At 41.2% G+C, this 132505-nt stretch overlaps 2 protein-coding genes, 1 non-coding gene and 1 pseudogene across 4 annotated transcripts; 3 read left to right on the forward strand and 1 right to left on the reverse strand.

Annotated features, from left to right (window-relative positions):
• Positions 1 to 6368: 6368 nt before the first annotated feature.
• On the reverse strand, positions 6369 to 61798 carry KLHDC10 (kelch domain containing 10). 2 transcript variants are annotated; one of them, XM_028129022.2, is made up of 10 exons: positions 61604 to 61798; positions 25536 to 25622; positions 16869 to 17090; positions 15696 to 15850; positions 13467 to 13615; positions 11316 to 11400; positions 10381 to 10447; positions 9796 to 9843; positions 7318 to 7457; positions 6369 to 6721 (listed from the first exon to the last, which is right to left on the reverse strand). In XM_028129022.2, exons 1-10 carry the CDS (start codon positions 61677 to 61679, stop codon positions 6512 to 6514), a joined length of 1239 nt encoding a protein of 412 aa, XP_027984823.1. In that variant the 5' UTR covers positions 61680 to 61798; the 3' UTR covers positions 6369 to 6511. The 2 variants fall into 2 exon arrangements, with proteins under 2 accessions (XP_027984823.1, XP_008152238.1); XM_008154016.3 differs by having other exon boundaries at positions 61508 to 61798.
• A 9983-nt stretch (positions 61799 to 71781) lies between these two features.
• Positions 71782 to 72722, forward strand: LOC103297356 (heterogeneous nuclear ribonucleoprotein A1-like; annotated as a pseudogene).
• Positions 72723 to 78829: 6107 nt separating this feature from the next.
• Positions 78830 to 100573, forward strand: ZC3HC1 (zinc finger C3HC-type containing 1). The gene is made up of 10 exons (XM_008154017.3): positions 78830 to 79016; positions 81727 to 81838; positions 87599 to 87749; positions 88283 to 88366; positions 93646 to 93773; positions 95222 to 95379; positions 96139 to 96382; positions 97236 to 97448; positions 97762 to 97968; positions 100159 to 100573. Exons 1-10 carry the CDS (start codon positions 78871 to 78873, stop codon positions 100225 to 100227), a joined length of 1512 nt encoding a protein of 503 aa, XP_008152239.2. The 5' UTR covers positions 78830 to 78870; the 3' UTR covers positions 100228 to 100573.
• Positions 100574 to 120782: 20209 nt separating this feature from the next.
• On the forward strand, positions 120783 to 120941 carry LOC114227260 (U1 spliceosomal RNA). The gene has a single exon (XR_003613315.2). It is a non-coding gene; the product is annotated as a U1 spliceosomal RNA (small nuclear RNA).
• The last annotated feature ends 11564 nt before the right edge of the window (positions 120942 to 132505 follow it).

Genomic DNA, 132505 nt, shown 5'->3' on the forward strand with positions numbered 1-132505 from the left:
TTGGCCCCACTTTAGGGAAAAGGCCATCTCACTATTGTTTTAGTGGTTCTCCAAGAGCGAGAGGAGGTAGACGCAGGGGGCAGTCTGCCATCTTTACAGAGTTTTAACAGAACAAGGATTGGGAGGCATTCATTCTGGCCTTCGCTCTAGTTCCCTGCTGAATAATTAAGAACGACAGTGATGCCCTGGACTATGCACCAAAAAGGTGGTGGTCTGATTCCTGGTCAGGGCACATACCCAGGTTTCGGGTTCAATCCCCAGTCAGGGTGTGTGTGGAAGGCAACTGATCAATGTTTCTCTCTCACATCAATGTTTCTCTCAAAAATCAATAACATTTTTTTTTAAATTGAAAAAAAGAATGACAGTGACAAGTAAGGTAGCAAGTTCTCTCAGTCATCTCGGCCGGCACCAGGCAGTTAGTTACTCAGCTGTGGAGCTTGGATTCCCACATGCCACAAACCAGCTAAATTGAAATCAACTGAGGAGTTTGTTCAGAATTCACCTGCTAAAACCGAATCTTTGGGATTTTGGCCCAGGAATCTGTATTTTTAACCAGCAATGCCTCACGGTTTGGAAACCAGGGGGTCACAGGTGGGCCGGCAGCTGGGCTTGTTCTATTGCAACCCCAGTGCAGGCACGTTCACTCGGAGCCTGCACTACCGTGGCACTCACAGGAATGGCCTGGCTTCCGCAGGAGACCTTCCACTGCAGTCGGACCCACGATCTTAATCCCAAGGTCAAGGTGAAGAGCTAACCTGGTCCAATCTCAGTGTTCTCGTATGATTCTCACCGTGATGCTCCAAGCCTTTGGTCATAATCACAGAATGTTAGATCTGAAAGGGACACCTGCTCCAGACACAGGAAGTGGAGAACAGCACTGTGGGAGAAGGGGTCCTGTTAGAGGGTGAAGTGATGCAAAGCACAGGTTTGCAGAGGGAAACGTGTGGAAGAGCAAAGCCAGAACCAGGAACTGGTTTCACCCCCAAAGGACCCCCGGGAAGGGCTCAGCTCCTCCTGGGGCCTTTCCCTTGAATCATAAAGACAGTAATGACTCTGTAGATAAAAGTTCACAATTTTCCCTTTCAATTCTCTGTGGCTCCTCCAACCATTCAGAAAAGTGTTCATACATCCATACAAACTTGCCTAGTGGTAGTCTGCGGAACACATGGTGGGGCAGTAAAAGGGGGTGGGACCTGCCCCACAGTCACACCCTTGCTGATGTCCTGAAGGGACTCCTGTTCTGTGGAGGTGACTATTTTGCCCAGGTGTTCCAGATGGCAAGCAGAGAGAAGGAGCCCACAGTGCATGGGGGTGGAAGGTGGATGACCCACAGAAATTACACAGAAAAGTGGACCCTGGTGGGGTGATAAAGTAGGGGGTGAGGGTGGGTGAGACTGATGCTTAGGTCACATAGGTGAGCTCACATACCCACAAATTACCATCAGACAATCAAGGTAGCCTTGAACCAAATAGATTTGGATGATTTATTGATCATATTGTTTTTAGAAAACCAACAGCAAAACACTGACAAGGTACATAAATACAGATTGGACATTTTAGGGTAAATTCACTATATTTCCTACCTGTTTGTAGGAAACCAGGTAAGGTGGAAAAGCTGTCCTGATCATACGGCATGCACACCAGACTGCAAAAGGACTTCCACACTATTTAACAGGACTGTGGCAATAGCTTTATAATAAGGCAAGCATCGCGTGTGGCCCAAGCATACCCTGTATGAGAGCCAAGCCCAGGCTCACCCTCAGAGATTGCGTGTGGGAGAGGTTTCCCTTTCTTGCCTAGGTTCTTCCAGAAAATCCTCATTGGCAGGTGCCTTTACAGGGAGATGCCTGGCGCTGTCCCTGCTCAGGCTCTGTACAAGGAAGTGGCTCTAGAGAAGGTCAGTGTGTTTCTGATGCCTCCTTTGTATTCTAAATGTGCAACTAGTACAACAGCAATTACTCAGCTTGGTGAAACTGCCTCTGACTCACCCTGTCCACTAAGCAGGGCCCTTAAGAAACTTCTAAAAAGTGAAAAAAAAATTAAAAACATGAAAATTATACTAAAAAGATGGCACCACTTTTGAAGCACAACTCAGAACTTCTTTTCATAACATCAGACAAGACAGGTGATTGCTTTCCACCGAATCTTACAACCTTAGAAGGAAACCCCACTGCTGGGCATGATCTGATGGCGACGAACGGAACACAGAGATTACAGACCTCGACTGAGTCTACCTCAGGCCTGGCCAACGATCCGCTCCGGGAGTCCTTGGGTATTTTGGGAACCAAAGCAATGTAAGCTAACGGTGACAGTTTTTGGAGCTTATGGTCACGAGACCATAAAACCTTGCCCATCTTGAAGCTCAATGCCAGAACAATGAAGAATAAGGAAAATGGCTTTTTGTGTTACATCAGAGTGCTGTCAGGTAGGCAACTCAGTAATCTGTGCCTCGTTCTAGATGTCTGTAAGACCACCTAAAGATAAAGGGGTTTTACAGAATTAAGACAACACAGTCTCCGAAGATAATTCAACCTTTCCTACATGCCAAGCACTATGGCTGGGAAGGAAAAAGTAAGGCTCCTGCCTGAATAGTGGGAAAGAAGTATATGCCAAAAGCTAAAGAAATGTGTTGACATGACGGGCTTCCTCCTCCTCACACTGCGTAGTCTTCCCACAGGTGCTGAGAGTTCTTTGGTGGTTAGACGGCGGATGGTCTAGAACTCGGGGCAGAAAATATGCCAAAGCTAAACTCAGGATTACCACCGGTGGGTCCTCATGTCAGCAGACTGCCCAAGCTAATCAGGCTGCTTATATGTCTACTGGTTCCCAACCCCTACCAGGATTCTTCCTTTTCCATTTCTAACCACTCACAGCTCCACCCATTGAAGAGAAGGTGCTTCTGGGGGAAGGGGTAGGAAGGAAAAACTATATGAATCAAGTGTGACAGAAAAGTTGAAACACTGATTATCTATGGATTTCAATGATCTGTGCTTTACTCTTGCTACTCTGGGTAACCAAAGGTCACTGTTAATATACCGTTGCTTAGAAATGTTAACGTTTATTATACATCTAAATCTAGCTATGTAATAGACATGAATAGTTTAGAGCGAAGTTTCACATCATGTCACTGGGGCCCTGAAAGAAGAAGATTCTGCCAGTGGAAACCGTTTCAGTTTGGCCCCTGAAGAATAGCTAACATTTCAATCTAGTCTATATGGTTTTATAGATTTCTCCAGGATGTGGAAAACACTCTATTAAATTAAGAAAGCATGATTTTCTTTACTTAAAGTCTGACATTCACAGATAAATTAGTATATACATGGGAGAACTGGTAGTATTAAATATTAGGTTTTAATTCTCCACTTAGGAAACTCTCACAGATAGACTTCCTTGTTCCTGGGCAAAGAAATGTAGGCAGATATGCAAACACGAGATAGTACAAAGATGACCGGGGGAAGTCTCAACTCGAACAAACCGAAGGACTGGAGTAACAAAACACTGACTTGAAAATCCAGCTCTACCAAGAGTTGGCTTAAGCCAGCCGATCCCAACTCCAATTCTGGTTATAGTTTGACTCTAAAGTGATAAGCTGGCTTCCCCAAGAAAGTTGGCTACCTGCCTTATAGTCATATCCCATATATAATCTGTACATTATATGTGTTTCTTTATATTGCACTTAAATTTACAGGACTGCAGTAAGATGGCAGGGAATACCTCAAAGAGGTGGAGAAGCAGCAGGCATAAACTTTCCTAAATCAAGTAACAGTGTCAGGAATTCAGAGTTAAAGTTCAAGAATAACTTTAAAAGCTGGTTACAGATATACTAAAATGCCTGGTGACCCTTTATATAAAATCCTAGTCATCTACATTCAAGTCATCATACACACAGTCTCATTTGGCATCCAGAACATGTGCATAAAGTGTAGTCTACAGCACTCAGAGTTGGTCATACTACATCATTTTCACTAGTGTTCTATTAAAAGAAGACATTTTGGACCAAAGATATGTACTTTTATGAAAACGTCACACAGGTCTTGGATGTCAGGCCTCCAAAGACAACCGCCCTGAGGCGGCTTTACAAAAAGAATGCTAGCAAGTGTGGACTGAACCAGACTTTCTTTCTAGCTCTCTGTGTAGAAGAACTAGAGACCCACTTATACCCCAAGAACCATGGAAGGAGAAGCACAGAGGCTGAGCACTCGGTCTTTGGTCCCTATGTAAATCCATTACAAAGTCCTTTCACCACCCTAGACTGCACGACTTGTTTAATCCTAGACATACTTCCCCCAATGATCCAGAGACTACACTGGAGTCAGGCAGCAAAGCTTTGTTTTGAATTAATGGGGCTGCTCAGACTGACTTGCTCTGGAGAGAGCTCCTCATTGCAGCAAGCCTCGCAGTGGCTGGAAAGTTAGTGCCAAACAGACTGGTCATGGCAAAATGAGGGTGGGGCCTCTAGAGGACTTGCTCCTTTTCCTGCCTTTCTCCACACCCCTCACGCCCTGCAAAAGGACCCAAACTCAGAGATGAATGGTTATTACAAGACCTTGCCCAACACAGGCTCCATAAACTCAACCCAACATGGATGGGATGTTATAATAAGGCTGCCAAGTTAGGAGTTCAAGTCTAGAGGCCACAATTTTCTCTTCCCCAGCGCTGAACTCTAGATGGTAACTTTTAGGCATAACTCAAAGGTGATTTTAAATCCACACATGAGCTAAAAATATCCCTTCTGGGATGAAGTAAAAAGAATAACTTTAAAAGCTAAGTGAAAAAGAGGCACTTAAAGGAAAATGTGTCCTAAATGTCCCATCCGAGGCTCCTGTGTGAGGCAGCCAATGGGATGACCAGCACTGTGTGTCCTTAGCACCTTCCATACGCCCAAGGCCTTCCAGATGCTGAACTACTCCAGCAGCGTGATGGCAGAGCAAGTGAAAAGTTAAGTCATTTCTTTCCTAGAATTAAAAACAACACAAAATAAACCAGAACTAAAATTTCACACCAAAAAGCGAATGATCCTCAGTTTCATTCCTTCCTCATGTTAGTTTTTGTTTTGTTTTGTTTAGAGAGAGTGGAAGGGGTGGGGTAGAGAGAGAGAGAGAAAAATCTATGTGTGAGAGACACATTGATTGGTTGCCTCCTGCACACGCCCCGACCAGGGCCTGGGATTGAATCTGCAACCGAGGTACATGCTCTTGACAAGGAATTGAACCCGAGATCTTTAGGTCCGGGGATGATGCTCTAACCAATGAGCAACCAGCCAGGGCTCCTCATGTTAGTTTTTAAAATGATGCTTAGTTCTTCAGGAAAGATGACCTGTGGCTCTCCCCCCAGGACCTTTTATCCATTTACTAGACAAGTACTCACAGCACTATGCACATTAAAGCACACGGAGAAGGAGGCGATAAGCTAAGAGAAAAATCAAGGGCCAACTGGCTTTCTAGAGATAAACCTGTCACCTAAGAAAATGTCAGGTGCATGGCCCAGAGTTGGAGAAGAAGCAAGTTCTGAAAGGAAATGTCACCCTGACAGTCGAAGCTCGCAGCCCAGAGCAGAAGCCCTCCCGGCCCTGCTCTTCTCCGGCCTCTCGTGAGCTTACATTTATGTCCCACAGCATTTGTGCCACTTCTTTAGGGTCTACAACTCCCCATGAAGAAGAAGCCAAAGTGATACTTGAAGAATTAATAAGCATAGGAGAATTTCAAAACTGCTCAAACGAAGAACTTGGACCACCATCGTTTCTTGATTTGAAACATTCTTGGTGTCCTAATTTCTAAGAGCAACAACAAACAGCACAACTATGACACACGTAAGTCTTTTGACAAGCCACCTCTAACTATTGCTGGCACCATAAGGATGAAAAAAGAAATCACTAATTAAGAGTTGCTGAACTGCTTAAATTTCCTCCAAAGTCAAAATTTAGGTTTGGGTATCTCTGCAGCAAGATGTCAACCACTGTGGCCTTTAGAACCAGCTATTCAGATATGTCTTTGAAAGCAGTAAGTTAAACATCTAGCTTTACACACAATCTGCAAGACTTTCAAGGTTAGCCTTCTTGTTCTATCCCCCAAATGTCTTGTTGTTGCAGGATTTAAAATTTTTAATTTTATTTTTGTTTTCATTGATGATGTTGCTTTAATTTATAGAGCATTAGCTGACATGGTCATATGTTCAAATTTTCTTTAAAAATTATTTATCTTATCTTGATTCATAACATTATTAAGGTACTTTCAGACTTTCCCTCAATGCCATCAAGGAAGAGGGAGTATGTGAGTATGTGTGTGTATGTATTGGGGTGGGAGGGAGAGAAGCAAAGAAAGAAACACAAGGGAAAGTGAGATTCCATAAACTTAAAACCAAAACCAATGTACAGAAAGGCATCTGATGTATTTTCTGAATAAGGCCTTGATCAGGGTAACCAATCCTCTTTGTAGCACATTCTACACTGCCCATAAATAAAGGAGTCTCTTTAAATTAACATTTCCAGTATCAATGAACAGTCCAGAAATCCTCATTTCAAGCGTTCGATGAGTCCCTGTGTGAGTCCAAGGTGCAGAAGCTGTGTTCGGGAGAGGTTGGCTAGGTTAGGGAAGGCTGCAAGCAGCTTCTCCCATGCCAGTTCCAGCAAGCTAGGTACCACCAGCCAGATCTTAAACAACGAGCCAGTCCGTTTGTTTTCGTGGATGTTCACCACTCCTCCATGAATGTACATGCAACCAGCCTATGAACAAATGGCAGTCAAAGAGGATAAATTCAAACGGGAGAGAAACAGATACTAAGACTAAAGAAAAAAATTCAAAGTAGGCTGAATTAAGATGAGGTGAAACAAAAAATTTCTCACTGATCCCAACATAGTGCAGCGATCACTACTGGTTTAAATAATGAATGAGATTATAAGGGGGAAACTATAGATTTTTTTTACTTCAACAAACATTAAGGTTACTATCCATTGTGCCCAATACTGGAAATAAAGAGATGAAAATCAAGGTCTTTGCATTAAAAAAACTAGTAGAATTCTCAATAACCTGGCATCATGGGGTAAATCTATTCTGCGCTCCCAGGAAACACCTTTGACAGCAGTCAGGGCCTGAATGCTGCATGTAGCACTTCTTTTACATTTACGCTGCTCTCTTACACTTGTATATGGTGTGCTTTCTCCCCGCCTCTCAGAGGAAGAGCTAGCTTTGGGAGAACGTTTTAAAAACACATCCTTAATCCAGAATCTGCTCATGTCAGAATCTTTTTTTCTTGCTAATATTCCTAAAAAGATTTCCTTATCTGCAACTATGTAAGGAAGATATGAAAATAAAAACTTACTGGTGTAACAGCTGCACAGTGAAAATAAACGGGCTCTGGCATGGTAGCTGGGAGCTTTACCCATTGAAAAGTCTGCAGATTCAATTTCCAGATATCTCCCAGGATCACTTCTCCATTATAGCCCCCACAAATAAACACATCTATCAAACAAAAAGAGAAAGCCGAGATCACACAAAGAAAATAAGCCACAGCTCTAGCTCATGGCTAGTTGACCTGGGACCCGTTCAAATTTCCCCAAACCACAGAGGACTTCAGCTGGGTGGGCCTCTCATGCTGCCGCCTTGTCCCTCGATGGACACTATGTTAGGACCTTTGCTATGACAAAGGAAGCAAGCCTCTAAGGAGGCTTCATGTCTGGGTTCCGATACCTATAGGTGCCAGGCATAGAAAGAAGTAAAAAGGTCCAGGGAAAATAAACAAACACAAGGTCCAGGGCACAAACAGGAGTGCACACGCTCTATAGGGGAGATGGCAATGGAGCTCCAGGTGATCAATACCATGCCAGACTTAAGGTCAGGTTTGCCTTAAAGAAAGCTAGCCTTGGATGGTGTGGCTCGGTTGGTGGGCATTAGCCCATGCACCAGGAAGTTGCCGGTTCGATTCCTTGTTAAGGGTGCATGCCCAGGTTGCAGACTCAATCCCCAGTGGGTCATACAGGAGGCAGCCAATTGATGTTCACATCAATGTTTCTCTCTCTCTCCCTCTCCCTTCCTTGCTCTCTAAAAATCTATAAACTATTCTTTTTTTTAAATGTATTTGTATTGATTTCAGAGAGGAAGGAAGAGGGAGAGAGAGAGATAGAAACATCCATGATGACAGAGACTCATTGATCGGCTGCCTCCTGCAAGTCCCCCACTGGGGATTGAGCCCACAACCTGGGTATGTGCCCTTGACCGGAATTGAACCTGGGACCTTTCAGTTCACAGGACGACGCTCTATCCACTGAACCAAACCTGCTAGGGCATAAACTATTCTTTAAAGTAAATAAATAAAAGAGCAAAGCTTCTCAGCTAGAGGAACTATATTCCTCCACTGGATATCTCATGTAATCATGCAAGAAATCTGGTATCACACACTGGGTTCCCAGGAAAGAAAAAAAACTCTGGATTTCTTTAAAAGTGAAGCATTTTGATTTTAAGTGTTAGTCAGTAATTCAAAAAATTTTAATACACACATGAGCCAAATAAAACACATCTGCAGACCACCAGTTTGTAAATTCTTCTTTTAAATAATGTCCTGGAAAGGATCGACACTTATCTGCACGTAGAGACAAATGTTCTCTATGTAGACATTTAACCTGAGGAGAAACATTTGTTGGGCTGTTCTGTTTGGGGGCACAAAAGAGGCTCTTCCAAGTTTTCTTCAGCCCAAAGAGGACAGTCTGAAGACCCATTTGATGTGTATGGTTATTTATGTCAGAGGGAAAAAAACCTTCCCAAATTCAAAGATTTTCTTTGTTGTTGTTTTGTTTTTAGCTTTATAAATTCGGTTAGTTATAACTAATTAGACAACTTGTAATAAAGGCTATGTGAGCCTTCAAATTAAATGTCCAGAACTAAGGCTGAATTTTGTTTGTACAGTGCCTGGTCTCAAAGAATCAAAATAATAGCTGTCTTATTTCAAGTCTTGATTAAATTTAAGCCAGTATTTAAACAAACGATAAAATACACAGAAAACCATTTTGACTAGGATTCAAGAAAAAGTACAGTTCCATTCTTAAGAGAGGCAAAGCTGAACAATGCCACTATCTATAAATCTTATCCAAAAAGCAGAAGCATAATAAAAAGAATCTCTGTACTAGAGACAGCAGCATAATCCCAGGAAAATCCAAACTAAGCTGCTGAAAGGATACAGGCTATCAAACTCAGTTATATACAACTTCCTCCCAAAAACACATTTAAGGTGCTATATCAAACTATAAAACAAGCTGTAAATTAAAAGACAGAAAGGTTATCCAAAGAGGAGTAATTTATCACACTTAGATAAAGTAGCTGCAGCTGCTCTCTGAAGCCACACAATGCCTTGGTTGTAATGTGGCCCAGGAATAAGCTAACAGTTCTGTTTGGCATCAGACAGAGAACAAAATAAACTTTACGATATAATACTCCAGAAGGAGTTATTACAATTTTAATACAATGTTCACTGAGGTCTCTATTGTATGTCAAGATTATTAGTATTCCCCACCATAACCACCGACATCTGCTGAGGTGGGGTGCTGAAAATCAGGTGGTACAATAAAAGCTTATTTATCACCAAGTCTTGAGTTCTCTGATAACTGGAGGAACCCAAACATACGAGTTTACTTTATAAAAACTGCTGAGAGAAGCATAACTTTATGAATTTCCTTTTAAGTTGAAATTATAAGAAACAGACTGTTCCCAAAGTTAGTGTCTTTTAAGGAGATATCATTAGGAAATAAGGCATTCTCAGTATATACAATTACAAAAACGGAACCAGAAAGTTAATTAGAATCCTTACCATTTTTTATTTGAACACAACTGTGGCATCTTCGGGCTGCAGGGAAACCTGCCAGACACATAAACACAGAAATTCCATTATTCACAGAAATAACATTGATAGGACATAGTGATAGACATACTCTGAGCAACTCACTTAAAACAGTCCCTTTGCTGCATTCAATAAACACTGCCTAGCACTTCCAGTCCTCCCTTATTGCACACAAACATAAAGCCATTAGAAGTCTCATCAGAGTGGTACAATTTTAAGGTGCCAGAAAACAAACTGGGGTGGCAGAGGTCAGGGTTACTAGTAGGTTTCCCAAGCCCTTTTACTCACAAACAGGTAGATAGATCTTGACTTAAGTACCTATTTCTTATCCCACCCATAATTCCTCACTTCCACAGAAATCGGCAATTCCCTTTAAAAGTCTCTGCTCAACTGCTGAAGAAGAACTGGGCTAAGGAATACAAGTAATTTCTAATAACAGTTCAACAGATATTTTACTTGTCATATAACTCAATAAAATTAATTTTTCCCTTCCAAAACAAGTAAAAGTATAAAATACATTTGTTAAAGATAAATGAGTCAATACTATAAATTTACCTATTTTTTCATGGGGTTTTGTTGCAATTTCCTCCCATGCATTTGTTTCAAGGTTGTATGCATGAATCTTGGAGAGAGAGAAAAAGAAGATACACAAACAGATAATTTTAGCCAGCCTGAAAACTGGATTTTAAACAACAGCCTGAACAAACATATATTCTTTTTTGAAAAGTCTTCTTTTCCTGTTTTTATCTGATTAGTTGCTAATTCTAAGACAAAACATTAACAGTTAAAAATTAAGCACATAGATTATCTCAATATTTAAAAAACACAGGAAATAATGAGGAAAAAAATTAGAATTTTGCAACTTCCACATTTTCTACAATGAGTATGTATGATTTTATAACAGAAAAAAGCAAGTGTTGGTAAGAAAGCACCAAAATGCAGTTTTAACCAAACTGGGAAAAGACCATTAAGGTTCCAAAGCAGACCAGGAGCTCTGCATCCTACTCTAGATTTCCTCTGCATACGTGCGTTTAGAAATGCCACAGGGATGGAAAACTGAAAGCCCTTCAGAGCTCAGCTTTCTCAAGATAGTGATGCACAGCCCTACAAATGCCTGTTCTTTTTAGATACAGAGCTCTGATGATGATAAGGATGTGACATTCTGAGAATGCTGGTTCCAATTCCAATTAGTTGCTCCATTCAAGCTACTATATCTTCCTTTTAGGCATTTTCCTCATCCAGCGTGAGAGGATAATTTTCATGAAGTGTATTCAATGTGTGATAATTCAGCTGTCAAATGGAGATCATATTAGGGGCACGGAGCTCAACCTTACATGATAAAGAGCATGCAACATAAAATAGATGTTAATGAAGAACCTTTTCAAAACTTAAGATATCTACAGTAACAGAAGTATCTTGCTTAGCATAGCACATGCCTCCCTCTATACTTCTCCCTCTTTTTTCTCTCTCTTTTTTAAAAAAATATATACCTTGTTTAAGGAATAAGCTGTCCAGGAAGTACCACCTCCCAAGATGTAAATCCTCTGTCCATCATGTGCGATTTCATGTCTGTATCTAAAATATACAATAAAATATGTTTATAATTAAGTGAAAATGATCTACCTAAGATTTAGCCACTAGGCTTCTTACTGGATTATTATTTATAATAACAAATTATTAGAAATAACCTAAGTGTTTAATAATGTGAATTGGTTAAATAAATTATAGAATATACATAAAATAGATTAGTATGCAACCAGTAAGAATGTTGGCATAGAGAATAATTAATATGTTGAGAAGTTGTATTTGTGTCACTAACTGAGGAGGAAAAAGAGTTATATAAGAGCAGATAGGCTATAATTCCATTAAAAATTTATAGATAATTGCAGGCTCTCTCTGGAGCATGCCCATGCCTTCCTTTCTTCTCTTTCCTGGCACCTTAACATTGTACTCCTCTGATGAGACTTCTAATGGCTTTGTGTTAGTGTGCAATAAGGGAGAACTGGAAGGGCTAGGCAATGTTCGTTGAATGCATCTTTACTTTCCTCTCCTAAATGCTAAGGGTCCCCATGAGACTTGCAACCAGGGGAGCAATGAGCAGCGCCAGCTCATCCCAGGCTAACCCTGAACCTGTCTCCAAGGCTGCCTTTTCTCTGACTTTTCGAGGAGCTAACAGCAGCCCCGCCATGGCCCACTTCTTTCCTCTACCATTTCTGGAGAGCCAAAGCAGAGCACTGCCTAGGCTCTCTCCTGTTGCTTCTTGTGCCCCAAGCCCTGTGTCCCCAGTTTTAATAAATGTACTCTCAAAATAAATAAATTATAGATACATAAATATCCAAGGAAAATTATTATAAGGTTACATCCAAAATATTAACCCTGGTTATCTCTGAGTTTAGATTTTGTTTTTTATTTTCTTCATTTTGCTTATTTGTATTTTCTATAATCTTTTTGTGATAACTTTGCATAAGGAAGGAAGCTATTATAGAGATTTAAAAAGAGATCTGCCTACATTTAATTAGAAACTCTAGACCATGGGCTTTCAAACTAAAATACTTATTTAACAGATACAAAGATACCAGGAAAATTATGCTATAGAGAACTGTGAGTATAATGTGAAATGCCTATCACTTTTATCCAAGCAGCCTAGCTACCAGCTGAAATAATTTATAATATGTCCATAAAATAATTCAAGAAGGCAACCATATTAAAATATTTTGAAAACTTCATCTATTTCCTCCTTTCCATGAAGGAAATAAATGCTGATAAAATAAATTACATCAAAATTATTCCAGTAACAGTCCATTTCCCAGTCCTCTCATGGTAAGTTATGCAAATCAGCCCACTACTATACTAAAATAAAAATAAATTCTTTTTTAGCATCTGTATACCATTTTGCTTAAAGACAACAAGGAGACCTTAGATTAGTTTAAACAAAATAATTAAAAAATTATTTACCATACCTTTGATTTTAAACTAGAGGGCAAAAGATCATTCTAAGTTTTCCAGTGAGTTTAACTCTAAGAAGCAGCAACCACTAGTAGGAAAAAAAAGTGAAAGATCTAGGGTCTACTGGAAGGCAACCAGAGTGAATCATGTGCTGTCTGAGTGTTTAACAGAGAACTTGAAGAACCCTCCACCCCTTCCTTCTCTCTCTCCCTTCTTCTCTCCCTCCATTCCTCCCTTCCTCCTTCTCACCCATCCAATCAATTTTCATTGAATACCACTATAGGTATGGCACTAAGCACTATACTGGTGATACAGCTGTGAGCAAATGAGCCAAAGAATCAAAATATGCAAATTAAGATGGGAAATAAAAAAATAACTAGAAAGTAATTGTTTTACCTGTGATATGACATTTAGTTACAATGCTACCATTCGTTTCTTCTTCAAAGTGTTACTATCTTCCTAATGCAGGAAAAGTGAAGTATAAGAGAAAATAACATGGAAAAAAATTCTAGAGTTCAGAGGGAAATATCACTCCCTTACCAGGAGACCCTTCTTTAATGATGAATTGGGATGTAACAACCAGTTAGCTATTTTAACCAGGCCAAAGGATTTTCTTGAAACCATATTACCAATATGTGGAAAAAAGTCAAATCTTAGGAAGAAAGAATAAATGTGCTTTAATCTTAGAACCTTACCTCTCTTCTGGTAGGTCACAGGATAGGTTGTTTGGTTTCAGTTGTGTCCACTCTCTGGTATTAAGATCTAATTTGTGCAGGTCTGTGCTGTAAATATAGCCAGTTGTCCCTCCAAAGACATAAAGGGAGCCATTGATGATAGCCATGGCCTGGAAAAAGGAAAGGTGAAGAAGACTGACTCGTTAGCACTTGATTAAAGAATATAAACTTATTAAATACCCCCAAATCAGGTTTTATAAAATTCTCTTGTATTTTTTAAAAATATTTTTATTGATTTCAGAGAGAGGAAGGAAGAGGAAGAGTGAGATAGAAACATCAATGATGAGAGAGAATCATGGACTGGCTGCCTCCTGCATGCCCCTTACTAGGGATTGAGCCCGAAACCTGGGCATGTGCTCTGACTGGGAACCGAACTGTGACCTCCTGGTTCATAGTTTAACACTGAATCACTGAGCAACACCAGCCGAGCCTCTTGTATTTTTTAACCTTCCAAAACACAAGACACTTAATGAACTAAAGATTTTAGAGAACACAGAGATTATTTTTATTTTTATTTTGAGAGAGAGAGAGGAAGGGAGAAGATATGGGTAAAAGAGGGAGAAACATCGAAGTGAGAGCAAGACATTGATCAGCTGCCTCCCACCGTGGAGCCCGAAACCCAGGCATCGTGGGAATCGAACAGGCAACCTTTCAGTGCATGGGAGCCACACTGGCCAGGGCACAGAGATTGTTTTTAGAAGGTAAAGTTTACTCAACTGGAAAGCCAGTTTCACCTAGATAGGCAAGGGGGTCAGATGATCATAAGGGCTTCTAGCCAACCAAAGAATTTATAGATCATGGACGTGAGCATTTTCATTGAAAACTGCTTCTCACCCAGCCAGCATGGGTCAGTGGTTGAGTGTCAACCTATGAACCAGGAGGTCACAGTTCAATTCCCCGTCAGGGCACATGCCTGGGTTGCAGTCTCAATCCCCAATGTGGGGCATGCAGGAGGCAGCTGATCAATGATTTTCTCTCATCTTTGATGTTTCTATCTATCTCTCCCTCTCCTTTCCTCTCTGAAATCAATAAAAAATATATTTAAAAAAGAAAACTGTTTCTCTTCCTAAGCAATTTGAAGAAAAATGCTCTCAAGCAGGAGCAGAAATGAAAATAAGTCACCAGAATTCCTTAGGTAAGATCTAGAGTTGACAGTCCCCAAAACTTGACGTTTTCCACCAGACTTTCTTCTTCCAAGTAAGTTTGGCTATTTTTATTATCATTTCTTAAGAGTTTAAATGCCTCCTGTTGTGAAATATAGGGTTATCCAGTATGTGACTCTACACATAGCCAGAAGGTATTTATCAGTACTGATGCCAGCCAGTCAAGTAAGTAAGAAACAAAGATTGGTTATTTTAAGCTTAGCCATTATTCTCAAAGGGTCTCTGATGTATGGTGAGTTGCACCCTAACTTTTTGGACATAACTTTTCAAACCTAGGTTTAAAGCACTGGAACCTAACTGGAAACTAATCTCTTCATAATCTGTGTTTTAGCTCAGATCTTAACCAAGTGCAGGGATCACATACTCTGCTACTTAGGTCAAAAAGCTCTTCAAAGAATCCTATCACTCTAAAGATGACAAGACCTAGACCATATGGAGCCCAATCTCTTGTTGGGGGTGGGAGAGAAGGCGGGGTGGGGTCCTGACATTTAAGAAACTTCCATACAGGTCTACATCATAATCCTAAATTGGATTTGAAATAAAGAGGGGGGAAGGAGAGAAGGCAAGATACCAGATTTACAAATTACAATTTCACATCAGAACTGAAAAAACAAATATTAACTAGAGTAAATTTACTCTCCATTTAAACAACTGGTAGTACCCTGGCCATGTAGCTCAGTGGTTGGAGTGTTGGCCCATGTACTGAAGGGTCTTAGGTTCCATTACTGGTCAAGAGTATGTACCTGGGTTGCAAATTTAATCCCCAGCCCTAGTCCCTGGTCAGGGTGCGTGTGGGAGGCAACCAATCAATGTGTCTCTCACATCGATGTTTCTCTCTCTCTCCCCTTCCCTACCTCCCCTTCCACTTGCTCTAAAAATTAATGGGAAAAATATCTGCAGGTGAGGATTAACAAAATAAACAAACAAACAAAAATTGGTAGTAATATAAAGATTCTGACATTGTTTGTTCCCAGAACTAGAAAAATCCAAACAAATATATCCACCATGACCAGCCATAGATTGGTACCTGTCCATATATACGACTGGGTTTCTTCCCCCGACAGCTGAGTAAAGCCCATCTCTTATACTTCACATTACAGACGTGGACATCATTTCCATTGCTCTCACCAAACGGGATGCCGGTACCTCCAAACACTAACAGGTTGTTTCCATGCAGCACAACTGGGGAAGAAGAAGCACAAATTCCGTTTATGTACTAGGTACTTAAAATGTATTCCCATACAAACCCAGAATATCTGAGAAACTCAAAAATGTCTGCTTAAGTGCTCTCAGAAGATAGCTCAACCCACTGACATCTAACTACTACAAAGTTCTGCAAAAAAGAGATCTAATTCATGCTATATGGAATATATCATATAACAATATGGAATGATATGAACTACAGTACACCACTACCGCTCAAGACAGTTCAAGTGTACAACGAAGCAGAGGAAAAAGAAGTATCATCTTTGTCCTAGCAAAGACCCAGTGGGATTCAGAATGAAGGGGTAAAAGAATCACTCTGTTTTTGCCAGGGGAAGAATTGCTGCTGGTAACTCTGGTGTTCTTCTCTGTATCACTTCTATTTTACACACACACACACACACACACACACACACACACACTCTTTCCTTCTCTGATGGCAAATACTCCCAAAATAGTGCTACCATATTATTTCAATGACATTTTACCAATCTTTCAATAGATATAGTGTAAGAGTCAACAGCATGGGCTCTGGAGCCATCAAAAAGCTAGGTTTAAATTCCTTTGTGACCCCAGGAAAGTTACTTAATCTCTCTAAATTAAATCTTAGAGGTAGGAACTATTATCTTCTCCATTTTTATAGATAATGAAACAGAAGTGGTAAGTGGTTTAAATCACTTGTTGAAGGTTTCCTAAAAAAGAACCTTGCCAAATTAGCATTCAATCCCAGGCAGTTGGCTCCAGAGCCTGCATTCTTAGCCACTACCCAGAGGGCCTCGCTAAAGCCTCAGCTTCCTCATTTGTACAATGGCAATATATCCAGTACCTGCAGTAGGGATGTTATGAAAATTAAATTGATACCATGTGTGAACTATCCATGAACAGGGTTTAATCATATTACAGTGTTACTATAAATTATTAACAAAGAACAAGTGACATTGAACAGGACCTCTCAGACATTTCATGAAGTCAAAAGTTCAGAACTGCTTGCACTCACGTGACATAGATGCCAATTCCCGGGGCATGTACCCATCTGTGCCCATCTGGTGCCATACTCCTGTAGCAAAATGATACCGCCAAAGCTCCCTGAAGAGAGGATAGTCTTCATTATCTGGCCCTCCTGATTCATCATAATCTGGGTTATAACCTCCAAATACATATAGATTGGTATTATCTGCCACACAACGATGTCCACTTCGTGCAGGTGGAGGTCTGTGGCCTAGGAGAGAGGAGGACAGTTTTCCACAGATGGCCCAGCAGATTAAAAGCATAGACAAAATTTGGTAACAATCTTTTTAGTTTTAAAAGGGGATCAGGGAAGATTTATAACATGGATGTACTTTTCATTTGCTTGGGTTATTTTATACATTCCCACACACTAAAGATTTTAGGGAGCTGGTCTCCATTTCTATTTCATATGACTACTTTCATATTTTGATAACTGTAAAAAGATTTTTCCCAAGGGAGGCAAAATAGCATTATAAACTCAAGAAAATGGCTGATAGCTTGAAATGTTCAAGAAAAGGAAGAGAAGGGGTTTAATAATCCAAAAGCTTAAAGGATAAATTTTCTTATTTCCTTAGAGGAGAAAAAAGCACAGGCTAACTAAATTTAACTGAAAATATTAGAAAACTACATAAATATAATCACAAATGTGAATGAGTCATGTATAAATAAAAATACACACACATAAAACCTATTATTTTTCCACAATATATAATAATTCACTTAAAAAGAAAACTTGTTTTTCAAAGAGTTACAGCAAAATGTAGAATTTAAATACTCCAGATATTCTGTCAGTTAACAAAAAAATATCCTTATATTTATCTAAAAGAGCTCTTAGAGAGAGCTCCACACTAAGAAAAGCTATTTCTACAATTATATTTGAAAGCTTTCTGAAGTTTAAATTATGTCAACCATAATTTCACTAAAAATGATTTTGGGATTATTTTAGAGGGAAAAAAAATCCCAAAACTTGACATTATTTCTATTATCCTTATCATTTTTATACCAGACTACACAAACCCTTACATAGCTGTAGAACCAAATATGCTTAAATATATATTGGATGGTAAGAAACTACTATAGTTGACTGTTAACCCTAAAGACTTATCTACTTTCACATATTAGGAGTAAATACTAAATGATGTTAATTAATATTTAGGACAATGCTGGATACCTAATAAGCATCTGTTATATAAATAAACATTTATTACCAACCTAACATAAGCCTTATATATTTATTTTAAAATTATAATTCCACTTCCTAGGGTATGCTTTTAAACAAGAACTGAAAAAAAATTGTACAGATCTAGAGAAACCAGAAAACAAAGAAACCACAAAGTGTTGAATCACTCAAGACCAAACTATCCATCCTGAGTCTTTAATGGTTCCTTACTGCTCAAAGCCCACAACCAGCAATTTAGAGCCTTTCACGACCTAGTCTTGTCCTGAGCTCTGACACGCCTGCTTGTTTAAGTTTGTCTCTCTGCTTGGGAAACTGAGTCCTTCCTTTAGACCTTGACCTGGTCTGCCTACCCTTCAATGCCTAGTTGTGGAAATACCTCCAAGTCCAGCCCATACTGCTCTTCCTCGTCAAAAAACAAACAAGCCCTAGGGCCCTTATAGTTCAGTACCTTAGTACTCAAATATTAGGGTTTACAGGTACAATTAATAAGATTATTATACCATAATTATGTAAATACATGACTATATATAATATTAGGCAAACTATAATCAGAAAATTTACTCATGAGCTGTGATTTACTTCAAGTAAAGAACTCAATTTCTCATTTTAGGAATCCTGAAACACAGAAAGTGTGGTGTGAAAGAAAGAGCAAGGGCTCCTACAAATGTCTAGATTTGAACCCAGGTTCTTTCTGTTACCTTGAGCAAGTCACTGGCCCTCACTGACTCTCAGTTTCCTCATCACAGATGTATTATACCGGACTCTTTCTTTCACAATTATGTCTTTGAGATTCATCCATGTTGCTTGGGGTAAAGGTCACTGTTAATTTCCATTGCCAAATAATCTTTCCTTGTATAAATATATACCACAATTTATCCAGTCTATATTGTAAGAATGGACACTTGGGTTGTTTCAAATTAGTGGCTCTTAATGCTATAAACATTTTTTCAAACATGTTTTCAGGTACGAGGCCCACATTTGTTGGCTTTAAATCTAAAAATGAAATTTCTGAGTCAGATGTATGGAAATCTTTACCTTTACTAGATAAGGCCAAACTTTTGTTTACAAAATGCTTAGTATTGGTACTGCACTTTTAATTTAGCAATTCTTGTGGGTTTGTAGACCTATCTCATTGTGGTTTTAATGTACATTTCTCTCATTACAAATGAGGTTGAGCACCTTTCCATGTTTAATGGCCAATTGAATTGTTCCTTTTGGGAAGTGCTTGCTTAACCCTTTTATACATTTTTCTATTGAGATGTCTGTCTTTTTTTTTTACTGATTTGTACAAATTTGTATGCATGCTTGAAATACATTCACTTTTCACCCTATGTATTTCCATATTATTTGAATTTTAATAAGCACATACTATATACTTATAAATTTCAAAACAAAAATGTAAAAGATCTTTAGCAGTTTTACTTTCTCCCTACCCACACTTTGTTTAAATCATCTGAAATGTTACAGAATGTTAGATATAATACACACACACACACACACACACACACACACATATATTAATACTAGAGGCCTGATGCACGAAATACATGCAAGAGGCTCCGCCCTTGCAGCTGTGGCAGCTTGCCTCGGCCCTCACAGCCCCAGCTTCGTCAGGAAGGTCATCTGGAAGGATGTCCAGAAGGTCGTTCGGCTGCCCAGTCTAATTAGAATATTACACTTTTATTATTATAGATTATTATTCTATATATTTAGAAATCTTTTATTTTTTTAAGTTTTTGTTGATTTCAGAGAGAGGGAGAAGGAGAGGGATAGAAACATCAATGATGAGAGAGAATCATTGACTGGCTGCCTCCTGCACTCCCCCTACTAGGGATCGAGCCCACAACCCAGTCATGTGCCCTGACCGGACTCCAACTATGACCTCCTGATTCATGGGTCCGACACTCAACCATTGGGCCACACCAGCCAGGCTAGAACGCTTTTCTTAACTTTTATACTAGGCTTCACAGTTCCTTCATTTAGATGCAACTCTAAGTTTTATTGTTTGTTCCTTTGCACACTACTGCTTCTTATATCCAAAACTTACTCTTTCTTAGATTTTTCATTTTACCAGGAATACCTCTTTAAGTAATTTTCTCAAAAAGAGTTTATGTCATAAACTTTCAAAGTTCTTATTTATTTTGAGCCCCATTTAAACATTAGTGAGATTGGGTACATTCTGCCTTCAAAATAATTTCCCCTCAGAACACTGAAGGCAATTGCTAGCTGGTTGCTCAGTGGTTAGAGCGTCAGCCTGCAGACTTAAGGGTCACAGGTTCGATTCTGGTCAAGGGAACATACCTCATTTGTAGGCTCAATCTCCAGCCCAGTCAGGGCACGTGCAGGTGGCAACCAATTGATGTATCTTTCTCACATTGATGTTTCTCTCTCTATGTCTCTCCCCCTCCCTTCCACTCTCTCTAAAAATCAATGGAAAAATATCCTCAAGTGAGGATTAACAACAACAGAAAAATAACACTGAAGGCAAACTAGTTTGCAGGTGAGAAATGCAACACCAGTCTGCTTCTTAGACTTGAGTCTTTCTATATATCTGCATTTTATCTCTGGAATCATAAATAGTTCAGTAATGTATAGACAGATGCTTTTGTTTGTTGTTGTTGCCTTCCAGCTTGTTCCCTAGTGGGCCCTTTACACTTGAAAACTCAGAATCTTTATTCAACGTAGGAAAATACTCTTTATTTATTTTCTCCCTTCTTCTGTCCTTCCTTTTGTAATGCCATGAATGGATACTGGATCACAGAGAATGGTCATCAAAGTATACTATTCCTTATGTACTTTCTTTTTTTGTCTTCTTGCTTTATGGTCTGAATATTTCCTTTGCTTTATTTTCATAAAGATTGGCCTTAAGCCTATATATTATTTAAGCCTCCAACTGCATTTTTATTTCAGCAATCAAGTTTTCAATATAGAATTAATTCTTTAGTCATTCCTTTTTCTCCACGGCATTGGTTTTTTATTTATGGTTCCAATTACTCTTGACTCTGAGGAAACCTCCTATGATCAGAACTTCCTAAAGTTCCAATCTGCTTCATCATTACCTCTGCTTTCAACACAGCCATCTATTTTATTTGTTCATCTTCGTCACCCTCTTTCAAGTCTAGTTTCCCTTAAATATCGGGTCATCTATTCATATTAATAAATGAAGGACTACATTGGTTGACAATTGTAAGAGATACAGGTTTCCTTAACAGTTGTGTTACTGTCTCCAAACCTCCATGATGAGAGAGAAGGAGTGGGGGAAATAACTATTTTAGAGACAGTCCCTTAATTATTTGCCCTAATATTTCATCTTTCTCAAACCTCTCCTTCCTTCTACATTTGCTGACTCTAGGCTTAGAGTTTCAGAAAAGGGGCCCAACTAAGAAATTCTCCTGACTTCCAGCATGCACCAGAACACTCATTGAGGTTGCATTTTATTCTGTTCTCGTTTCTCAATCATTATAATTACAACTACTTTCTATTACTCTGAAATTCCACCAATTTTCTGGTATAATAACAGATAGAACGATAGCAGCTAACATGAATTGGCTAAATGGAAAAACTTTCTTAAGTGTTCTTTGCTCATATTCTCTCTCTTGAGTCTCACAACAACTCTAGGAAGTAGGTACTATTATCATTATCCTAATTATTTTTGTTGTTGTTAATCCTCACCCAAGGATATTTTTTCACCCATTGATTTTTAGAGAAAGTAGAAGGGAGGGAGGAGAGAGAGCGAAGATGTGAGAGTGACATATCAACTGGCTGTCTCCCACACTCACTCTGACAGGGGCTGGGGATCAAACCTGCAACCCAAGTACACGCCCTTGACCGGGAATTGAATCAGAGACCCTTTGGTGAGCAAGGTTGATCACACTAGCCAGCACCATCCTAATTTACAGTTGAGAAAATTGAGCCCCCAAAAATAAGCAACTTGCCCAAAGTCACACAATAGGTAAATGGCAGAGACTGGATTCAGACCTAGGTAACCTGGCTTCAAAGCCTCCCTTTTCCATTTTTCAGTACAATTATGATTTCTTTTTCATATGTCAGTTTTGTCATTTTCAGTAATATCTGAAATGTATGGAAAGGTAAATGGGTATGTTAGGTCCATCAATGGAAACTCATTGTTTCCACTGTATCAGTATTGTTTTCACACCACACAATTTTAATTGGTAGAAATGTATTTTAGAGATGATACAGGATTGAGTGAAGCAATCTAGTGGTAGAAAACAAGCCGTACGCACTAGTGTTCAATCAGTATCAACACAGGTAATGTGGAGGATTCCCAAAATGAGAGACCTAAAAGTGGAAATTTCAACAGCATAGATAAGGTATATTTAATCTAAGTAAACACTAAACAGCAGCATTTTCATATTCTCATTTATTTACTGTCAGCACCACCAAAGATAAGTTGAAACGTACTACATTTTTAGTTCCATTCTATTCCCTGTCAGTGGCCTTATAAATAATTCAATTCTACTCAAAGGCACTGTCCCTGCCCTTATAGAGCTTACAGTCTATGGCAGGCATAAACAAGTAAACAACTATAATTCAGTGTGATAAGTGCTATGATACAGGCGGGTACACAGGGTGCCATCAGAACAAAGAGATGGGCCTTCAAAGACAGTTTCCCAGGAAATAACTCTTAAACTGAGTGTTTAATCTAAGAGTTAATCTCCCCAAACCACTATTATTGGTTTGGGGAGATTAAATTAAATGTGTCATCTTTCACCTCAGTCTGCTCCTCCATCCATCTATATAACACCTGTGACAAGCACAATGGTCCACACAGAAAGCTGGAAGCTTTCTTGGCTTTTCCCTCCTCCTCTTCAATAAGTCAAGTCTCAAGGAATTCCACTTCCTTAGATTTCAAATCAGTTTCCTCCTCTCTATTCCTACTACAACTGCCTTACTTGTAGCTGCCATCATTTCTCACCTTAATAATTACATAATAACCTTGTAACTGGCCTTTCAATTAAATTTCTTCACTAATTGAAAAACAAACAGATCCTAAAAACTCGCATTGGGTGGTACCCCACTTGATCTGGGCCCTCTCCAATTTCTCTCCACACTCTTTCCCACTAAGCTGAACTTCCTGCAGTTCTCTGAAAGACCATGCTGTTTTGCCTGATTGCCTTTACTCCAGCTGGTTGGTCCTGTGGTTTGAGATGTTCCAACACTCCCTTCCTAACACCCACTCAGCCTTTAAGTACATCTCTTCTGAAAAGTCATTCTAATGGCCACCCTCTCTCCATCCTCCCATGAGCTGGGCCAGGTACCTTTTCTGTATGCTCCCATACCATACGACCTCATCAGGACACTTATCACAAAGAATTGCACTCAATTTATTCTGTAACTGTTTCTTTCCCTGATTCTCTATTATCTAGATCATTGAGCTAGCACAGTGCCTGCTAGTTAGGAGGCAATCAAGAAATACTGAACGAATGAAAGAATGAACGAACGAACGAACGAAGATAGTTAAGTCTGTGAAAGCTGATGCGATAACTAAAGGAGATAATGGAGAGGACAGAACGTTGAAGGAATACCACCTTTAGTGGGTAGGAAGAAAGAAGCCAGTGAAGAAAACAGAATGAACAATCAAAGAAGTAGGAAGGAAACATCTGGGATTTACAGTAAAGTAACCCAAAAGAAGAGAAATCTAAGAAGGTGCAAGTGGGTCAACAGCATCAAATACTACGAACAGGTCAAAGAAGGTGTGAACTAAGACAAGGCCACTGATTTAGAGGTGGTCACTGGTGACCTTGATATTGCTAATACTGAGTTTACTCCTGCCTCACTCTTAGGACTGTCAGAGACCGTCTTCCTCAGCCATTGTTTGAGGCAATTTAGGGCCAACAAAATAATCAAAGGTATAAAACTTACCTGTGCTAATCTCCTTTTTTCCATGATTAAAAAATTGAAAAACAGAGAATACACAAAAGTAAATCCCACCATCCAGATATAACACTACTTCCTTTGTATTTTTTATGTTTATTTTTGTACAAAATATATTAAATTGTATATCCTAATTAAACAATTTCTTAATTACATTTTAAATTTAGTCAGCCTAAGTTAGCTTTCTCATTGTAAATCAATAAATTAACATTCTAATTTATAACACAAAACAAGAAAAAGATGTTACAGAGTTAAACGTGTCTGCTTGGCCACTAGGTTCTTTTTGCCACATAACACTAAAATTACCTCTTAATTTGTATCAATAATTTATTGATGCTAAAGGGTAGCACACCATCCTAAGTATCTTATCTTGACCCATTTAAAGTAGATTTTATTATTTTCAAGTTCTGGAATTTGGCTGTTAAAAATAGGTAGGTACTAAAAACATCTATAGTGGCTGCAAAGTTGTTTGTTTTTTTTTTTTTAGTTTTTAAAAATATAATCTCTTCAGTTAAAATCAGATACACTGATTTATAAATAATTTAATAAAGTCTAAATTACAACATTAAGCATGCTTAATTACAACATCTGACAATTTGTTAATCTAGAAATAGTGTGAACCAGAGTTTTCAATTCTCTTCTAAGATTTTCTTTTTTCACTATAGAGTATTTTTTTGTGGAAAAATATTAAAAATAGAAGGTATGTGGGGGAAAATGGGAGACATCTGTAATACTGTCAATAATGAAAATTTTCAAAATTAATAAATAAAAATAGAAGTAAGGATTACAAGGTCAAAGAATGTGAACATTTTTAAGGCTTTTGATACATATTGGCAAGCTGAATTCAAACAGGCTGTGTTAAATTTACACCTTCTTAAATATATGAGCTTCATTTTCCCATAACTTTGCCAACACTGGGTATTCTTATTTTTAGTCTTTGCAAATCTAACAGGTGAAAATGACATCTATTATTTGAATTATCATGCTTATAACAATAGTGAAATAAATATTTGTTCATATTTATTAAACTTTCTTTTTTTATCAACTGATATTCTTTTACCTATTCATGTTGTTTTACCTATTTTTCTAGTGGGCATGGGTATTTGTTTTTAAACTGTTGATTTATAAAATCTCTTTATATATTCATAATATTAACCATTTGTTACAAATACTTCCCCTTATATCTTTTTATTGTTTTTTACCGTAAGAGGTTTTTAATATTTTAGTCACATAAATTATTTCTTCCTTTGAATCATGTTTAGAAAACTCTTTCCCACAGCCGTATTTTATAAATTATTCAAAGTTCTTTTTAATATGGTTATAGTGGAATAATAGTGATATCAGTGAGATCAATTATTTCTATCATCTAATACACATTAAGTGATTCTAACTCACTAAAACTTAATTACAATTCCAACAGTGGTCAATATGAAACATAGGCTTAAATTTGCTCTAGACTTATCTTATTTCAATCTTGGCTGTTTAGACAATTTTTAAAAACCAGAGTTTTGAGTTTATAAAATTCATTCCAAGTTCCCTTCAACCCATATGAAGCACAGATCTCTTGCTCGTCACACCCACCTCTCAAAAACCTGTTAGGGATCCTTATGATGGGACAGGACTGAATGAAGCGCCTCCTAACAGGGTCCCATCGTATTTTCTTCTTACCTGTTACCACAATTATCAGCAATAAGTCAGACACATACAACACATGGCAAATAATACATAGTTACTGTAGTTATAAAGACAGAAAAACAGGAAACAAAACAATACTTGAATACAGAAAGAAGTGATGTAAAGTAGCATTTAACCCTGTTTTAGGAGTCAAAACAAAATTAAATTAATATATAAGCAGTGATGAAAGTTTTCAGCTCATCCCCAAAAGAATACAATTATGTGCACCATTTTTTCAGAATTCTGGGTCAAAAGAACATGCATTCAATAATCACCAATGCCATCTTGTGGCAAAAATTCACCATGAGCTTTACAAACAGATTAGAAACTAAGACATTTTAAAAAGTCATTGAATGTAAAAAAAGTACTGATTAAAATTAATGTAGGCTCCTGTTCTCTTCCAGGTTTGGTATCCTTTTACAAGTTATATGGTTAAGAGGATAAAATAAGGGGCACCATTCTTTAAATATGAAATAATCTCTTGGCACTTCCACTGGCGAGGGGTGAGGGGATTCATCTGCCTTCCCAGGGAGCAAATTAGCTCCATCTTAATCCAATTAAAACTTGTTTTTTTTTATAAAATAAAAGAAAAATAGGAAACATTATAGAACTGTGAAATGGGTAATTTTGTTTCTACCCAAAATTTTGATAGCTCCCAAAGACAGCTCTTATTAGCAATAAAAATAATTAACATTTGTATAGAATTTAAAGTTTACAAAGAGCTTTCACACATTACCTCATTTGATCCTCACAACAATCATGTACAGATTCAATGGCCATTTCATTAAGTACCTGCTATGCCTTGAATCCTAGGTGAGGCTCTAGCATAGGGAAAGAAAGCTATGACTCCTCCCCTCAAGAGCTCATGGTCTTGGAGGAAGGCAGATGTCTAAACAAATAATTTCATTACAGTGAAGTAACTGCCAGAACTGGAGCTATAGAAACTCTTGGAGGAAGATATCTTATTTTACAAATAAGGAAGCTAGAGGGAAATAAGTGGCAATGCCAGAGTCAGGATTCAAACCCAGGTCGTCTGACTCAAACATCTGCCTTCTCTCCATTATACCACACTTAACCTGTCTCAAATTTCTTAGAAAGCACATAGTTTTTTGGTTTGGGCGATTGGAATATATTTAAATGCTCATCAGCAAGGTCTGGTTTGTTTAGTGCAGTACTTGTACATTGAGATACACAAATTCTGTGTAATTAAAAAATGGCATTACCTGCACTTGTGTCCTTATTGTGAAAAAGACAGGCTTGTGGGCAAGAAGAAATTTATTTTGCAAAAAGGGTTATCTTTTAATCCTCTAAGTCTTTTAAATCAGTAGTTCTCAAATGTTGATCTACAGAGCACTGATTGACTAAGGTGAAGACTCAACAGTCCAATACAAAATGAGAAAAATATGGATAAGGCAGTGAGTTTTTTTAAAAGCTAAAATGTTCCATTTAAAAACCTGTCCATTTTTCAGAGATTAGAAACATTTTGTTATTAAGCATTCTTTATTTTATGAGATGGAGGTTGTAGGAAATGGTAGTTGGTTTTGTTTTTTAATATCCTTTCTTGGAAAAACAGAAAATTTGCAAGCCTTGTGTATCCCCAAAATACATATATTTCTAAATTTACAGGTTTATGACATTCAAAAGCCTGTAAAACCACAGGTTTAAATCAATACAATATTTTTTGATTACTCATAAATCCAACATTGTAAACCACAGACTGTCAAAGGATACGTAAGATGTATAAGAAACTTCCCTTGACCTCAAGAAGCTTATATTCTAATTAGGGAGACAAGACAGACACATAAAACAATTATATAGCAATACAAGACAGAATATAACAAGAGATTAGCTTAAAACTTGACATTTTTATGTACCAAAAGCATTAAAATGTACATACCCTTTTACCCAGCTATTCCACTTCTAGGAATTTATTCCTAAAGAAACAGTCATAGATGCATGGAAAAATGTAGGGACAAAGATATATAATATAATTTGTGATGGTAAAAAATTAGAAATACTTTCAATGTCCAATGATAGGGAGGTGGTTAAGTATGCCAAATAAACATACTTAAATATGTTCATATTCTATGTAACACTAAAAAGTATATACAAGAATATTTACTAACATACAAAAACATTCACAATATACTGCAAATGAAAAATGCAAAGTACAAAATAGTACTAGATTATGACACCATATTAATAATGAAAAATTATTTGTATATATTCATAAAAAATACAGGAAGGATATACACCAAATTTCAATTGTGGTTATCTTTGGGTGGTTATTATGAGTGCTTTTTGTTTTTTTCTCCTTAGTGCTGGTCTTTATTTTCCAAGTTTTCTTATTGAGTAGGCATTACTTTTGGACTGGAAGAAAAACAATACCATATTACTTTAATTTTGTTTTAAAGCTATGGTTTAAAAAAAGATTATAAAGAAATATACTGAAGTGTTAACAGTGGTTGTGACTGGGGTTGAGGGTTATCACTTCTTTTATATTATCCAAAAAGTCTATGACATTATTTTATACTGGAAGAATATTTTTTAAAATTTAGAATAACAGTGAGGGAATAACAATGGAAATTATTGAACCAAAGCTGTAGTAAAAATCCTTTTATGATGTTTCTCAGAGCTCTGTCAGACATTTTTGGCCTGTTTCTCCCTTAGCAACCAACGTAAGTCTCTACAGGCATAGGCTAATGTTGACTCTATGGAGCTTATTCAAACAAGGTAGACACTGACTTCGGAACCCATGTTTTCTTCCTTCTCCCAAAGAGCAGAAAACAAGAAAAAATAGCAACATCACAAATATATGCCTTTCCAGTTTCATGTAAATATATTCCTGGTCTGAAGTTTTGTTTACTGAAGTTTTCATTGTTATGTATTTAAGCTGCCAATCTTCATTTATGATTGCATCTACTCTTCAAAACAAAAACCATAATTTATTCAATCATTTTATAAATATTTCATTTTTTGCTAGATTTAAAAAAAATTTTTCTTTATTAGTTTTATTTCACTAAAAATATAATTGTTGACTGAATCAAGATGGTAGGCTAAGAACACTGCAAGCAAACTTCCTTTCCCCATTAACCCCACAAATAACAAAAATGCCATTTTTAAAAAAGTCAATCATCAAAAGAAACCAAGAAATGTCCTTAGTGAGCTAAAACTATAAGGAGTCACTGAAAGATGAAAAGCTGATAGAATCAGTTTAAGGAGGAAACCACAATCTAATATGCCCAGAGTGGAGAGCTATTGGAAAGGTTGGAGTCCTCAGTATAAACTAAGCCCAGAGGTGGAAGATAGCAGGAAGAACGGAAACAATTTACAGAATTTACAGCATAACTGGCTGGAGGATAGCACAGAAGTCACAAAGCAGGTCAACCTCTCCCACCTCTTTTACCTCTTTGGGTCAAGCATTATAGAACAGAGGTATAAAGGTGTCACCCTGCCAGGAAAAACACTTGGATGAGAGAGAGGACAGAGCCCTGGGTGGACATTAAGCTTGAGGCAGAAGTGGGGACACTCACATTAAAGAAGACTGGAAATTGGTACACTCCATCTCACTGCCTATTTCATCACTACCCACAATCAATGGAGACCTGCTGCAATACACACTATCATATTCATGGGAGGCTAACCAGGACACTCAAACAAAGATGAATGAGCACAAAACCAAGACTCGAACATGAAAAAGAGGCATTTGTGTCACAAGTAGAACGCACACTTAAAGAGTCAATACATTAAATAGAATAAGACCTTAGATTAAGTACAATTAATATCTTCAGAGATAGGCAAGATAACATTTATTTAAAATAAAATCAATTGGTCCTGGCTGGCGTGGCTCAGTTGGCTGGGCGTCGTCCTGTGCACCACAAAGTTGCTGGTTCGATTCTGGGTCAGGGCACATGCCCCGGTTTGCAGACTCGATCCCAGGTAGGGGGCATGCAGGAGGCAGCTGATCGATGTTGTGCTCTCATATCAATGTTTTTCACTTCTCCCTTCCTCTCCCTCTAAAAAGCAATAAACTAGTCCAGTGATGGCGAACCTCTGACACGCGTGTCAGTGCCATTTCTGATGACACGCGGCCGCTGAGGCGGCCGCATGCCGAGGATGAAACATTTATGTTATTTAAACTATAAATACCGCGAAATAATGTTTTTTCCTCAAAGGGACACACTACCCGAGTTATGCTCAGTTTTTTGGCGAAGTTTGAAACACCAAGCTCAAAAGGTTGCCCATCACTGAACTAGTCTTTAAAATAAATAAATAAGTGAAATCAACTGGAACTCTTCGAAGTTAAGTTTTGATCACTGAACTAAAAAACGTAAATAAGGACTGAAAAAAAAAAGAACAAATTAAATTAGTAATCTGAAGCCAAGAAATTCACCAGAATACAGTATAGAAGGAAAAAGAAGTAAAAATCGTTTTTAAACTTAATATATAAAATATAATTAAGTAAGTTCTATCAAAAGTTCAACTGCCTTTCTTGCAGAAATGCTAATCCTAAACTTCATATGGAAATGCAAGGACCCCAGAAAACCAAAACAATCTTGAAAAATAACTAAATTGGAAGACTCACACTTCCTGACTTAAGTACTATCTTAATCAATAAAGAAATTTAAAAAAATACATTATCCATCAATAAAGTAATTAAAAAAAATACATTATCCAAAACAATGTAGTACTTTCATAAAGATGGGCATATATCAATGGATTAGAATTGAGAGTCCACAAATAAACCCTATGTCTATGGTCAATTGACTTATGACAAGGGTGACAAGACTATCCAATGGGAAAAGAATAGTCTTTCAACACGGTCCTGGGACAACTGGATATACTCTTAAACCTAGAATTATATATCCACTCAAACTCTCACTCAGTGTGAGAGTACAATTAAGACATTTTTGAATCTACAAGGACGCAAAAATTTTGCTTCCTTCGGATTTCTGGTGAGATAATTGTTCAAAGATATATATTGGGAATAAAAAAAATTAATCCAAAATAATAATCAAGGTATAAGAAGAGTAAAGCAGAGAAACCAGCAAAGCCTTTAAGTAAGTGTTGATTTGAAATAAAAAACAAAACACAAACGCTTACTAATATTCAAAACTACAATATATGATATTGACAGGAGTAATTGTGAGGGTAAGAAGAGGGGTTGGGAGAAGGGAAAGCAGGTGAATTATAAAGTCCTTGTCTTATTTAGAAGAAAGAAATAGAAATGGATTAATATAAATATCAATAGAAAACATAAATTTAAATATTATGTAAAAAAGATTAAGAATATTAGATGGCTTCACTTTAAACATTTAAGAAGATATAATGCCTACTCTACACAAACACTTTCGGAGAATACAGAAACTCATTTGTGAAACTAGAAGAACTCTGATATCAAAATTCGGTACAGACATAAAAATAATTGCAGGTCAACATCCTTATAAACATAGGCACAAAAATTCTAAACAAAATACTACCAAATCAAATCAAAGTTACGTAAAAAGGAGAATACATCATGGCTAAGTGAAATTTATTCTAAGAATGTAAGGCTGATTTAACATTCAAAAATCAGTATAATTCACCTCATTGGCAGAATAAGGAAAAGAAACATATGATCCTCTCGATAAATATAGAAAACGCATTTGATAAAATTCAACACCAAGCAAATTGGGGGAAAAATAAACTTATGCTCACACAAAAACTTGTGCACAAATGTTCACAGAAGGTTCATTCATAATAGCCAAAATCTGGAAACAACTTTCCAATGGATGAATGGTTAAACAAACTGCGGTACATCTATACAATGGCATTACTACTCAGTATCAATGAACTACTGATATGTGCAACAACTTGGATGGCTCTCAAGGAAATTATGCTGAATAAAAATAGCCAATTTCAAATGTTATATATTTTATGATTCCATGTGTATAACATTCTTGAGATGATAAAATTATAGAAATGGAGAACAGATTAGTAGTTGCCAGGGGTTTGCCAGGGGTTTGCCATAAAAGGGTAACATGAGGGAGCCTTGTGATGGATTTGTTCTATATCTTAACTAGGTGATCACACAAATCTGCTCCTATGATAAAACTGTTTAGAACTCAATATATACACAATTCTCTCTCTCTCTCTCTCTCTCTCTCTCTCTCTCTCTCTCTCTCTCTCTTGTAAAACTAATGAAATCTGTGTAAAGTCAGTGGATGGTGTATCAAAGTTGATTTACTGGACCTGGCCAGGTGGCTCAGTTGGTTGGAGCGTCGACACCAAAAAGGCTGCGGGTTTGATTTCTGGTCAGGGCATATGCCTAGGTTGAGATGAGTATGGGAGGCAACCGACTGATGTTTCTCTCACATCGATGTATGTCTCTCTTTCCTCCCACCCCTTCCTCTCTCTCTAAAAATCAATAAAAACATATCCTCAGGTAAGGATTAAATACATTTTTTAAGTTGATTTGCTCGTTATGTTCACTGTACAATAGTAACAAGATGTTATCATTTGAGGAAACTGGATGAAGAACATATAGATCTCTCTGTATTATTTCTTAAATTTCATGTGAATCTACAATATCTCAAAGTAAAAACTATAAAAATTTTAAATAACTAAAAATCCCCAATGCACCCATAGCATTTATGTCTACCTGAAAAAGGCATTTTTTAAAACGTTGCACAATGGTACACTTTGGGCTAACAGTGACCCACTTGTTAAGTAAATAACTTTCTTTTAAACATAAGAGAAATAATGTTTATTGAGTGCCTATTCCTAGCACTTGTATATACTCATTTTTAAATTTCTGCCTTTCAAAACAAGGAAATCTGAGCCAGTATCTTAGTTCTGTTGTGCTACATGGGTATAGGTATTCCTTAGGAGGCCTCAGTTTTTTCTCAAACCTTTTTGAAACAAAGTGTATAAATCAATACAAACTAAAATATGAGTTACAGTACTATATTGTTCTGTTATGGTTTAATTAGTCATGGCATAGTGTGTGTGTATGTGTGTGTGTATGTGTGTGTGTGTGTGTGTGTGTGTGTGTGTGTGTGTGAAAACAACTGCATTTCTTAATAATACTCTTCCAAGAACTTACTTAATCCTCACCACAACTCTATGAGGTACATACTATGATGATTCCCAATTTACAGATCTAGAAATTAACACATAGAGAGATTAAGTAATTTGCCCAAGGTCTCTTAACTAAGTGAAAAATCTGGGATTCAAACCCATGAAGTTTGGGTCCAAATCACTCTTAACCACTCTACAATAATGCTCTTAGTCACAATTCAAGTTGGCACCTGAAAAACTGTCTAATAGAGGCATCTGATAAGATACTTGTTGAATAAATAAATACAAAAATAATGATTCTCAACCAAAGGTATAACTCTCCCAACCCCATAATGAAGTTGCTCTCATCTCCCAAGATTCTGTCTGGTTTTATCCCCCAATATACCATCATATTGCCACTTTATTAAGAATAAAAACTATAAGTCATTGTAACTAATTAAATAACTAATATTTCCCATCCTTTAAGTTTTTAGGAGTCAAAAAATGGTTAAGAACAACAGTGCTGGCAAAGTGAACATGCACTCTGATTCCTTTAAGGGCCTTCAAGCTAGGGTGTGAGAAGCTGTTGACTGCTTACTGGCTTCTACTGTACCTCCCCAATGCACACACACAGGAAATGTATCTTTAGGGAGTTACATTATTGAGAGAAAGGCAATTATTTGCACCCCAGATAACAGATATACCGTCTGTTTTTAAACACGCCCATATTTATTTAAGCATTCTATTTTCATACATATCTCTGTTTATAAACCAACTCAAATATTTTTGGCATTAAGAGAGGAATAAAAAAATGAAAATAGCTGGTTCTCGCCTTCTCTGTTGCTTGCCATTTCTATTGTTCAATAAAACATGTTCATTTCCCCTGCCATATTTCAATTTTCTGTTTTCTTTCACTTTAGTCTCCTGTCTCTTCTGATATTACCCCTCTGACATTTGTAGCAAAAAGTGAATCTACTGCCCAATCCAGTTTGGCTCAGTGGATCAAGTGTCGGCCTGTGGACTGAAGGCTCCCGGGTTCGATTCTGGTCAAGGGCACATGCTGGGGTTTCGAGTTTGATCCCTATAGGTGACGTGCAGGAGGCAGCCGATCGATGATTCTCTCATCATTGATGTTTCTATCTCTCTCTCTCTCTGAAATCAGTAAAAAATATATATATATTTTTTTAAGTGAAACTATCATAGTCTTCTTTCCTTCTATAAAAGTGAAGTAATCATAGCCCATTGAGAAGTATCTTCAAATCTTAAGCTGTGCTTTGTCATTTTGGTTTATAAAATTAATTATTCAAATATTACTTTACTGAAAAAAGCAGGTTTGTTGGTTGAGCAGTTCTGTCCGTGATTAAAAGCAGGTGCACAGGAGGAGTTGTATCAGGCTCAAACTGTTTCAAGTGTAGATGTGGTATTTGACTTTTTAAAATTATTGATTTTTAGAGAGAGAGGAAGAAAGAGGGAGAGAGAGAGAGAGAGAGAGAGAGAGAGAGAGAGAGAGAGAGAGAGAGAGAGAAGCATCGATGTGAGAGTGAAACATTGATCAGCAGCTTCCTGCATGTTCCCTACTGGGGAGAGGGGATCGAGCCTGCAACAGGGGCAGGTGCCCTGACCAGGAATCAAACCTGTGACCTTTCAGTGGACAGGACGACACCCTAACCAACTAAGCCACACCGGCCAGGGCTAGATGTGGTATTTGAAACCAGTATTCATAAATGACTGAATTATAAGTTATACTTTTCTTCCTTAGAAATTGTTTTAAACAACCTATAAACTTTACAAATTAAAAATCCAAAAGTATTATAATTTATAAACCTGTGTTAGATTAAAATATTAAGTCTGAAACTAACAAACAAAAATCCTGGGAACACTCTTGATTTAAAACATCATCAGCCCTGAGTGGGTAGCTCAATTGGTTATAGCATCATCCCCATAAGCCAAGGTTCCGGTATCCCTGGTCAGGGCACATACAGGAGTCAACCAATGAATACATAAATAAACAGAACAACAAATCGATGTCTCTCCCCCCCTTCTTCTCTCCCTCTAAAAAGTCAATAAATAAAAAATTAAAATAAAATAACATCATCACATTTTTTTCTTTTTGTTTTTATTTACTGATTTTTTATTTATTTTTTTTTTTTGAGAAAGAGAGAGAGAGAAATATCAGCTTGTTGTTCCACTTATTTATGCATTCATTGGTTAATTCTTACAGGTGCCCTGATTGGGAATCAAACCCACAACCTTGACATATTGGAATGATGCTCTAACCAACTGAGCTACCTGGCCAGGGTCTCATCACATTCTTAATGTTTGTGATGACTGCCAAGACTGAAATAAATTTTTAAATAAAACCCCACCCTTTGGACCAGTTGATTTTTAGAGAGAGAGGAAGAAAGAGGGAGAGAGGGAGAGAGAGAGAGAGAGAGAGAGAGAGAGAGAGAGAGAGAGAGAAAGCATCGATGTGAGAGTGAAACATTGATCAGCGGCCTCCTGCATGCTCTTTTGAAAGACTAACTATAAATATACCATAAATTATATGTATACCAGACGGTCTCTAAAGCTCTAAAAATTATACAATTCTCAATGAAATCAGAAATGTTCCAAGCCCTAATTGGTTTAGCTCAGTGGATATAGCGTCGGCCTGTGGACTGAAGGCTCCCGGGTTCGATTCCGGCCGAGGGTACATGCCCAGGTTGCAGGCTCAATCCCCAGTTGGGGGTGTGCAGGAGGCAGCCGATCAATGATTCTCTCTCATCATTGATGTTTCTATCTCTCTCACCCTCTCCCTTCCTCTCTGAAATCAATAAAGAAATATATTTAAACCAAGAGTAATTCAAAACTTTGGAAAACATTTAGAGCAAAACCATCTTCTCTTTAAAAAAAAAAAAAAATGTTCTGAGAATATAAGAACTCATCTAGTGAAATGGTTCCAGAGATGCTAGACTAGCCGACTTATTGAAAGCTTGTTAAAAATAATAATAATTAGCCCTGGATGGTGTGCTCAATGGTTAGAGCGTGGTCCCTAGCACCAAAGGGTTGAAGATCCAATTCCCAGGTTTCAGGTTCCATCCTTGGCCCGAGTCGGGATGAATGCAGGAGGCAACTAATCAATGTGTCTCTCTCACATTGATGTTTCTCTCTCTGTGTCTCTCCTCCTCCCTTCCTCTCTCTCTAAAAATCAATGGAAAAATATCCTCAGGTGAGGATTAACAAAACAAATAAACAAAAAAATCAATGAAAAAAGTATCCTCGGGCAAGTAGTAACAAAATAATAATAAAAACAAAAAGCAGATTTCTAGGCCCATCCCAGTAGGCCTGGCATATTAACTTTGGTGGGGAATCGGGTTCCACTGAGACTAGTAAAAATTATTGGCTCTCTCTCCAGAAAAATGCACATATACTCACAATTTTACATATGATAAACCAGCCCCACACTCATGAATTGATGGACCCCAGGTTAAAAAATAAAAAAATAATTTAGACCCAGAATTTTATGGTTATTTTCAAAAGGGTAGTTAAATGGAAGGAATACATTTATTCCATATTCTACCAGACGACAAAGCTGGGAGAAACTCGTAAAAGTTGCAGTTGAATTTATGGCAACTCTTTGTAATAATTAAAGCCAACAAATAATCTGACAGTTCTCTTAACAAAGCAATAAGCAGGTTGAAATAAGTAGACCTCTTTAAAATGAAGGTTTAGCCCCTGGCCAGGTAGCTCAGTTGGTTAGAGCATCGTCCTGATACACCAAGGCAGTAGGTTCGATCCCAGGTCAGGGCACATACAAAAATCAAACAATAAATGCATAAATAAGTAGAACAACAAATTGATGTTTCTCCCTCCCTTCTTCTCTCTCTCTCTAAAATAAATTTAAAAACAAAATGAAAGTTTAAAAACAAAAAGATTAGAGCTATTATGGAAAGGATTCCCACACTGGATAGAAGTGGGGCAAGATGACTTCCAAGATCTTTCAATTTTAACGTTTTATAATCCTAAGGAGTTTTAGAAGAGGAAAAAAGGAAAAAGATAAAAATTTAATTGTAAGCCTTTTTTACTGCTTAAAGGTTGTTTTGTATTTTAGATTTTAAAAAAAGACTGCCTGCATTTGTACTCTGTGTGTAGCTATGTCAGTGTGCCTGTCTTGAAATGTAAACTATTGCCAAAAGATGTTTTTAATTTAATATCACCTCCTTACTTTTTATCCCCAGCAAAACTTTATTCTTTAAAAGAATAAATATAGAAATCATCCTACAACACTACAAAATAACCCAATCAGTTTCCTTACTAACAACTAAATTTTGTATCCTAATTATACTGAAATAAAAATTTATAGTAATAATCCACTCAAGAATCAGAGTACATTGTTTGGTCTTTTCTTGCTTCTTGGATTTCTTGCACTCTGATTTTAGTATTCAGAGAATAACCTCTCTCTTAAAAAACATCCCTGAGGGACAGAGAAAGAGAGAGAGGAAAGACTATGTACTAGGTAAATGTAGACATAGAAGACTAAATATGAAAAACAGATTTTTAATCAATACATTTTAACAATGCCTGATGAACTAACATTTTGCAACCTCCCTCCTTGAAGGAGCACCAAAGATGGGTAGCTCTCTAGATACAGAGCCTTCCCTATTTCTGTAAGTAAAACTAAGAAACTCAGCAGAAGGAAATCCTCAAATTCTTATGTTAAATGATTATACTGAGAAATGTCATTTATTACTTTTACTACTCATTCTGTTCCTTGATTAAAACTAGAAAAGTAATGTTTTGAAAGTGAAAACACAACTGTTCTTTATGAACTCACTTCCCCTTCTCTCAAGTCACCATTTTCTGTTGGCAAATGCAATATCTTCCAAGGCAATATCTAGACTTAACTAAAGGTAATAAAAGCTTGTGTTAGACTAATTCTAGCAAAAGGCAACAAGGCATTCACTAAACAACAATTTTTTAAACATTTTTTTGTAACTGATTTTAGAGAGGAAGGGAGAAAGAGAGAGAGAGAAACATCCGTGATGAGAGAGAATCATGGATCGGCTGCCTCTTACACGTCCCACACTGGGAATCAAGTCACAACCCGGGCATGTGCCCTGACCGAGAATCGAATTGTGACCTCCTGGTTCATGGGTCAGCGTTTTAAGCACTGAACCACACTGGCCAGGCTCAAATTTGAATGCGTGATATTTTAAAAACTGTTTTTAAAACTCTAATATTTAAAAACAAGATACTCTAAAAAATGGATAATAATTTTTAATGTAACAAGCAGAGAGCCAATAAAAATATCTTAAATGCAAAACTAAAAAATGTCAGATACGAATACTGCCAAAGTAGACATGATGTCTAGTAAGACATCAGTAGGAAGCATTATATTCAGAAAGAACAGCTATTCAAAGGATAACATTTGTCAAAGGATAACATTTCACATCTATAGATGGAGAGATGTTTCAAACTTCAAATCACAATTGATCAGAAAAACTGATGTAGTTTTAAGAAGTTATTTCTCTTCCTGAAAGGTTTCCTCAATATTTTGTTTTGTATATGTATGTGTATTTAAAGCTAAATATATTACCTCTTTCTAAAGCACCAAGTTCAGAGTGCACTTTAGAAATTTCATACTCCTCCATCAGGTTTGTGGGGTTTTGCATGTTTCAAGGAATGTGTTTTATGTGACACCAAGATGTTTGTGGTTAGCGTTTGATCAATAACACATCTGATTTAAATTAACTGAGTTGACAGTTTGTTGAAACCATATGGCAGGAGCTACTATGGGTAAAAAGGGAAACAACTCAAAAAAAGCACCATTCAACTCCAAAGATTACTTGCTTCACTTTTTTTGCTAGTTATCATACTTCTAATTTTATTATCTAGTCTTATAGACAATTCAATTATCATATCTTACATAAAGCTTGGAGCAAATTCACTAACAGAATAGCAACTATAAACGGGAAGAATATGAGATCAGGCTACAGTCTAAATGCAACAGGAAGCCCCTTTTGAGCTGGGAAGCAATGATCCTAGCTGTGCTTTTGAAGATTAATCTTTTTCAGTACATAGGAAAAGGAAGACTGGGAATAGGAAATGAACACTGGGAATGACAAAAACATTGTTAGTATATTCCAGTTTAAGGCAGTGGAGGCCTGAATTACAGTCATATCAGAAAGAAGTGGGAAAGACAGGCAACAGAGAAGAGCATGGACCTTAGAACTACACTGACCATGTTCACATCCTGGCCCTCAGCCTCAGCTTCCTTCTCTATAAAAAAGGGACAATAAGTCAGTCATGAGTAAAGGTTTATAGCTAGTAATATTATTATGAGGATAAAACTTAAAGATTAGCTGGATGGGAAAAGTTGTGTAAAATAAAGGAATAAATATAAATGTGAGTTTTTAAGTTCTATAACTTGAAGAAAACTTTAAAAACACAAATATTAAAAGAGTAAATTGGCAATACTTATCACTATGTATCACAGCAATGTTTTTAAATGGAAGACCAGAAACAATCTAAGTAAATTACTGTACATCCATACAGTGCAATACTTTAAGCCATGAAGAAAAATCAGATCAATCTAATGTGCTAATAGAGATCAATCCCCAAATTGTATTTTTAGTTTAAAAAAAAAAGAAAGGTTCAGAAAAAATACTTTATGTTGTACTCTAATTTGTTTAAAATTAAAGATATCATATACCTACATGCATATATATGCACATTCTATTTCTGAAAAGATACGCCAGAAACTCTAATAGATGATATCTCTGGAGTGAGACTACAGAACTAGGGATCTAGGGCAGTGGTCGGCAAACTGCGGCTCGTGAGCCACATGCGGCTCTTTGGCCCCTTGAGTTTTTAGCAAAGGCCAGCTTAGGAGTACCCTAATTAAGTTAATAACAATGTACCTACCTATATAGTTTAAGTTTAAAAAATTTGGCTCTCAAAAGAAATTTCAATCGTTGTACTGTTGATATTTGGTTCTGTTTACTAATGAGTTTGCCGACCACTGATCTAGGGTATAAAGGAGATTTTGTCTTCCTGGTATACTTTTTTAATGAAAATACGTTTTTATTGACCTTTAGAGAGAGAGGAAGGGAGAGGGAGAGATAGAAACATCAATGAGAGAGAAACATGAACTTGCTGCCTCTTGCAGGCCCCCTACTAGGGATTGAGCCCACAACTGGGCATGTGCCCTGACCAGGAATCCAACCTGCAATTTTCAGTAGACAGGACGATGCCCAACCAACTGAGCCACACTGGCCAGGTCAAGTTTTTTGTTTTTGTTTTTAATCTCTACTAACCTATCTTATTCAAAGAATTTAAGGCAACTATTTGTTACAAATATTTCTATATAACTGGAATATAAAATGAAAGAAATAAATTATAAGGTTGGAGAGGTAAAAAGTGGTAAACAGGAGATATAGGGTAATGAGGAAAAACTGACAAGATTTTGGGACCAATTAGATAAGGGATAAGCAAAAAGAAGAAATTTGACCACATTTTCAAGTTTGTGGCTTGAGTCACTAAATTGATGAGATAGACATTAAATCAGTCAAGATAAGAAGCACAGAAGAACAGATATGGCAGAAAAGAGGATAAAGTTGTTTTTGGACATGTTGAATTTAAGGTACTCATCAGTCACTTGGATGACAATGTCTAGTAGCCATTGGCAAACAGGCCAGGAAAAGAGGTCTGGGTTGGAGACAGATTTGGGCATTGCCAGGATATTATGATGACAGCAATGGAAAATAGAGTAAGAAAGAAAAACAAACAGATATACTCTTGGATACCAATATTAAGGGCAGATAAAAGAAAGCTCAAGAAATAAAAGTTCAAGAAATAAAAGGATAACTAAGAGCTCTTTTAAAACAGACTGTCTAATCTGTGGATTGCCAGGCTCTACTAAGGAGGTAGTCAAAACAAAATCTAGAGAGGTTGGATAGGATGAAGACTAAGAGGTCTCTAAAGGATTTAGTAATTAGGAAGTTATTACCTTAGCAAGAGCACTTGAATAGAACAATGGAGGCAGAAATGAGACTACAATAGATTGAAGAGAAAAAAATAAAAAGAAATTAAAATAAACCACAGACTATTTTTTCTGAAAGCTTGGCTGTGAAGGCAAGAAGTAAAATAAGACATTGTCTCGGGGGAAAAACCTTACTCATGTGATAAGCTGAGAAGAAACAGATTCTACCTGATAAAATAACAAAAAATATAAACACATGTTTATGAGTAAAGCATTTAAATATAGAAGTTTTAAGAGAGTCCCGTTGCTACTAGTTATATGTAATTTTTACATAGTATTAAACAAAACATTCACTGATAAAGAACTAAAAAGAAAACAATATCAAAATGTTGATATAGTTGTCTTTAAGTGGAATTACTATAGATGATTTTCCCTTGTTTCAAGTTTGCAACATTTTACAAATTTTAATGAGCTTATATTCCTTTTATAGAGGTGGTTATAGGGGTTGGAAGACAACGAGCTTTACCAAAATTAATGATGCTTCAAGGGCAGAAAAGATGTAAGATATTTTCACTCAAGGAAGATAGACAATAGAAAGAGATAAAATATAAGCAGGCAGAAAGCAGAAAAGAAATAGAAGGGAAAAATAAAACCAACACAGAAGTGAAATCTTCATTGCAGGTAATACAAAGGAGGACAAACATTGCTGAAAACATAGTAAGGGATATGGACGACAGGACTAAGAAAGGCAAACAAGATATAAATGAACTCTGAAAACCATAAAACATTATTGAAAGAATGAAAGAAGACCTAAATAAATGGAAAAGCTTCCCATGTTCAGGTATTGGAAGACATAACATTATTATATTCCTGAAAATGATATGCATATTTAACACAATCCCTATAAGAATCCTAGCTGAGTTCTTCAAATTGGCAAGCTGATTCACAAATTTAAATGGAATTGCAAGGGACCCAGGATAGTCAAAATAGCCCTGAAAAAGAATAAAGTAGGAGGACTCACACTTTCTGATTTCAAAATTTTCTACAAAGCAATGGTAACTGAGGCAGTATAGTATTGGCACATGGATAGACATAGTAGTATAGAGCAATGGAATAAAACTGAGAGTCCAGAAATAAACTATGTTTATGGTCAACTAATTTTTTATAAGAATGCCAATGGGAAAAGAACAGCATTTTCAACAAACAGGGCTGGGACAATAAGACAGTAGGTTGAGATAGCCCTTACCTTACAAAAACATGAAAACTAACTCAAAATGAGTCAAAGAGATAAATGTAAGAGCAAACTATCTACACTAATAAAAGAGAAACATGCAAAATTGACCATCACTCCGCTACACCCACCAGCCAATCAGAAGGGAATATGCAAATTAGAAGGGCAAAGATGACAGCCACCCAGCTGCTCCAGGTGCGGAGTGGCCAGGTGGGGCAGGATGCCTGCTATGAGAGGGAGGGCAGGGGGCAAAGGGATCTACAGGAGCGGCACTCCAGCCACAGCGAAGATGAAGACTGCACACTCCAGCCGGAGTCTGCAGCAGACGAAGGCGGCAGACTCTGGCCTGAGTCTGCAGCAAAGATGGCAGACTCAGGCTGGAGTCTGCAGCAAAGACGAAGAAGGCAGACTCTGGCTGGAGTCTTCAGCAAAGGCGGCAGAGTCTGGCCAGAGCAAAGGGAAGGAAGGCCTATTGCACGAATCTCTTCATGCAACAGGCCTCTAGTAAAACTCTAAGAAAAACCACAGGTAGGTCTTCATGACCTTAGATTTGGCAAAGGATTCTTAGATCAGGCACCAAAAGCAAGAACCACTACCACAAAAGTAGATAAATTGGACTCCATCAAAATTTAAAACTTTTGTGCTTCAAAGGACACAATTAAGAACATGAAAAGACAACCATGGAATGGTGAAAATATTCACAAATCATTTATCTGATAAGGGACTTATATCTTGAATATATAAAGAGCCCTTACAGTTCAATAATAAAAAGACAAGTAATCCAACTAAAAATTAGCAAAGGATCTAACAGACATTTCTCCAAAGAAGACATAGAACTAGTCAGCAAGCACATGAAAATATGCTCAATGTCAATTACATCTCAAAAAATCTGGAAAAGCCTAGCCGGATGTGGCTCAGTGGTTGAACATTGACCTATGAACCAGGAGGTTACTAGTTAAATTCCCAGTCAGGGCACATGCCTGGGTTGCAGGCTCAATCCCTAATAGGGGGTGTGCAGGAGGCAGCCGATCAATGATTCTCTCTCATCACTAATGTTTTTATCTCTCTCTCCCTCTCCCTTCTTCTCTGAAATCACATATATATATATATATATATATATATATATATATATATATATGCACGCTGGAAAAGAAAGAAAAAACAAAAGATGTTCAACATTATCAGTCATCAGGTAAATGCAAATAAAAAGACTACAATAAGATGCCACTTCATATCCACTAGGATGGTTAAAATGAAAAAGTCAGATAACAACAAGTATTGACAAGGATGTGGAGAAATTGGAATCCTCATAACACTGCTGGTAGGAATGTAAAATTCCAGCTGTTTTGGAAAACAGATTGGCAGTTCCTCAAATGGTTAAACATTGCATAGAATTACCATATGACTGAACAATTCTACTCCTAGATATATACCTGAGAAATAAAAACATATGTCCACACAGGAATCTGTACACAAATGTTAATAGCACCATAATTCATAATAGCCCAAAAGTGGAAACAATCTAAATGTCCATCAGTGGATAAATGGATAAATAAAATATGGCATATCCATACAATGGAATATTATTTAACCAAGAAAAGGAATGAAATACTGATACTTGTGATGAACTTTGAAAACATTATACAAAGTGAAAGAAGGCAGTCACAAAGGATCATCCTAACTAATAAAAGAGTAATATGCAAATTGACCATACCTCTGCTACACCCATAAGCCACACCAAGTCACGCCCACCAGCCAATCAGGAGTGAATATGCAAATAAACCCAACCAAGATGGCTGCGGCCACAGAGAGAAAGAGGGAGGCTTGGGTTTCCCCGGCAATGGAGGAAGCCAAGCTTTCCACTTGCCCTTGCTGGCCTAGGCCTCCACTCAAGGCTACAAAGTTTCAATGATAGAAGATAAATAAATCCAAACAGAAATGGCGGCAGCCACGGAGCTGGAAAGAGAAGGAGGCTAGGGTTGCCCCTGGCAATGGAGGAAGCCAAGCTTCTGAAGCAATGGCCTGCCTTGGCCTCCACTCCAGGCTACAAAGTTTCAATTATAGACGATACATAAATCCCAACAGAAATGGCCTCCACCATGGAGCAAGCAGGAGGCTTGGCTCCACTCTAGGCTACAAAGTTTCAATTGTAGAGGATAAATAAAACCCAGATACCAGGGCCTCCGCTTGGGTCACTGGGGGGCGTGGCTGGCCTGCAAACCACCACAGGCCCCTTGCCCAGGCCTCCCATGCCCCAAGGGAACCCCCACCCTGATCCGGGACACCCTTCAGGTCAAACCAGCTGGCCGCCACCCATGCACCAGGCCTCTATCCTACCTAATAAAAGAGTAATATGCAGATTGACCATCACTCTAACACACAAGATGGCTGCCCCATGTGGTCAAAGATCCTGTCCCCATGTGGACACAAGATGGCCAGCAGGGGAGGGCAGTTGGGAGGGACCAGACCTGCAAGGAAGGGCAGTTGGAGGCGATCAAGCCTGCAGGGGAGGGCAGTTAGGGGTGACCAGGCTGGCAGAGAGGGCAGTTGGGGGTGACCGGGCCTGCAGGGAAGGGAAGTTGGGGGGGGGGACCCAGGCCTGCAGTGGAGAGCAGTTGGGGGGACCAAGCCTGCAGGGGAGGGCAGTTAGGGGTGACCAGGCCTGCAGGGGATGGCAGTTAGGGGTGACCAGGCATGCAGGGGACGGCAATTAGGGGCAAACAGGCTGGCAGGGGAGCAGTTAGGCATCAATCAGGCTTGGAGGGGAGTGGTTAGGGGGTGATCAGGCTGGCCGGCAGAAGTGGTTAGGGGCAATCAGGAAGGCAGGCAGGCAAGCAGTTGGGAGCCAGCAGTCCTGGATTGTGAGAAGGATCCCAGATCGGAGAGGGTGCAGGATGGGCTGAGGGACACCCACCCGCCCCCGTGCACGAATTTCGTGCACTGGGCCTCTAGTATATATATAAAAGCCTAAGCGACTGTTTGTCTGGTAGCTATGATGTGCACTGACCACCAGGGGGCAGACGCTCAATGCACAGGCATGGAAACATGGAACAGACTAATGAATCTCAGAGGGAAGTGAGGAGGTGGGAGGGCGGGAAGAGATTAAGCAAAGATCTTATATGCATAATAGAGGCCCAGTGCACAGATTCATGCACCGGTGGGGTTCCTCAGCCTGGCCTGCGGGGATTGGCCGAAACCAGCAGTCCGACATCCCCGAGGGGTCCCAGATTGCGAGAGGGCGCAGGCCAGGCTGAGGGACCCCATTGGTGCACGAATCCGTGCACCAGGCCTCTAGTTTTAAATATATTGCTTGGGTGTGGAGAAAATGGCGACGGAATAGAGTCGGGTTTGGAGTCTGTTCCTGGGGCGGAGAGTCGGAGCAGCAGAGGCTCGCAGAGGGAGTGTATGTGGGCAAGCCAAGGGACAGCTAAACTCCAGGAGAAGGCGGGGGAGTGCTGGGCAGTGTTCCTCTGACCGCGCAGCACCCACAGGGGCTGGGTCCCCTCCTGGAGCTGCGGGCTCGCCGGGCGCCTCGCCATCTTGCAAGGAAAGGAGGATTTTAGTGGAAACCTGACTTTCTGCGACAACTGCAAACACTGAGCTGCTGGGAGCAACAGACCACCGGTCCCCTATCAGCGCAAACACTCGGATTCAAAGAAACTCTTCACTGCACCACGGAAAGGTCAGATTTTGTCTGAAATAAGCTGCGGTTTCTAATCCCCGCGGTGGGTGAGGGAAGCGCTGGGTGAGGGAAGTGCGGCAGCCGCAGGACCGGCAGGAGCCGGGAGGTCTGTGCCTAGAAAAATCGGCGGCAGTTGGAGCTGCCGTGATCCGTGAATGAGGAGGGGGGCCTTCTGAGCTGCTAACAGAAGTGACCTCTTGAAAGCAACTCATTTTAATCTGAGGAGGAGGGTCAGACTAAGAATTTTCAAAGGAGTGCAGGCTCCTTAGTCTGGGGCACAGACCCACGGTCCGCACACCTGGGCTCTTTCCGACTCTGATTGCTAAGCCCAACACATAGAAAAACCCAGGTGGAAACCCTGAAAGACTGCAGGGGGAAGGTGTTTTTTCGGAACCTGGGGACCAGAGCTGCGTGTGACCATCAGAGAGGCAGCTCTGAGGCACATACCTCCACAAACCGGTAGTGAGTGCCATAGAGGGGAAAAAAGAAAAAAGAAAAAAAGAGCTAGAGAGGCCCGGAAGTCAATTCAGAAACACTGCCACCCAGGGGCTGAAACGCTAATTGTCTCTGGTGTAATTAAAAATAAATACGAGAAATTAAGACAGGGCTGGCTTAAAAAGCAGGACTGGCTTCCAACACTGAGGAGCCCTGGAATGAAGCTGAACTGAAATACCGCCCAGACTGGGAAAAAGGCGTACCAAACAGAATAATAGAGGAAGTGAATGACAGCCGCTACTGCACATTTTAGTCTTCCTATTTTTTAATTTTCAATTCTTTTTTCAATTTTTAAAATTTTTTATTCTCATATTTTTTTATTTTCATTTTTTGCATCTTTTACTTAAGAAACTATTTTTTTTTCTTTTTCCTCACTCGATTTTCACCTTTTTAATTATTACATTTTTATTTTCAATCAATACTATTATTACTATTATTTTACTTTTTTTTTTTTTAATGTCATTTGATTTTCTCTTTCTTTTTTTTTTGGATTAGTGTCCTACATTCGATTTGCATCTTTCCCTTACAATCGCTTTACCCTATCTCAAAGCTAACATTATGCCATCACTCTCCTCCTAACCTTTCCCATTTTGGTCCCCAGTTTATTTTAACCCTTTCTGGCTTTAGATTTTCCCTACTTTTTCAGTTTACTCCCTGCTAAAACTTCACCCTACTTATATATCTAATTCCCAACCCCCTGCTCCAAATCCATACAAACCTCTCTCTACGCTACCTTAAAAAAATTATTTTTCTCTCGGGCCTTTTGTTGTTGTTTGCTTGAATGTTGATTAGATTGAATTTTTAAGCTTTTTCATGAGATTGTTTTGATTATTCTTTTTGTTGGTTTGGTTGGTTCTTTTGTTTGCTTTGTTTTTGTTTGTTTTTTACTTTTGTTTTCCCTTGCCTCACTTGATATTAGCTGCTGTTGCAGTTTGTATTAATCTCCAGGCTCGTGTTGCTGGAATTTGCTGGGAATAGTGGTTGTTCTAGTGGAGTTTACTCCCCATATATATAGTTTGTTCCCCTTTTCTCTCTTAGTATCATTCTTGTCTCTCTTACTTTTTTTTCCTTTTATTTTTCTTTTCTGTTATTTCTTTTTCTTTTCTTGCTTTCTGCTCTTTTCCCAAGTTCAGATTCACACTCGTTGTTTTTTTTGTTTTGTTTTGTTTTGTTTTCGTTGTTGTTCTTTCTTTTTACTCTCCCTCTTCCACTCCTATTCCCTAATTTGTCTTTCTCTGGTGGTTACCTTTATTGGAGGTTATTAATATCGTGAATACAATTCTGTTCAGTGCCTTGTCTGTTGTGCCTGGTTGTGTTGTATTTTATACCTTTAAATCAACGCCAGAGAGAGAAATCTATATAACCAGACATCCGGAGAAGAGAGACCATGGGGAGACAAAGAAACAGCCCCCACAGGAAAGAGAAACAGGCATCACCAGAAAAGGAAGTAAACGATTTAGAGGCAAACAACCTATCAGAGAAAGAATTCAGAGAAATGATCATAGGGTGGCTGAAAAGGATGGAAGACAAATTCGACAATATGAGTAAGAACCAAGAAGAAATGAAGAAGAACCAAGAAGAAATGAAAAATGACATCGCTGCTGTAAAGAACTCAATAGAAAGCATCAAGAGTAGACTAGATGAAGCAGAGGACCGCATAAGTGAGCTAGAAGACAAGATGGAAAAAAATACCCAATTACAACAGCTTCTAGAAACAAAAATTAGAAAGATTGAGGAGAGCGTAAGGGAACTTCGGGACAATACAAAACAAAACAACATCAGGATAATAGGGGTGCCAGAAGGAAAGGAAACTGAGCAAGGAATAGAAAACCTGTTTGAAGAAATAATAACAGAAAACTTCCCTGATATAGGGAAGAAAAAACCCACACAAATCCAAGAAGCTCACAGAGTTCCAAGCAAAATGAACCCCAAAAGACCGACGCCAAGGCACATTATAGTTAAGTTGGCAAACACCAACGACAAAGTAAGAATCTTACAAGCGGCCAGAGAGAGACAGACAGTTACATACAAAGGAACCCCCATCAGACTAGCAACTGATTTCTCAACAGAAACTCATCAGGCCAGAAGGGAATGGAATGAAATATACCAAGTCATGCAAAGGAAGGGTCTAAATCCAAGAATACTGTACCCAGCAAGGCTATCAATCAAAATTGAAGGTGAAATCAGGAGCTTCACAGACAAAAAAGGACTAAGGGAGTTTATCACCACCAAACCAGCAATGAAAGAAATGCTAAAGGGTCTGCTGTAAAAAAAAAAAAAAAAAAGAAAGAAAGAAATAGGAAGCAAAGAAGGTACACAGGGGTATAGAATAAAAATGGCGTCAAATAAGTACCTATCAATAATAACTTTAAATGTAAATGGATTGAATGCCCCAATCAAAAGACACAGGGTAACAGACTGGATAAGAAAACAAAACCCAGATATCTGCTGTCTACAGGAAACCCACCTCAAAAAAAAGGATGCATACAGACTGAGAGTAAAGGGATGGAAAAAGGTTTTCCAGGCAAATGGAAATGAAAAAAAAGCTGGGGTTGCAATACTTATATCTGACAAATTAGATCTCAAAGTGAAGGACATAACAAGAGATAATGAAGGCCACTTCATAATACTAAAGGGAGAAATCCAACAAGAAGAAATAACTCTGGTAAACATATATGCACCCAATACAGGAGCACCAAGATACATTAAAAAACTCCTGGAAGATATCAAAGGAGAGATTGACAGTAATACAATCATAGTAGGAGACTTCAATACCCCACTATCACCATTGGACAAATCCTCTAAACAAAAAATCAGCAAAGAAACATCAAACCTAAATGACTCACTAGAACAGATGGAATTAATCGACATCTTCAGAACATTTCACCCCAAAGCCACAGAATATACATTCTTCTCAAGTGCACATGGGTCATTTTCAAAGATAGACCATATGTTAGGACATAGGCAAAGTCTCTACAAATTCAAGAAGATAGAAATCATATCAAGTATCTTCTCAGATCACAGTGGCATAAAACTGGAAATCAACTACAATAAAAACAACCCAAAGAAATCAAATACTTGGAGACTAAACAGCATGTTATTAAACCATGACTGGGTTACCAAAGACATCAAGGAAGAAATAAAAAACATCATGGCAACAAACGACAATGAAAACACAACAATCCAAAATCTATGGGACACAATGAAAGCAGTCCTGAGAGGGAAGTTCATAGCTCTACAAGCCTACTTCAAAAAACAAGAAACAATGGTAATAAATTACCTAACCCAACAACTCAAAGAGTTAGAGAGAGAGCAACAAGATAAGCCCAGTGTAAGCAGAAGGAAAGAAATAATAAAGATCAGAGCGGAGATAAACGACATAGAGACCAAAGAAACAATACAAAAGATCAACAAAACCAAGAGCTGGTTCTTTGAAAGGATAAACAAGATTGATGGACCTCTAGCCAGGCTCACCAAGAAGCAAAGAGAGAGGACCCAAATAAACAAAATCAGAAATGAAAGAGGTGAAATAACAACAGATCCCACTGAGATACAAAGGATTGTTACAAAATACTACGAACAACTCTATTCCAACAAACTGGACAACCTAGAGGAAATCGACATATTCCTAGAAAAATACAACCTTCCAAAACTTAATCAGGAAGATTCTAAACAGCTCAACATGCCAGTAACTATGGAAGAAATTGAAGCAGTCATCAAAAAGCTTCCGGCAAACAAAAGCCCGGGGCCAGATGGCTTCACAGGAGAGTTTTATCAAACTTTCAAGGAAGAACTAAAACCTATCCTCCTCAGACTATTCCAAAAAATTCAAGAGGAAGGAACACTTCCAGGCTCCTTCTATGAAGCCAGCATCACCCTAATACCAAAACCAGATAAAGACAACTCAATGAAAGAGAATTACAGGCCAATATCCCTCATGAACATTGATGCCAAAATCCTCAACAAAATTCTAGCAAATCGGCTCCAGCAGTACATCAGAAAGATCATACACCATGACCAAGTAGGATTTATTCCAGGAATGCAAGGATGGTACAATATCCGCAAATCAATAAACGTGATACATCACATAAACAAATTGAGAGATAAAAATCACATAGTCATATCAATAGATGCAGAAAAAGCATTTGACAAAATCCAACACCCTTTCTTGATAAAAACTCTCAACAAGGTGGGAATAGAAGGCTCGTACCTCAACATAATAAAAGCTATTTATGATAAACCCACAGCAAACATCATACTCAATGGGCAAAAACTAAAACCATTTCCCCTAAGAACAGGAACAAGACAGGGATGCCCACTCTCACCACTCCTGTTTGACATAGTACTGGAAGTATTAGCTATCGCAATTAGGCAAGAAGAAGAAATAAGAGGCATCCAAATTGGTAAAGAAGAAGTGAAGCTGTCCTTATTTGCAGATGACATGATATTGTACATAAAAAACCCAAAAGATTCCATCAAAAAACTAATAGACTTAATAAATGAATTCGGCAATGTAGCGGGATACAAAATTAACGCCAAGAAATCTATGGCTTTTCTATACACCAATAATGAACTTACAGAAAGAGAGACTAAAAAAGCAATCCCATTTACCATCGCACCAAAAAAATTAAGATACCTAGGAATAAACTTAACTAAGGAGGTAAAAGACCTATACGCAGAAAACTACAGGACACTGAAAAAAGAGATAGAGGAAGACGTAAACAGATGGAAGAACATACCATGTTCCTGGATTGGTAGAATCAACATCATTAAAATGTCCATACTACCCAAAGCAATCTACAGATTCAATGCACTCCCCATCAAAATACCAACAGCATACTTCACAGACCTAGAAAGAACTCTCCAAAAATTCATCTGGAATAAAAAAAGACCCCGACTAGCCTCAGCAATCCTCAGAAAGAAGAATAAAGTAGGTGGGATCTCAATACCAGATTTCAAGCTGTATTACAAAGCCACTGTTCTCAAAACAGCCTGGTACTGGCACAAGAACAGACATATTGATCAATGGAACAGAATAGAGAACCCAGATATCGACCCAAACCACTATGCTCAATTAATATTTGACAAAGGAGGCATGAACATACAATGGAGTCAAGACAGTCTCTTCAATAAATGGTGTTGGGTAAACTGGACAGATACATGCAAAAAAATGAAACTAGATCACCAACTTACACCATACACAAAAATAAACTCAAAATGGATACAGGACTTAAACATAAGACGGGAAACCATAAAAATACTAGAGGACTCCACAGGCAACAAAATCTCAGACATATGCCAAAAGAACTTCTTCACTGACACTGCCCCTAGGGCAATGGAAGCTAAAGAGAAAATTAACAAATGGGACTACATCAAAATAAAAAGCTTTTTTACAGCAAAAGAAACCATCAACAAAACAACAAGAAAGCCCACCGCATGGGAAAACATATTTGCAAATGCTATCACTGATAAAGGTTTAATCTCCAACATCTACAGGCAGCTTATGCAACTTAATAAGAGGAAGATAAATGATCCAATAAAAAAATGGGCAACAGACCTAAACAGAATATTTTCAAAAGAAGACAGAAGGAAGGCCAAGAGACACATGAAAACATGTTCAAAGTCACTTATTATCCGAGAGATGCAAATCAAAACAACAATGAGGTACCATCTCACACCTGTCAGAATGGCTATCATCAACAAATCAACAAACAACAAGTGTTGGCGAGGATGCGGAGAAAAAGGAACCCTCGTGCACTGCTGGTGGGAATGCAGACTGGTGCAGCCACTGTGGAGAACAGTATGGAGTTTCCTCAAAAAACTGAAAATGGAACTCCCATTTGACCCAGTAATCCCACTCCTGGGAATATATCCGAAGAAACTAGAAACACCAATCAGAAAGGATATATGCACCACTATGTTCATAGCAGCACAATTTACAATAGCTAAGATTTGGAAACAGCCTAGGTGCCCATCAGCAGATGACTGGATCGGAAAACTGTGGTACATCTACACAATGGAATACTATGCTGCCATAAAAAAGAAGGAATTCTCATCATTTGCAGCAACCTGGATGGAATTGGAGAACATTATGCTAAGTGAAATAAGCCAGTCAATGAAAGAAAAATACCACATGATCTCACTCATTTAGGGATAGTAAAGAACATTATAAAGTGGTGAACAAAAAGATAGATACAGAGACAGTAAAGCATCAAACAGACTTTCAAAGTACAGGGGGAAAGTTTGGGAAAGGTGGGGGAGTTATGAAATCAAACGAAGGACTTGTATGCATGCATATAAGCATAAACAATGGACGCAAAACTCTGGGGGGGGAGGGCATGTGTGGGTGTGGGGTGGGGGGTAATAGTAAGATATGTACACATATAATACCTCAATAAAAATATTAAAAAAAATAATAATAAATAAATAAATAAATATATTGCTTGGTTCTGTTTGCTAAACTTTATTCAGTTTTGCCTCTCTCCTCAGATAAGTTAAATTGCTTGTAGTTTTCTGTGTTTTATCTTTGTTGAATTATGCCACTTGCATAAAAATAACTTCAAACTTTTCTATGCTTCTTTTTTTCTTTTCTTTCCGTCTCTGGTTAAATGGTATTGAAGTTAAAGGTTTGGTTGAATTGCCCATGAAATCATTTGACCTTGAGTATTTTGGGGAGATAGTAGCTCTTTGGCAATATCTCTACTTCTATGATAATTTAACTGCTTAAAGTTTATATTTTTGGGGGGAAGCTTTGATAATTTATATTACTAGTATCCTAGAAAATAATCTATTTCATCCAAGTTTTCAAAATTATTTGTGAGAAGTTGAGGAAGATATCCTTTTATGAGTTAAAATTCTTGTGTCTTTGATTACATTATCACTTTACTCATTATCACTTCTTATTTTGTACATGTGAGGCCTTGCCCCTTTTTCTTGTTTAGAACCAGCTCTTGGATTTTTAAAATTAGTTCTTTTTATTTATTAATTTTTCCTTTCATTGTTTTAAATCCTTCCTTTATTTTTTGTTTTGTGATTGTTTTTCTCTCTTCTTATGATGGATGCTTAGTGTTCTTTTCATTCTTTCCAAGTGTTTAAATTACAAGATTTCTTTTGTATGGTACTGTAGTTGTGTTCTGTGAGTTATAGTTGTAGTTATTTTATAAATGGTTTGTAATTCCATTTTTATTTGTTTTCTATAGCACAAGAGTGGTTAATCCTTTTAAACTTTTTCTGAACATTTCCATTTATATTTTTAATAGATTTATAGAGATACTAGAGGCCCGATGCATGAATATTCATGCAAAAATGGACTTTCCTTCCCCTTGCTGTCAGCACTGCCTTCGCTCCGGCCAGAGCCGTCTTTTCGCTCCGGCCCAGAGCCGTCTTCCTGCCTACCCACACTGCCCAGAGGCCCGGAGCGGCTGCGGGCGGGGCAGAATGCCAGCATCAACGCCACAGCGATGATGCAAGCATCCTGCCCTGCTCTCAGCTGCTCAACACCTGAATATGCAAATTAACCCATCATCTTTGTTGGGTTAATTTGCATACTCACTCCTAATTGGCTGGTGGGCGCTGTGAAGGTACGGTCAATTTGCATCTTACTATTTTATTAGTATGGATAATTCACATACCATCCAACTTACCACTTAAAGTGTACAATTCACTGGTTTTTAATATATTCAGATATGTGCAATTTTATTTTATTTATTTTTTCAATATGTTTTTATTTATTTCAGAGAGAAAGGGAGAGGGAAAGAAAGATAGAAACATCAATGATGAGAGAGAATCATTGATTGGCTGCCTCTTGAACAACACCCCACTGGGGATTGAGCCAACAATCCAGGCATATGCCCTTGACCGGAATTGAACCTGGGACCCTTCAGTCTGCAGACCAATGCTCTATCCATTGAGCCAAGCCAGCTAGGGCAGATATGTGTAATTTTAAAACATTTTCATCACTTCAGAAAGAAACCCCATATCTTTTAGCTGTCACTCCCTTATCCTCCTGCCCACCCTCCCACCTACCCCCCTCCCCAGCCTTAAGCAACCACTAATCTATATTTTGTCTCTATAGATTTCCCTATTTATCGTATGAATGGAGTCATATATTATACTAGAGGCCCGGTGCACGAAATTCGTGCATGGGGGGCAGGGGGTGTCCCTCAGCCCAGCTTGCACCCTCTCCAATCTGGGACCCCTCAAGGGATGTCCGAATGCCCGTTTAGGCCCGATCCTACCGGGACTGCTGGCTCCCAACTGCTCGCCTGCCTGCCTTCCTGATTGCCCCTAACCGCTTCTGCCTGTCAGCCTGATCACCCCCTAACCACTCCCCTCCCAGCCTGATTGATGCCTAACTGCTCCCCTGCCAGCCTGTTTGCCCCTAATTGCCCTCCCCTGCAGGCCTGGTTTCCCCCAACTGCTCTCCTCTGCAGGCCTGGGTCCCCCCCAACTGCCCTTCCCTGCAGGCCCGGTCACCCCCAACTTCCCTCCTCTGCCAGCCTGGTCACCCCTAACTGCCCTCCCCTGCAGGCTTGATCACCCCCAACTTCCCTCCCTTGCAGGCCTGGTCCCTCCCAACTGCCCTCCCCTGCTGGCCTGAGTGCCCACAACTGCCCTCCCTTGCAGGCCTGGTCCCTCCCAACTGCTCTCCCCTGCTGGCCATCTTGTGGTGGCCATCTTGTGTCCACATGGGGACAGTCATCTTTGACCACATGGGGGCAGCCATCTTGTGTGTTGGAGTGACAGTCAATTTGCATATTATTCTTTTATTATATAGATAATACAGAATGACAGAGTGAATGGATTAAGGAATACAAGGATGGTTCAGTAATAGTAAATCTATTAGTACAATTCACTACAATAGTAGATCAAATGAGAAAAATTACCTTAGTTGTCATAGGGGCAGAAAAGGCCTTTGACAAAATTTACTTCCATATTAAAAAATCTTAATAAAATGGTAACAGCTGACTACTTTCACATGATAAATATGTATACTTTAATCTAAAGTCAGGTCAAAGCTTAATAGGAAAACACTAACAATATGCCATTAAAGTCAAGAATATGACAAAGATCCACTACTATCTTATTGTTTAATATTTTTGGGAAGTACTAGACAAATCAATTTGATAAAAGAAATAAGTATTAAAATTGTTTAGGAGGAGATAAAATATCTTTATTTGATAATTTTATAATTATTTAACTATAAAACCCCAAAAAAAGAACTCTCTTATTTTTTCTTAAAGATTTTTTAAAAATTGATTTTTAGAAAGAGAGGAAGGGAGAGGGAGGGGAGAAAGAAACATCTATGTGGGAGCAAAACATCTACTGGCCAACCCTGCATGCCCCCTCCTACCAGGGATCATGTGCCCTGACCCAGAATTAAATTGGCAACATCTCAGGCCAGCTGGTGGGGTTCACTTTTTTAATGTCGACCCAGGAACCAAGAGGTCACTTGTTCGATTCCTGGTTGGGGCACATTCCCAGGTTGTGGGCACAATCCCCAGTAGGGGCATGCAGGAGGCAGCTGATTGATGCTGTTCCTCTCTCATCGATGTTTCTATCTCTCAATCCCTCTCCCTACACTCTCTCTAAAAATCAATAAAACATATTTAAATAAATAAATAAATAAATTGGCAACCTCTTCATGCATAGGAGGACACCCAACCAAATGAGCCATACTGGTCAGGGAAACAAATATCTTTTTGTTACTATTTACAGAAAGTATTATAATTCCAAAGGTGTCTATGTACAAATTAATACTCAGAAATTAATAGCATTCCCATATTCAAACAAGATAAAAGACATAATAGAAGTAGAAACTCCATTTACAATAGCAACAAAACAAAAAAAAAGAGGGAAAATACCAAGGAATAAACAAAATAAGAAATGTGAAACGTCCATATGAAAAAAATTTAAATCTTGAGGGATGCAAAAGAAAACTTGAACATTTAAAAAATGAATATATACCCTGTTCTTGAACAGAAGATTGAACCTCAAGTAGATGTCAATTATATCTAAATAAATCTATAAATATAATGCAGTACCAATAAAAATACTAACAGGGTAGGGTAGCTTGATAAACTAATTTTTAAGTTTTATGGAAAAATAAACAAACAAGAATATCCCTGGAAGTAGAATGAGCGAGGACTATAATCAAAGAATGAAGTCATTAGGTATAAATAGGTAAACTAACCAATCTACACTAATAAAAGAGAAATATGAAAATTGACCGTATCTTTGCGACACCCACCAGCCAATCAGGAGTGAGTATGCAAATCAACCCAACAAAGGTGGAAGGTTAATTTGCATACGCAGGCGCAGAGCGGCCAGGGGTGGGGCAGGACGCTTGCGTCGTCACTATGGCAACGACGCAGGCGTTCCTCACCGTCCCAGCAGCTCTGGGCCTCTGGGCAGCATGGGAAGGAAGAAAGGTGGCTCCGGCCAGAGCAATGGCGGTGCCGGCAGCCAGGGGAAGGAAGGCCCATTCTTGCACGAATCTTCGTGCATCGGGCCTCTATTGAAACAATAAAAGTCCAATAGAAACCAAAATTATATGTAGGAACTAAGTACACCTATAGACAATATTTCAGTACTGTGATAAGTGGGTAGTCACCTGGAAGAAAAATAAAGTTGGATTCCTATACACCTCTCTATACTTTACATAACTTATATTTTGTATGGATAAGTATATTTAACTTAAAAATAAAATTATAAAAGTATCAGGGGGGAAAACGAGAATTTTAATTTTAGTTAGAAATAATGTTGAAATAGGGAAGACCCTATCTTATGACACAAAACTTAAAATCCAAGAGACTGATAATTACAACTATAAAAATGTTTTCATTTCTTTTAAAGTCATACACTATTAAACAAAGTCAAAAGCCAAGTGACAAACTGTGAAAAATGTCTGCAACATATAGCAAAGACCCCAAAAAAATGTCCTAAGAACAGAGTTCCCATAAACATGCCAATAGAAAAATTAACAAAAAAATACATATCCAGATGAATAAAAAATACAAGCAAATGCTATAAAGGAAAGAAATAAGGTTCTTATACCTATTGAAAAGATGAAAAAAACATACCTATTACATTGGCAATTTAAAAAATTTTGATAACCTACTCTGATACCAAGGGTATGGGAAGTCAATATTCCAACACCAATAGTGGAACATAAACTGGTACAACCTCTGTGGAGGGCAATTTGACAAAATCTATCAAAATTTAAATAGTACAAACAACAACAACAAAAATAGGGGAAAAAATGTAAATAGTACATATCCTTTGACCTGCAATTGAACTTCTAGGAATATATCCTAAAGACAGACTCACTCAATGTACAAAGTTATATATGCACAATATTCATTGTATCATCATTTGCATTAGCACAACTGTACACATTTTAAATGCCCAGCCAAACAAAGAAATGCTACCCTCCTTCCTCCCCTCCTCCCAACCCCACATCTCTCTGGCAAGGATACACAAAAAATTTATCACTGGTTGCTTCTGGGAAGGAAGCCAATTAACTGAAATCAAAAGTAGAAGGAAAACTTGCCTTTTAACACATGCTCTTTTGTATCATTTGGATTTTATATCACAAACATATATCACATTTTAAAACCTTAAGATTTCAGTATTATTTTTACCCTCCTCCTTTTTTTATCCCTTTTCTAATTCCTACATTAGCAATAATGTTTTAACTGTTTTCCTGGCTAATACTGTACATGGTATTTAATAAAACTCACAATTAATCTTAACTTGGGTTCCATTATCCCCAACATTTCCTTACTCCTGAGCTCTACCACTGCATACCTCCTCTACAAAAAGCCCTGTTCCCTATTCTTTGTGTGTATGGAAATTATGAGTTAGTCAAAATCCAGGACCAAGAAGCTATGAAATTTCTTGGCCTAGGGGCAAACAGTCACTACTCTATTTCAGGAGACAGCAAAAAGAAGAGGCTGCTCAAACAAGGTTTCACAAAATATCATTTGTACTGTCACTATGGAGAGTCCAGTCCACTATTTTCATGTTTAAGAACTTGATTTTTACCCAATTGTCCAGAGTCAGTGGAGCTTATAGGGCAGGGGTGGGGAATGTCTGGCTCAAGGGTCATAGAAGGCCCTCAAAATCCTTTGGCCTGGCCCTGCCAAGGCATTAGGGGTGAGTTAATTAAATGTTTGACCGCAGGCTCATTTTTAAGTTGATAATTTTGTATGGCCCTCGAATGATGTTATAAATATCAAATGGCCCTTGGCAGAAAAAAGGTTCCCCACCCCTGCTCTAGAGGAATGAACCACATCAATTAAATTTAATTCACAAGAAATTAATTGCTTACATATAATGCCAATGTATTAATTTAGAATTTAAGAATATACATGTATATAAGTAGTTATATGTATATACATATATTACTTGAAGTGGGTACATATACAGGTGTGTTCCCCAAAAATGTATACACATTTTAACAGCTGATAGCTCAACTGATGTTTCTTTGTTTTCAGATTTAACCCATTGGAATTAATAATGGCATCCAAAGTGTGTATACATTTTTGGGACACCGTGTGTGTGTGTGTGTGTGTGTGTGTGTGTGTGTGTGTATGTGTGTGTGTGCGTGTGTGTGTGAAGAGTATCAATTCATGCGTATCAGGGAATCACACACAAATGGAAAATATACCCAGGTAACCACATGGTGCTATGCGTGTGTATAAGGAGAAAAGAATAAATCAGAGGTCTGAGAAGACTTCCCTGAAAAAAACAGTGTGATCAAGCTGAGATCCAATGGAAGAAAAGTAAAAAAAGAGAGAGAGAGAAAAAATGGTGAGCAAGAGGGTTCCTGAATGATGGGATAGCAGGTGCAATGGCTCCATGGCAGAAGGGAGCATGATATGTCTAATTAGGTGGGAAAAGATCAAAGGGCAAGACCATATGATATAGAATTACCTAGAGAGTTAACCACAAACTGTGTAGTGCCTTTTAGGCCATATTAAGGATTTCTGCCTTATCCTAAAAGCAATGAAAAGCTAGTAAAGGGATGTAAACAGCGATGGGAACAGATTTGTGCTTGCAGAAGATAAGCATGCTTACGAATTGCGGGCAAGAGTAGAATCAGAAGACTGCTTAGAAAGCTACTGCAGGAGACCTACGTGATAGATGACAGCAGCATGGACTGGAGTTGGAGCAGAAATAAAATAAATAGGACTTTGTGATTGATTATACCCAAAATGCAAGGGAAGAGAAAATGTTAAAGAGGATGCCCAAATTTTAAATTTGCATAACAACATGGGTCAGGGTGCTATCACTGAAAGAGAGAATGCTCCAGGAAGACCAGATTGTTCTGTTTTGTTTCGATGAGAGATAGATAGAGGGGAGATGCACAAAATGTAAGAAAGGGACCTGGGTGCTCAGAATCTGGAAATCTTTGTAGAAAAGGATGAAAAATGGAAAATGGGATTAGATTCAAAGGAAAGAGAATATTAGCTGCAAAAACTTAAATATCTATTTATATTTGTTGATTTTTTACCTCCAGGGTCAGCCATAAAACAGGCCTAGACATTTCTATCCCTCCCCATCACCTAAAATCTTTTTAAACATCTCAAAATAAGGGGTAGGGTAAGCTTAAATGCAATACTTAGGAAAAGAAAGCCTTGGTGTGAAAGAATTTCAAAGTATGTATTGCGGTATCAGATGTTTCCAATTCTGAGAATAAAGAAAAGACAGAGGCTGCCTACTTGGGGAAGAAAGAATTAGAAAAAGAAAGAGGCTGATGACCCCAAGGCATGAATTCTCACGGTTTAAACACGTTTATCTTTACCTCTGGACAAAAAGCCGTTCTTGGCCTTTCGTGCTAAGGGAATACAAAAATAATAGCTCCACACTGAGGCCCCTAATCAGAAATCATGGCTTCCACTGCCACCTAGTGGTAGCATTGAGGGAGTGCATCAACCAGGTTCTTGAAGCCCGGAAATACCTCTATGAAGCCCAGGGTATAATTAATCTAAGATCAAAGACCTAAAGATTTCAGTAGTAAAGGGAAAGCTGGTGATAGGTTTTGGTAAGAGATTTATCTTCTAATCTGTCAATACACAAAAATGTAAGTTTCTAACTTGGGGTGAGGAAAAAAAGACTCCTATTTTCTTTTTCATGTTAAAGATCAAATACCATTTTTGTGATTGTAAAATACCCAATCTGATACTATCAACTCAAAACCAACTCCTGGTGCATTATACATTTGACTATTTAATAGTACTTTAATGTTAATATCAATGGCGCATTAAAAATGGGCTAACATGTATTTCTACCACACATCAATAACTGTATCACAGACATAAGCAATTGTCTCATTGAATGTGCAAAATTCCCTTTGTTGTCTTCAAATTAATCCAACTAACAATTTTTTACTACTTAAAAGTACAAGGCACGATAATAAACACAATGCAAAAACCACCATGTTCTCAAAATTCATCGGCTAAATATATCACTGATAAAATCAACTTCAACATTATTCACACAAAAAACATGGTGCATGATTAACACATCATCCTGATAGTTCTCTTCATGGTAAAAGAAGGTTGCCCAATTAATGTTTGACCTTCTGTGTGGTATTTACTTCCCTGCCTTCCTTCTACTACACTGATTATTTACTTATAAATGTATAGTTTTACAATGGCCTGTACACACATATCAATTTGATTTGTCTTTGTTTTTTAAGACATCTGAACCGAAGGATATGGAATTGTGGGCCAAAACGTGAAACAATCATATTTGGGTACATTTTTCCAATTCTTAGCCAGCTGTTTTTATAGAGTAGACACGGCGTAATTTTGGCAGTATATTCTTGATCTTCGTTTTCTTCCCTTAAAATCCAGTCACACCATCCATTCTGTCTCTGGACATTCTCTAATATGAATAATGTAACTAGTTTTCCCTAATTCTCTTGGTTCTGTTTCCCACCCACCTCCCAACAACCCGTCCACGCCTAATCCTCCTTTCTTGGTTCAGAATGCCTAACTTTTTTTTTACACACTCGAGACGGCTTTTCCAAAATCACTCTTTGGAATGCTCTTCCCTCTTCTCTCCTCAATTCAGCACCCCCTGAAATCATAATTTCCACAGCTAGGAGCCAATGTCTTTCTTTTACAAGATCAAACTGCGGGAAAGGACGAGACTAGGAACCGAGTGAGCGAACCACTGGGGAGTGTCAGTGAGACAGCGGGCTCTCCTTTGAAAAGAAAACACAACTCTCAGCACAAAGCTTCTGAACAGAGCAAACACAGCCCCCCCGCCCCGTGTGTTCCTGTCCCTCCCTGACCTCAGAGACACCTTTCCTTTTCTCGAAGCCCCGGTCCCTCTGAGATGTGCGGGGCCTGCCTTTCCTCCTCTCAAGGGAAAGAAAGCCAGGGAGAAAAGCAAGGGTAGCCGTCACCGGCCCGCCGCGCCCGCAAGCGGTCAGGACCACGGGACCCCGTCCCACGACTCACCTGGCAGGTGCGGCCGTCCGGAGAGTTGCACGAAGCGGTTGAGCTGGCCAGTCCCCCGACCCCCGCTGCCCCCACTGCCCCCGCCGGCCCCGCTACCTCCGCCGCCGCCACCATTGCCCGCGGCGCCTCCTCCCCTCCTGCGGTTCCTGTCCCAGCCCTGGGCGGCCGACATGACCCGCTAGCGATTGCCGCAGCCCGGTCCCGGCAGCCCTTGGCCCGGCAGCACTAGCCGAGCCTCCTTGCAGGGCTCCTCTAGAGACCCAGGAGACAGGGAAGGGGGAGCGCCCGGTTTCACCAGGGACCAATGACTGGCCGACTTCGTGACAGGCAGCCAATGGCCGGCCGTCTTCTTGGCAGGTGGAGGGAGGCGGGGAGAGACGTGGTAACCATAGCTATGGTTAAAAAAAAAGTGGGGTCTGAGTAAGGCAGAAGCAGCCGCTCCCCGCTCGCATCCACCGCGGAAGCCAATCCGCGGCGACTCCTGCGGAGGCAGGCGGGCCAATCGAAGGCCGAGTGAGCGAGGCCACGCCTGCGGAGAGAGCGGGCGACCGCTGGTCAGGGGTGTGCAGGGCTCGGCAGCTCTTCCCGATGAAGAGGGAGTAGCATGTGCACATATACGCACAGGTGGAGACCGTAGTATTCCTCCAGCTTTACCGACGGAGATCCCTTTCCCTGACCTAAGACACACAAAAAGGGCTCTTTTGGAGAGGAAAACCCAGGGGCGGAGGCAAAACTTAAACGTCAGGAGGTATTCCCGGGTTCCATTTCTCTTGTCTTTCAGTGGACTGACAACTCCCTAATTCAATATAAGCCACGTCCCAAGCAAACAATTTTAAACCTGGTTAACAAACATGGGAAAATGTTCAAGCTCACCAGTAATTATAGTAACACGAATTAAGACGCCCCTCCCTTCTCCCCAATGAGAAACCAGCTCTGGATCATTACGTTAGTAAAGATTTTTTAAAATAACACCCAGCAGTTGGGAGGGGGGAGGGATGGAAATGGGGGGACGAGGACAAATATGTGATATCTTAATCAATAAAGAAATTTAAAAAAATAAAAAATAAAATAAAATAACACCCAGCAGAGAATAGAGTGCCAAGAAAAAGGAACTTTCATAGCTGACTGATGGCTATGTAAACGTTTTTGTTCAATCAAACACCTTTTGCTCATAAAAAATTTTAACCAGCTTAAAGACAGGAACAGATCGAGATCGAAGAATATTGTAGATGTACCGGTCAGAAGTTCCTATTGTTCCAAAATTAAACAGAAAAATGTGTCTTTGAACTTACTGGGCGCGGTGCAAAGTGGGAAAATACAGATTGTTCACTGATGTCTATCAACGATGAGGGAAAAGCATATAAATTGCGCAAAGGAAACAAAACGTTTCAAGGTTTTCTCCCTGATGGTGTGTGTGTGTGTGTGTGTGTGTGTGTGTGTGTGTGTGTGTGTGATGCTTCATATGAGAGAACCTCATGTGATGCTGAGAAAAAAGAAAATCTGCTAGAGCTGAGGATGCATACCTCTTGGTGTGAATTTCTTGTGCCTCTAATTCCACCTTATTATTCTACTTCAGTCCCTGTTGCCAGGTATTTTACCCATTGAGCACTATAACGCACTGCTTATGAAAATATTGTAGACCTGGAAAAAAAGTTTATGGCTCTAAAATATAAAAATCAAAATTAATAAATGTTATTTTTCTAAAGAAACTGTACCAGTCAGTGACCAAATAGCAGATAAAGTAAATTTTATTTTTATAGAAGTACATATTCCAAGTAATAAATAAAAAGTGAATGATAGAATGTTACCATTTTGCAACCCCTAATGAATTCAGAAATCAACCCATTGAGCATTAACCATCCTAGCATCACAAAATGAAAGATGAGACTTGTGTCTCTACAACATAAAGATGACAATGACGTGTCTTGTAGGAAGAAATTTGAATCTTAATCTCATCATACATCTATAGCTAACTACCAATTTATAGAAAACACAGAGGACAGGGGGAAATACTACAGTGGAACATTTTTTAAAATGCTACAGAGATACAAACAGCAAAATCCAGGTTATTAAAATTCTACAGGATAAACAAACAAGTTTCTTCAACAAATAAATTGCAAAGGAAAATGATTTGGAGGGAGAGATGTGTAGGTTAAAAGGAAACTTGTGAAGGATGTATAACTGTGAATACACTAAAAATCATTGAACAGTAATGGTTGTACAACTTTGTTAATATATTTAAACCACTGAGGTGTACACTTGAAAGGGGGAATTCTATGGCATGTAAATTATATCTCATTTTTTTTAATTTAATAATATAGGAAAGGAGAAGTGGATGGAAAGCTCGATGAAAGAACATTAACCATTAGCTGAAGCTGGGTGATGAGTACATGAGAATTGTCATTATATTGTTCTGTCTACCTTTTGTATGTATTAGAAGGTCTTCATAATAAAAAGGAAAAAATAGCCCTAGCTGGTTTGGCTCAGTGGATAGAGCGTTGGCCAGCAGACTGAAGGGTCCCAGGTTCGATTCTGGCCAAGGGCACATGCCCGGGTTGTGGGCTTGATCCCCAATAGGGGGCGTGCAGAAGGCAGCCAATCAATGATTCTCTCTCATCATTGATGTTTCTATCTCTCTATCCCTCTCCCTTCCTCTCTGAAATCAATAAAGAAATATATTTTTTAAATAAAAAATAAAAAGGAAAAATAGTCTAGAAAAATAAGATTATATTAACAATCAACTGAAAATTATCTCATAGTTTTATGTTTATATCAATGTTAAATTTCAGAAACAAAATGAAAGATTTATTCTTGACTAAATTTAAAGCATTACATTATTTTAAAAGCTTTATTAAAAGGTTAGAGCCAAATTCTTTTAGCTTAGAATGTGAGTACACTTTGCTGAGTATTGACATGATTTGGAGAGGGACCTTCAAAATAAGTGCACACAGACAATATGTACCTGCTAACACAATGTAATAGCATGTACACAATATCGCCTATAAAGTAATAATGCCAACAATATTGACTTCAATATAATCAAGATTTAAGCTATGACATCCACTTACAGGAACTTTCAGGGGGAAAAGGAACAAGTTAAATGACATGTGAAACAATCAAATTCAGGGGGACAATCTCCACAATATCTAGCCTAGTCTCATCAATATCATGAAAAACAAAATGAAATAACACAAAAACAAAATGGGATGGTGGTAACCCCTCATGAAATAATAGATCTAGGCAATGATAATCAATAGCTCCTAGCATAACAAAAAGAAACAACCAGACATTATGTGTCTGCTGACAGAAGTACACATAATCGTCTTTGAAGGAGTCTTACCAAAAAAAAAAAAAAAAAAATCTGAATAATATCAAACCATTAGTGTTAACTACCAGTTTACAAGAAATAAAAGGGACAGAAAATATGTTCAATGGTATCTTGAGGATGTAACCTCCAAAATATATAATGTGGAAAGCTATAAAACAAACAGCCTATTTTCTTCAACATTATATTTCAATGAAAAGAGAATCAACAGATTAATAGTTTTAAGAGACATATCAATCAATGTAGTGTTTGGTCTTGTTTGCCTTTTGATTAGAATGAGCCGACTGTTTTTTTAGTGGGAAAATTTGATTGGGTATTGGATTATATTCAGGAATCATTGTTAACTTTTTTTTTAGGTATTGTGGATATGTCTTTTTAAAAGAGCTATTTTAATATAAATAGCAATTTTAATGGAATCAGTTAAATAAAAAATAAAATAGAAAAACAGCCTGGCTGGTTTGGCTCAGTGGATGAGCACTGACCTAAGAAACCAGAAGGTCAGAGTTCAAGTCCTAGTCAGAGCACATGCATACTGAAATATTTACAGGCAAAATGCTATGGTGTCTAAGATTTGCTTCAAAATAATCCAGGAAGGGGGCATGGAAGACAAAATGAGAATGTAGATTGTACTGGCTAGTGTGGCTCAGTTGGTTGGAGCATCACTTCATACATCAAAAAGTGGTGGGTTTGATTCCTGGTCAGACTCCTGGTTGATGTTTCTTTCTCTCTCTCTCTCCATTCCTCTCTCTGGAATCAATTTTAAATATATATATTAATTAGAATGTAGATTAAACAAGGATGGCCAAGAGTTGATGCTTAGTATAGCTGGGTGATGGGTACTTGAACTTAATTACACTACTTTCTCTCTTTTATAATTTAAATTTTTCCTTCATAAAAAGTTTTTTTGATAGTTCTTTAAAAAGCAATTCCAGATTAAAGGGAATTTACAACAAATTGTATGTAGTTCTCTTGAACAAATAAACATAAAAGATATTTTAATTTGGAAAGGTTATTAGAGAATATTAGGAAATCAATGTTATATTTATTAGGTGTGATAATGATGTCAAGGATAGATAATACAATCTCTTTATTTTTTTAAAAGCATAATAAAATAATTAAGAATGTACTATCATGCCCTGACTAGTGTGGCTCAGTTGGTTGAGTATTGCCCCATGCACCAAGGTCACCTGTTGATTCCCAGTCAGGGCGCATGCCTGGGTTTCCGGCTCAATCCCCAGTAAGGGGCGTGCAGGTGACCAAGCATACATCTATCTCTCCCTCTCCCTTCCTCTCTCTCTCTAAAGTCAATAAAAACATATTTAATTTAAAAAAAAAAAGAATGGACAATCATAATGCCTTAAGACAGCAGAACCATCTCTACTCTCCTGGGGTTTACCCAAGAACATAGTGTGACAAGCAGTAAGAACTCTCAGTTCACCCTAACTCAGAAAAAAAAAAAAAAAAGTCAGTCGGAATTAGCAAGAAGTCTATATTGAGAATATTTCTAGGAAATTATATTTCATAAATGTTGAGTACATACAGTGATTTAAATGAATTTCAGGAATCCCTTCCCACAGAGATACTATCATTACAACTTTTAATGTAGTGGGGAAGTGGAGGATCGGGGGAGTGGTAAAAAGCACTTACTATATTATGAAATCTAGTTTTATTTGTCAAATTGGCATCTTAAACTCAGCACTGTGTAACCCAGTGGCTTTCAACTCTCACTGCACATTGGACTAACCTGAGGACATTTTGGAAAATACTGATGTTCAGCTCCATCCAGACCATTTGGATCAGAATCTCTGGAGCACTGGCATTGGCCATATTTTCAAAGTTCCCTGAGCTATTCCTATCTACAGCCAGGGTTGAGATCACAAGTTTAACCCTCTGGATCCCAGTGTTATCAAGTGCAAAATGTGAGTAATATCTTCTGTTTTAGCCGCAACTGAGAATTATTGTGAGAGGTCAATGAAGTAGCATATGTGAAAATACATGGAAAAATATAATGTTTCATGTAAATGTAGGGTCATATTCCCATGTTAGCAATCAATGTATAGCAATTCTTTAACAATGTTTACTTCTTGGACTGTTGGTTAGTTTGTTGTAGATTAAATATGACCCAGGATCATATAAATTCCTTGGTGAAGAGTCACATGTGACTAACTGCTTGTCATCAGCCCAGATCAAATTAGCATTGATATGGAGAAGCCCAAAGTAATGAGTCTTTAGTTTACTTAATTATGAAAAGTATAAGCATTTATACATGTAAGCATTACACACATAAGCATTACACATATAGATGTAATAGAAATGTAAAATATATAAATTGCAGCTAAAGTTAAGTTTGGCTGCCCAAAGAAAAGAAAAAGAAAAATGAGGGCTCACCTGTTGTGAACTAGACACTTCTTTGTGTATTGACATTTTAAATGGGCACATTAGCGCTGGCCAGGTTGCTCAGCTGGTTAGAGCGTCATCCCAATATTCCAATTTTGGGGATTCGATCCCAAATTAGAGCACATATAAGAGTCAACCAATGAATCCTATATAATAAAAGGGTAATATGCAAAATGCTCTACAGTACATGAATAGATAAATAAACTGTGGTATATCCATACAATGGAATATTATTTGATGCTAAAAAGAAATGAGCTATCAAATCATTGAAAAATATGGAGGAAACTTATAATCATACTACAGTCCTGGTGCACGGGGTCCCTCGGGCTGGCCTGTGCCCTCTTGCAATCCAGGACCCCATCGGGGGATGTTGGAGGCCCAGTGCACGGATTTGGCCCAATTCCCACAGGCCAGGCTGAAGGACCCCTCATGCATCAGGCCTCTAATATGCATATGAGATCTTTGGTTAATCTCTTCCCACCCTCCCCACTTCCCTCTGAGATTCATCAGTCTGTTCCATGTTTCCATGCCTGTGCATTGAGCGTCTGCCCCCGGGTGGTCAGTGTGCATCATAGCTACCGGTCAAACGGTCGGAAGTTCGGACAGTTGCTTAGATATATAGATTACTTTTATATATATAGATTACTAAATGAAAGAAGCCACTCTGAAAAGGCAACATACTATATAATTCCAACTATATGACATTCTGGAAAAGGCAAAACTATAGAGATAGTAATAAGATCAGTGGTTGTCAGGAGTTTGGGAGAAGGAAGAAAGGAATAAATTAATAAAGATGGGGAATTTTTGGGACAGTGAAACTATGCTGTATGAAACTATAAAGATGGATATATGTCATTATGTTTTCCAAACCCATAGAATGTACAACCCTAAGAATGATACCTAATGTAAACTATGAACTTTGGTAAGTAATGATGTAGTAAAGTTGGTTTAGCTGTTGTAATAAAGGTACAACTCTGTTGCAGGATATTGATGGTGGGGGAGACTGGCTAGATGGGAACTCTGTACTTTCCAATCAGTTTTGCTGTGAACCTAAAACTGCTCTAAAAAATAATATTTTTATTTTATTTTTAGAGTTTAAAGTGAAAGGAGTTTATTAGTGAAGCAGTGACACAGAGAGGAGGCCACAGACAGGGCAGCCTAAAGTCTTTTAATATAAAAGTCTTTTAATGTAAAAAAGTGGGGCCCTAGCTGGTTTGGCTCAGTGGCTACAGCGTCAGCCTGCGGACTGAAGGGTCCCGGGTTTGATTCCAATAAGGGGCCCATGCCAGGGTAGTGGGCTCAATCCCCATTAGGGGGCATGAAGGGGGCAGCCACTCAATGATTCCCTCTCATCGTTGATGTTTTATCTCTCTTCCTCTCCCTTCCTCTCTGAAATCAATAAAAATATATAATTTTTAAAAAGTGTGAGGGGGAGGCGGGGGATTGGTGCAAAGGGACCAGGATTATCTTGAAACACCTTGTCTGTAGGTATTCAAGTTAAAAGGCCCTTTTCTGGAGGACTGCTTGAACTAGAGAGCATGTAAACTCTCCTCTCATGATTCTCCGGCAAGTATTTGATTGGCATTAGAGCAGGCAACTAATGTGTTTAGCAAAGGGTTAGGATCCCAGAAGTCTTGAATCTTAGGATCAAGATTCTTGAACCTTGTCTAAGAAATGGATATGGAAATTTTTAAGGCAATTCTTTGCCCCTCTCACACCCCCACTTAAATAAAATAAATTAAGTTCAAAGCTTCCATGTTTCTTTGTATAACTCTGGATTTGAAGGCCTGACTTTGACTTTGATATTCAGAAAAAACACTTTGGCCCTGTCTGGTGTGGCTCAGTTGGTTGAGTGTCTCCCTTGCACCAGAAGGTCACCCGTTCAATTCCAGTCAGGGCACATACCCAGGTTTTGAGTTCTGTCCTGGGTCAGGGTGTGTATGGGAGGCAACCCATTGATGTTTTTCTCTCACATCAATGTTTCTCTCTCTCTCTCTCTGACTCTGTCTCTCTCTCTCTCTCTTCCCCCACCCCCCCCTACTTCGTTCCTCTCTCTCTGAAAATCAATAAAAACATTTTTTTAAAATACTTGGGCCTTGCAAGGGTAAAACCAAGATTTCATTCCAGAGTAGGGAAGGAATTAAACAACTCTGAGATGACATTGCAAAGGTAAGCCTCATCAAGGAGCTTAGGTTGACTCCTAATGGATTGAGGAGCCATTGAAGAGTTGAAGCAGAGAGGTGACATGATCAGATTTGTTTTCAAAGATCACAGCAGTGATTGGGTTGAGGATTTGTATTGGAGGCTGCCCGATCCCATGGGTGAACCTGCTATAGACAGCAGCTTCAGGGAAAAGAACTCTCCTCCCAAATATCTTCTACCTGCCGCCTAAAGATCTATCCTGTCACAGTATGCATGTTTAAGAGCAATATAACGAAAGATGGATATTCTTGTTTAGGCTATGATTTAAATGTAGTACTGTCCCAGCACTGAGCCACGTAATCTTACAACCATCAATTATAACAACAATGCTCTTGTAGTGGTGTTTTATAGCTGAAAGATTAAAACAGAAGTCAACTGTAGTTTATTGTTATTTAACAAGTTTTCTTTTACACTTGACATCAGGAAAATGACATGATGTTACGCAGTAATATATTCCATTAGTTTTTGCAGGCTAATGAGAAGAGGACAAAGGCTCCATATAACACGTAAACATGTACTCATATCAAATAAAGGCTGTATGATGTCACAGCAGGAAATCTCAATAAAGTTTCATAGTGGTCCTAATGTGCCAAGTTCAATGAAAAGTGGACGTTTATCTTTTAAAACTGAATAATGGTCCCACATTTTTAAAGTTATGTGAATGAGTCGTTTGTTTATTTATTTCATCCAATAATCTAATAGAAATTCTGGGTTAAAACTCGACACTTTTTTTTTCCAAAATCTGCAATATTGAACTTGAAGTTCAGATATTTTTTCCTGTTCCCAATTCCAATAATAATTGGCTTATATACTCATTTGATGTGGCTTTATGTAACACTAACTTAACTACAAGGGAACAAGACAGTTTTATGAAAATATCAAGTGACATCTCGTTAAATTGGCATTAGAGGAATGCTCTCTGGCAAACATTTGTGAAGTATAACATCCAATTATCCCAAACAAGTAAACAGAGCCTTACAATTATTAATATCATTTTGCATTTTTGATGTAACAAGCTTAAATGAACAGGCACTCTCTGCATGTGTTAATATTATTAAAACTAAATTGCACAAGCAGATTAAATAGAGAAACTAAATGGGGACACATTTTTCTACTTTTCTCCAACATTGGTAATTGTAGTTTAGCAAAGCAACATCATTCATCAGAGTAAATTAATGTCACTAATGTGATGTTTTGAGTTTATAGTTATTTAACTTATAAGTTTATTTTAGTTTATGTTTTATAAGCACTGTAAGCATAATAAGCTTATAAATAATTTATGCATTTAAGTAACATTTTGATAAAAATAACTTGTCGACATTGAGGAGCCTTTTTTTCTGTTTAAAACAGGATGAACAAAATTAAAAAGTGAAATGAACATTACTCAATTTTAAGAAATACTGTTCTACCAAATTCTTGCTTAAGTTAAATTAGTTTTGTTACGTGAGGCCAATAGCATTCTAATTAATATACTACCTGTAGAGTTGTAAGTTATAGATGCAAACCATAAAGTACAATTCCAATGTAATATTTACTATACAAAGAAGATTCTTAAGAAATGCTTTTTAATTACTCAGATGGGGGAGGTAAAATAATATAATAATATATAAAGTTGTAATAGTCCCAAGATTACAATAGCCATATGGGTAACTACACCACTATGTCTTTAAATTCAATTCTGATTTTTAAAATAATGACTATGTCCGTATTATGTAATCGTCCATAAGTAGAGGAATAAATAGAAAAAGTAAAAATCAGCCGAAACCGGTTTGGCTCAGTGGATAGAGCGTCGGTCTGCGGACTGAGGGGTCCCAGGTTCGATTCCGGTTGGGGGCATGTGCATTGGTTGCGGGCACATCCCCTGTGAGGGGTGTGCAGGAGGCAGCTGGTCGATGTTTCTCTCTCATCGATGTTTCTAGCTCTCTATTCCTCTCCCTTCCTCTCTTTAAAAAAAAAAAAAAAAAGAAAGAAAAGAAAAAGTAAAAATCTCCCCTTCACTCTCCACCTGGTCCTACTTTCCACTCCAAAAGACAGTTGGGTGCCTATCCTTCCAGATCTCTTTCTATGTATTTACATACCCTTATGTGGACCTATGCAGCTATACTATTTTAGTTTGTTACATAAATGGGATTATACAGAATGCATACTGCAGGTGGCTTTTCTTCTTTTCTACACCATATCTTGGACGTGTTATTATTTTTTAACAGGACTTTTAAATTCTTTTTTAAGCTGCAGCCATTCTTCTGTCACCTTTGGTGGAAACGGTAAGAGTGAAGACCTCTTAGGTTTGCCTTTCTGCTGGTGGACTCCGCTCTGTAAGCATCGTTGGAGTCTCCCCTCCACAGTCCCCATGTCTAAGTCAGAGTCTCCCAAAGAGCTGGAGCAGCTGCGGAAGCTCTTTATCGGAGGTTTGAGCTTTGAAATTGCCGATGGGAGTCTGAGGAGCCGTGTTGAACAATGGGGACCCTCACAGACGGCGTGGTGATGAGAGATCCCAAACCAAGTGCTCCAGAGGCTTTGGGTTTGTCACGATGCCACTGTGGAAAGAGGGGGGTGGGAGAGTTGTGGAACCAGAGAGGGCTGTCTCAAGAGAAGATTCTCAAAACCCTGGTGCCCACTTAACTGTGGGAAAGATTGTAGTTGGTGGTATTGAAGAAGACACCGAAGAACATCACCTAAGAGGTTATTTTGAACAGTATGGGAAAGTAGAAGTGATTGAAATCATGACTGACCGAGGCAGTGGCAAAAAGAGAGGCTTTGCTTTTGTAACCTTTGATGACCATGACTCTGTAGACAAGACTGTCATTCAGAAATACCATACTGTGAATGGCCACAACTGTGAAGTCAGGAAAGCCCTGTCGAAGCAAGAGATGGCCAGTGCTGCATCCAGCTGAAGAGGTTGAAGTGGTTCCAGAAACTTTGGAGGTGATTGTGGAGGTGGTTTTGGTGGGAATGACAACTTTGGTCATGGAGGAAACTTCAGCTGTCGAGGTGTTTTGTCTGTTTTCAATTTTATTGATTTTTAGGGAGAGGAAGGGAGAGAGGGAGAAACATCTGTGTGAGAGTGTAACATGGATTGGCTGCCCCCTGCACGCCCCCTACTGGGGATGAAGCCCCAGCCCAGGCATATGGGAATGGAACTGTGGCCTCCTGGTTCATGGGATGATGTTCAACCAACTGAACCACACTGGCTAGGGCAAGGGTCAAGTCTTATAGACATTAAATTTTCACTAAAAATATAAACTTAGCTGTTTGACATATTTTTTCTACTTCATGAAAGAATTATACTAGCATACATAGTATGTTTGACTCATTCTTAGCATGAAAGTTTACATACATCAATTTCTGTATATTCTCACATCAAAAAAACACACATACAATAAAGACAGTCCGGCAGTTGGGGCTCTCAGCAGAGCTGTCTGCTTCCTTGGGATAAATAAAATGGATAAGCTGACCCCCAGAGGAAGATTAGCATGCCAGAGGTTTGCAGGGAGGGCACTTGGGATCAAACACCAGGGAGAGGAGGGAAGGAAGCAGGAGTGGGCAGGGGGAGAAGCTGGACTGTGATGAAGTCTCAAGGTTGGCCCCTGGAAACTCGAAAGCTGACTGGCTCTTCAGCATTGTCCTGATTTGGGGCAGGGTGTCTGGGCCTTTTATATTTCCATCTTGATTAGTCTCTGGATGCAGAGTGCCTTTGGGAGGGTGGGGGTGGCAAATGGTTCTCTTCAGTCAAGAAACTCCCAGAGGGCCCTGGCTGGTGTGGTCAGTTGCTTGTCAACCCCTAAGGGCTTCCTGCTGATGGCATTCCCAGTGGCTGTGAGAATTAGTTCTTCATTCCTGAAAGGGAACCTGAGTGGATGCATCTCTGATTTCACCACCTATACTAAAACACTTAGGAAAAAACTAGCACCCGCCAAAACCTACTATGTGCCAACCACTTTCATAGACATTATCCTATTTAATCTCATAAACAGAGGTTACTTGACCCCAAAGTCACATGGTTAGTGTTAGAAGTGGGAGGAGTGGCCATCTCTTTCCTCCAAATCAAATTTGCCAAGTAACTCTGAAAACTGGTAATTTCAGAAGTATTTATTGATTCATGTCTTAAAACTGGTATCTTCTGAACATCTATGTGCCAGGCACTGGGGAATTCTAGAAAAGAGACAAAATGTCTGTCACACACAAACATGCACACAAATATACATATATATGTATGTAAATTTATAAATATACTAGAGGCCCAGTGCACGAATTCGTGCACGAGTGGGGTCTGGCCGCCCAGCCCCAATTGGGGTGGATTGGGGCTGGGCCTGTCAGGAGGAGGAGATGGCGGGAGGTTGGCTGGCCAGCCCACCCCGATCGGGGCCTGATCAGGGCCAGGCCGGCTGGGGGAAGGGGCCTCGGGCGATTGGCCGGTGGGCCTCGCCCCCAGTTGGGGTTGGGGGGCCGATTGGGGATGGAGCATGGGGAGGGGCTGTGGCCAGTGGGCCTGCCAACCCTACCCTTGAATGGGATGGGGGTGCTGATTGGGATCCAGCGGCCTGGGGGAAGGGCCATGGGTGGTTGGCCAGCGGCCCTGCCCCTGATGGGATTGGGGGGCTGATCTGGGGTGGGACCAGACAGGGGGAGGGGCTGCAGGCCTGTCGTGGTGGGGCAGGCTATTCGGGAGCAGGGCTGGCCGGGGGAAAGGGAGGAGGTGCTTGGCCAGCAGTCAGCTCTTGATCAGGTTGGGAGAGTTTGATCGGGGGCAGACCAGCATGGGGGAGGGGCTGTGACGTTGGCCAGCCGGCCCCACCCCCTGATCAGCTGGTTCACTGGCCACAGTGGGTGTCATAGCGATCCGTCATTATGGTCGCTGGCTTTTTATATATATAGATAATGTATGTATGCACACACGGTTGTTCAGTCCTCCTTGAAATCCATTCTCTCACCTGCTATGCATAACCTTTCACCAAGTCCTGTTGTTTCTGGCTCCAAAATATATCTTGAACCTTCCCATTTCCAGCTATCTCCACTCTAGTCTTGCGCCATCATCGCTTTCTGCAGGGGTTTCTTTAGCAAGTTCCTAATGGTCACTCTACATCCACCCTTGGCTCCAATCCATTCTTCACATAGTTCTCAGAGTGATTTTTCCTAAAATACACAACTATTCATGCTACGGTGCTGCTTAACGTCTTCCAATGGCTGTCTTGGGCTTTAGGATAAAGTCTAAGTCCTTTAGAAGGTTTACATACATTCATTTGATAACTATTTATTGAGTGCCCTGTTATAAACACTGGGGACACAGCAATGAACAAAAAGACAAAGCTCCTACTTTTGAGAAGATTATAAAAATTACATTCTAATAATTTAGAGGACAGGGAGAGACAGACACTCACATAAGATAATTATATAATGCGATATAAGAAGATAAGCACTATAGAGAACAACAAAGCACAGTAAGTGGAAGAAGAATCCCAGGTGTCTGGGTGGGAAGAGGGGAAGTTGAAAGTTGATACGAAGTGGTCAGGATAGATTTCTTTGAGAAGTGACATTAGAGCAAGGAAGTCACAAAGAATTGAAGGATGTGAGGGAGTGAGCCATGTGAGTTTCTGGAAGAGCCTTTCTAGGCAGAGTGCCAACGCCCCAAGGCAGGATTATGGCTGCCATGTTAGTGAGGAGGCCAGTGTAGCTGGAGCAAAAAAAAAAAAAAAAAAAATGAGGGGTGGGGTGGGGAACAGAGCTATTAGAATCAGAGAGAATACATCGTTTCCTTCAAGGAGTTTTGCTGTAAAGAGCAGATAAATGAAGTGGTAGCTGAAGAAGGAACTGAAATCTGAGAAGGTTTTTGTTCTGTTTTTAAGGTGGCAGAAATAATATCTTGATGCTGATGGGAACATTCAGTAGAGGGGATAACGTGGGCAATGTCCTTGAGTAGGCAGGAGGGGATTGTTAGGTCCAATGTGTAAGGTTGGCCTTAGAGAGGAACACAGACTATAGCAGGGCATCTCAATTCCTACACTTTTGACAGTTTGGGTGAGATAGTTCTTTGTTGGGGGAGGGAGGCCTGTCCTGTGATTGTGTTAAAATCGTTTGCAGCATCACTGACCTCTACCATCACACCAGTTTAACAACCAAGAATGTCTCCAGAACTGCCCATATCCCCTGGGAGGCAAAACTGTGCCCAATTGAGAACTACTGATCTATAGTAACAGGAGGGAAGGTAAAGTACTATCAGAGAATGATAAGACAACCACTCAATATATGAAATAAAAAGACAAAGCTGAGTTTATTGCTTATACTAGAGACAGTCATAGCCATGTGGGTCAGGCATGGCTTCAAGCAGACGAACCAGACGGCTAATCTCATACTGGATTTTGAGAAAGTGGGTAATTCAGGGATTGGTGAACTTTCAAGGGTCTAATTGTGTTGACATCATCGTAGAAGTGATAACTTAGGTGAAACTATTGCTCACTGGCTGGCACTCAGGAGCATGTTTAGTGAAGTGAGTCTTTCTGATTGGCTTATTTTCAGAAACAACAGATAGTTGTTGACTTGGCTTGCTTGCAAAAGCATGTTCACTCGGGTAAGTTATTGATCAACTGAACTTAAAACTGGCTCTGAATTCTGGTTGTTCTCATGGGAGTGTGGGGAGTTCAGAAATTCTCAGTACTCTGTGTGCTAGTGGATAGATGTGGTGGTGGAAGTTTGTGGAAGTTCTCTTCTGCTTTAATTTTTTTTTTTTTTTAAGTAAAATAGGAAGTAATGCCCTCAGCATACAGGGAGAATGGCTAGGTGTAGGTGTTGAAGGTTTAAGGAAAGAACAATAAAATAGGTATGAAAGTGGGAGACGAAGTGGACTAGAGAGTGGTCACCATCCGGTGGTCCGTGGACCACTGGTGGTCCGTGAGGTCCAAAAGGTTGGCAACCACTGGACTAGAGAAATGTAGTATGATTACTGGGCAGAATTAAGGACCCATTGAGGTCAAGAATATAGAAATAAATTAGCATGTCATGCATTTTTCTTTCATATTCAGTTGACTGGATGCAGGAGACGTGAACTTAACTGTGATTGAGGTTTTGCCAAATAAGCACTATAAAGCAAGAAAGGTTCCAGGAACTCGAGAGGATATTCAAGATAATGTATTATTTTGAACTTATTTTGCTTTTTATTATGATATTGTCAAATATCTCAATAGTAGAAAGAATAATATAAAGAACCCTCATGAGCCTGTCACCCAAATCCAACAAATAAAACATTTTGCAATCTTCTTTTTTTCAAATTGATTTCAGAGAGGAAGGGAGAGGGAGAGAGAGATAGAAATATCAATGAGAGAGAATCATTGATTGGGTGCCTCCTGCACCCCCCCCCCCACAAGGGGGTTGAGCCCAAACCCAGGCATGTGCCCTGACTGGGAGTTGAATCATGATCTCTTGGTTCACAGGTCGATGCTCAACCACTGAGCCAAGCCAACTGGGCTGCAATCTTCTTTCATCTATTCTGCCACACATTTTCTTTTCCTCAAGAATTTTAAAGCAGCCAGTTCTTTAAAAAAATTTTTTTAATTTAAAAATAAAAGAATTTTAAAGCAAATCCCAGACTGGTTCACTCATAAATACCTCAAGATGTATCTCTTATAAATAAGGACTTAAAAAAAAACAACCCACCATAATCACAATGCCATTATCACATGTAACAAAACTAACAATAATTGCCCTAACTGGTTTGGCTCAGTGGATAGAGCGTCGGCCTGTGGACTGAAAGGTCCCAAGTTCGATTCTGGTCAAGGGCATGTACCTTGGTTGCGGGCACATCCCCAGTAGGAGGTATGCAGGAGGCGGCTGATCGATGTTTCTCTCTCATCAATGTTTCTAACTCTCTATCCCTCTCCCTTCCTCTCTGTTAAAAAAAATCAATAAAATCTAAGAATAATTACTTAATACTAGAAGCCCAGTGCACAAATTTGTGCAGGGGTGGGGTCTGGTCGGCCAGCCTGATTGGGACTGATCTGCCTGGCCCGCTAGCTTGGGGGAGGAGACGTGGGAGGTTGGCTGATTTCCCCCTCTCTGATTGGGGCGAGGCCAGCCTGCCAACTGCCCGTAGCCCCTCCTTCCCCCCCCCCCAAACCCTCCACCAGCCCACTTCCTGGTGGAACTGCTGCAGAACTCCCGATGGAGGGGACAATATGCATATTACCCTTTTATTATATAGGAGGATTAACTAATTCTCAGCTCATATTCAGATTTTGCAAAGTGATGATAATGTTTGCCGACCAACTTAAGCTAGCTAAGGAGAGAAGAAATAAGAAAGCTGATGATGTTTGGTACAATGGGAGGTGGTTAGATCAACAGGTTAAAGGTCCTGGTGGGTGGAAAGATAATTGAAGTTAGGAGCCCATAGGGAGTTAGCTGAAGAGGTGGGGTGGGGAGGTCCCATTTTCATCTGCCCATTGCTCAGTCACAACAGTCTTCTTTTTCAGTTTATTATATGAGACAAACTCCTTCCAATCACTATCTCATCCATTTTTAAAAAATAGATTTTTATTGATTTCAGAGAGGGAGAGAGAGAGAGAAACATCAAAGATGAGAGAGAATCATTGATCAGCTACCTCCTGCATGCCCCCCACTGGGGATCAAGCCTGCAACCCTGGCATGTGGCCTTGACCGGAATCAAACGTGGGACCCTTCAGTCCAGCGGTGGCCAACCTTTCGCACCTCACTGACCACCAGTGGTCCACAGGCCTGCGCTCTATCCACTGAGCCAAACAGCTCCGGCTATCTCATCCATTTTAGCTCCAGCACCCCATACTCTCAGGAGACTGCAAACTAAATTAGGTCCTCCTTTTATACCTTTCTTCTTTGGAGCACTTACAATTTCAAAACTATGGAAAAAAAAAAAGTGTTTGTTTGAAGTCGAAGTCCACTAAGAACTATGTCTCCTTTGTTCACTACGGTCATTGCAAGCTCCTAGGGCAGCGTCATAGGACACACCCACTAAATGTATTTGTTGGACAAGGGAAGAGGTGTTCAGTAATGCCAAATGCCACAGACTTCTAAACCCACCCGTAATACGGTTTCTAAGAAGGATTCTAAATTATTTATTCTCAGGTGACCGTCGCCAATTCCTCACTTGTAAAAAGATAGAATTTAGGCGGGCCATTTAAGTTAATTACTTGAAGACTAAATTGGGCCCTTCGTTCCTGCTTAACTTGGAGAGACAGAGCTCTAAACTCCCCTTTATCAGCCCCAAAATGCTCTTGCATAAAGGAAACAATTAATTAACACCAGAGGCTCCCCCGCAACCCCGCCCCGTGGTTTACCAAGCCCTAAAATGGCCAAGAAGGGGTGGGTCCCGTGGGCATGCGCAGAAGGATACCTGCAGAAGGGGATCTTAACCTCCCCAGAACGGAAGTCCCCGAGCCTTCAAAGCCGCGGGGAAGTAACTCGGCAACGGACCAAGATGGCGGCGCCCAGCGAGGGGACGGCGTTTGCTGCGGGGATTGAAAAGACTTGGGGTGCAGTTGTTCGCTCCCCAGAAGGGACTCCCCAAAAAATCCGGCAGCTGATAGATGAGGGGATTGCCCCGGAAGAAGGAGGCACTGAAGCGTGAGTTCGCGAGTCCACCCTGGTCCAGCTCCGGCTCATTGGAGAGGGTTGCCCGGCCTGTGGGGATCCCCTGGGTGGGCGACTCTGGCGGCGTGGATGGCTTCGTCCCGTCATCTGAAAGAGACTGGGGTCACTATCGGCTTTACTCTTCTCGGGGTGTACGGGATTGCCATAGTCAGGTTTGGGGGAGAAGGAAGGAAGAAGACCGCTATGTGCACCTGACTGCTCTTAGTCGGGCTTCTTAACCTTTTTTGAGCTGTAGGCAGCTTTGGCAGCGTGGTAAAACTTACGAGCCCCTTCTCAGCATAATATTTTTAAATGTACAAAGTAAATCACATAGGATTATGCCGGTGTGGTCCAGTGGGGCAGCGTCGAACCATGCACCAGGAGGTCGCCAGTTGGGTTGCGGTCGGGGCACAGCCCCGGTGGCGGGCTCCATCGGGAGGCAGCCCGCGGTGTTTCTGCCTCCCTCTCCCTGCCTCTGTCTGAGCTAATGAAGTAAATAATTACCTAGGATGCTACAGGAAATCTATTCTGTTGGAATTCAGTTATGAAGGTAGTAGAAAAGGGTGATGCAGTCACGTACTTCATTATTAACGTGTTAAATACTATCTAGCCATCGGTCTTTTAGCTGCCCTAATTTTGAAGTAGTGATATCAGCATAAGTATTTCAAAACACCATATTGCAGCCACCATAATGTGACAAAATGTCTGTAATTTCCATTCGTCACAAATTCGCAGGTATTGCTGATGCTACTATGGTTTTATTACCTTCATTCGTAATTGAAAGAATGCCAAATTTCAGTTAGAGGTTAGTAAAATAAGTGTCATTTTTTTCCCTTCCAAGTTTATGAATCCTCAGGTTTATCCCAAGAACCGCACCTCCCTGAGGCTCTCTGAATCTCTGGGAAGAATTCTTACAATAAATTCCTTTCGGTTGCAATAGTAGATGTAATCCTGTTTCTATTAAAATGACTTTTGTCTTCAGCAGTTCCGCCCAGTACCCCTCCCTGGGCGCTGTTGAAATACCTTTCCCTGCAAATAAAATAATTGTTTTTTGCTGGGGGTTTTTTCTCACTGAAATTTTTTTATGAAATTGCCTAAAGATCTTTACTTTGATTTGACTTTTCAAATTAGTACGTTTATGGGCGGAGTGGGTATCAGTGATTGATCTAGGTAGGAATGCCAAGATTGTTTTCTTCTACTGTTCAACGAATTAAATGTCTAAGGTGGTCCAATTATATAATGCACAGAAGCCCAGAGTCTTATTTTGTGTTTCCTAAAGTTATGCAAAATATGATTGGGAAGCATGAGTGAACTAGAGGAATGGTTAGCCATGGTAGAGGTAGGGATTGCTTGGAACCTAGGTATGGCCAAACGGAAAAGAGACAGAAGGATTGGGATTCTATTTAGTAAGTGCCATCGTCCAAAACCCCCTTCGGGTACCCAGACCCTCAGGTGCTCAAGTCCTTTATATATAACTAGCGGCCCAATGCACGAATTTGTGCACAGGTGGGGTCTGGCTGGCTCGATCGCCCCAGTAAGGCCAGGGGAAGGGGCCGCGGGCGGTTGGCTGGCCAGCCCCGCCCCCTGGTCGAACTCCCGGTGGAGGGGACAATTTGCATATTAGCCTTTTATTATATAGGATGACATAGTGTTTGCATATAACCTGTGCACGTCCCCCATATACTTTAAATAATCTCTAGATTACTTATTATGCCTAATATCTATCTATCTATCTATCTATCTATCTATCTATCTATCTATCTAAAAGCCTAAGCCACCATCACAACCGAAACAACTGAACAGACGACTGAACAGGCTGAGTGGGGCAACCAGGCCGGCAGCAGGGGTTAGTGAGGGCCGACCAAACGACTGAGCAGCAGGCTGCGTGGGGCGACCAGGCCGGCAGGGGGTCAGTTAGGGGTGATCAGGCCGGTGGGGGGAGGCAGTTGGGGGCGACCAGGCTGGCGGGGGGGGGGGCAGTTGGGGGCGACCAGGCTGGCGGGGGAGGGGGGGCAGTAGGGGATGACCAGGCCGGTAGCGGGGGGCAGTGAGGGGCGACCAGGCCGGCAGGGGGGGCAGTTGGGGGTGACCAGGCCATCACGGGGGGCAGTTAGGGGTGATCAGGCAGGCAGGCAGATGAGAAGTTAGGAGCCAGTGGTCCCGGATTGTGAGAGGGATGTCCGACTGCCGATTTAGGCCGGATCCCAAACTGGCAGTTGGACATCCCCCGAAGGGTCCTGGATCCCGGATTGGAGAGGGTGTAGGCTGGACTGAAGAGACCTCCCCCCATGCACGAATTTCATGCACTGGGCCTCTAGTAATGTAAATAGTTGTTTACTGAGTCGTTAGGAAATAATGACAAGAAAAGGTCTGTACATGTTCAGTGTAGACACAACCATCATAGGCCTAACTACATAGTTCACGTCAGCAAAAACATAACATTTTCCCCCAAAATATTTTATATCTGCAGTTGAATGAATCTGCAGATGTGGAACCTGCGGATGCAGAGGGCCGATTGTATTGTGAAACCACTGAAAATGTTATCAGAGGAATTGCATGACTGAAATGATTTTTAGCAAGGTTAAAATCCAGTCCAGTATGGTTGAGGATGTGGAGTGCAGAGAAGCTAGATACAAAATGTTTAAGCAAAGTGATGCCATGATGCCACGGAAAGATTACCAGTAGTTCTGCCATTTTATTTTAGGAAAGAGACATCTGCCACATTCCAGTCAGTTAATGGATCACCCCAAACAGAACAGCCACCATTGGAATCTACAAGCAAAGAAGCCTTCTTTAACAGAGTGGAAACATTTTCTATATCCTTTTTTAGTTCATGTGAATTATACTTCTGCCTGCTCCTGGAATTGTTATTCCCCAGGAAGAACACTACTTAACACTACTTGCTCTGATGTTTTAAATTTAAGAATTAAACTTGATAAGAAATCTTTAAAAATATTTTTTTACTAGAAGCCCGGTGCATGAAAATCATGCACTGGGGGTGGTGGGCTCAGTCCGGCCTGCACCCTCTCGCAGTCTGGGAGCCCTTGGGGGATGTCCGACTGATGGCTTAGGCCTGGGCCTAAGCCATCAGTCAGACATCCTTAGTGCTGTTGTGGAGGTGGGAGAGGTTCCTGCCACTGCTGCACTTGCCAGCCGTGAGCCTGGCTTCTGGCTAAGCAGTGCTCCCCCTGTGGAGCACACAGACCACCAGGGGTCAGCTCCTGCGTTGCGTGTCTGCCACCTGGTGGTCAGTGCACGTCATAGCGACCAGTCGTTCCCCCATTTGGTCGATTTGCATATTAGCCTTTTATTATATAGGATTGATTTCAGAGAGGAAGGGAGAGGGAGAGAAAGAGAAACACCATGATGAGAGAATCATTGATAGGCTGCCTCCTGCATGCCCACTACTGGGGTTGGAGCCCGCAGCCCAGGCATGTGCCCTGACTGGGAATCGAACTGTGACCCCTGAGCCACACCAGCTGGGCTTGGTAAGAAATTTTATAGGAAAATTAGTATCATAAAATGTTTTCTCTCAAAGGAACATTTTAGATGATCCAACCTTTTCCTTTTACAGAAGAAAAAACTAAGAGCCAGAGAGGAGAAGGAACAATAATTAACATTTTTATATGTGTTTTCACATATATTATCACATTTGATCTTTACCTTAAACCTATGAAAATAAGGTATTATTAAACTCACTTTACTGAAGAGGAAGCAGTTCAGGTAGGTTATGTGACTTGCCAAAGGTCAACCTGCTAGCAAGTGGCAGAGGCGGGACTGTAGTGTAAGGCTCTTGGCAACCAAACCTAATGTTTTTTTGAGACTACTATACTTTTTGTCTTTTTCTAGATTTTCCTCCGTATATTAGTTATCTATTGTTGCATAACAAATTACCCTAAAACTCAGTGGCTTAAAACAACAAACACTTATTATCTCACAATTTCTGTGGATCAGGAATCCAGGCACAGCTTAGCCGAGTCCTCTGATTCAGGGTCCCTCACAGACAGCAGTGAAGGTATAGTCTGGGGCTGCAGTCATCTTAGGGCTCGGCTAGGAAAGGATCTACTTTCAGTCTAATGTGATTGTTGATAGGGTTCATTTCCTTGTAGCCATTGGATTGAGGGCTTCAGTTATAGACTAGCTGTTGGCTGGAGACCTCCCTATGTTTCTTGCTACATGGGCCTTTGCACAGCAGCTGGCTTCCATCAGAGTGAGCAAGCGAGAGAGAGCAAGACAGAAGCTAGACTCCTTGTAACCTAATATCAGAAGATATCCCATCACTTTTGCCAGGTTCTATTCACTAGAGTGATTTTCTTTTTAGATTTAAATAGTTGTAGACTTACAGAAAGGTTGCACAGGTTACAAAGAACTTTCTTTCTGAGCTACTTGAAAATAAGTTGTCAAAGTGATACCTTATTGTCCCCAAGTATTTCCTACAAACAAGAATTCTCTTCTACATACTCACAATGCAGCCATCAAAAAAAAAAAAAATTCATGTAATAAATAACTATCATCTAACCCTCTGACCCAAGTTATTTCATCTATTGTCCCAATAATGTGGTTTTGTGTGTGTTTTTTTCATTTTATTGATTTGAAAGAGAGAAACATTGATTTGTTGTTCCACTTGGTCAAACCTGAAAGTTTGCCCTAGCTGGTTTGGCTCAGTGGATAGAGCGTCGGCCTGAGGACTGAAGGGTCCTGGGTTCAGTTGTGGTCAAGGGCACATGCCTGGGTTGTGGGCTCGATCCCCAGTAGGGGACATGCAGGAGGAAGCCAATCAATGATTCTCTCATCATTGATGTTTCTCTCTCTCTCCCTCTCCCTTCTTCTCTAAAATCAATAAAAATATATTTTAAAGAAATAAAAACAAAACCTGAAAGCTTGGTGTATGAGGACGACACTCTAACCAACTGAGCTACCCAGCCAGGGCCCCGTATTGTTCTTTATAGCAAAAGGATACAGTTGAGAATTCTCTCAATTTTTCCTTGAATTTCATGATCTTGATACTTTTGAAGATTGCAGGCCAGTTATTTTGCAGTGTATCTCAGTTCACATTTGTGTGCTATTTCCTTGTGATTAGAGTCGGGTAATGCAGGAGCATCACAGAAGTGGTGCTGTGTTCTTATTGCATCCTGTCAGGTGGCACATGATTTTGATTTATCCCTTTCCTGGCAGTGATCACTTTGATACTTGATAAAAGGGAGGTTGTGTCAGTCTTCTCCATTATAAAGTAACTTTTCCTCCTTTGTAATAAAAGAGTGTTTTGTGGCTGGCCTGCATAACTCAGTGGTTGAGTGTTGACCTATGAACCAGGAGGTCACGGTTTGATTCCAGTTCAGGGCACATGCCGGGTTGTAGGCTTGATCCCCAGTTGGGGCATGCAGGAGGCAGCCAATCAATGATTCTCTCTCACCATTGATGTTTCTCTCCCTCTCTCTCTTTCTTCCTCTGAAATCAATAAAAATACATATTTTTTAAAAAGTGTTTTGTGAGGAGGTGCTTTGAAATTAGGTATTAACCTCATCAAACTTTATATAATTTCTTTATTTATAGCAGCATGGGGTCATGATTTCTTTTAGTTAATAGGTTATAATCCATTACTACCATTATATGTTTGGGTACTTCAGTTGTCCCTGGACTAATTTTTTATTTTAATATAGTATTTTTTTATTTTATTTATTGATTTTAGAGAGAGGAAGAGATTCAGAGAGAGAGAGAGAGGGAGATTGAGAGAGAGAAACATCTATTTGTTATTTTACTTATTTATGCATTCTTTGGTTGATTCTTGTATGTGCCCTGACCTGGGATTGAACCTGCAACCTTGATGTATCAGGACAATGCTCTAACCAACAGAGCTACTCAGTTAGGGTCCGATTTTAAGAAAGTATTTAGAACCATTTCCTTTTATTCTCTTTTGTTCTCATTGGATATAAATTGATTACTACTTTGGATATGATAATTATTTAAGTTAAGCTAGTTAAGTGATTCTATTACTTTTATTCTAGATAATCCCAGCTCCTTTAACATTTACATCTAAATTCTGTTTTCTAGCCATTGGTCCTCCTTTTGCTGATACTGGAATGTTTTCAAATTCTCATATTCCTTATAAAAATATAGAACTTTCCTACATCTTCTTTCATGTTTTATCCCTTTTTCTCCCTGTGCTGTGAAAAATAAGAGCTCTTTAGGTAAAATATAAAAAGCTGAGTGTTGACTATTAAAGATCAGTAAGTGTTTCAGACATTTTCCCAAGCACATACCTATAGATGCTCTTGATGCTCTCAACCTATTGAAAACGCATAGACTAGACCACACACATTAGTACATAACAATCAAATTTGGGGCAAGGGGTCCCTGGCCAGTATGACTCAGTTCGTTGAAGCGTCATCCTGTACATGGAAAAGTCAAGGGTTTGATTCCTGGTCAGGGCACATACTCATGTTTTGGGTTCAATCCCCGGTCAGGGCATGTGCAGGGGGCAACTGATTGATATTTCTCTCCCCCGTTGATCTCTCTCTCTCCTTCTCTCTTCTTCTCTTCCATTCTCTTCCTCTTCCTTCCTCTCTCTCTAAAATCAATTTTTTACAAAAAGCATGTCCTCGGGTGAGGGTTTTAAAAAATTGGGGGACAGGGGGAATAATGAATAATACTATTAATTTTATTGAATATTCTTTGGAAGGTGAAAGTGGATGTGGTACAATAGGGGAGCATAGGTGAGTGGTGAAAAATATTTCTGCTTGTTTGGCTTTCACTATGCCTTATTGCTTAGGCACATCCCAGTGCTTTTGCTAGTGTTTATAAATCCCTAGTAGGTGCATGTGAATGGCTTCTACATGCCACCCCACGTTTCATTTTATTTTACTTTTTAATCCTCACTGGAGGATATTTTTCCATTGATTTTTAGAGAGTGGAAGAGAGAGGGAAAGACAGAGAGAAATATTGATGTGAGAGAAACACATTGATTGGTTGCCTCCTGCATGAGCCCCAACCAGGGCCCAGGCTGGGGAGGAGCCTGCAACTGAAGTAGATGCCCTTGACCGGAATCGAACCCAGGACCCTTGGGTCCGCAAGTCGACGTTCTACACACTGAGCCAAACCAGCTCGGGCTAAAATAGACATTATTTAAAGTATTACACATTTTTTAAATCCTCACCCGAGGATATATATTTTTTTTTTTTAAATATATTTTATTGATTTTTTACAGAGAGGAAGGGAGAGGGATAGAGAGCTAGAAACATCGATGAGAGAGAAACATCGATCAGCTGCCTCCTGCACACCCCCCACAGGGGATGTGCCCGCAACCAAGGTACATGCCCTTGACCGGAATCGAACCTGGGACCCTTGAGTCCGCAGGCCGACGCTCTATCCACTGAGCCAAACCGGTTTCGGTGATATATTTTTTTATTAATCTTTTAGAGAGAGGAAGGGAGGGAGAGAGTGAAACATCAGTGTGAGAGAGAAACATTGATTGGTTGCTTCCCGTACATGCCTTTTCTGGGGATTGAACCTAGAACCTAGATATGTGCCCTGACCAGGAACCAAACCTGCAACCCTTCAGTGTACGGGACAATGCTGCAACCAACTGAGACACACCAGCCAGGGTTAAAATAGATGTTTTAAACAAAAGAAATACATAGGGCTTCCTAGAGAAAAAGTTAATAACTTATTTCCTCTGCTTATTACTTAAATGACCTGTATGTGTCTGTTCTTTAAAAATAGTTGTTTTTGTTAATCCTCACTCAAAGATATTTTTTCTGTTGATTTTTTTGTTTTGAGAGAGTAGAAGGGAGGGAGGGAGGGAGAGGGGGAGGGGAGAGAGAAACATTGATATGAAAGAGACACATCAATTGGTTGTTTCTCAAACACATCCCAACTGGAGCCAGGGATGGAACCTGGATCTCTGGTGTGAAGATCAGCGCTTTAACCACAGAGAAACACCAGCCAGCGCTAAAAATAGTTTTAAGCCCTGACCCCTGTGGCTCTGTTGGAGCATTGTCCTGTACACGGAAAGGCTGAGGGTTTGATTCCTGGTCAGGGCACATACCTAGGTTGCAGGTTCAGTCCCTGGTTGGGGTGTGTACGAGAGGCAACCAGTCAGTTTCTCTCTCACATCAATGTTTCTCTCCCTTCCTCTTTAAAATCAATTAACATATCCTCGAGTGAAGTTTAAACCCTGGCCTTGAAGCTCAGTTGCTTGTAGTGTCATCTTAATACAATACACCAAGGTTACAGGTTGGATCCTCAGTCAGGGCACATACAAGATTCAACCATTAAATACATAAATAAGTGGAACAATAAATTGATGTCTCTCTCTTTCTCTCCCTTCCCTTTCCTTCTCCCTCTCCCTTCCCCTTCCTCTCTCTCTCTTTCTCTCCTCTATAATGAATACATAAATTTCTTTATAATGAATACATAAAATTTTTTAAGTAAATAAAAATTGTTTTAATACTTTTTTACTGCGTATTCCCTCAGTTTAATATATTTATTTCTGTATACATAAAGAATAAGTGAAAGGTTTAATTTCTGACTTACTCAATTTAATGTACTTGCAGTGTTGTTTTTCTTAACACGAATACTCTTTGAAATGGGCAGGTAAGCCCCCTGAGCTGTCTCCACTTGTCTGTGCAAAATACGGCTGGGTCACAGTTGAATGTGATCTGCTCAAGTGCTCCAGCTGTCAGGCTTTTCTCTGCGCCAGTTTACAACCAGCTTTTGATTTTGACAGATGTAAGTATAAAATACAAATTACGTTTTTCTCCATATTCAAGATAGACTCTGCTACTTTTTCTGAAAAGACTGGCCACTTGTTTGATTAAAGAATGTATACTACTGTATGTATATAACAAGGTGAATTTGTGTTAGTCTTCACTGTATGAACTTCAGTCATTCCTTTTTTTTTTTCAGTCATTCCTTTTTTAAAAAACTAAACTAGAATGAACTTGGTTTTATGTATTCTGGGAAACTAACAGTAATATGTTTACTTTATGGTTCCAAAATTTATACTTAGGCAAAGAGACAGAAGACTTGGTGAAGGCTCACACTTTGGAATGCCTGCCTTATAAGATACATGATACTCTCTTTGTTATTGATCTTAGGATCTTGATTTAGAACTTGTTTTGTAGAAAATACTAAGATGTTGCAGTTGCTAATATTTCATATATTTTGTAATTTTCTTAGTTATTTCTATGTTTGGGTCTATACTCTTAAGGCTTTGAATCTCTATAGTGTTTTTAAAGCTTCGTTTCCTCTGTGGGTTTCAGATAAGGAACGATGCGCTGAGCTGAAGAAAGCCTTGTGTACTGCCCATGAGAAGTTCTGTTTCTGGCCAGATAGCCCCTCTCCAGGTACTTATTTCCAAGATTTCCCATTTACCATCTCTTCCTGGTCATTGCATTTCTAATATTGTATATTTATTTGTGAAAATATAATATTTCAAGTTCTTGGTCTTTATATTTGTGCTTTTCAAGAACTGACTTACATTCATTCACTTATTATGTTACTGCTTAACTTTATTAAGTGCGTTTGACTTGCCAAAGGCTTAGCCATGCATACGTTATCCCATTTAATCCTCATAGGGGCCCTGGAATGTAAACACTATCAACCCAGTTTACATATGTGTGTGTGTGTGTGTGTGTGTGTGTGTGTGTGTGTTTATATTGTTGAGAATATTATAGCTATCTCCCATTTCCCCCCCCCTTACTCCCCCTCTTCCAAGACCCTACCACCCCCTAGGTTCAACCCAGTTTTTAGGTGAGGAAACTGAGAATCAGAAGTCTTAAAACCAACTAGTGAGGAGCCATAACTAGGGTTATCTACTTTCAAACCCTCTGCCCTTCCTGTGATAGCAAGGAGCCCCATGTTCTACCTTGGCTTCCTTTGGTGCACTAACAGCCCTAATGATGGCAGTTCGGTTGCTAAAGAAGACTCACAGAACCCCAAATAACAGTGATTACAAATCTACAGTTTATCACAGTAAAATGGCACAATCTAACAACAGCCAAAGACTGCCCCCACAGTGGTCTGGACCAGCCAGGGGCAAGCACCTGTTCTCGCTGTATAAGGGCCATGGCAGGATACACTCTTTCGAATCAGGAACCACTGATATGGGTGCAAAACACTGTAGAACAAGAGAGCCCAAAAGGATATTTCAAACGTGATTTTTTTTACATATATGTATTTTGCTGGTTATATAAACCAGCCTTAGCTGCAGCCCTCTGGGTACAAAACTCTTTGGACCAATGGTTACAGAACAACACTGTTAATCCATATATTTCATCCTTGACCAGAAATTAGTGCCATGTAGATATCTTTTTTTATTTTAGTAGGATAGCTGAGGCTCATTTCAGGGTCACTGATGACTAGGAATATTCCACAAGTGACCACAAAGAGGAAAGAATGGATAGAAGGTGACTAGAGTGCCATCTACTGATAAATGAAGAGGTGATAGGAAAGGGATTATTAAGAAATAATATTTTAAAGTGAAAATGACAACACTTTATAAAGTATATGATTGTTTAACTATATGCTGTACACCTGAAACAAATACAAAATAATATGGAATATAAACTGTAATTGAAAAATTAAATTTAAATAAATTGAAATTCTGAGATCCAAATTTTTAGTTTTAAGTTATGGAGAAGACAGTCTTAGACGATGCCTCTGAAATTAATAGGTGATACTATACACATGGGAAACCCCTCAGGCTGTCTGACTACCTCATCACGTGAGGAAGGTTAACAGAAGGAAGTCACTGAAGCACACCAAGTGGATAGTGTAGCTTTCTCCTAGCTGGCTTTGGTCTCTAGACATTCATTTTGTCTACAGTAGATTTAGGAGCACAGATGGTTATGATATTAAAGATCTGAAATAATTTTAGCCCCTTGGAAATTGATACAATATAGCCATGAATTTATTTTAATATTATCTTTATGAAATATGGTACATGAAAAGAGAATGTTATTGGAGTAAATTGTAGGTAAGTTTACCAGGTAGTGTGATTTGGGGAAAGGCTCTTGAAAGATAAAAGCTTCAAGTGCCTCACTGAAAAAAAGGGAAGATGACTGTAAGAAGGATTTCCTGCTGGTGGCCTGGCTATTTCATTGTGCAGTACAACAAAACTCAGTCCTATGAGGATGAATTCATCTGGGGCCAGTGTGCTCAGGCCAAGTTTTTAAGGGTCTGCCTAGAGCTCTGTTGGTGAATCCCAACTCTTCTTGCTATACACTTCTTTCTTGATCCTGTTCATAACTTCAGCAGCCACTTACAAACCTCTAACTCCTATCCAGACCCCTCTCTGGAGCTTGACTTGTATCTTTCTAAACATTTCTACTTAATATTTTGCAGGTACCTAGAACTCAACATAAACAAACCTAAATTTTTCATCTGATACTTAATACTTGGCTCTCTTATATTTTCTCCATGTTGGTAAATGACACTAATCTCCTCTTCCAGTTGTTTTAGCCAGAACCCTGGAAGTCATCTTAGATGTCTTCCCCATTACCACCACCTCCCCTGGTCCAGTCCATTCTCCCTCTTAAGTAGATCTCAAACAGGACCTTCAAATTATACTATCCCTGGATTTGGTTCTTTAACATTCAAGAGACTTGAGTGGAGAAAGGAACACCCACAAGTATTTATACATTAATGCTTAAATTTATTAAGTATATTCAATAAATACAATTTTGAAGGTAATATTTTCCTAACACGTAATAATTACAAACTAAACTAAATTCCTTTAAAAATTTTAAATCACAATCACTAATTTACTAGGACTGATTGTTTTGAACATATTACACACTAAAAGTAGACACATATTCACATATGTTAATTATAAAAGGTATATTTAAACTTATGTTAAAACATTTGCATGATGGGTTTCATTTCTTCCCTTTCACCTTTGTAAGTTTTTATTAGTATGTTATTTTTTTCTAAATATATTTTTATTGATTTTAGAGAGGAAGGGAAAAGATAGAGAGATAGAAACATCGATGAGAGAGAAACATCATCGATAGACTGCCTCCTGCATGCCCCCTACTGGGGATCCAGCCCGCAACTCAGGCATGTGCTCTGATGGGGAATTGAACTGTGACCTCCTGGTTCATGGGCTGACGCTCAACTACTAAGCCATACTGGCTAGGCTATTAGTACTTTCTTAAGTTTGCAGCAATCAGACCAGATCCCAAATTAGAAGAGGATGATCAGAAAGATGTTGGGACCTGGGTTTCTTCTCCCAAGTATGTCAAACCTAAGCCACTGATCATTCAAACAATTTCCTTTTTATTTTTATTTTATTATTTTTATTTTTAAATATATTTTTTATTGATTTCAGAGAGGAAAGGAGAGAAACATCAATGATGAGAGAGAATCATTGATTGGATGACTGCACACGCCACACTGGGAATTGAACCTACAACCTGGGCATGTGCCCTGACCGGGAATCGAATCGTGACCTCCTGGTTCATAGGTTGATGCTCAACCACTGAGCCACGCCAGCTGGGCATCCTTTTTATTTTTAAACCTCACTTAGTTTTTTAAAGTCCATACTTTTTCCATTGTTTTAGTTTTTATAACCTGACTTTTCTAGTAAAATGATGATGCATCATTTTAAATTGATGTCATGTGTTTTGACATATTTAGTTACTTGCAACAACTTTAAATAATTGAATAATATTAGAGACCAAAATTTGGTTGCTAGTGATAGACTAAGTGGTGGACAAAAATGCTACTGTTACTATTTTTTGGGCCCCTTTTAATAAAAAAACTGAAAAAGATTTTTTTTTTTTAAACAGCCTGTTGTATAATTGACATAAAACTGCCCATATTTAGGTATACAATTTGATAAGTTTTGACAAGTTTGTACACTCATGAAACTGTCACTACTAGAATTCTACTTAACTTCATGAGTTTATATTCATTTTCCCAATCTAATGCTGTATATGGTATTATTGTACCCACAATAATGAGGTGGTTTTTTTTGTTTTTGTTTTTTACTTTTTTTTTTATTGAGGTATTATATGTGTATATATCTTACCATTACCCTCCCACCCCACACCCATACATGCCCTCACCCCCCAGAGTTTTGCGTCCATTGTTTATGCTCATATGCATGCATACAAGTCCTTCGTTTGATTTCATAACTCCCCCACCTCTCCCTAACTTTCCCCCTGTAATTTGAAAGTCTGTTTGATGCTTTACTGTCTCTGTATCTATCTTTTTGTTCATCACTTTATAATGTTTTTACTATCCATAAATGAGTGAGATTGTGGTTTTTTCTTTCATTGACTGGCTTATTTCACTTAGCATAATGTTCTCCAATTCCATCCAGGTCGCTGAAAATGATGAGAATTCCTTCTTTTTTATGGCAGCATAGTATTCCATGGTTTTTAATTTTTTTTTAATGAGGTTTCATTCATCATTTAGAGTTTTAAAGTACTGGTTCTCTTTTCTCTATCCTTAGTTCACTGGTATCTTATAGGAATTATTACTTTATATCACTTTGATGTCTGCTAAGCTTATTTCTTTGCATTCAAAGACCCCTTACAATCTCTACTCCTAACTAATGCGTGTTATCTAAAACATCACTTTCTTCTTTAAAATAATCTTTCAGTAATTTCTTATTTTTTTAATTTTTCTTGATTTTAGAGAGAGAGAAACATCAATTTGACCACTTATTTATGCATTCAGTGGTTGATTGTTGTATGTGCCCTGACTGGAGATTGAACCTGCAACCTTGGCGTGTTGGACCAATGCTCTAACCAACTGAGTTACCTGGCCAGGGATTCAGTAATTTCTCATTACATACATTAATGAAGTCGTGGTCTGGCCACTGTCTACATGAACTTTATCTCCTGCTACTCTCCCCATAGGCATACCGTGTTCCAACCCTGTGAAACTACTTAGAATTCCCCAAATGTGCCATTCTTGGGCCTTTGCTTTCATACACTATTGTTGGACTTTCAAATTCAGCTTAGACTTGACTGCTTCTGAGAAACCTACTTTTTAAACATAATCACGGAAGTATCATCACCACCCCATACTTTTTAAACATAATCACGGAAGTATCATCACCACCCCATAAAAAAAAAATCAATAGCCCTGGCCTGTGTGGCTCAGATGGTTGAGCGTCTTCCTGTGTACCAAAAGGTCGTCGGTTCGATTCCTGGTCAGGGTTGTGGGCTCAATCCCAGTAGGAGGTGTGTGGAAGGCAGCCAGATGTTTCTCCCCCTCTTTCTAAAATCAATAAAGACATATTTTTTTAAAAATAAATAATTGTTAATATCATAAAATATCTTACCAGTTTTACATATCCCATATGTTTTTTTATTTGTTTGTTTGTTTTTAATCCTCATCCAAGGATATGTTTTTATTGATTTAAGAGAGAGGAAGGGAGAGAGGGAGTGAGAGAAACATGGATCAGTTGCCTCTTGTACCAGCCCTGACGAGGAATCGAATTTGCAACCTAGATATGTGCCCCAACCGGGAATTGAACCCACAATTTTTTTGGTTTACAAGACGATGCTCTAACCAACTGAGCCACCCAGCTGGAGCTCCCCACAGTGTTATACTTTTTTTTTTTCTTTTACAGTTTGCACCAATATAATCCTCCAATTTACTTTTTCCGCAGATCGATTTGGGATGTTGCCATTGGATGAGCCTGCTGTTCTTGTTAGTGAATTCCTAGATCGGTTTCAAAGCCTTTGTCACTTGGACCTTCAGCTTCCTTCCCTGAGGCCAGAGGACTTGAAAACTATGGTGAGGTTTTCTTGACTAGCCTTCCGTGGCCTCAGTTGTCACCAGCATGTATATATGAAGCATTTCTTTTAATGACAAGAGGACACATTGCTTTGAGGAGAACCACTGGTTTGTCACTCAATTGTCCTTTTTCAGTTTTCATCAGAAAGGTGACTATTGAGCCTGGCCAGTGTTTCTCAGTGGTTGTCGACCCACGAACCAAGAGGTCACAGGTTCAGTTCCTGGTCAGGGTACATGTACAGGTTTCGGGCTCAATCCCCAGTGTGGGGCGTGCCAGAGACAGCCGATGAATCTTTCTCTTTCATAGATGTTTCTATCTCTCTATCCTTCTCCCTTCCTCTCTCTAAAATCAATTTTTTAAAAAACATGTTTTTTAAAAAAAGAAAGGTGACTATTAAGTGTTTAAGTAAATGGGTTCCATTTAAACTTTTAGATATGATTCTTTAAGTGACATAAATTCAATTTTATCCTGATTTGTTACTTAAACTATTTAACAGAAGATACTGAAATGTTATTTCATATGGTTTATTGAATATCATTTCCCAAAGAAAGTGCTAGAGGAGAAGTTATAAACTCCCTTCTCTCTTATGAATAGAAATCTCGAAATGTTCTGGCTCGTCTGTACTTTGAATGTTTACTGTCCCATTTCCTCACCTTGTAGGTACTTTGAAAACAAGCTTCATTGTAGGAACTAGAAGCTATTATTTTGCTTCTTTAAATTGAGAGGTAGTTATGGACTTTAGCATCAAACCTCTGATGCCTATTACAAATTTCACCCTGTCCCTAGCCAAGGTAATTTTTTTTAATCCTCATCAGAGGATATGGGTTTTTTTCAAAATTAATTTTGAGAGAGAGGAAGGGAGAGAGAGAAATTGATGTGAGAGAGAAATATCGATTGGTTGCCTCCCACATGTGCCCCAACCAGGGATCAAATCCGCAACCTAGATATGTGACCTGACTGGGATTCGAACCTGCAACCTTTTGGTGTATGGGATGATACTCCAATCAACTGAGCCACCCAGCCAGGGCCCAAGGCAATTTTTTTCCACCCTGTCATGGTTCTTTAAAAACTGTGGCAAGCTCTGTTGTTCTGTCAAAAAGTAAATCCAGTGTCAAGCCAAGATATAAACAGTGACCTTTTTTCATTATTTGGGTTTGAAGTTTACAGGTTTCAGAGAAAATGTGCAGTTGGTAAACTGAAAACAAATTGGTACTATGAAAAAATTTGGTGGTTCCTTTCTCAGTCAGCATATCCGGGGCAATTCAGAAAGCTTCTGTGTGCTGCCATAGCGCTGTCCCAGGACATCTTCTCTAATGAAGAGAACTGTCTTTGTGTTTGTCATTTCTGTCATGATTTTTGCCTTGAATTATGTAGGTATATCATTATGTATAATTTTCTTTTCATGGTGACTAAAACTTAAAGCTTTTTTGTTGTTGTTCCTTTGTAGTGCTTTACAGAAGACAAGATCAGTCTTCTCCTGCACCTACTTGAAGATGAACTTGACCATGGGACTGATGAGAGAAAAACTGCCACCAAATTAGGCTCAGATATCCAAGTCCATGTCACTGCCTGTATTCTCTCTGTGTGTGGCTGGGTAGCATGTAGGTTAGTCAGCAAATTTGGCTGGGGGACATCATACACCCATATACTTCAGTCACTAATCGTACTTGGAGATCACATGGTGTTTCCTATAAGGAAAGTAGAGACAGAGAGAAACTGGAGAGGTGGGGGCATGGGAGACAGTAAAAATTAGTAACAAAGCCAGAATTAGAACTAGGAAATTTAAACATACCTGAACTTTGTTCCTTTCACTGTCACTTCCCAGCTGGGAATTTGTATTCCTATAAACAATGAAGCTCCTTTCTACTTTCAGAAAGGAAGGAAAATGAGTTCCGTTGATAAAAACTAGCAAAGGAAACACCAGCTGGAGTCTTCTAGGCCCCCATTTTGGTGTTTCCATTCCAGCTGCTCAATTTGGCATAGACTCCCTCTGAGATGGAAGACTGTCAGAACCGATCTTGATTTATTTTAATATGTTTTCTTTGGTAGATGAAGGAATAATTTTCATTTAAAAGGGAAAAGTTTTAAGAGGGATAGGGAAATTTATAAAACATAACTTTTAAAAGTCTTGCCATAGAAGAGCACATCAAGACTCCTAGGTATTTCTATAGGAAATAAATGAGAGATGATGACCTTGGGGGTCCTGAGATCAGAGGATTGGGGCCCTGGAGAGGACGTGTTCCCAGTCACTGGACTGTTTCAGAGATTTGTTGGATGAGATAAAGCATACTTGCAAATCATTACACTTAGTCCCTTGGAAATATTACCCTTTGAGAAAACTCTTTCTTTTCTGTTCCTACCTAGTTCTTCCTTGGAACCCATGCAGCTCTCCCTGATAACGTGTTCACATTGTATGAGGAAAGTGGGGCTCTGGGGCTTCCAGCAGATTGAGTCATCCGTGATCGACCTGGACACATCCTTTGTCCTGACCAGCTCCCCCATCCCTGGCCCTGAGGGGCGGCCGGAGCGCTTCCTCTTGGTGCCCGAGTCTCCTCGGAGGATGGTGACTCGGAGCCAGGATGCTGCGTCTTCCCCAAGCTCAGAGCAGGTATGGACTTAATTGGCTTGTTTTGGGTAAAATTTTTAAAAACAGTATTCTTGGCCCTGGCCAGATAGCTCAATTGGTTAGAGCATCATCTGATACACCAAGGTTGCAGGTTCAATCTCCAGTTAGGGCATATACAGAAATGAACCAATGAATGCATAAATAAGTGAAATAACAAATCAGTGTCTCTCTCTCTCCTACTCCCTATTTCTCCCCTCTCCTCCCCCGCCCTCCGCTTCCCTCCTCACTTCCCTCCTCTCCCTTCCCCTCTCAAATCAATAAATAACATTTAAAAAATAAAAACAGCCGAGACCGGTTTGGCTCAGTGGATAGAGCGTCGGCCTGCGGACTCAAGGGTCCCAGGTTCGATTCCGGTCAAGGGCATGTACCTTGGTTGCGGGCACATCCCCAGTAGGGGGTGTGCAAGAGGCAGCTGATCAATGTTTCTCTCTCATCGATGTTTCTAGCTCTCTATCCCTCTCTCTTCCTCTCTGTAAAAAATCAATAAAATATATTTTTTTAAAAAAACTGTCCAGGGCGGCAGTATGCTTTAAAAAATAAAAAAAATAAAAATAAAAAATAAAAACAGCATTCTTGCCAAAAATGTTGTTGGTGGAAAAGTTGGGAGTTAACTTAGGAGTCAGTTCTAACCACATTGATACCACATAATGGTTTTATTTACCAGTTGCAATGGAAAAGCTAGATTCATTGTTTTGTATAGAAATCTAATATTCTCAGAAACTAAATTTTTACCATTTAAACTCTAAAGTACTTGCACCTGCTTCTAGAAATACTTCTCCTGACCATAGTCACTAAGAACATTGGTGTATTTCCATTATCATCTCCCCTTCCTCAGGCTGAAAGGAGCCCAGGACCCATCTTCTCTCGAACTCGGAGCTGGGACTCTTCTAGTCCTGTTGACCGCCCTGAACCGGAGGCCGCTAGCCCCACCACCAGGACCCGCCCAGTGACCCGGAGCATGGGAACAGGAGACACCTCTGGCCTGGAAGTGCCATCCAGTCCTCTTCGGAGAGCCAAACGAGCCCGCCTCTGCTCATCCAGCAGCTCGGTGAGTCCACCTGCGCATGCGGAAATCCCTGAGCTCAAAGAGCATGCCACACCCTTACCTGCCACACACAGAAGCAGGCGTGAGCTCATCCTGTAGCTAAAGGTTAACTATGTGAATAAGTTTAAAGAGGGGTGACCAAAGGGAAAACATTTAAGGGTTTTGTCATTTGTTTCTTTGGGATGGATTCTGGAGAGGTAATAAATATGTCAGGGGTCGGACAGCAGTGAGGTAGAGGAACAGACCAGACAACGAATAGTGCCTCTGAATTTACGTAGCACTACGCTTCATTAACACGGTTCTCCTCCTCCATCAGGACACGTCTTCACGAAGCTTCTTTGATCCCACCTCTCAGCATAGAGACTGGTGCCCTTGGGTGAAGATCACACTTGGCAAGGAAACCAGGGAGAATGGTGGAACTGAGGAAGATGCCAGCGCCCTGGCAGAACCAGGCTGGAAGGCAGTGCTGAACATCCTCTTGGCCCATAAGCAGTCTAACCAGCCAACTGAAACAGATGCCCTGGTGAGATGAGCCGTTGTCCCGAGTGTGTGAGGCACTTGCCGTTTATGGGTTGAGGAGCAGAGCTCAGTCCTATAATTAGCACCCCGCCTGCCCTCAGCTTTCGTAAGTCAAGTTAGATTAGACTCCATCTGGTTTCATCCTGGAGAACAGGCATGGAACTGGTTCAATCTTTCTGCACTTTAGCATATGGCATTCTATCAGGTTCTGAGAAATTCTTTGTCTTCTCAACTAAAATGTCTCAAAGGGAAAAGGAGTAAAGAAATAGAAATAGATGAATAGGCAGCTGCTCCGGCCTCATGTTGCAGAACAGCTGCTTTTTCCATCTGTTGCTGTCACTGGCACTGGCATTTGGAGCCTGGCCAGTGAACTTAGCTGCCTAGAGCACTGTGCTCTGGCACCAAGACTGCAGTTTCATTCCTCACAGTGGGCAGGTTACTTTGCCCTGAGACACGGCCCCCGACTTGTGCACTGAACGTCAGCTAGCCATCGCAGTCATGACTGCTGCCAGTCACAAAAGATGGGGAAGCGCCAGTCCATCATGACAGCTGAGAAAACAAGTCAGGTGTTTGCTCTGTGCAAAGGCTGGAAGTGATAAGAGGTGGGCATTAAGGAACCATGACAACTGGGTTCTCTTTTCTTTGCTGGCTCATTCCCCAAGTTGCCTTGTAGCCTGCGTGGTATAAATATAATTTCTGACCTCTGTTCCCTCCAAAGACAAAGTAAAATAATACTCGACAGATGTTTACAAGAAGCATTTCCAGACATGGTTCTGTAGGGTCAAAGGATTCCACTGGAAGGAACTAGAGTGATGCTAAAAGCCCAAGAAAGTACATTTGTACCCTTAGTAAATGTACAGATGAAGGTTTTTCCAAGTCTTTGCAGGGAAAAAAATCTGCATTTTTCCAACTTAAAAACTTGAAAATATATAAAGCTATCTGAAGAATAAATATTTGACCTACCTCTCAAATTGGAGAGATTAGATCTATCTTTGCACATAAATTCTCTCTGACTAGAGCTTCATGAAATAATGTACTGCCAGTTTTTATTAACTTCCTCTCTCATTTCAGACTAACAAGAAATCCCATAGGACCCTTTTTTCTTTTTTTTTTCTTTTTTTTTTTTTTTGGTAGTGGGAAAAGTTGGCCTCATAATTGGCTGTGGGTTCCAGGACTTTTGAAATCCTTTTTGGAAGCTTGTCTTTTAACCTCCCCACAGCTGCTATGACTGGGAAATACAAAGTTTAATGAGGCTGTGGTAAGGGATCTTGATGTTGGAAAAAAGTTTACACTATTCTTCAACTTGCTTGTTTCAACTTTGTCTCTTTATTAACTAAATCGCTCTCGGTCTCTAGTAAGAGCTCAAACTTTTCCCTCCTGGGACTTTATTTTATTGAGACACTCATCCACAAAGAAGATAAGAAAACAGTGAAAGTGTCATTATGTCAGAAATCAGGGGGGCGACTTTGTGGATTATCTTGTTAGATATTGTTTGTGCTCTCACTGCTTGTGACTCAAAGATAGAGAGAACCAAGTGTTCCAAATCACTGAGAACTTTTTTATCTTTTAGAGAATTGTGTTGTCTCCCTGTAACACCATTTCTCAGAATCTCAGGTCACTTCATAGGCAGGATCAAGTGGCAATGAGACTCTTCCTATTATTAGCTCTGCTGGCTAAAACATGAAGCTGAGAAGACCAAGGTTATAGTTTAAACTCTTAATGGTCATTTAACTTTGTTTTATTCCTTGGCCTTGGATTATATTATTAACTCCAGCTAGGCATCACGTCAATGTGAATCCTTGTTCAAAAGAAATAATGAACTGGGACCAATTCAGCATCACAGATGAGAAACCAGAGCAAAATGTGAGCTGCACTCTGGTGGGTCAGAAGTGCCATCCTCACATAGAAAGATTAGGACAAATACAGATATTTGGAGAGAAGACATGAGCCATATTTTAGAAACTTAGAGTGTGATAGAAAGAGTTTAACAGTAGAACACAAGCTTCTTGACTTTTACTCTGGCTTTAGGTGTTTATTTATGTATAGCACTATATAAAGTTAACTTGTTTTACTCAATCTTGGTTATATCTAGATCATTGTTGGAGAAATGTACAGACCAAGCCTTAATGCTGTTTGTATCCTTCATCTCTGTGAAAAAAGTTTAATCTCTAATAATGAGCTTTTCTCCCTATAGAGTCTGTCTGAGAAATCAAGGAAAGTATTCCGAATATTCCGGCAGTGGGAGTCTTTATGCTCATCCTGAAGATATCCCAGCCCTTCCTGGAGAGAAGTGGAATGAGTGACGTTGAAAAATAAAGCCTGGATCTCCTTTGAGCAGCTGATGCTAAGTTTTTCTCCGTTCTGGTTTAATCAAAGGGAGCTCCTGCCCTTTCAGAGGCAATGACTGTCACCGTCTGCATCTGACTGAGGGGAAACCCGTTTCCACAGGGGTGTGGACCTGATGAGGCACAGCAAACCGGGTTCTATGAAACCAGGCGGAGGGCCAAGTACATGAGCACTTCCAGAGTCTTTAGTGTGAGGCAGTGATTTAAGGACTCATATATCCCAAGAATATGACTACGTATTAATAAAATTTTTGTTAAAATTTTTATGCTGGACAACTGTTTTCCTCCTTGCCTTCTGGGCTGATGTAAAGGAAGCAGAAACAGAAATTTCAGTGGATCAGTAAACAGTCAAATTTTTGGTTTTTGGATTAGCTGCAAAGCCTAAAATTTATTTGTGGTTCTAGTCAAAGAAGGTATTCCTAAACCAGAGCCAAGATGATGCCCATTATGTCACCAGAAATATCTCCTGATGTCTTCAATGAGTAGTAAGCCGATCATTCTCTCTTCACTTTAATACTAACAATAGGAGAGGAAGGCCCTTCAGAAAAGACCCCTCTCCATGTGCCTTCTAATGCCTGGCTCCCCTGAGTGGGGCTCGCAAGGCTTTCACTGCTGGTGGGGAGCATCAATCACCATGGTGAAGATTGACCCGCCACATCTAAATAAGACTGTTCACTGATAAAGTAACCATGAAGACTAGAAAGTAGTTATTCTCTGAAATGCCATATTTTCTTTCAGTAACTGGTTGGTTGGCTTTATAACCCATGCCATTTATACTGAAATATTTTATTTATTTGTATTTATTTATTTTTAAATTGATTTCAGAGAGGAAGGTAGAGGGAGAAAGAGTTAGAAACATCAGTAATGAGAGAGAATCATTGATTGGCTGCCTCCTATATGTCCCCCATTGGGAATCAAGCCGGAAACCCAGGCATGTGCCCTGACCAGGAATTGAACCATGACCTCCTGGTTCATAGGTTGATGCTCAACCACTGAGCCACACTGCCAGGCTATACTAAAGTATTTTAAAGAAAATTTCACCCATGCTAAACTTTATGAAAAATAGAACATTTTTCTATGTACTGTACCCAACAAAAATTAATCCCCTAGTATCATCTAAGACCTAGTCCATATTCAAAATTTTTAATTGTTCCCAAAATGTTCTTTACATTTGATTTGTCCAAACCAGGATTCAGTCAAGGTCATGGTTTGCATAAATGTCTTTACTATAAAGAGATCTTTTTCCCATGCATAATTTGATTTTTTCCCTCTCTTTTTTTCCCCCCTTTAGAGAGAAAGAGACATGAATTGTTGTTCCACTTATTTATGCATTCATTGGTTGAGTTTTGTATGTGCCCTGACCATGGATTGAACCCAAACCCTGGCACATCAGGATGATGCTCCAACCAACTGAGCCAACTGGCCAGGGCCATGCATATCAGATTTTAAATCTCTCATTTCTAATCCTGACTTTTAAAATGGTAAACAGTGTTGCTATCTCCTCTATCAGTGGGTGAGGCCAGTAGAGGCTGCTTCCAGGTTATTTTTTGAGAGGTGCTCTCCTGCCTGTGGCAGTGGTGATTGCCGTGACTCTTCATCACTGCGTCTCCATGGTCCCTTTAGAGGTTGACTGATGGCGGTGCTAATGTTCCCAAGGTGGGAAGCCATCTGGTGACTGAGTTTGAAGTCTGCCCTCTAGAAGCTCATAGCCTCTAGGGCAGTGGTTCTCAGCCTTTCTAATGCCGCAACCCAGAGGTTGAGAACCGCTGCTGTAGAGCCTAAGACCATCGGAAAACACAGATATTTACATTACGATTCATAACAGTAGCAAAATTACAGTTATGAAGTAGCAACGAAAGTAATTTTATGGTTGGGGGTCACCACAACTTGTGGAACTGTATTAAAGGGTCGAGGCATTAGAAAGGTTGAGAACCACTGCTCTAGGTGATAATTTCTTAGAAAGTGTTTAAATTTTTCCACAATAATCTTTATACCTCCCTCCAAAAAAAATATTCACATTTCTTTAAAATTGGCAAAGTGCCACAGTTTTTTGTTTGTTTTTGTGGGTTTGTTGTTGTTTTTTAACTATAAATGGAAACAGGTTGGGATAGACATGGTATAATTCAAAAAACATTAAGTCTCCTCCATGTGTGAGGCCCTGTATATAATGCAAAAATAAATGACTACTTGGTTTCCACCATCAAGAAGTTTATAGTCCAGGCTGAAAGACACATTTGTACACAGATGTTGCACAAGATAAAGAGTGTTAAATACTCTAGGAGAATTATACGAGAAATTAATTCTCATGTATGGAATTGGAGAGAATTTCAGTCAAGGTGTAGGTTTGAGACAGATGAGTGAGAGGTGTAGGCTCCATGGGAACAGGGATCTTGTCTGTTTTATAATCTTAACACTTAAAAACTGCCTGCACATGGTAGACACTTAATAAAAGAAGAGCATTTGTTGCTGAAGGAACATTGTGAGTAGATAAGCAGTGCCGCAAGCTAATTCCAGCATGTCATAAATGCAAGAGTTTCATCAAAAGATTGATGGAACTTGGGGACTCAGCAAGGGCTGAATCACCTATGTTATTGCCTGTTGGAAATAGCTAAGGGCATTTCCCTAAACCAGAAAAGGATGCATAAATGATTGCTTGCTGCCAGACAGCTGAGGGCATCTTAATCTACATGTTATTGCCTCCTACTGGCCAAATACCTGAACAGCCATAGGCAGTTTCCCCCAATCTGACAATGGATTCTGTATACTAAACCCTGGCCTTTGATATGTATATCTACCTTGGTTTAGGACAATTTGTGTTAATAAAAAGCAAGGGGTCCAGAGAGACAGGAGAACTTGGTTCCTTTAGCTAAGTTTTCTCTGGCTCCCCAAAATGCCTTCCAAAATTATGTTTCGTCTCTGGACTCTTGATTAATTTACACACAGTGCCTTCTCCAGATTCCTGAACTCCTTCTAGATGCTGGGAAAAAAACCCCAGCAAAGCAGAATTTCACATGTTCCTGAAAGAGCAGGTACTCTGCTGTGGCTGGACCTTTGCATTCTAGAGTAGAAGAGAGAGGCTAAGAGAATAGAGATTGGGCTAGACTGGAATCTTGTATGTTATACTGAGGATGAGTTTGGTCGTGATTCTGTGGTAAAAGAGAAGCTGTTAAAAAAATTTTTTAATATATTTTATTGATTTTTTGCAGAGAGGAAGGGAGAGGGATAGAGAGTTAGAAACATCGATGGGAGAGAAACATGATCAGCTGCCTCCTGCACACTCCCCACTGGGTATGTGCCCGCAACCAAGGTACATGCCCTTGACCGGAATCGAACCTGGGACCCTTGAGTCCGCAGGCTGACGCTTTATCCACTGAGCCAAACCAGTTAGGGCAGAAGCTGTTAAATTTTTGAGCAGGGCAATAAACCTGTGCTTAGGAAAGTCATTCTGGTGTTTGTGTATAGTGTGCATTGGGGAGACAAGAAGGCTCTGAGAGAGGTATGATGGCAGGGGAAATGGATAATTGGTAGAAATGTCAGCAATGACTTCAACATGATTATTTTGGGTGTGAGGAAGAGGGGAGGAATCAAGGATGACATTGAGTTTTGTTCCTGATCAGGATAGGGAACTCAGGTGGAGAGGGAAGATAATAGTTATGTTTTTAACATTTTGAGTTCAGTATCTGTCTAGAAATGATGTGCTAGAGACCGGTTGGTGTGACTCAGTGGTTGAGAGTCGACCTATGAACCAGGAGGTCATAGTTTGATTCCCAGTCAGGCCACATGCCCAGGTTGTGGCTCGATCCCCAGTGTGGGGCATGCAAGAGGCAGCCGATCAATGATTCTCTCTCATCATTGATGTTTCTATCTCTCTCTCCCTCTCCCTTCCTCTCTGAAATCAATTAAAAATATATATATTTTTAAAGAATAAATTTTAAAAATTTAAAAAGAAATGATGTGCTTGAGGTCAGGAAAGGAGGATTCAGTGTGTTGAAATTGTATGCTCAGCATCTATAGAACCATGTAAAGTGAACACATCAGCCTTATTGTCTTCTTACAGGATCTTAATGCCAGCCTGTTTAACTGTGTACCTGAGGGCTCAAGGCTACCTGTCAGAGTTTCTGGCAAATATGCTACAAGGCTGGACTGAGTACACTTTCAAACAATGATGGGTGTTCTCAGATGGGGTGATGGTTAATTTTCTGCGGGATGCCCGGATAGCTGTTAAAACATTTCTAGATGTGTCTGTGAAAATGTTTTAGGCGGAGATTAGCATTTGAATTCCTGAACTGAGTAAAGAAGCTTGCCCTCACCAATGCAGTGGGCATCATCCAATCCATTGATAGCCTAAAAAGAACAAAAAGACAGAGGAGGAACCAATTTGCTCTTTGCTTGAGATGGCACATCCATCTTCTCCTGCCCTTGGACATTGGAGCTCCTGGTTCTCAGGCCTTCAGTCTGGGGCTGGAACTATACCACCAGCTTTCCTTGGCTCCAGCTCGCAAAAGGCAAATGGAGCTTCTTAGCCTCTATCATGTGAGCCAATTCTCATAATAAATCTCTACATATCCTATTGGTTCTATTTCTCTGGAGAATTCTTACAATACAGATGGGACTGAGCTCATGAACTTTGTTCCCAAAGCATCTGTTGTCTTCCACATACTAGGACATCACTTCAACCCTAGGCTATTCATTCTTCTTGTGGGTTGTTCCAAAGTTTTTGATTTGGCCTTTCTAGGAACCCACTTTTCCTGATTTGATTCTTTATTTGAAAAATGTTTGTTGTTGTGTGTTTTTTTTTTTGTTTGTTTTTGGCAGATCCTTTTAAAGTAAATAATGGCCTAAAATATCATTTTTACTACTTTAATACCTACAAAGGTAGCATTATATCTTCATTCTAAGGCATTTTCCCACTTGCACTAGCCACACTAGGTAGCTTATGGGGATGCTATACAATGTCTGTGCTCTTTGTCTCCTGCTGGTAAATAGAACTTTCAAAGCTTTCCTCTCTACCTCTCACATCAGAGCCTTCTTTTGCCATCGTGATCCCAGCATCAGAGCAGGTGGTGGTATCTCAAAGACCTCCTGCTATTCAAGGCTAGTCAGACTCCCTCGTTTGGCCAGTCCTCCCAGCCTTCAGATTCTTCTTTTATTGTTTTTCTCCACCAAGGCCTCCAGGATTCTGTGTTTTATTTAAACAAAGGTTGTATTTCCCATCTAAGTTGATTTCGTTTTCACAGAGGGAAAGACTGAAGCTCAAAGACATTTAATAACAAGCTCTGCCATATAGCTAGAATGTGGCATAGCCGCACTCAATCCATTTCCCAGCCTTCTGTTCTTTTCATTATAATACAGCTGTGATCCCTTTCAGCACGGCAATCCTATGATCTTCCTTCCCAAGTACAAAGTCAAAATCTGCCTCTCACCGCAGCAGGGAATGCCTGGCATCTGCTCATGGGATACTGCTATCCAGAAATGAGTCTTTTACCTGGCCCTTTAAATTTTTATCCAACTTTAATAAACTTGGCAGCTGGAGCATTCTCTTTGGGGCCTTTTCTCATTTACTCATCAAACTCATAGACCGGTTGTGGCTGCCCTCAGAGCCAGATTGTACATCCGTCCACAGCCTTCCATTTTAGCAACAAAAACAGCTGCATATACAGCTTGACCAACAGCAAAAGTTACAAACACTACCTCCTCCTCGGTTTTCCTGCTATTTTTAGTTTTATTCCTATTCTGGGTTTTCTTTGGCTTTATGTAGCTGTTATCTGGGTCAGTTGACCCATGCCTCAGAAGTGAAGGCTGCATCTGAGCCCTTTAATTAGAACCCATTCATTCCATCTTTATCCCGGCTCTCTTTTTTTCTCATTGCTCCTTGGCTAAGGTGGTCGGTGGTGATTGTTTTTCTTTCCACCACGCCTCTCTAGTCCAATCAGCATCATGTAGCTGAAGCCAATTAGTAAGAAAGGGAAAAGGGCCGACACCGGTTTGGCTCGGTGGATAGAGCATCGACCTGTGGACTGAAAGGTCCCGGGTTCGATTCCGATCAAGGGCATGTACCTTGGTTGCAGGCACATCCCCAGTGGGGGTTGTGTAGGAGGCAGCTGATCGATGTTTCTCTATCATCTATGTTTCTGGCTCTCTGTCCCTCTCTCTTCCTCTCTGTGAGAAATCAATAAAATATATTAAAAAAAAAAAAAAAGAAAGGGAAAAGGGAACAAAGTTTGTAGGAAGGTCTCTGGGGAAGGCTGGTAGTTTACCCAGAGATTACCCAAAGATTCAGGCCGTGTTGATAATATACTTCTCAGCTTTCTGTCCTCACTTCAGTCAGCTCCCTATCACTCTCCCAGTGGGTAGGTACAGAATAAAATGGGCTGTTTGCCACAGCCCTCAAGAGGGTGGAAATAGGAACATAAAATGTCAAACCTGGAGGGAATTCCACATTTACAACAAGGCCTCACTGTTTTCATGAGGAAACCAAGGTCACAGAGATAAGAAAATCATCTTTAGCCTCCATGTCCATTTCCTAGCCAGTCTTGCCCAGCCGTAACTAGACCCAAAGGGGAAGAAGGAAACCGCATGAGAGTAGCCGGCGGGGTTCAAACCATTTTGAAGTGACAGTGAAGCAAAGACTGCGGATGGGGTCAACCTCTGGGACATGAGAGAGAGGAAGATCCTCGAACGGGAGAACCCTGAAAATGGATATCCTCACTACTGCAAATAGCTACCACAGCAAGTATACACTACATATTCTAAACGCTACATATTTCACCTCGCTCAAGGTCACACGGCCGATAAGTAAAAAGGCCAGAATTCAAACTCCAGCCATCTGTGCTCTGTGGGGAGCAGCTACAGTGTTTGGACAGGTTCAAGCCTTGGACTAATGAGAGGGCACAGCCCTCTCATTGTCATGTGCAAGTCCCAGCTTGGAGGGCAGGGCCCTCCCAGCACAATTAGAGCCAACAGCTGTAGTTGTGAGCTTGAACCTATGGTCCGAACACGTAGCCCCACGTGCCTAAGTGATGTGGGCTTGATAGAGTTCAGGTGCATGTAGTTGAGTAGGATTGAAACCCACTAGAATGTTGTAAACATCTTGACCACGCCCTTACTTAGCCTCGTGGCATCTGAAGACACGGCTTGTGGGCGCTGTCGCTGTCTCTCAGAGACGCAGCGTCCCACCGAGACCCAGCTTTCATTCTCTTGTCTGTCTTTTCTAAGCCTTTCAGCCGCCCCCACTCAGGGTCACCCCTGGCCGTGCCGGTGCGGCACAGTGCTCCTAACTATACTGCCTGCCTTCTAACCAAAAATATAGTTCAAAAGAGGAAAAGCTATATACAGGAAGATGCTCAGTACATGGTTACTTAAAATAAGTTGAAAATAACCTGTAAGTTGAAAACAGCCTTGGCTGGTGTGGCTCGGTTGGGCATCATCCATGCACCGAAAGGTTGCCAGTTTGATTCATGGTCAGGGCACATGCCTAGATTGTGGGCTTGATCCCAGCAGGGGTCGTAGAGGAGGCAGCCGATCACTGTTGATGTTTCTCTCTCATCTATGTTTCTATCTCTCTCTCCCTCTCCCTTCCTCTCTCTCTGAAATCAATAAAAACGTATTTTTAAAAAAGTTTTTCTATTTCATTGTTTCTCTGATTCTTTTTGTATGTCTTTTTTTATTCTTTTTGTATGTCTCTAGGTGAGAAACCGTCCAAGTAATAGCAATAAGTGACAACATTAAGATAGAATAATAATAAAGTTGTATGTTTTTTGTTCTTTTTTGTTGTTAATCCTCACTGAGGATACCTTTTCCATTGATTTTTAGAGAGAGTGGAAGTAAGGGGAAGAGAAAGAGAAACATCGATGTGAGAGAGACACATCAATTGGTTGCCTCCCACATGCACCCAACCGGGCCGAGGATCAAGCCTACAACTGAGACAGTGGCCTTAACCAGTATTGAATCCATGTCCCTTCAGTCCACGGGCTGATGGTCTAACCACTGAGCCAAACCAGCCAGGGCAATAATAAAGTTTTATCTTGAGAGTTGCCAAATAATATATTGCCTACTTTTGGTAAATATTTTGTATGCAAACAAATATATCAAACATTCTTTGTAGCTTACTAGCTTATACTGGGTATCATTTTTCACAGGTTATAGACTGGGCAGGAAGGCTACCTGTTCTAAATCATATAGTAAGAATAGAAGGCGCTCTGCCCTCCTCTCCACCGTTCCTTCCATTCACCTTCAATCCACCTTCACTCCAGTGTAGAATCTAGTTCATCCTTTTCTGGGCTGAGCCTCTTCATAGCTGTTAAAAAGAAATGGCTGCAGCCCAGCCGGCATGGTTCAGTGGATAGAGTGTCAGCCTGTGGATTGAAGGGTCCCAGATTCTATTCCGGTCAAGGGGACATGCCTGGGTTGAGGCTCAATTCCCAGTAGGGGATGTGCAGAAGGCAGCAGATCAATAATTCTCATCATTGATCTTTTTCTTTCTCCCTCTCCCTCTATGAAATCAATAAAAAAATATATTTTTAAAAAATGGCTGCACATCCATGATCACAGCAGCATTATTCACAATAGTCAAAAGGTGGAAGCAACCTAAGTGCCCATGGGCAGATGAATGGATAAAGAAAATGTGGTATATGCATAAAATAAAATGTTATTCAGCCTTAAAAAAGAAGTAAATCCTGCCCTAGCTGGTTTGGCTCAGTGGATGGAGCGAGGACCTGCAGACTAAAGGGTCCCAGGTTCAGCTCTGGTGAAGGGCAGATGCCCAAGTTTCAGGCTGATTCCCCAGTGGGGGGTGTGCAGGAAACAGCCAATCAATGATTCTCATGATTGATGTTTCTATCTCTCTCTCTCCCTCTCCCTTCCTCTCTGAAATCAATAAAAATATATTTTAAAAAATAAAATGGAGGTAAATCCTGTCATATGATACAACATGGGTAAACCTTGAGGACATTATGCCAAGTGAAATGAACCAGTCACAAAAAGACAAATACTGCATGATTCCACTTATATCTAAAGGAAGTATCTAAAGGAGTCAGACTCAGAACCAAGATGGCAGGCAGCATAGGTAAACGCCTGTACTCACCGCCTCCCATAATCACATCAAAATTACAACTAAAATACAGAACAACCATCATCCAGAGCTGCCTAAAAGCTGGCTGAATAGAAGTCCTACAACTAGAAAGCACATTGAGACAGGTAGGAGCGGTGCAGTGGGCTGGACCGGCACCCACGTGTGCTGCTTTTTCAATCTGAAGGGAGATTGTCCCTGCTGAAGCCGTCCATGAGGAGCAAGGGGTCCCAGCCCTACACCAGACCTTCCACCCAGGGTTCCAGAGCTGGGAAGAGAAGTTTCCATAACTTCGGGCTGTAAAAACCAGTGGGGATTGTGGCTGAGGAACACAGAGGCTGCCAGAGACCCAGGTGTCCCTCTTTTTTTTAACATACATATATATATTTATTTCAGAGAGGAAGGGAGAGGGAGAGAGAGAGAGAAACATCAATGAGAGAGAGAACCATCAATTGGCTGTCTCCTGCATGCCCCCCCACTGGGGATTGAGCCTGCAATCCAGGCATGTGCCCTTGACCGGAATCGAACCTGGGACCCTTCCGTCTGCAAGCCAATGCTCTATCCACTGAGCCAAGCTAGCCAGGGCCAAGTGTTCCTCTTAAAGGGCCAGGCACAAACTTACTCAGACTTGCTTCCTCTGAGCTCCAGTGCCAGGAGGAGTTGGGGGACCCAGACACATACAGGGAGGAACTGGATTGTCTGACATCGGGCCAAGACCTCCCCTGTCGCAGGGCTGACCGGCAGCCATATTTGAGTCCCCATCACCCTGGAGCACACTGTTTGCTCTGCCCTAGGGGTTCCCTGAGACCCCACCCATCCAATTTGCAGCCCCACTCAAGCTGTTTGCAGCAGCTTTTCCATATGAATGGTCTGTCCGTGCTCAGGATTCAGACTTTGCTAAAACCTCTCAAACAAGCTGCAGCTGGGTCAGGGAGTCCCAAACCTATGAATAAAAGGCTCAAAACCCGGCACTAAAACCAGCCTGCCTTGCTTCACAGATGGGCCTCGCCTGGGCACTTCCAAACCTGAAACAAATAGGAGGAATCTGCAGATCTCTCTGTAGCTCCTGCCAGGTGGCCCCAGGCAGTGGCCAACTTTGCACCTCCCTAGAGACCCAAGAGCCAGCGCACCCAGTGGTCAGCATCAGACCATACCAGATTACAACTCTTCACATCCATAAGCAACACACTCAAAAGTCAGACTCAGTGAGCACCAAAGCCCCACTGAAGCAAGTCCTGCCCCATAAGGGTGTCTCCTGCACAGCAGCTCTCCCACTGTAGTCGCAGCTGGTCCCCGCAACCAATTAGCCTGGAGGTCAATTCCTCCCAGTGATGCCAATAGCAATCAAGTCTCAACTACAACGAGACTGTGCACACAGCCAACACAGGGGCACACCTAGAGTGCCCAGCTCAGGTGACTGGGGAGGCTGAGCCACTGGGCCCTACAGGACACCTACTACATAAGGCCACTCTACTAACTCAAGGAGACGTAGCAGCTCTACCCAATACATAGAAACAAACACAGGGAAACAGCCAAAATGCAGAGACAAAGAAACATGTCACAAATGAAAGAAATGGAAGAAAGCAAACTACTGGATATGGAGTTCAAAACCAGTTATAAGGTTACTCAAGAATCTTCTTGAGACCTCCAAGGAACTCAGTGAGACTTTCAAGAATCTTAGTGAGAATGCCAAAAAAAATGGAAAAGGACCAGTCAGAAATTAAGCATACACTGACTGAAATAAAGAATAATATACAGGGATTCAACAGTAGAGGATTCTGAGAATCAAATCAATAATTTGAAATATGAGGAAGCAAAAAACACCCAATCAGAGGAGCAAAAAGAAAAAAGAATCCAAAAATATGAAGATAGTGTAAGGAGCATCTGGGACAACTTCAAGTGTACCAACATATGCATTATGGAGGTGCCAGAAGGAGAGAGAGAGCAAGATACTGAAAACCTATTTGAAGAAATAATGACAGAAAATTTCTTCTACCTGGTGAAAGAAATAGACTTACAAGTCCAGGAAGCACAGAGGGTCCCAAACAAGAGGACCACACCAAGACACATCATAATGAAAATGCCAATGGCTAAAGATAAAGAGGGTATCTTAAAAGCAGCAAGAGAAAAGCAGTTAGTTACCTACAAGGGAGCACCCATCTGACTGTCAGCTGATTTCTCAGCAGAAATTATGCAGGCCAGACGGGAGTGGCAAGAAATATTCAAACTGATGAATAGCAAGGACCTACAACCAAGATTACCCAGCAAAGCTCTCATTTAGAATTGAAGGTCAGATAAAGAGCTTCACAGACAAGAAAAAGCTAAAGGAGTTCATTACTACCAAACCAGTATTACATGAAATGTTGAAGGGCAGTCTTTAAGAAGAGGAAGAAGAAGAAGAAGGAAAATTAAAAGATAAAAAACATAAACAATAAAAAGGCAATAAATACATATCTATCAACAATTGATTCTAAAAATCAAAATAAAAGAATAAGAAATCTAATGAACAGAATAAACTGGTGAATAAAATAGAATCAGAGGCATGGAAATGGAATAGACCCGTGGTCGGCAAACTGCGACTCGCGAGCCACATGTGGCCCTTTGACCCCTTGAGTGTGGCTCTTCCACAAAATACCACGGCCTGGGCGAGTCTGTTTTTGAAGAAGTGGCGTTAGGAGAAGTTTAAGTTTAAAAAATTTGGCTCTCAAAAGAAATTTCAATCTTTGTACTGTTGATATTTGGCTCTGTTGACTAATGAGTTTGCCGACCACTGGAATAGACTAATGGTTCTCAGAGGGAAGGGGGGTGAGGGAGGCGGGAAGAGATTAAACAAAGATCTTATGTGCATATATGCATTATCTATGGACACAGACAATAAGGTGGCGAAGGCCTGAGGCAGGGCAGGAACCGGATGGAGGCAAATGAAGAGAGGGTGGGAATACTCTCAACAATAAAGATTAAAAAATAAATTTTAGGCTGGTCCGAGTGCAGTGGTGTCTTACAACTAATTGATCACAGCCAGTTACAGATTTCTTTGTTCCTTCTCCACTCCCACTGCTTCACTTTACTAGCCTAAAAAAAAAAAAAAAATTAAATTAATTTTAAAAATAAAGGTTAAAGGCGTCAGACTTGTAGAAAGTAGAATGAGGTTACCAGGTGCTGGGAGAAGGGATATGGGAGTTGGCATTGAGTGGGTACTGAGCTTCAGTTTTGCAAGATGAAAAAGTTCTGGAGTTTTATGCACGACAGTATGCATGTAGCTAACACTACTTACTGTACTCTCAGAAATCGTTAAGATGGTAAATTTTATGTTATCTTGTTTTTGGGTGTGTGTGTTTTTACCACATTAAAAAGAAAAGAAATGGCTACTTCTACTGCCATCAACCTTTTATATGTACAGAACAAGACCACTCTTGAATTCTGTCCCCTTAATCCTTCCTGTTAGGTTTAGGCAGCAACAGTCATCACCCCTCTTCCTCTGTTGATGTGTCTGGGTACGTCCTGGCTTGGGGTCATGGCTCAGCAGTGCCATGGTCCTGGACTTCCATGAGCTTCAGTTACTTCTTCTCTAATACGGGAAGAAAATGGATGTGAAACCAGAAGCGAGACCTTTCTTCTGCAGATCCAAAGAAATTAGATGTCAAGTAAAAAGAAACTTTTTAGATATTAAGTGCCTAGAAAATCTCCCCTCCTTCACCATCATGCCAGGTTCCAAAAGAACTGCAGTCACTGTAGCCTGCCTGAGAGTCCAGACCAGGTGTGTGGCCTTAGGGCCCAGCCGTGATAAAGCAGTTCATTCCAAAGCCACTAGATGGCGCTCGTGCTCCACATCTGACTTCCTCTAGCTGGACTCGCTGAGACCAGGCAAACCTGCCTCCCCATTTATACTCATCACTAGCAGACCAGCATTGGTGGACAATACTTTTCAAATAAATTATTCTCTTTTTCAGCATCATTTTAAAAATTTATTTTAGAGAGAGGAAGGAAGAGGGAAAAAGAGAGAGAGGAACATCAATATGAGAGAGAGATTGATTGGCTGCCACCTGCACACTCCCACCGGGGATCGAACCTGTAACGCAGGCAAGTGCCCTGACCGGGATTCAAACTGGTGACCCTTCGGTGCACTGGATGACGCTCAACCAACTGAGCTGGATGACGCTCAACCAACTGAGCCACGCCAGCTAGGGTAGCATCATTCTTACTTTGTTATTTTGTTACAGGTCTTCTCTCCTAACCAAACTCACATTCCTTAAAGGCTGAAGCTGCCTTGTTTCTTTCTACTGCAGGCTCAGAGAGGTAGACCAAAAACACTTATTGAAACAGCAGGGAGCAAAATGGAGAGAATGGATGTTTGTTGAGATAAGAAAGAGGTAGGGCCGAAACCAGTTTGGCTCAGTGGATAGAGCATCAGCCTGCGGACTGAAAGGTCCCAGGTTCGATTCCGGTCAAGGGCATGTACCTTGGTTGCAGGCACATCCCCAGTAGGGGGTGTGCAGGAGGCAGCTGATCGATGTTTCTAACTCTCTATTCCTCTCTCTTCCTCTCTGTAAAAAATCAATAAAATACATTAAAAAAAAAAAGAAAAAAGAAAGAGGTGGGGATCCCTAACCAGTTTGGCTCAGTGGATAGAGCGTCGGCCTACAGTCTGAAGGGTCCCAGGTTCGATTTCGGTCAAGGACATGTACCTTGGTTGCAGGCACATCCCCAGTAGGGGGTGTGTAGGAGGCAGCTGATCGATGTTTCTCTCTCTCGCTCTCCCTTCCTCTCTGTAAAAAAGCAATAAAATATATTTTTTAAAAGAAAGAAAGAGGCGGGGGGTGGGGGTGTCAGGGCTAGGACCCTGTGACCAGGATTAAGGGCCAGGGTAGCAAGGACCAGAAGCAGACTGAACGGGAATTCAGCTGCAAGAGGAAACCGCGGGGACGGTAAGCCATTGGCAGCCGCGTTGGCACAGGCGCGGGGGCCCTCCTGAGGTGACCTCCTCATGCTGCCACAGCGCCAGCCAGAAAGCGAGCCAGCCACCCAGGAGGCTCTGAAGACCTGCTCACAGGGCACGGCACGCGTCTGACTGATGGCATCGTGGCCGCGGTGCAGCCGCGACCCAGCAGGTGACCCTTTGATTGTGAGGATGCCAAAGCCCGTGACTAATGCCAATTAACCCTGACTAATTAGCACCGAGCACAAAGAGGTCAGTGTCTCCACTGAATCAAGTGGGGAAACTGAGGCGTGGAGTGGGGAAGCAGCTTTGCTCTATTAGTCAGGGGCACCAGGCCACGCGTTTATCGCCGTCCTGCTCACACGCCCTTGAAGCCGCCCTTGAAAGTCAGCAGTAAACACTTCCAGCAGGGCTGCCCAGGGGAGGCGGAGAGGGGCCTTCCCTCAGGCTGTTTACAGGCTGGGTAGAGACTTTGGACTAGAACCTCCCAGTGGCATAGCCTACTTGGCATAACAATCCCCGCCCCCTTCCCCCGCTTCCCCTGGCGGCCAGACTCGGCAGTGACAGCCAAGATCACAGGTGGTGGTATGGCTGGGCCAGACGTAGGAGCCTGAGGTCCCGTCAGGGCTCAGCCTTCCTGCGCTGCAGCCCCTGTGACAGCAGGAGAGAGGCCGTATCGTGTGGGAGTTCTGGTAGCCTGGGTTCAAATCCTGGATTCACTGGTTACCAGCTGTGTGCTTCTGAGCCGGCTCCTCCATGCCTCGGATTCTCCATCTGTAAAAGGGGGAGAGTGCTAGCAGCTATGTCCTAGGGGTGTTTTGAGAAGTAAATGAGACGTGAAGTGCTTCCAACAGTGTCTGGCACATAGTAAGTGCTCAGTAAATAGTAGCTTTTTTTTTTTTTAATATTATTTAAACAAGGCAGGTATGACAATCCTTAGCTGCACACCGGGCCACTCAGCTACCCTGTTGGCTTCAGCCCAATCATCTCTCTTGCCAAGTTTCTCCAATTTGCCGGGTCTTTTGTGTCTCCCGAGGCCAGAGAGCACTGACACAAGAGGTGCTGGGCTCAGGAGACACATACCAGAGTTTCCTCTCCACACGTCCTTGCTCGGAGCTGGGCTCTTTCAGCCCAATAGCCTCCATGACATCATCAGACAATGCAGGGGCCCCGGGCTCAGCTCCCAGCCCAGCTCTAGAAACATCTTGGGCAACAAGACACAGGCCAAGATAACCACATTCCTGCCAGTCCCTCGGGCCCTGGCAAGCCCACCCTCAGAAGGTGGTGGTACAGTGATGACAGGACAGCTAATTAGAGTCGTCACCCTGCTGGGATGAGAACACCGGCTTGTTTGTCCTGCACTTCTCACCTGAGTCATCCATCCTGCAGCCACCTGCGCCTGGAGTGGGACCAGCAGGCTGCCAGGAGTCGGGAACCTTCTGCACACCGAACCTGGTGAGTGTCCGCACTTCCTGCTTGCTCTCCTCTCAGAAAGCAAGTCCAGGCAGCTTGGTTCTGGAGGCAGAGCGCCAACTGAGCGGAGCCTGGCCGGGCTCGACCACAGGCCAAAGCTCCAGGGCCCTTTCTGGGTGAGCAGCACCAGGGCCGAGGCCCCTGAGCCTTGGGAAAAGCACTTCCACCGATCAGAGATGAAACCAAGAGGCAGAGAAGGGACAGGGCTGCAGCTTCGTCCCTGCCTCCGTGCCACCAACACACCACTGAGCCGCTCCCAGGGCCCCCCTCAGGGCCACAGCCCGCCCCAAGCCAACCCTGCAAGTCACCACCAATCTGGGCTCAACTCCCACTGGGTCAGCCTGGGGTTTTCCAAAGTAAAATGAGGAAGAAAATTGATGCTATATTCACAAAAATAGTTTTTAAGTTATGATAAATTAGCTCTGGCTGACTGGCTGAGCATCATCCCGATAGACCAAGGTTGTGGGTTCGATCCCCAGTCAGGGCACGTACAAGAGTCAACCAATGAATGAATAAGTATAAATAAGTGAAACAACAGATCGATGTTCCTCTTTCCCTCTCTCTCTCTCTCACCAACCAATCAATCAATAAAAATACAGTAGAACTAGAAATGCTTCTTTGAAAGGTATCCTATATAATAAAAGGCTAATATGCAAATTGACCAAAAGGTGGAATGACCGGTCGCTATAATGACTCTGACCACCAGGGGGCAGATGTTCAATGCGGGAGCTGCCTCTGATGGTCGGTGTGCTCCCACAGGAGGAGCGCCGCTCAGCCAGAAGCTGGGCTTACGGCTGGCGAGCACAGTGGTGGTGGTGGGAGCCTCTACCACCTCCGAAGCCGCGTTAAGGATGTCCAACTGCCGAGAGCGGGCCTAAGCAAACAGCCAGACATCCCCCCAGGATCCCCCCCGCCCCCCCCCCCCCCCTTCGAGTGCATGGATTTCATGCACCGGCCTCTAGTATAAAATGAAAAAGGCCCCTGCTCCCTCTCTGTCTCACTGTGTGAGGGGAACGAGAAGGATGTGACAGAGGTGAAAAGGTGTGGTCCCCTCTGAGGAACCTGGAGGAAGTTTACAACATTGGGTGATTTCCACAGCAGGGCCCATCTGTGGCACAGCTGGCAAAGGCCAAATGGGGACACCGGTGGTGGGGACAGGAGACACAGGAAGCAGTGTTTTAAGGGAGTGATCCCCTAAGCTTAGGAATGTGGTTCTCTCCTCCTTCAAGACAGAGAGCTACAGAGCCCCATAAAACAAGGCACTGGCCAAGAGGCCACTTCCCCGGGGCTGGGCCTGCCTCCCCACAGCCGTGACTGCTTCTTGGCTCCCTCTGCCCCTGCAGCTCCCCCAGTAATTGGAGGCTTGGGGGTGGCACCCCTGCCATGCCATCTGTGCCCCATTAAAGCCTCAGCATTCCTGTAGCCACCCATCACCCTCGTGCTTTCTAGTTTGGCAGGAAGTAAGGCTGACAACAGCTTATCCCCTGCGGGGAGGGAGAGGCAGGAGGGTGGAGGAAGGCCTAGTTCTGGCCTTGCTGACAAGAACATGACCTCAGTGTCATAATGACTGGCTTTCTGGCTCACCTGCCAGCTGAGGGTGACTCCCAGCCCCGGCCTTCGAAGGTCCTGGTGGGCAAGGAGCAACGAGGGGCTTCCTGCAGCAGAGGTCAGCCAGGGGGGGTCCCAGCAGAGGTCAGCCAGGGGGGGTCCCAGCAGAGGTCAGCCAGGGGTGGTCCCAGCAGAGGTCAGCCAGGGGGGGTCCCAGCAGAGGTCAGCCAGGGGGGGGCCCCAGCAGAGGTCAGCCAGGGGGGGGTCCCAGCAGAGGTCAGCCAGGGGAGGTCCCAGCAGAGGTCAGCCAGGGGGGGGTCCCAGCAGAGGTCAGCCAGGGGGGGGTCCCAGCAGAGGTCAGCCAGGGGAGGTCCCAGCAGAGGTCAGCCAGGGGGGGGTCCCAGCAGAGGTCAGCCAGGGGGGGTCCCAGCAGAGGTCAGCCAGGGGGGGTCCCAGCAGAGGTCAGCCAGGGGAGGTCCCAGCAGAGGTCAGCCAGGGGGGGTCCCAGCAGAGGTCAGCCAGGGGGGGTCCCAGCAGAGGTCAGCCAGGGGGGGGGTCCCAGCAGAGGTCAGCCAGGGGTGGTCCCAGCAGAGGTCAGCCAGGGGTAGTCCCATGCTCTTCTGCATCCGCTAAACAAGGCCTCGGCTTGAGCCCCAGGGCAGGCCCTGGACCCTGTGACTCCAGCAGACTCTTCATCACCACATATTCTGAGGGAAAGTTGGGGCACATGGTCTAACAAGGAGGACTGAGTTCACGAAAATGATGTGGCCATTTAAACACAGGACTGGGCCCTGCCAGGTGGCTCAGTGGGTGAAGTGTCGTCCCATACACCAAAACGGTTGCAGGTTCGATTCCTGGTCAGAGCACATACCTAGGTTGGGGGTGTATGGGAGGCAATTGATCGATGTTTCTCTCTCTCTCTCCCCACCCCCCCTTCCTCTCTCTCTAAAATCAATCAAAACATATCCTCGAGTGAGGATTTAAAAATAAAATAAAATAAAATAAAATAAAATAAAATAAAATAAAATAAAATAAAATCTAGGACACACAATCTCCACGTGCCCAGTGCTCAGTACTCCGGAGGCGCTGGGGACCCCTGAGCTAGAATAGGGAGCCTGGCTGTCCCAGTGCCCCAGCTCTGGCTGTCACTCTGGTGACCTTGGCAAAGTCAGTCTCCATTTCATTCTGTATCTGTCCAGTCAGGGTAGAGATACTTATCAACTTATTGCTGAGGCCAGGGCGCCTTTGGGAAAAGTGTGAAAGTCTAACATGGACCCACACTCACGCCACATGAGGAGTGACAAGCTACTTGGGGACCAGAGGTGTTGCCACAGAGTTGGGGTGGGGTGACGGTGGTATCTGAGTCAAGAATAGGAAACGCGCTTGGACAGTGTTGCTAAGTGGTTAGAGCGCTGCCCCATGCACCAAAGGGTCTGGGGTTCAATTCCTAGTCAAGGCACGTATCTGGGTTAGCAGGTTCAATCCCCAGCCCTAGTTGGAGTGTGTGCTGGAAACAACCAATTGATGTATCTCTCTCACATCGATGTTTTTCTCTTTCTCTCTCTCCCTCTCCCTTCCACCCTCTCTAAAAATAAATGGAAAAATATCCTTGCCCACCTCCCCGTTGTTAGTGCATCTCAAAGTTGTAGTGCATGGTCCAAGTCTCCCACAGTCATCTGTGAACGGTTTGGTTAGCGTCTGACCCTTATCCTCAAACCATAGAGCCTGCACCTAGAAAGGATCTGATGAAGAGGGGACACCTTTAGGTCAGGCCTCCTCTCCACCGGGAAATATATTTTATTGATTTTTTACAGAGAGGAAGAGAGAGGGATAGAGAGTTAGAAACATCGATCATCTGCCTCTTGCACACACCCTACTGGGGATGTGCCTGCAACCAAGGTACATGCCCTTGACTGAATCGAACCCGGGACCCTTGAGTCCGCAGGCCGACGCTCTAGCCACTGAGCCAGGACACATCCAACATCTCCATTTCAGAAGTTACTCCTTTACGTTTCCATATCCACAAGTTCAAGTTCAGTGCTTTCTCCTGAAACAAAGGAACTGGGAGGTCTCAGCTTACTGAAGCTTTTTCCAAGGAGAAGCTGGTTTTGATGGTTCCTTTAGACCAGGGGTCCTCAAACTTTTTAAACAGGGGGCCAATTCACTGTCCCTCAGACCGTTAGAGGGCCAGACTATAGTTTAAAAAAAACTATGAACAAATTCCTATGCACACTGTACATATCTTACTTTGAAGTGAAAAAACAAAATGGCAAAAACACCCGCATGTGGCCCGCGGGCCGTAGTTTGAGGACGCCTGCCTTAGACTCTGAAAATCTTAGGACAGAGTTTCATCAGAGCATGTTCATAAGTGCTTGAGGAATAAATGAGAGGAAGTATGCAGCTGAGCACTGGAAAATGTGAAATCATGTGTCAAATACCTGTGATCTCTCAGAATTTCCTAACTGCTTCATCTACCCCCCACTTTGTAGGTCTTCCCCAGGACTGTACCCCCAGTAGCTGGCACAGTGCCTGGCACAGAGAACGTGCTTAGGAAATATTTGTTGCATGAATGAACAAGCAGATGTTGGTAGTTGGTGTAGAAGTTTGGAGGCAGAACTCACTTTGTCTTGCAACCGTAGTGTGGCCACGAGGACACCTGTTCTGATCCCTCCGAGAACCTGCTTTGATAGGGGTCTGGAAGACATGATTTGTCATCCTCTTTTTTAAAAATATTTTTATTGATTTCAGAGAGGAAGGCAGAAGAAGAGAGAGATAGAAACATCAATGAGGAGAATCATTGATTGGCTGCCGCCTGCACACACACACACACACACACACACCCGGGGATTGAGCCCTTAACCTGGGCATGTGGCCTGACCGGGAATCGCACCGTGACCTCCTGGCTCACAGGCTCAACCACTGAGCCATGCGGGCCGGGCTGCCCTCCTCTTGATGAGAAGAAGGCAGAACGGTGTAGGAAGTGAAAGGGGAAATTACCTGAGGGCTGGAAAGGGGAAATTTGGGGCTATGTTTAGGCTGAGAAATAAAGAAGGGGACCGAGTGTCCCAGCAAGTGTGTGATCTGACTCTGACACAGTGGGGATGTTTTGACATAATATATACTCTGTGGCTCCTCTCCTTCTCATCTGATATTCTCAACATGGAACAGGTAAATGAGAGAACTTGAGTTTGGAAATTCTTGAGTTTATTTATTTATTTATTAAATGTATTTTTGTTGATTTCAGGGAGAGGGAGAAAGAGCTAGAAACTTCACTGATGAGAATCATTGATCAGCTGCCTCCTGCACTCCCCCTACTGGGGATTGAATCCCAATGTGCCCTGACCGGGAATCCAACAGTGACTTTCTTGTTCATAGGTCGACGCTCAAGCACTGAACCACACCGGCCAGGCCTTGAGTTTGTTTTTGTTTTTTTAATTAAAACAAAGGTAATACTTACCTGGCAGGGGAGATACCATGATCATGAAGGTGGTTTTCCCAGGGTGAGGCTTACCCATTGCATTCCAGATGTGCTGACCCCTGTGATTTCCCCAAATGTGAGAAACTCAACTGCATAGTTTGTGGTAGTGGGAGACTGCATTCGTGCTGAAAGAAAAAAAAAATAAATAAATAAAGTAAAATAAAGGTAACCAACCTTGTAAGGAGCTTTATCATTCACAAAAATGTTACACGTTCATTGTCTCATCTTACCCTATAACAACTCCATACAATTAGGTTAACAGACATTAGTCTCAACTTCCTTTTGCAGTCAGTAAATGGAGTAAAGACTCTAACCCAGGGCTCTCTGACTTGGGGCCCTGTACTCTGTCTACTGTATTTTACTTGTTATCAATTGCATTACAACACTACAACAGGGAATTAAAGGAAAAGGCTGTCTGAAAACACCTTGTAAAACATAAAGCCTTATCCTATGTAATAAAAGACTAATATGCAAATTGTCCCCTTGGGAGTTCGACCGACTGGGAGTTCGACCGCTCGCTATGACGTGCACTGACCACCAGGGGGTGGCGTAGAATGAAGGAAGGCCCTGCTGGCAGCTGGAAGGAAGGCCCCGGCTGGCAGCCGGAAGGCCCTAATCGGCCCTGATCGCTGGGCAGGCCTAGGGACCCTACCCGTGCATGAATTTCATGCACCGGGCCTCTAGTGTTTTCATAAAATATTTTTTAAATTGTGATATAGCATATGGCCAGAGCTACTGCTGGTCCATATGAAATCTTTCTAGCAGAGAATGAACTGTTTGTATTTTGACCAACCTGTCCAACTGTACATGATGAGTTTATGGGGAATGGGGAGAGGAAGCAACAGATCTGAAGTCACAAAATCTGGGCTTTAAATCCAGCTCTGCCCCTACTAGCTTTGTTACAGTGAGCTTGTCATTTGCCTCTCTGAACTTCAGTTTCCATATCTATAAAACTTAGATATTAATTATACTGTTACCTTTATCACAGCATTATTATGAGGTTTAAGTGAGGTAAGATAGTATTTGAATGAATATACATATACAGGGTGTCCCCAAAAAATGTATACATATTTTTTCTGATAGCTCAATTGATGTTTCTTTCTTTTCAGATTTAACCCATTGGAATTAATAATTATTCAAAGTGTGTATACATTTTTGGAGGTCTATACACACACACACACACACACACACACACACACACACACACACACTAGAGGCCCTGTGCACAAAATTCATGCACGGGTAGGGTCCCTAGGCCTGGCTGGGGATCAGGGCCAATTGGGGCCTTCCTTCCCCCGGCTGCCGGTTGCCGGCCAGGGCCTTCCTACATTCCGCGCCGCCCCCTGGTGGTCAGCGCATGTCATAGCGAACTCCCGAGGAGACAGTTTGCATATTAGCCTTTTATGATATAGGATACACACACACACACACACACACATATAAAGTGATCTATACACTATAACTGCTACTTTGCCTTTTGCTTTTTTGTTTTATGGTGGTGGGGGGGGGATATTGGTGATGGGCATATTTCCCTTAGAGTTTCTAAGGCAGAAGGCAGTAGGCCAGTCATCATCCACACAGTTCCTTCTTCCTAAAAGGACTTAACTTTTATTGGATCTGGGAGTCGGCTTTCGTATCTACTCCAGCAGCAGTAGGCTCACCAGGAGATCTGTTGAGGGTGTGTATTTCCCCTGCGGGCAGAGAATGAGCAGTCCTCACCAGCTTCAGGGCTGGGATTCTGCAGGGTGGGTATCCAAGGATCTGCATGGTCTGAGCCTTGGTTACCCTTCATTCAACACAGAGTAACTGTCAGGGATTGGGTCTGAGCTCATAGAGAGAGCCCTCATAGAATGTTTGGTGTGAAAACTGCCACCTTGCCCTTTTGAAGAAAGAGAAAAGGAAATGTTTGCATCCTAAGTCAGGCTGGGGAGGGGCTCAGCCCTCGGACCAGATGGCAGCAGGAGAGTGTCAGTTTCTGTCTGGCTGAAGGCGTGGGACCCTGTGGCAGCGAGGGGCCAGAGAGCACTGGAGCTGCTAGTGGGGCTGTGGGGTACTGCCCCTTGATAAGCTCTTGTTTTCCTTATAAGAAAATTTCTTCCTATTTTTGTCCCCTAGCCCAGACTTTTCGCCCAGCTCTTCGCCCACATTTCCACAGCCTCCTGAATGTTTCCACTTAGATGTCCTATTGTCACCTCCATTCAATACGACCAAGCGTCACTTCTTGTCATCTATCAGTGCCATCATTTTTATCCTAGCCACTCAGGCTGGAAACCTCAGAGTCATCTTTAATGTTTAATATCCCCTTCTCTCTGGCCACCATCAATCGCGGTCTCCAAACCCTGGTGCCTCATCCCTCCTGCATCTCTCACAGCCTTGTGTATCCCCTTCCCCACTGTACTGCCCTCCCCTGGCCCAGACCCTCTTGACATCCTGTCTAGATTGCTGTCCAGGATGGCCCTGCCTCCAGACTTTACCTGGTCTGACCCACCTTGCACACACTCCTGCCAAAATGCTGCTTTGACCAAGCCACCATCATTCTCAAGATCCTTCCACAACTCCCCGTGACCTATGGAACTGGCGCTTTCTCAGTCTTATTTCAATAATCTTTGTCCAATTTATTTCATTTTTTAAAAAATATATCTTTATTGATTTCAGAGAGGAAGGGAGAGGGAAAGAGAGATAGAAACATCAATGATGAGAGAGAATCATTGATTGGCTGCCTCCTGCACGTCCTCCAATGGGGATCAAGCCCACAACCCAGGCATGTACCCTTGACTGGAATCGAACCTGGGACCTGTCAGTCCGCAGGCTGATGCTCTATCCACTGAGCCAAACCAGTTAGGGCAATCTTTGTCCATTTTAATTGCATGAGACTGAAAATTCTGTTCTAGCCACACTGGTCTATGAATATACTTCCTGAACAAACCACACTCAGCCCGGTCTCCATGCCCATGCCTTCTTTCCTCCCAGGAGTGGAATGCCCTTCCCTGCGTCTCTCTCCTTGTCTACATTGTACCCACCCTTTCACACTCAGCTCTCATCCCAATTTCACACTAGCTCACATGATTCATTGCTCTGAACCCCTGCTGTATTCACTGCCTATAACACACACATTTATTTCTTGCTCATTTTTCAGGCAACATCTTTGATTCATTATAGTGATTAAGAATGTGGGCTCTGGCCCAGCTGGTGTGGCTCAGTGGTTGAGCGTCAACCCATGAACCAAGAGGTCACTGGTTTGATTCCTGGTCAGGGCACATGCCCAGGCTACAGGCTCAATCCCCATTGCGGTGTGTGCAGGGGGCAATCTATAGATGATGTTTCTCTCTCGTCAATGTTTCTATGTCTCCCTCTCCCTTTCTCTCTCTAAAAATCAATAAAAACATATTTATTTATTTATTTTTTAACATATATTTTTTTTATTGATTTCAGAGAGAAAGGGAGAGAGATAGAAACATCAATGATGAGAGAGAATCATTGATTGGCTGCCTCTGATTATAGCTCTTTACTGATTATAGCTCCTCTTAGTACTTGGTGTATTGTTTCATTCATTCATTCAACAAGCATTTACGGAGCACTGACTGTGGGTGAGGCATTGTAGTAGGTGCTGGGAATACAACGGTGGGCAAAATGGACACCTGCCCTCCGCAGGGTACGACCTAGTGGGCCAACGATGACCATGAGGCAGTGACGTTGGTTTTCTCACAAACATGCAGAATTAAGACGTCCACATAAATGAGTCCTCCCCTCCAAAGGTCACAACAGGAGATGATCCCCTCCCATCCCGCCGCTAACAAAGCTGCCACTGTTCAGAAGGTTTTGTATGTTTTTTTAAAAATTATTTTAATTTAATTTAACTTTATTGATTCTAGTGAGGGAAGAAGGGAGTGAGACAGAAACAGAGAGCGAGATGTGAGAGAGAACATTGATCGGTTGCCTCCCATACAGGCCCAACTGGGGACCAAACCCGCAACCTCGGTATGTGCCCTGACCGGGAATTGGACCTGTGACCTTCTGGATGAATGGGATGATGCTCCAACCAACTGAGCCACACTGCCAAGGGCAGGTTTTGTATGTTTTTGTTTTGTTTTTTAGCTTTTCTCTCGAAATAGCTTTTAAGAGCCTCTGGCATATTCTCTTGCATTAACCTCAGTGGAGGCAAAGCTGTGAGTGGTCTGTAGCCGTTCTGACTTAGCAATAGTGAAAAGGCATTCAGAGTTAAGTCTGGCAAAAAATTAGTGTGATAAAGCTAGGCAATAACGTTGCGGGTAGAACATTTTTTGAAGTGTGACTCTCTGGAGACTGATTCTTGTCAGTCTCAGAAACGATCTCTGGAAGCAACTTCCCAACTGGAGCGCCAAGAATGTTTGGAGCCACAACAGCATCACTGGTTAGCCTTCCAGAGGTGAAAAGGGCAGCAGTTATTTGGATGTGAAGTTCCAGAGAATGGCGGGGCTGGTACGCTCCACAACCTTTGAGTTCCTTTCAAACTCGAGAACTTACGGTTCTATTTTTGTATAAAAAACTATCTCATTACTTCATACGTACGAACTCCCAGGAGGACGAAGGGGCTTTCGGCGGCATCTTCCCAGCCCCCTGTCTGTGGCCCAAGACCCTGAGGACAGTTTAGTGCCGAGGGGCAGCCTCGCCTCGGGTGACGGTGCCTGCATCTTCTCAGTCTGTCCCTCCCTCGCGGTGACCTTGGGCACATGGTTTAGCTGCTCTGCCTCAGTGTCCTCAACTTTAGAATAATAATAAAAAGTATTATCATCACTAATACCTTGTAACTACTGCACAGGGCAGTCGTGAAAATTAAATGAGTGTGGACATTGTAAGGCTTTGAGAGGAGCGCCTGGCATGAGATCAGGCCCAGTAAATGAATGAGTCATTCCTAATGGTGATGTTTAGTTCTTGAGGAGCAAGGACCAGGCATGCTCCTTTGTTTTCATGGTTTCTAGAATGGAGCCACCAGCATGGTGCATGCTCAGTCAAACTTTGTTCCAGAACACAGCGCACACACACGCACCCCTCCCAGAGCTGTGTGTCCTGACATACACACGTGTTTACACAGACACCAGCCCCTTGCCCGCTCCCTTCCTCTTGGGTACTTGCCTGTAAGAATGTCTTCTGCGGGGCCTTGGCTCCCAGTGGTCTGAAGACTCCGAGGCAGTTCTCTGCTCTTTGGCAGGCGGACAGCAGTGGGGTCTGGGGAGCAGGGTGCATCAGGAGTGGGAGCAGGAAATAGAGGGCCCTCTATTTTAAGCACTTGCCTCACCTGTTCCATGGGGACCATCCAATCACCATTTAAAATAGAGCCCTCCTGGTGGCCAGGGCAGGCCAGCAAAGCCTGCTGGGTCCCAACCTACCCATGTGGCCGTGAGGCTGAACCCTGCAGCCTGCAGGCCTGGCTGGCTGCTCTGGAGAAGAGTGGCTTTGTCTTGGGACAAAGAGTGGTAGCTGCCTGACTCGTTGGGAGCTGCCAAGGGCGGTGCCTGAAAAGAAGGCTGTGGTTCCCAGAGGGTTGCAATGCCTCGGCGGCCTCTTCCTCACCCAGGAGGGCCTCCGGATCCCTCACCAGCTGGCATCTCGCTGGCTTGGTTTTATTTTTAGACACCTGTGGTGGGTTGGGTTATCTCCAGTCCTGAACATACTCCCAAGCCACCAGCAGCATTTTCAGCAACTCAGGTCGTGTCTGTCTCCTCCCCAGAACTGACCCCAAAGCAGAAGACAAACAGGGCACAGGAAAGGGGGGAAGGTCAAATGTCTAGCTGCCTCTGGGAGGGGTACAAGCCTTGGCCTGAGGTGACCACCTTCTCTTCATACTTGACCTGGCCCCAACAGTTCCAGGCCCAGCTGTGCCCGAACAGAGGGGTGCTCGTCTCCAAGCCTCTGCCCCTGGCAGGCCCCGCCGGGCCTGGCTGAAGGCCTGGTCACAGCCCTGGGGGCAGTGACAGCCCAGCCTTCCTCAGGGCATCCTCCTCCTCCAGCAGGCCCTAGTCATGCGGGTCTCAAAACACAGGAGGCTTGTTAAAATCACCTGATGGCCTGTTAAAAACACAGATGCCTGGGCCGCTCTGTAAACTCATTAAATCAGAGTCCATGTGGTGGATCCGGGCGTCCGGATGATGGCAGCAAGGTTCCAGGTGACTCTGATTCACACCAAACTCAGAGTCAATGCCCTCCTCGGCAGGTCCTCTTTGATCTTCACCTCCTTGTTTCATTGAACCGGGAAGCCCCTGGGGCTCAGAGGGGTGCCATAGATCATTTCTGACTCTAAAAAGTAAAGTGTCTGTTGAAATCATGCAGACACCAGATCTCCAAAATGAAGAACTTCTTATCAGTGTAGGATGGATGCTTCTTGCCTATCAGGCTCTGCTTTTTAAATGTAAATTGTGAGGATTGTGAACAAGAGTAAATGGATCAGGAGTGGGGCCTGGTTCAGTTAATTTAGGCAAGAGCATTTCTTGAGCAGCTAGCCTAAGGCAGACATGATTCTAGGCGCTAGGGATAGTGCACTGAACAGGCCAGAGTGGGTCCCAAAAATCAATAAAAACATATCCTTTGGTAAGGATTAAAGAAGAAGAGATGAGAGGTGAGGTCCTGGCTGGTAGCTCAGTTGGTTAGCGTGTCAAGGTTGCTGGTTTGATCTCCAGTCAGGCACATACAAGAATCAACCAAGGGCCCTAGCTGGTGTGCCAAGTGGTTAGAGCTTCGGGCTGCACACTGAAGGGTCACAGGTTCAACCTTGACAACCCAGTCAAGGGCACGTACACCTGGGTTGCGGGTTCACTCCCCACCCCCAGTCAGAGCGCATGCGGGAGGCAACCAATCGATGTGTCTCTCTCACATGGATGTTTCTCTCTCTCTCCCCACACCTTGCCCTCCCTTCCTCCCTTCCACTCTCTCTGAAAAGCAATGGAAAAAATATCCTCAGGTGAGGATAAACAAACAAATCAAACAATAAATGCATAAATAAGTGGAACAACAAATCGATATTTCTCTCTCCTCCTCCCTTCCCTTCTCTCTCTAAATTCAGTAAGATAATTAAAAAAAATAAAAGACGAGATGAGGACACAGACAAGTACAGAGGGAAGACCTCTGTGAAGACAAAGGAAGGAGACACAATCTGCACGCTCAGGAGAGAGGCCTTAGAGGAAACCAGCCCTGCTGACAGCTGGAGCCCAGAACTATGAGAAAACAGACTTCTGTCGTGTAGCCTTATGGCATCCCTAACAGACTAAGGTACTCAGCCAGCCAGAACTCCTGTGGTCAGACAGCTCCAGGCTTGATGAAGTCAGGGAAACAGTGGCTTCCTCAAGGACCCAAGTCCCGTTCATCCTTCTGCTGTGCCATCTTCTGCCTGGTGCTCAGCTCACGGCGTGGTTGTAAGTTGGCTTTCCAAGTTCCAGGCATGACACTCAGATAGGACAACGTTCCCTGGAAGAGAAGAGGGACTGTTTCAGGCCACGTGTCTCCTTTTCAGAAAAACAAAGCTTTTCCCTAGCAGCCCCCCCAATGAAGTCCCCTCACATTTCATTGGCCAGAATGCCATCACATGCCCAATCCCAAAGCAAGTGCTGGCAAAGGGACTGGGAGCCCCATAATTGGCTGAGACTAGTTAGGATTTGCTTTGGAGATGAGGGAGGGGGAGTGGTCACCTGAACAAAATCAGAGTTCTGTCAGGAAGGCAGAGGGGAAATGGCCTTTGGGGAGGCAGCCAACAGTGTCTGCTATGAAGTGCTCTGCAGAAAATAAAAGCAGGCTGATGTGATAAAGACTAATGGAGGTGGGGCGAAGGCAGCAGTGTGAGTCAGGGAGGACGGGGAAGGTCATCTGCAAGCCAAGGAGAGAGGCCTCAGAGGAAACCAGCCCGGCTGGCACCTCGATCTTGGCCTCCAACCTCCAGAACTATGAGACAATAAATTTGTTGTTTAAGCCACAAAACCCGTGGTATTGTTTTATGGCAGCCCTAGCAAGCAAATACAGTGATGCACCGTGGAATCTAAGTGGGTAAGAGGGACACAAGGACATGAACAGCACGTACATTGTGACACTGGAGTGTTGTTCTGATGAGGTTGGAGAATCAATGGGGTGGAAGGTCCTCAAGTTAGTGAGCTGAAAAAATAGGAAGTGATGGTCAGAGTGAAGGATTCTCAGATCCTCAGTCTGTGAGCTCGTCCTTCGGCTGGCTTCTTAAATGGTCTCCATGATGGTTGACCCAGTTCCAGGGTCACAGGCAGACTTAGCGACATCTCACAGAAGAGGAGGCACTATTTCTTTCTTCCATGCACCTTGAAAGCAAAAAAAATCTTTCCCAGGCCCAGCCTGTGTGGTTCAGTGGTTGAGCATCGACCTATGAACCAGGAATTCAGGGTTTGATTTCCAGTCAGGGAACATGCCCGGGTTGCGGGCTCAATTCCCAGTAGGGGGTGTGCAGGAGGCAGCCGATCAATGATTCTCCCTCATTGTTGGTTTCTATCTCTCCCTCTCCCTTCCGCTCTGATAAAAAATATATATTATATATATATATATATATATATATATATATATATAATATAATATAATATATATATTTAATTATATATATAATTAAATACTTTTATTGCTTTCAGAGAGGAAGGGAGAGAGAGAGAGAGAGAGAGAGAGAGAGAGAGAGAGAGAGAGAGAGAGAGAAACATCAATGATGAGAGTCATTGATCGGTTGACTCCTGCACGCCCCTGACCAGGGACCCAGCCCGCAACCCAGGCATGTGCCCTTGACCGGAATTGAACCCGGGACCCTTCAGTCCACAGGCTGATGCTCTATCCACTGAGCCAAACCGGCCAGGGCTGATAAAATATATTTTAAAAAATCCTTCCCAGAATGCCTACAGCTGTCTTTCCTTTATGTCTCTTTCACATTTCCATTCTTACACAAATCTCTAGCATGGCCCAAAGATGCTCATGACTGGTTTACTGAAGCACATATCTGTGTGAAGGAAACAGAATTGGAGTTATTGTAGCAAGAAGGAAAGGGAGTCTGTGTGCTCAGTATTGTTTGCTACCAAGGGGTAGTGGCTGGCATGGGATAAGGCTTATGTTTTGAGGAGATGGCAGTTCTGAAGGAGGAGAAGTGGTTTTAGAGAGGTCCTGAGGTTACCTGACCTACCTCCGGACTCTATGGTATATGAGACATTGAACCTCTTCTCTCTTTCCTCCCGCTCTCCCTCCAGTCACACAGAAGTACCAGGAGTTCATCTAACATGTGCTGTGCTCTCTCTGACCATCATCTCCCCTCCTGCCCTTTAATTGTGCTGCTTCTTCCCCACATCCCTCTTTCCCCACCCCAAATCCTGCCCTAGCCTGGCTCACGTAGATGTTCTTAGGGTTCAGCTAAGGGTCACCTCCTCCAAGAAGTCCTCCCCAATTTCCTCACTTTGGGGTAGCATCCCACACGTGTTCTAGGTATGAACTGTTCAACAACAATGACGATGGTAAATATGTTACTTTTTACAAGATGTCATTGGCATTAATTAAAACCACCTCAAGCTCACCCCTCTGGATTGGAGAGAAGTCTGATACCAATTGTTTAAGAGATGGAGTCCATGTCCTTGGGTCACCACTCAACCCTGGAGTGTTTAGAAGGGGTCTCCTGGGTCCTGGCTGGGTAGCTCAGTTGGTTAGAGCAGTGGTCGGCAAACTCATTAGTCAACAGAGCCAAATATCAACAGTACAATGATTGAAATTTCTTTTGAGGGCTAAATTTTATTTTATTTTATTGATTTTTTACAGAGAGGAAGAGAGAGAGATAGAGAGCTAGAAACATCGGTGAGGCCGCACCCCTGGGTCTGGGCGAGACCAAACCAGAGGGAGTCGGACCTGCATTACCACCATTTGTCCACCATCCAGAACTGAAAAGTCAGTGCTGACATGTACACATAAGGAACTGGTGGACATTGAAATTGGGTCTCAAAAGAACTGTTGGTCCAGAAAGAAACTCACTACAGACTGATTCATTTGCCTCTCAGCATAACTATTATTGCTCGTCTCACATTCGGTTCTTATAAGTATATTTCTAGTAACACATGATCTCACTCATCTAGGGGAAATGATGAACAACATAGACTGATGAACAAGAACAGACCCAGAAACAAGGAGGCATCGATCTGACTGTTGGGCCTCAGAGGGAGGGTAGGGGAGGTTGGGGGGAGGGGGGAGAGATTAACCAAAGGACTTGTGTGCATGCATACGAGCCTAACCAATGGTTAAGGACAACAGGGGGTGGAGGCATCCGTGGGGAGGGGTGTGGGATGGGAAGGGGGGGATGAGGACAAATATGTGACACCTTAATCAATAAAGAAATTTTATTTTTTTGTTTGTTTGTTTTTTTTAATATATTTTATTGATTTTTTACAGAGAGGAAGAGAGAGGGATAGAGAGTTAGAAACATCGATGATAGAGAAACATCCATCAGCTGCCTCTTGCACACCCCCTACTGGGGATGTGCCCGCAACCAAGGTACATGCCCTTGACCGGAATCGAACCTGGGACCCTTGAGTCCGAAGGCTGACGCTCTATCCACTGAGCCAAACCGGTTTCGGCGAATAAAGAAATTTTATTCTTTAAATAAAGATAAAGAGCTTCACAGATAAGAAAAAGCTAAAGGAGTTCATCACCACCAAACCAGCATTATATGAAATGCTGAAAGGTATTCTTTAAAAAGAGGAAAAAGAAGAAGAAAGATAAAAATTATGAACAACAAATACATATCTATCAACAAGTGAATCTAAAAGTCAAGTGAATTAAAAATCTGAGGAACAGAATAAACTGGTGAACTTAATAGAATCAGGCATAGAATGGGAGTGGATTGATAATTCTCAGGGGGAAAGGGGTGTCTGTGTGGGGAGTATGGGAAGAGACTGGACAAAAATCATACACCTATGGATAAGGACAGCGGGGGGGGGGGGGGAGGTAAGGGAAGAGGGGGGGGTAGGAACTGGGTGGTGGGGAGATATGTGGGGAAAAAGGAGAAACAATTGTAATCTGAACAATAAAGATTCATTAAAAACAATAAATAAAAAAATAAAAAATAAATAAAAATAAATAAATACTTCCTAAAAAAATAAAAAATAAAATAAATAAATAAATAAATAAATAAATAAATAATAAATAATAAAATAAAATAAAAGGGGTCCTGAGACTCCCCGTCCCCCAAAAGGAAGAGGCCCTGGTTGGCTCTGCTGTTGCTGCTCTGTGAGCCAAAACTGCTGCTTCCGGTCTGGTTCCCGACCCCCTCTCGACATTGTGGTCCCAAGGCCTCTACCAACCTGGTTCCTCCCCATCCTTGGATTCACCTGGGGTTTGGCTGCTGCCCGTTTCCAACTCTCCCCCTCAACCCCTCCTTAGACAATCAATTGTAATCTCACTAATAGGAGATTTATCAATGACCTTCACCACCTCCTTTTATCACCTCCTGGAGGTAAAGATTTCCCAGAAATCTAAGAGGCCTGTTTATCATACAGGGAGGGGGAAATACCTTTCATTCCCTCCTCAGGTATTCAGAACCACCTAAACAAACACAGTTGATGTTCAATTATAATCTACATGTTCACAGGTATCGTGCTACATAAATCAGACATTTATATTTCATCCTAACCAAAAAAAGAAAAAAAAAAAAAAGAGGTGAAGTTCACCTGCACTGTAATTATGTATGTC

The sequence above is a fragment of the Eptesicus fuscus genome, chromosome 14 (genome assembly GCF_027574615.1).
Source record: "Eptesicus fuscus isolate TK198812 chromosome 14, DD_ASM_mEF_20220401, whole genome shotgun sequence".
Classification (NCBI taxonomy): Eukaryota; Metazoa; Chordata; class Mammalia; order Chiroptera; family Vespertilionidae; genus Eptesicus; species Eptesicus fuscus.

Bases quoted from the DNA above. Each gene is read 5' to 3' on its own strand.
- KLHDC10 (XM_008154016.3), bottom strand. From the start codon at position 61,679: ATGTCGGCCGCCCAGGGCTGGGACAGGAACCGCAGGAGGGGAGGAGGC. The intron at 13,616-15,695 runs GTACCAATCTAT...TCCTTTTTCCAG, and splicing joins CCAGTCGTATATATGGACAG to GCCATGGCTATCATCAATGG. The intron at 9,844-10,380 runs GTAAATTTATAG...TGTGTCTGGCAG, and splicing joins AAAACCCCATGAAAAAATAG to GTTTCCCTGCAGCCCGAAGA.
- ZC3HC1 (XM_008154017.3), top strand. From the start codon at position 78,871: ATGGCGGCGCCCAGCGAGGGGACGGCGTTTGCTGCGGGGATTGAAAAG. The intron at 81,839-87,598 runs ATATCCTTTTTT...TAACACGAATAC, and splicing joins ACAGAGTGGAAACATTTTCT to TCTTTGAAATGGGCAGGTAA. The intron at 97,449-97,761 runs GTGAGTCCACCT...CTCCTCCATCAG, and splicing joins TCTGCTCATCCAGCAGCTCG to GACACGTCTTCACGAAGCTT.